The 134210-nt window shown below is 39.0% G+C and overlaps 1 pseudogene; it reads right to left on the bottom strand.

Annotated features, from left to right (window-relative positions):
- Positions 1-31822: 31822 nt before the first annotated feature.
- On the bottom strand, positions 31823-120165 carry LOC101822758 (annotated as a pseudogene).
- Positions 120166-134210: the final 14045 nt, after the last annotated feature.

Raw genomic sequence — 134210 nt, forward strand, 5'->3', positions numbered from 1 at the left:
AATAATAAATGTTGGCTCTTACTATGCTTTTATTTTTCATTGTCGTGTGTGAGTGAATATGCCAGTGGGGGATACTGGATCTCCTGGATCTGAAATTACAGGAAGTTATGAGCCACCCAACACGAGCGCTGAGAATCAAAGTCTAGTTCTCTGTGGGAATAGTACTTACTTTTAATTTCTGGGACATCTCTTCATCCCTTGAAGTTGATTCTTAAGACAATTTCAGAACAATATAGGGAAGAATATAATCTTTTGTTATTTAAAAGCCCTTTCAAACACTTCTGTGCTTATGCTAATGGAGTAATTTTTTCATGTCCCTTGATAATCAAGGATAGGAAGTGCTTTGCCAGAATAATCAACCATGTACTTGTGTACTTGCTACTTTCAGCCCTACTCACCAACCTCAAGGGGTAGAAGAGCTGAAGGTTAAAAGCTAATTGCCAATGACTAATGATTTAACCAATCATGCCTGTCTAATGAAATTTCTATAAAATTCCCCAAAAGACTTGCCTTGGGGAGCTTACACACTGAGGTTCCTTGAAGTCAGCATGCAAACTCAGAGGCACCGTGGAGGCTGTAACTCCTCATATGATCTCACCCCATGCATTGCTCCATCTATCCTTTATAATAAATTAAGAAGTAAGTATGTGATGCTTTCCTGGATTATATGAGCTATAGCAAATTAATCTAAGGTGAGAGTTCTGTAACTCTGATATATTACTGGTACAGACACACATAATTTCTTTGGTAAAAGTCACTGATTTATCATTTGGGTTCACAGGGCAGCTAACAGAAGGACGCAAGTTTGACATCTGTGTCTTCATTTTGTGTCTGGCTGTCTTTACTTTGGTTAAAGGCACTGAGATATTGTCCTTAACCTTTCTTTTTGAGTCACTGTAGAATCCCCAAATTTTATATGTCAACCAGCTCATAGTAAAGGTCAATTGTTCGTAAGGTGAGTCTATATGTTGGAGCAGAGATCTTCCTCTGACAGCCACTGTATCCCATTCAAACCTTAAGAACATCTTTGGACCACCTTACAGAACCAGAACAAAGATAATAATCCACCAGACTACATGTTGACTCAGGGATACTTACTTCATTATTTTTGCTCTTTGCCCCAATTCTTGCTCTATATAGCCCCTAAGGTCATGTCAGTACCTCCAAAACAGATGTGGGGTCACACTTCACCCCTTTATTTACTCATCTTTTCAATGCAGCCATATTGAATAAAACCACACTCTTCAATTGTTTCTCATCTAGATTGTGCGCAGAGTTGTATGTCCCAGTTCTCTTTTTGAGGATATTCTAGTTTGCTGAATACCTTAAATTGCAGCATCCAAAACTATGGGAAATGAATGAGCTGACTGACTCTATATTCATTAAATAAATACTTAATATATTCCTTTCCTTAGGCTGATGTCAGCAGCTACCTGCAGCATTCACTCTATATTTATCTTAAAATGTGCTGAGAGTGTTAATTAAAAACAATAAGAGGCATGAAATTGAAAGCTAAAGCTTTATCAGTCATTAAGGAAAGTCTTTAAAAGGCTAAAAACAGCATCAATTCAGCAAACACTTGAAGAGTCAGTAGGTAAAGCTACTTGCCACCACACCTAACAACATGAGTTCGATACCCAGGACTCACATGGTAGAAAAAGACAACTGATACCTGAAAGTTCACACACACACACACACACACACACACACACACACACACAAAGAAAAATAAAAACCTGTACTAATTTTTAAAAGGGAACTTCTTGCTAAATTAAAAAAACAACAGCTTTTGAAGCAAGCTGTTAGGAACAATGCCAGGAATGAGAAGTTTCTCCCTTCAACTGCCTTGGGGACCATAGTCAATCTGGGCCATGGAAAAATTATTCCCTGTGCCACCGTAAGAGATCAATTATTCCCTATGGAACACTTCTACCCTAAGAGACAGTGACCTCAAGCAGGAAGAGCTCAGCAGACTAAACTCTCCTCCCCTTGGGCAGCAGTTTCTGGTAGAAGAAGGTGCACTGGATCAAGGGTATTTAACAACCTCAAGGATTCCTTACTCACTCTAAGACTTCTGAAAGCTTTCTCTTCTGAAACTCCAGCTGTTGCCAGGAGAGCTCTTAGAAACGTTCTTGGTCTTGTAGCTAATCTGGCCTCTAGCTTTGTTTTTGCTTTAAGATTTATCTTTGTTCTGACTATTCAACGTCAGGCAATCTCCAGGCCCCCTCTGGGAGCGATGAGCATAAGTTGTGCCTGCACTGCCTGGGAAAGGAGGACTTGGAACTTCACAGTAAGGGCTTGAAACTGGGAAGAAACAGAATTTAGGTTCTATTTGGAACATTCATTAGATGGCAGTCTGTGCCTCCTACTGGCAGTACGGGATATACAGAAGTGACCGAGGTGAAACTGTTCTGTGAGATGGTCTCTGAGACTGCACTCTCTTTTGACATCCTCTTCACCTGGGAAAGTGTAGGAAGCACAGCTTAGATAAAGCCTTGGAGAAACCAGTTTTGTTAGGCACACAGGCCTGCTTTCCTCAAAGGAAGAAATGAATGAGGCCTGATCACCTGGAGCACTGGAATAAAGTGATCAAACAACCTGGGGATGTTTTGCTCTTCTAATCTAATCTATTGGGTATTCTGTAAGCTTCTTGTATCTTTCTAGACATGTCATTCTTTAGGTTAGGAAAAGTTTCTACCATAATTTTGTTTAATGTATTTTCTGGGGTTTTGTGCTGAAATTCTTCTTCTTCTCTCCCTATTATTCTTAGGTTTGGTCTTTTCATGGTGTCCCAGATTTCCTAGATGCTTTGTATTAGGAGTTTTTAGATTTATCATTTTCTTTGATGAATCTATCTTCAACGCCTGAGATTCTCTCTTCCATCTCTTGTATTCTATTGGTGATGGTTGCATCTGTAGTTCTTGCTTGCTTACCCAAATTGTCCATTTCCTGAATTCTCTCAGTTTGCATTTGCTTTATTACTTCTATTTCAATTTTCATGTAATAAATAGCTTGTTTCACATGTTTGATTTTCCTGGCTGTTTTTTTTTGTATTATTTAAGGGACTTGTTGATTTCCTTTAAGTTTTTGGTCTGTTCCTCAATTTCTTTAAAGGAGCTTTTCATTTCCTCTTTAAGGACAGCTATCGTCTTCATGAAGTTGTTTTTAAGGTTGTTTTCATGTTTGTTGGCTGCATTAGAATATTCAGGATTTGCTATCACAGGATAGCTGGGATCTGGTAGTATCATATTTCCCTGGTTGTTGTTGTTGCTTATATTTTTACACCGGTTTGGAATTATTAGTTCTAGGCTGATGTCTGTGTTTGTCTTTGTTGGATGGGTGTTTTGTTCCTTGGTTTCTGTTTCCTCTTTGATTTTCTAGTCTTTGTGGCCTGGATTTCTGGAAGCTCCCAAGATCTCTGGTCTAGTTGGGAGTCTGTGTCCCAGTTGGGAATTGGTCTTCTGGTGGTTAGCTTGGCCTATAGTGCAGCAGGAGCGATGGGTATGTGGTTCTGATGGGTGTGACCTACACCTGAGCAGCTAGAGTCTGATCAAGCTGGTGTGGCTTGAGCCTGTTCTGACTAATGTGGCTTGTGCCTGAATGGTAGATGTCCACTGAGGTTAGGAACAGGACGCAGCTGGAATGTCATAGGCAGGTGGGAGGGCCCCAGGGACAGAAGTGAACTTTTGCTGTTCTATTAGGAGACAGATTCCACCTGAATTTCCCCCAAATCTTGATAATTGTTAAGGACCTCATCTTGCACTTTCTCTCTCAGTGACCAGCACTCATCCTCGATGAAACTGGCCCCATATACTTTGCATCCTCCATCAATAGAATCCATCCAAATGCTTCCTCTCTAGGGGCCATCCCTGACCTCTGTTGATCATCCAGTATAGCTCATTCTTATTGTAAAAGTCACAGGAGCTTTGCCACTTTGCTAGGGAGTTTCTATGTAGCTACACCTAAAGCTTTGTTGTGATAATTGCCAGATGGTAACCCTTTGCCAAAAGTTTTACTGAGCTTAAATATGGAAGGAAATTAAACCACAGGATCAGACACTCTTGCAGTATTGATCCAGTCTGACCGATCAAGTCTTCGCACTTCATTTCCCTGCCAATGGTGATACCTGCAAAGACACCCAAGCATGGAAGTGCTTCAGACTACCAGGGCTTGCACATGGCCACCCAGGCCACTTCTCTTCCCGGCTTACTCTTCTTCCTCCAGGCAGTCTTCAAATTCTGGCACTTTACGTCTTTCCGGAGACTCCCACCCACATGCAAGTTCAGCTCACGTATGTCTGCTTTCCATGAAGCCACAGAATGTACCAGAGAGGTGGCTTGTGAACTCTTATTTTTAAAATAGACCCTGTGAAACCTATTTCGCCCAGGATACAGACATATGTACATATACAAAGGTGAAACAAGGACACGGAAAGACAGCTCGCCAGGTAAGAAGACATCATACTGCTTTTTCAGAGCACTTCAGCAGCCACCATGGCAGGTAGCTGACAACCACTTTACCTCCAGGTCCAGGAGATCCAATGCCTCCAGTCTCTGAGAGCACTCGCACTCAGGTGCATATGCCCACACATAGGCACACACCCATATATCTCATAGTGGTGGTGCATGCCTTTAATCCCAGAACTCAGGAGGCAGAGACAGGCAGATCTCTGCCTGGTCTACAGAGTCAGCTCCAGGACAGGTTCCAAAGCTACAGAGAGAAACCCATTCACAACAAAAACAAAAACAAAAACAGACAGAAAGGAAGGAAGGAAAGAAGGAAGGAAAAAATCAAGGAAGGAAGAGTCTTTAAAAGGAAAGAAGCAAATGCCAAGATCTCACAATGGGGTTAATACTCTCTATTTTCCTCTAGTAACTACCTGAAACTTGTCAATTCTCACTGGTTTTATATCATGGTTATCCACAGGGGCCTCATATCTTTTATGTGTGGAGCATGGATATAAACAAATCGCAGCCGCGGTATCTGTATTGGGCCCCAAGAACGGATGCATGCTATTCCAAACTCTGCAGTGCCCTATGTGGGAGGCAACACAGAGCACATGAAAACTTGAAAGGACATCTGGTCCATTTTCCTTCCACCTTAGTACAGCACTTGGTTCATTTTTCTCCTGCTTAATAACACTGTGGTAACACCATATGCACTATTTTACATTTCTTCCCTCTGCTCCCTCAAATATGTATTACAAGGAAAATGAATGGCACTAATGTCATTTTGCTAAATATGTCTATTACAGAGATGCTATGGCTCAGTGCTAATGGAGGTTTTCTGATGCTTTTGAGTTCTCAATGTTGCATGCTACAATAATTTATGGTAGGTCGGAGTGCTTTTCTGCAACAAAGGTCTGTCATGTTAAACACCTACCCACTCCCTGCCTATTTTGTTCCATAATCCACATTAATTTTCCTATGACGCAACCTCTACATTCAATCCACCATGAATCCTAACTCGAGAAAACTGTGTGTGTGTGTGTGTGTGTGTGTGTGTATGAGAGAGAGAGAGAGAGAGAGAGAGAGAGAGAGAGGCTGTCTTTGTGCACCCTACCCTATTCATGTCACCATCATTGGGCTAATATTACTATAACAGCTTTGTAATTACTTTCTCTGTGTTTGGCCTTGCCCTGCTATAATCCATCACTAATTTCCAGGTCAAGTTATTAATTTCAAATGCTTAACAAAGCAGTAAAATAACATGTGTGTGTGTGTTGTGCAGTTGTCATGAATGTGAAAACACAACTAGCTTTTCTTTGAAAGAAAGGGTTCCATTTGAAATATGCAGCTTCTCAGCTGCTGGTGTTTAATTGTAGCTGTGCCCAGACAAATCTATGAATGGTGAGCAATAAAAACAAGTGGCACATGAAGCCCACCCTCATCCTAGAGGTCATCGTCTTCTAGGATCCTGCTGATTCTGGCCTGCTTGCTTCTACAAACATCCCTCAGGTAGTGCTCTCCATGTCCTCATGGGGCCTTAGCCAGTCATTTTTCAAACACAGTGGCACTCTTACCTCCAGAGATCCTCTTCACAATTAGGTCCTTTTCATCCTTCAAGGAAGATGTACATTTCATCTTTAAAGTGGACTGAATCTTTGTGTAATTTCTGAGAACAAGTTATGGATGTAACAAGCACTGTTATGAGTGGTGGAGTTCAGTGGAGATGCTATCCAGTGAGAGCTGACACTCTAATGGAGAGAGATAGCAAGAAACTACCAGCCAGGAGGACATTTCAGACTGTAGTGGCAAGAGGGACAGGCAGCCTTTACAGAGGCTTCCTGTAAAGTGCCCTCTGAGCTGAGACCTGAAGGATATAAGGGAACCAATGTTACTGAAAAACAAGAGTGACTGAAATAAAAAAGGACCGGATGAGGACACAATTACTCAGCTCAGAGAGTGTTTTCTATGGCCATGTAATGCAAAAATCCTGTCATCCCTTGGAATTTTCAAGACTGATGCTATTTTTGCTGAAATTGTGAAACTACAGTTATTGAATTGTTATCTTCAATGTTGATTCTTCAGATGATTTTGCCAGGGTAAAGAATTGGAGAAGTTCACTTCATGCTTTTTTGGCTTGGTAGAAATGAGTACTGCTTTAAGGTCACTAGTGTAACTGCATGGATATTCTTAAGTAATAATATTTGAAGGGTGAATAGTAACAAATGAAAGCAGTTGGTCATTTCACCAAGACACACCCTTCATAATCTTTCTGAGTGATCAAGCTCTTTATCAGTGAAAATGAGGTCTGTAAAACATGAGTCTACCTGGGCTTTCTTGCTTGTAGCAAGGATATCTATCAACTTAGAACTTGTCTTGGTATACCATAACAGCCCTAGGTTAATAGGCACAGGCACACCCAGGGACTAGAATTCTCAGAATCATGAGGCTTCAAATGTTTCTGTACATCATTTAAGGTAACATGTTGCCTGAATATGTGCAATTATTTAAAGCTGTCCTTTTTACTTCCTTTGGAGACTCAGTGCTGCATGGACCCACACGTGTTTCCATCAGCAGTGTTTTAGGGATTCTTTTTCACGTATCCTTGCCATTATTTGCCACCCCTTGCCTTTATTATAACAATTGCCCTCAGGAGTTCATGACAGTATCAACAGTTGTTTTAAATTGCACTTCCCGATGACTCAATATGGGGAGCATCTCTCAAACAGACACTGGAGGATTTTCCGTTCTTCTCTGAAACAATGTTTTTCTGGATGATATAATTTTTAAATTGGTAATTCTTTATAAATTTTAGATATTAACTCCTACTGGACATGTGTTTTTAAAACATTTTTCTAGTTTTTAGACTGCTTTCCCTTTATGTTCATTCACAGAAGCTTATTTTTTTAATGAATTACCCATTCATTCATTTAGTTTGACCTATATACCCTCAGATTTTAACATAATATCAAAAGTGTCATTTATAAGGTCAGTGCCTAAGGTACTCTCACTTCTTCCTTTTCGGGGAGATTTGTCCTGCTGAAGACTTAAATATGAGGATTTTAGTCAAGTTGAGTTAGTTATATGTGTGCTGCAAGAGCAGGGTCCTGTTTCGTCCACCTTCTCGCAGACACCGAGCTGCTCACCACCAGTTATTAGAGAGACCGTTCTCTCCCCCTCTGTGCCATCTGGCACACTTTTCAATGTTTCTTTCCACAAAGGTGCATGGCATGAATCTACTGGAATGCTCAGCACAGTAAAGTCAATTACCTGTTATGCTTTCTCCTCCTCCTCCTCCTCACTGCTGATTGGACAGGAAAGATTTTCGTCAGCTTTATACTCATCTTGCTTCCCAATCTTAAGAACATCAGCAGTTGACTTGAAATGGGCCCTAACAGCTAGTCCTTGTGCTCATAAGCATCTATTGATGCTTTTAGTTATCCTCCAAAGATTGTGACATGCTCACTCGCCATGACCATGCTGTAGATAAGAAGACTATGGCTTAGGAACAAGTCTGGGTATCCAGGATCCTATGGCTGGTATCCTCAGCCAGGTCTAGAAATCACACTCCCAGCCAATCCACTCTGCTGTTTCCATTCCTCGACTTACTGCTCTGAGATCATTTCAAACATGTATCTCAGACTCACTGTGACACATACAGAACTAAAGAAGACAGTCACTCATTTCTCCACTCTTTCAGCTGCTCTGGGCCCCATTTCCCAGATTTCTTTGAACAGAAAATACTTGAAGTTTCTGTTCTACCTCAGAGTGCCTTTTCTTCTTTTCTTACTTTCTTCGTGGAGCTGGCAAAATGCTACCATTTTTATAATCCTTGACAAAGGAAACCCACTTGTGTGTGGAAAAAATTGCCACCCTGCCACAACTGCCACTTCCTTCCCATCACTCTTGTAATTTCAGGCTGTCACCACAGAAGTAGGCAAGTGGAATAATGTTTAAATGTGAAACTTTCGCACATTTTTGCACTCTTATAGTTCAAGAAAACTCCAAGGTCAATTTTTGTTTAGCCTTTAATAACTACTTGGAACAGAAAGAGAAATGATGAACAATGCATTTCCTTCCACACAGATAAACAAGTGTGTAGGTTCATGACTAATTTAACATTTTGTATTTGAATGCTGCTTTCAGCATAATGATGACAGAAATGACTGCAGATTTATGTGAGGGCTTACATGGAGGTGGCATTTTAAGGTGTGATGAGTAAAATGCCTTCAGTTCTTGGCCAAAGCAATTACAATGAAATATTGGCTAATAATTCTTTGCTAAAATACGTAAGAATGTATTTACAGAGACAAGAAAACAGGCCTTGTCCAGCTTAAGCCATCCGGCCCCACAAGCATATTCTTCCCACAAAAATGTGTTTATCACAGGCTTGCAGCTTTTTAAGAACTCTGTGACAAACAACTCCTAATTTTCCATTATTATATTGCACTTACAGACTTTAAAAAATCATACTCCTTTTGATTCCAACTTCAGAATCATTTCTCACAAATAAATGTAGAGCCATTCTCATGTCAACTTGATTTGTAATAGTTTCAACATCTTCGAAACACAGAAACCAATCAACTTCATATACTGAAAGTACTATAAGAATGATGACCTAAAAGTTGAGGGAGGCAGTGAACTCTCTATTTTTTAAAATCTACATATTCTTATGTCTGTGTCAGTTACTGATCTTTGCTATAAAATAGTAAAGCATTCACATTGGATTAAGAAATTTTCCAGTCAGTCTCTGAGGACAACTGATTATAGATCTGACCTTTTGAGATTCTGTGGATTTCCCACTTAATCAGTACTAGAATGAGCTTTACTAAGTGGGAGATACAGGATTCCTATGGGAAAAGTGAATCCATTTAGAAAATAATGAGTCTCCCTTTGCCCCTCTCTTTCCATTTTGAGCTCTATGGGTCATGCTAATTGTCTGAATACACCAAAGCAAAACATCATCATATGCTGCTTGCCCTGTACAGGAAAAGACTCAGCTAGGAAAGGGAGTTCCGAATGGGAGTGACACTTCACAATGGCATCACACATATTTTACTTGTCCTTATACTGAAGGAGAAGATGATTAGTTCCAGAAAGGTCCTCTCTTGTTTTTAAGATCCAGAATTTCATATTTTGAGATTCTCATATTTGTTCCATGGGCAACCAGTCAGAAATGGTTTTAATAATCATACACTTGAAAGTTCAGATATAATATCACAAATTCTCTTTTTTGGCTATGGTATGTAAGTGTGTTACATGATCCCAATTCCATCCCCAAGAGTGGTAATTTTCTTCCTCAAACTTCATGAAACTGAACACCATAATAAATGTAATTAGACTGTCAGTAAGAGACCAAATGGAGCCAGCAGTGAAACTCCTTCTAGAGAAGCAATCAGTGCACTGGGTCCCCAGGCCTGAACTGCTTCTAACAAGGTTTGGGTCTTAGGGAATGTCAGTCTAGGGTTCCATTGCTCCCCAAGAGGACTCTCCACCTACAATACACATCCTCATTACCACTGCTGCAGAAGGGAAGAAAAGCTACTGTATTACATACATAATGAAGGAAACTAAGCTGCTAATATTTTGTTCAGCAGTGGCTCAGTTGTTCACAAATGTCCTGAAGTATAAATGTACTTTTCAACAGTATTTAAGAATTACATCTTCTGTTTTCATCACCAGCTTTGGGAAGAAGATAATATCAATTTCTGACAAACAAAGGCAGCTTCCAAGAGCATGCTGAAATGTTCCAAATGGACTAAATAATGTTGACATAATATCCCTAAGATTTACATACGTATCCATGAATTTCCATGGTCAATTTCTGTAACCATAGTCATATTTGCAGACTGAATACAGTCTCCTTGGTGCTTTTCTACTCCATGTGTATCACAGAAAAGTTTAATGAAAGAAAGTGTGTGTTCTGTTTACAGATCATAATGTACTTTAGAAAAGTCCCAACAACAGCCTGGTTTAAAGAATAAAGTTCCTCATAACCAGTGGCAAATAAGTTTCTTCATATAAAATATACTTGGTATATTTGGTCCTTACAAAAGTTTTATTACAGTAATGAATGAACATCCAAGAATAAAGGACCACAGACTGTATTTTCTATTTATATATAATTTACATATCTATGGAAACAGAAACTAGTAAATCAAGGGACAGACAACCTTGGGAGTATTGGTTTGGGATGATTAAAAGATACAGAATTTCTATAATTTGGTGTAATCTAACTTCCATAGTTTTAGATAACTGCAACTAACTGAAGTTTAGAAACAGAAAACAGAGAAGTTGAGAAATAAGTAATTCGTTATGTTTATAATGCATACTGAATACCATGATGGAATTCCACACCTTCCTGATTCAATCAGTAAGACAGAAATCATCCTTTTTTTCCATGTTCAAGTTGTCTATGTCATAGATCTGTTAGTTACTTAGTAGCCTTCTTAGTTCTCTGCTCAACAGTCATGTTAGGAGGCTGCCTATGCTTAATTAATATGTATTTTACTAAGATTAGGTCCCCAAACTTAAGTGCAGTGATGTAGGGGAGATACCAGGAAATAAAACAGGGAAGGTCTGATTACCTGTGTGGCACTATAGAGCTACAGAAGAAATAGAAAACTCCAATGGAGTAGTAGGGAGAGTTTGAAGTATCCACAAGGAGTCTTGGAATGTCTCCGCTACAAATAAAAGGTATTGTTGGGTATGAAATTCTATTGAACTTATACACTTAAGTGAATGCATTGCCTATGTGAATTATAACTCAGTAAAACTGTTCCAAAATTAGAAGGTTATTTTTGTAGTAGTTTCTAGAAAATGAGATGTTTTAACTATTAGTCAAATTTTTCACACTGTGCTCCTTTCACTTTGATCAATACACTTTTTTGTTTGTTTTAAATACTTTTAGTATATATTTAAATTAGAAACAATCTTGCTTCCCATGTAAGTCCTAGCTCCCTCTCTAATCCCCCCACGCCCAACCCCCCGCGAAAGTCCCCCCAGCTCCCCACCCAATCTCCACTCCATTCCCCAGTGAGGTTAAGGCCCTCCATGAGGGGTTTCTAGAGTCTGTCATTTCGTTCTGGGGAGGGCCCAGGTATTCACCCAAGTGTCCAAATTGAGAGACCATCTCTCATTGTGGGATGGGCACCCAAGTCCATTTGTGTGCCAGGGATAAATACTAATCTACTACCCAAAACCCCATAGATTGCCTAGGACTCCTCACTGACACCCACATTCAGGGGGTCTGGAAAAGTCCCATGCTAGCCTCTCAGCCATCAGTCTGGGGTCCAAGATCTCCCCCTTATTCAGGTTAGGTGTTTCTATGGGTTTCATCAGCCCATTCTTGACCCCTTTGCTCTTCACTCCTCCCTCTCTGTCACTGGGTACCTGGAGTTCAGTTCAGTGTTTAGCTGTGGGTGTCTGCCTCTGCTTCTGCCTGTCACTGGATGGAGGTTCTAGGATGGTATGTAAGATAGTTATCAAAATCATTATCAGGGAGGGGCATTTAAAGTAGTCTCTCCACTACTGCTTAGTTTGCCAGTTGGTGTCATCCTTGTAGATCTCTGAAGATCTCACTAATGCCAGATCTCCTCTCAAACCTAGAATGATTCCCTCTATTATGGTATCTCTCATCCTGCTCTCCTCTATTCTTCCCCCAACTCAACCTTCCTGCTCCCCATGTCTTCCTCTCCCCTTCTCTTTTCCCCCTCTCTTTTTTGTGGCTCCCTTTTCCCACCCTCGCCCCCCACCCCTGTGTTCCCAATCTGCTCAGGAGATCTTGCCTCTTTCTACTTCTCTGGGCATAATGCATGTCTTTTGGGAAACTCCATGTATTCCAGACTCACTGGCCATGGGCTTGTAGGCTCACACTCCCCTGATCCATGTCTAAAATCCATATATGAGTAAGGACATACCATGTTTGTCTTTTTGTGACTGGGTTACCTCACTCAGGATGGTTTCTTCTAGTGCCATCCATTTGTCTGTAAATTTCAAGATTCCATTGTTTTTTTTCCACTGAGTAGTACTCCATTGTGTAAATGTACCACATTTTCTCTATCCACTCTTCAGTTGAGGAGCATCTAGGCTGCTTCAAGATTCTGGCTATTACAAATAGCGCTTCTATAAACATAGTGGAGCAGATGTCCTTTTTGTATGAATGTGTATCTTTTGGGTATATGCCTAAGAGTGGAATTGCTGGTCTTGTGGTAGACTGATTCCCATTTTCCTGAGGAATCTCCATACTGATTTCCATAGTGGCTGCATGAGTTGGCACTCCCACCAGCAGTGTAGGAGTGTTCCCCTTTCTCCACATCCTCTCACATAAACTGTCAGACTTTTAACATGATATATTCCTCTTTTAAGAGTTTAAATTTAACTGAATGGAATTATTAGGGCTTATTATAAGTCTTTCTTAATTTATTTTGGGGAAAGTATGCAATAAGCTTATTTTATTACAGACTTGGAGAAGATAGCACTGCCTGATACAGATATAACTCTACCTTCTCAAATACTATGACCAAAGACAGGTACTGAGGAGAAATTAGAAAATATAAAAATCATATTATGAAAAATTCTGAGTGGCATAATGGTATTTAGCTCAAGTTCATGGAGAACAGGACTTCTGGCTGGAAGATCTCTATCTATCAATCTGTCTGTCTATTATCTATTTATCTGTCTACCTATCATCTATCTATTCTATCTCTGTTTTCCCCTCCCATTCTTTCCTTCCATCTCCATCTATAAGTACATGGTAATTTCCAAGGGAGAAGGATAAAACAAGCTAAGAAAGAAGGCAAGGGCAGTTTTTAATCTGTATTAATATCACTATCAAGACTGAATACAAAGCAAAGCATGGTTAGAACAAACTTTTGTGATGTTCCATTTATCTCCAGCTTAGAAGGCAAAAAGAACACAGAGCAAGAAATACAATATGAAAGAAAATAAATAGTGTAATTTCTTAAAAGTTTGAGGAAAATGTTAAAATAGAAAACTAATAATTAGTTTCCAATTGAGCATTGACACAAGATATTTTATGTTTGACAGAACACTTGGCAAATGTTCAGAATTGTGGGTTGGAAGACAGAACTATAGAGAGCAATGACTTGGAAGTTACTAAGATATCCAGAGAGTGGTAAATGATGACGTATACCAGAATGTTCCTGGTGGTTGATGACTGCTGGGGAAGGAGTAACTTTTCTTTGATGAAGTCCACTGGCAGACTTCCCATGCTCTGGTGAATGGTCCTACACCATGAGCACATTGGCAGCAACTACTGGAATCATGCCATTAAAAAATAGAAGAAAAGAAACCAGGGGTGGTGGCATAGATACAATTGAAGAGGCTGGCAAAGTCAATGAGAACTCAAGGCAGTAAAAGGAAGATAGACATTCTCATGATATATTATAAAATTTTGTAAGAATTTCAAAAATTTAAAACATCCAATACCCACTTAGTGGAATTTTCCCTTGGTAAGAATCAATAGTTCTTTTTCTTTGGATGAGTTTTGGGTTGGATTCTACTATTCAGATATTAGATTCCAAGTCATATTTCTTAGAATAATGTTTTCCTTCCTTTTACCCTAAGGTGATATCTGTTGTTGATTGTAAGGTATGATCCTGAGAGGAAGTAAAAAAGTAGGTCCTGTTTCCTAGTGCAGTCTGCTAGTCTGTGTCTCTTTATTGGGAAATTGAGAGTGTTAATATTATGAATTATTATTAAATAATGTGCCTTGATACTGTCATTTTATTGTTTTGTGTTATTTTCTCAGACATCTTTTGATTAATTATTGTGGAATTGTTTATGAATTCCCAGGATCTTCATAAACTTATTTAAATTTCTCTTTGGGCAAAAATATTCCTTCCGTTATCCTTGAATACGTTTTGTCAAATAAATTTCCCTTCTCTATGATTACTACTGATATTTTTGCTGGTTATCACAGTATAGGCTTGAATCTGTGGACTTTAGAACTTGTATAAACATCATTGCAAGCCTTCCTAGGTTTCAAAGTTTGCATTAGAAAAATCAAAGGTTATTTTGGTGGTCTATCTTTGTATGACAGTTGTACCTTCTTTCTTTCAACTTTCAATATCTTTCTTTGTTCTGTACATGTATTACATTATCCTTTTGGACGAAATGACCCTATATCAACCCCAAAGACTCTATATCCTACTACAGAGATACTTGTTCATCCAAATTCATTACTACTTTATTCACAGTAACCAGGAAATGAAAACAATGGAAGTATCCATAAACTAGCAAATGGATCAAGAAGATGTGTAAATGTTACACAATGAAATGTTATTCAGCTGTTAATAAAAATGAAATTATTAAAGTTGAAGCTAAATTGATGAAGCAATGAAGAATTATTCTGATTTAGGTAAAAACAGATACATAAACACAAATTTTACATTTTTTAGATGTATGTGTCCAGACTGGAATAACCATAGAGATCAGTAAACTAGTAAGTGGCAGGGAACTCTAGGAGCAACAAAGATTGGCCTGGCATTAGTGGCAAAAATGTCATGGGAATAACCAACCACTTTCTGATTGTATTTGATGTACACTACACAAGATGGAACCAATGGCTGGCACTGCAAACAGGGTTAAAAAAAACCTGTGGCTAGTGAGGTCATGTTCCCTAGGGCATAACCTACTTCTGCGACTACTATTCTACTAGCTGGACATAGTATTAAACTGATGTTTTTAAGCCCTCATCAGAGAAACTTCTTGTTTCAGTAGATAGAGATTGCTATGAAGATATTCAACTTATCAACATGCACAGAGTAAAAGACTATGGAGTTACAATCCATAAATTTGGCATTTATATCATATTTTCTTTCCTAAGGCTCAAGGATCACCACAAAAAAGGACACAAAGAGATTGTAAAATTCAGAGGTGGTGGGTGCATACAAGGAAAGAGTATTTTCCAGACACAAGGGGAATGTTGCACATATGAAATTACTGCAGTTATGACAACATAAACAAGACCTGGGTAAGACGAAGCCAGTCAAAATCCCATCATGGAAGTGGGAGGTGGGCATAAAAATCCTACTCCAAACTGAGAAGTTATGGGAAATTAGTGACTTCTGGAGAGGAATAATACAGTTTTCTTTGAGGATGCAAGAAAATAGAAAATATCCTAAACTTATGCAAATACAAGCAGAACTTAGTGGGTTTAAAAATCAGAGAACCTGAAGTTGGAAGGGGAAAATGATGAGGAGCAATTTTAGCAAAGATAGTAGGGTGGATTTTATCAAAACACATATGTTTTTATGATCTCAATAATAAACAAGTGGAGTGTGAAGAAATAAAAACTCTTCATAGAATAAAAAAGTAAATGAAAGAGGAAATTATTATTTGTTGACTCCTTGAATGGAACTTTACTGAGTGAGGCAAGCAATAAGATGGTCTGTATCACTTCTCTGACTTATTCTTCCTCATGTATTTGTATGGTGAGTCTGTTATAATTAACGGAGTAAAACTAATATAATACTGTTGGCAAAAGTGAATATATTTTTCTAATGGTGACTTTTCTTTGTATGATCCCATGAGTATTAAGGAATATATAATAATCTGTTTAGCATTGTAGTTTCAAATAGAATAAATTCATTAACTTTCTTGAATTTAACATATGATGGCTGCCTCATCTTCTATTTACTCACCTTTCCTTTAATTCAAACAGTGGAAGTATTTTGTACTTTCAATATCTCACAATTCATTATAATATAATATTGGTCTAAAAACCAGAAGATTAAAAATTAGCTAGATAATAAAGATGTGTCTAGCTTCTAAAACATAAAATATCAAGATACCAAATTATATTTGATAACAAATGTAAATCAATGTCATTGAATTTTCTTTGTGCAAAGATTGGTGAGGAAATGGCAGTACAAAGCATACATTTTATATCTTCAACCCAATTTTAAAATAATATTTTAAAAAGATGGAGAGTGCCAGAGATATAATAAAATTCAGTGTGCAAAAACAAATCACAACTCACAAAACATGGGCAGTAATGAAAATAAAACATTCATGTTGGAGAATACAAGTCAAAATAGCCAAATGAAACTCCTATAAGAACAGGTGATGAGTCCCCTCTGGCCCTTGCACTGTTCTTCAGGTGAGTATGGGTTGTTCTCAGGGCTGCAACTCCCTATGCCTCCCTGCTTCCATCTTCCTGGGCCTGTTCCATGCCTATAGTGGACCCGCCCCATCAGAAGGGACCATCCTGAGTCTGGCCACACCTCAGTTTTGGTCTCCCTCCATCTCCCACACTCTGGTTGAGGTGAGTGTGGCCTCTGCTCTGGGCCCCAACTCCCAACATGCCCCTGCTTCAATCTTTCTGGGCCTGTCCCTCACTGAAAGTGTCTCAGACCCACCTGTACCCTCCATGAGACTAATCAGAGTATTGGACCTGCTTAAATCCACCAGAAGAGAACCTTAGACCCATGTACAGCAGAAAAGAAAGAGATTCCACAACCTCTAACTGAAAGAAGGATGGGAAGACAACAACATAAAAACACAGTCAACAACAGAAAAACCAATATGACTCCAACAGAGACTAGGGACATCCGAACACAGACGAAACAGAAAAGAATGACCTTCATAACAACCTCATGAAAATGATAGAGGCCTTCAAAGTAGATATGAGAAAATCCCTTAAAGAAATAAAAGAAAAAAACTAATGAAAAATGCAAGAAATCAACAAATCACTTAGAGACAGCCTAGAAAAAAAAAAACAATAACACAGATGAAGGAAACAATTAAAACAGTTCAAGATCTGAAAACCAAAATAGAAGCAATAAAGAAAATACAAGCTGAGGGACTGCTGGAAATAGAAAAGCTGAGTAAATGATCAGGAACTACAGATGGAAGACAGAATCTCAGGCACTGAAGATAAACTAGAGGAAATGGATTCATCAATCAAAGAAAAATCTTACATGAAACAAATTATTAACACAAAATATCCAGAAAATATGGGACACCGTGGAAAGACCAAACCTACGAATAATAGGTATGGAAAAAGGCAAAGAAGTCCAGCTCAAAGGTGCAGAAAATATATTCAACAAAAATCAGAGAAGAAAACATTCCCAACCTGAAGAAAGACATGCCTATAAAAGTACAGGAAAGACATCAGCTCTTCCAAGCCCCAAACCCCAGCGAGTCCAGCTTCAGGTGAGATTGGGTCTGCAGCTGGGATCCCCCACCCGACTCCCATCCCCTTGATCTTCGGGGCACTCCTGGAATCCAGAAGACCCGCCCACACAGGAAAGACATCAGCTCTTCCAAGCCCCAAACCCTAGCGAGTCCAGCTTCAGGAAAGACATCAGCTCTTCCAAGCCCCAAACCCCAGCGAGTCCAGCTTCAGCTTCAGGAAGGAAGGAGACCAGTGGAGACAGAAAGACCCCACCAGCATCCACTGGAAGAAGAGATGGGAAGAAGACAGAATAAGAGATCACTCAGCAATAGAAAGACCAACACGACCCCACCAGAATTTGGGAGATCCAACACCAGCAAGACCCGAAAAGCACTACATAGATGAAGGAGAGGAGACAGACCTTAAAAATTATTTCAAGAAGATGATGGAGACCCTCAAGGAAGAAACGAGGAAATCCCTTAAAGAAATTGAAAAAAAAAACAAACAAAAAAATCCATGAAATGGGGGAAAGTTCAAGAAATAAACAAATCTCGCAAAGAATCTAAAGAGCACGAAGAAAAAACAACCAAAAAAATGAAGAAAACAAACAGTTGAAGGATTGAAAGCTGAAATAGAAACAATAAAGAAAACACAGAACGAAGGGATGCTGGAAATAGAAAAGCTGGGTAAACAATCAGGAACTACAGATGCAAGTATCACCAATAGAATACAAGAGATAGAAGAAAGAATCTCAGGTGTTGAAGACTCATTAGAAGATATAGAGTCGTCAACCAAAGAAAAACTCAAAACCAACAAATCCTTAACATAAAATATCCAGGAAATATAGGACACCGTGAAGAAGCCAAACCTGAGAACAATAGGTATAGAAGAAGGCGAAGAAATACAACTCAAAGGTACAGAAAACATATTCAACAAAACCATAGAAGAAAACTTCCCTAACCTAAAGAAAGATATGCCTATGAAAATACAAGAATCTTACAAAACACCAAATAGGCTGGGCCAGAAAAAGAAGTCACCTTGCCATATAATAATCAAAACATCAAACCTAAAGAATAAAGAAAAAATATTAAGAGCAGCTAAAGAAAAAGGGCAAGTAACATACAAAGGCAGACCTATCCAAATTACACCTGACTTCTCAATGGAAACGATGAAAGCCAGAACATCCTGGACAGATGTCCTACAAATGCTAAGGGAACAAGGATGCCAGCCCAGACTACTATATCCAGAAAAGCTCTCAATTACCATAGATGGAGAAAATAAAATATTCCATGACAAAGCCAGATTTAAACAATACATATCCATGAATCCAGCTCTACAGAAAGTGCAATAAGGAAAACCTAGATCCAAGGAAGATATCTACATTCACAAAGACACAGGCAAAATATAATCCCACTCTACAAAGCACCAAAAGAAAAAGGGAGGAAAAACAAAGAACTAATAGAAGTTATGACCCAACTGGGTTTAACAGACATCTATAGAACATTCCACCCAAATACAAAGGGTTACACCTTCTTCTCGGCACCACATGGAACCTTCTCTAAAATTGACCACATAATAGGAAACATTGCAAATCTCCACAGATACAAAAGACAGAGAGAGAGCATGCTGATTAACAAAATCAGGAATGAAAACGGGAACATAACAATGGACTCTGAGGAAATCCAGAGAATCATCAGGGCATACTTTGAAAATCTGTACTCCACAAAATTTGAAAATATAAAGGAAATGGACAATTTCCTGGATAGAAATCACTTGTCAAATCTAAATCAAGAGCAGATAAACAATCTAAACAGACCTATAACCCCTAATGAAATAGAAGCAGTCATCAAAAGTCTCCCAAACAAAAAAAGCCCAGGCCCAGATGGCTTCAGTGCAGAACTCTACCAGAAATTCAAAGAAGATCTAATTCCAATTCTCCTCAAAGTATTCCACACAATAGAAGCAGGAGGCTCACTGCTAAACTCTTTTTACAAGGCTACAATTACCTTGATACCCAAGCCACACAAAGACACAACAAAGAAAGAGAACTATAGATCAATTTCCCTCATGAACATCAATGCAAAAATACTCAATAAAATACTTGTAACCGGATTCAAGAATACATCAGAAAAATCATCCACCATGATCAAGTAGGCTTCATCCCAGGAATGCAGGGATGGTTCAACATTAGAAAATCTATCAATGTAATCCTCCATATAAACAAACTTCAAAAGAAAAACCACATGATCATCTCACTAGATGCTGAAAAAGCCTTTGACAAAATCCAGCACCCCTTCATGATAAAGGTCCTAGAGAGATCAAGGATAACAGGAACATACCTGAATATAATAAAAGCAATATACAGTAAACCAACAGCTAACATCAAACTAAATGGAGAGAAACTCAAAGCAATTCCTCTAAAATCAGGAACAAGACAAGACTGTCCACTCTCTCCATATCTCTTCAATATTGTAATTGAAGTTCTAGCTACAGCAATAAGGCAACAAAAGGAGATAAAGGGGATACAAATAGGAAAAGAAGAAGTCAAACTTTCACTATTTGCAGTGATATGATTGTTTACATAAGTGACCCAAAAAACTCCGCAAGGGAACTCCTAGAGCTGATAAACACCTTCAGCAATGTGGCAGGATACAAGGTAAACTCAAAAAAATCAGGGGCCCTATTATATACAGATGATGAAGTGACTGAGAAAGAAATCAGAGAAACATCACCCTTTACAATAGCCAAAAACAGCATCAAATATCTGGGGATAATGTTAACGAAGGAAGTGAAAGACCGGTACATCAAGAACTTTGTGTCTTTAAAGAAAGAAATCAAAAAGGATAACTGAAAATGGAAAGATCTCCGATGCTCTTGGATTGGTAGGATCAACATAATAAAAATGGCAATCTTGCCAAAAGCAGTCTACAGATTCAATGCAATCCCTATCAAAATTCCAGCACAATTCTTCAAGGACCTGGAAAGAACATTATTCAACTTTATATGGAAAAACAAAAGGCCCAGGATAGCCAAAACAACCCTATACAATAAAGGAACTTCAGGAGGCATCACCATACCTGACTTCAAGCTCTATTATAGAGCTATAGTCCTGAAAACAGCTTGGTATTGGCACAAAAATAGGCAGGTAGACAAACGGAACCGAATTGAAAACCATAATTTTCACCCACACACCTATGACACTTGCTTTTTGACAAAGAAGCTAAAACTGTACAATGGATAAAAGAAAGCATCTTCAACAAATGGTGCTGGCATAACTGGGTACTGGTATGCAGAAGACTGCAGATAGATCTATGTTTATCGCCTTGTACAAAACTTAAGTCCAAATGGATCAAAGATCTCAACATAAATCCAGCCACACTGAAACTTTTAGAAGAGAAAGTTGGTACAGGAGACCACTTCCTAAACATAACACCAGTGGCACAAACACTGAGATCGACAATTAACAAATGGGACCTCCTGAAACTAAAAACCTTCTGTAAGGCAAAGGACACAGTCAACAAGACAAAAAGGCAGTCCACAGAATGGGAAAAGATATTCACTATCCCACTTCTGACAGAGGGCTAATCTCCAAAATTGACAAAGAACTCAAGAAACAAGTCTCCAAAACACCAAAGGATCCAATTAAAAGGTGGGGTACAGATCTAAATAGAGAATTCTCAACAGAGGAGGCTAAAATGGCCAAGAGACACTTAAGAAAGTGCTCAACATCTTTAGCCATCAGGGAAATGCAAATCAAAACAACTCTGAGATACCATCTTACTCCTGTCAGAATGGCTAAAATCAAAAACACCAAAGACAATTTATGCTGAAGAGGATGTGGAGATAGGGGAACTCTACTCCACTGCTGGTGGGAGTACCAACTCATACAGCCTCTTTGGAAATCAGTGTGGAGATTCCTCAGGAAAATGGGAATTAATCTACCGCAAAACCCAGTAATTGCACTCTTGGGCATATATCCAAATGAGGCAAATTCATACAACAAGGGCATCTGCTCCACTATGTTCATAGCAGCATTATTTCTAATAGCCAGAACCTGGAAGCAACCTAGATGCCCCTTAACTGAAGAGTGGGTGGAGAAAATGTGGTACAATTACACAATGGAGTATTACTCAGCAGAAAAAAACAATGGAATCTTGAAATTCGCAGGTAAATGGATGGCACTGAAGGAAGCCATCCTGAGTGAGGTAACCCAGTCGCAAAAAGACAAACATGGTATGTACTCACTCATATATGGTTTCTAGTCATGGATCAGAATAGTGCCAGTCTGCACTTCCACTGATAGAGAGTCTGGGAAACAGGAAAGAACCTAAAAGATATGCATATATGCATAGTACCCAAGAGAAGAGGATTGAGACAAGATCCTCTGAATGGATGGGGAATATGGTGAGGGGTGGGGGGAGTGGGAGCTGGGAAGAAGAGAGGGGGAGAAGAGAAAGAGAGAGTAGGTCATGGGGGTACAGGAAGTTGAGTGGGTGGGGGTAGAATAGGGGGAAGAGGGAATCATAGGTTAGAAGACAGATCAGGCACCAGAGTGACCTCTAGTGATCTAAAGGGATAACACCAATTGGCAAGCTAAGCAATAATGGAGAGACTACCTCGAATGCCCATTCCTGATAATGAACTTGATGTCGATAACCATCTGGGAGCCTTCATCCAGTGACTGATGGAAGCAGAGGCAAACACACAATTAAGCACTGAACAGAACCCAAGGAACCCAGTGGCAGAGAGAGAGGAGTGATAAGCGAATTGGCAAAGAATGGGCTAGCAAAACCAGCAGAGACAGCTGATCTGAACAGGGGAGAGCTCTTGGACCCCAGACTGACAGTGGGGAGGCTAACATGGGACTGATCTGGACCCCCCAAATGTGAGTGTCAGTGAGAAGGCCTGGGCAACCTATGGGGCCTTGAGCAGTGGATCAGTGTCTATCCCTGGAATACAAACAGTCATCGTGTGCCCATAGCACAAAGAGGGATGCTCTCTCAGCCTGGACTCTTAGGGGAATGCCTGGACCCTACCCGGAGTGAAATGACAGACTCTAGATATCCCCTATGTGGAAGGAATTGGCAATAGGGTGGGAGGCTGGGGGGAAGGGGAGTGCGGGAGGAGGGGAGGGAGACGGAACTGGGATTGACATGTAAAACAAGCTATTTAAAATTAAAATTAAAAATGATTAAAAAAGTACAGGAAGCCTATAGAACACTAAATGGAGTGGACCACAAAAAAGTGCGCGTGCCCCATAATAATCAAAATCCCAAATTCAATCACACGGAATAAATAAAGAATATCAAGAGCAGCAAAGGAAAAAGGCCAAGTAAAATATGAAGGCAAATCTATTTATACCTGACTTCTCCATGGAAACTCTGAAAGCCAGAAGGTCCTGGATTGATGTTCTACAAACACAAAGAGATCATAGACTTCAGCCCAGACTACTATACCCAGACTACTATACCCAGCAAAACTCTCAATCACTATGGATGGAGAAAACAAGATATGCCATGACAAAACCAGATTTACACAATACATATCCACAAATCCAACCCTACAGAAAGTTTTGGAAGGAAAATTCCAACCCAAGGAAATTAAGTTCACTCACAAAAATATAAGCAATAATCACACTTTACCAAAAGCCAGAAATAGGGGAAAACTCACACACAGCACCACTACCAAAAATGAATCCAAAACAAACAAGAATCAACAGTCAATGGTCACTAATATCCTTCAGTATCAATGGGCTTAATTCACATATAAAAAGACACAGGCTAACAGAAAGGATACAAAGACAAAATCCATCCTTCAACTACATACAAGAAATACATCTCACCTTCAAAGACAGATGTTACCTCAGACTTCAGGCTGGGAAAACATTTTTCAGTTAAATGGAACTATGAAGCAAGTGGGTGTAGTGATCTTAATATCTAACAAACTAGGCTTCAAACCAAAATTAATCAAAAGTGATGAAGAAGTTTGTTGCATATTCACTACAGGAAAAATCCATCAGTATGAAGACTCAATTCTAAACATCTATGCCCCAAATACAAAGAAATCCACATTTGTAAAAGAAACATTACTAAAACTAAATCACACATTAAACCCCACACACTTATACTGGGAGATATCAACACCCCACTCTCACCACTAGACAGGACCACCAGACAGAAACTTAACAAAGAAACAAAGGAACTAACAGAAATTATAACCCCATTAGGTTTAACAGGTATCTATAGAACATTCCATCCAAACATAGAAGAGTACGTCTTCTTCTCAGCACCACAAGGAACCTTCTCTAAAATTGACCACATACTTGGCAATAAAGCAAACCTCAACACATATAAAAAAATGGAATAATCGCTTGTATCTTAGACAACTATGGCTTAAAATTACAATTCAACAACAACACAAATTGCAGAAACCACACAAACTCATGGAAATTGAACAATGCTCAATTGCATCTTTCCTGGATAAAGGAAGAAATAAACAAAGAAATCAAAGACTTCTTAGGGTTTAATGATTATAAAGGCACAACATACCTAAACCTATGGTACACTCTGAAAGCATTTCTAAGAGAAAAGTTCACAGCACTAAGTGCCCACATGAAGAAAGTGGAAAGATCTCCGATGCTCTTGGATTGGTAGGATCAACATAATAAAAATGGCAATCTTGCCAAAAGCAGTATACAGTTTCAATGCAATCCCTATCAAAATTCCAGCACAATTCTTCACAGACCTGGAAAGAACATTAATCAACTTTATATGGAAAAACAAAAGGCCCAGGATAGCCACAACAACCCTATACAATAAAGGAACTTCAGGAGGCATCACCATACCTGACTTCAAGCTCTATTATAGAGCTATAGTCATGAAAACAGCTTGGTATTGGCACAAAAATAGGCAGGTAGACCAATGGAACCGAATTGAAAACCCTGATTTTACAGCTGACTAGACAAAGGTTAACTCTTGAAACCCAGGCATCAGCCTGGGAATCCAGCATGGGACTGATCAATACCCCCTGAATTTGGGTGTCAGTGAGGAGGCCTAGGGAATCTATTGAGCCTTTTGCAGCAGATCAGTACCCATCCCAAGTATACACACGGACTTTGGACTCCCATAGAAAAATGTGAGGTGCACTCTCACCCTGAACTCTTGGGGAAGGGTCTAGGCCCTGCCCTATATGAAATGACAGACTATGGACACCCCCATGGAGGGCCTCACCCTCCCTGGGGGAATGAGGGGATAACGGGGGGGGGGTTGAGGGGAGGGCACGGGAGGAGGGGAGGGAATGGGAGAGGGACCTGGAACTGACTTGTGAAGCATCCCGGTTTCTTATCTAAATTTAAACTGGAAAAAAAAATTTAAACAAACTGAAAAAAAAAGAAAACCCTGATTTTAACACACACACCTATGAACACTTGATTTTTGACAAAGAAGCTAAAACTATGTAATGGAAAAAAGAAAGCGTCTTCAACAAATGGTGCTGGCATAACTGGGTACTGGTATGCAGAAGACCACAGATAGATCCATGTTTATCGCTGTGTACAAAACTTAAGTCCAAATGGATCAAAGATCTCAACATAAATCCAGCCACACTGAAACTTTTAGAAGAGAAAGTGGGAGATATTCTTCAATGAGTTGGTACAGGAGACTACTTCCTGAACATAATACCAGTGGCACAGACACTGAGATCGACAATTAACAAATGGGACCTCATGAAACTAAAAAGCTTCTGTAAGGCAAAGGACACAGTCAACAAGACAAAAAGGCAGTCCACAGAATGGGAAAAGATATTCACTAACCCCACTTCTGACAGAGGGCTAATCTCCAAAATTGACAAAGAACTCAAGAAGCAAGTCTCCAAAACACCAAAGAATCCAATAGAGGAGGCTAAAATGGCCAAGAGACACTTAAGAAAGTGCTCAACATCCTTAGCCATCAGGGAAATGCAAATCAAAACAACTCTGAGATACCATCTTACTCCTGTCAGAATGGCTAAAATCAAAAACACCAAAGACAATTTATGCTGGAGAGGATGTGGAGATAGGGGAACTCTACTCCACTGCTGGTGGGAGTGCCAACTTGTACAGCCACTTTGGAAATCAGTATGGAGATTCCTCAGAAAAATGGGACTCAATCTGCCACAAGACCCAGCAATTCCACTCTTAGGCATATATCCAAAGGAGGCAAATTCGTACAACAAGGGCATCTGCTCCACTATGCTCATAGCAGGATTATTTTTAATAGCCAGAACCTGGAAGCAACCTAGATGCCCCTCAACTGAACAGTGGATAGAGAAAATGTGGTACATTTACACAATGGAGTATTACTCAGCAGAAAAAAAAATGGAATCTTGAAATTCGCAGGTAAATGGAAAGCACTGGAAGAAACCATCCTGAGTGAGGTAACCCAGTCACAAAAAGACAAACATGGTATGTACTCACTCATATATGGATTTTAGACATGGATCAGGAGAGTGCCAGTCTACATTTCCACTGACAGAGAGTCTGGGAAACAGGAAAGAACCTAAAAGATATGCATGGTACCCAAGAGAAGAGAAATGAGGCAAGGTCCTCTGAACAGATGGGGAACACAGCGAGGGGTGGGGGGAAGGGGGCCTGGGAAATAGAGAGGGGGAGAAGTGGAAGAGAGAGTAGGACATGGAGGAACAGGAAAGTCGACTGGGGGGGTAGGATAGGGGGAAGAGGGAATCATAGGTTAGAAGACAGATCAGGCACCATTGTGACCTCTAGTGATCTAAAGGGATAACACCAATTGGCAAGCTACGCAATAGTGTAGAGACCACCTCGAATGACCATTCCTGATAATGAACTTGATGTCTATAACCATCCTGGAGCCTTCATCCAGTGACTGAGGGAAGCAGAGGCAAACACCCACAGTTAAATACTGAACAGAACCCAAGGAACCCAGCGGCAGAGAGAGAGGAGCGATGAGCAAATTGGCAAAGAATGGGCTGGCAAAACTAGCAGAGACAGCTGATCCGAAGAGGAGAGAGCTCTTGGACCCCAGACCGACAGCTGGGAGGCCAGCATGGGACTGATCCAGACACCCTGAATGTGAGAGTCAGTGAGGAGGCCTGGGCTACCTATGGGGTCCTGAGCAGTGGATCAGTGTTTATCCCTCGAATACTGACAGACATTGTGTGTCCATAACACAAAGAGGGTTTCTCTCTCTGCCTGGACTCTTAGGGAAGTGCCTGGACCCTACCCTGAGTGAAATGACAGACTCTAGATATCCCCTATGTGGAAGGAATTGGCAATAGGGTGGGAGGATGGGGGGGGATGGGGGGTGCAGGAGGAGGGGGAGGGAGAGGGAACTGGGATTGACATGTAAAACAAATTAAAATTTAAAAAAGAGAATTAATAGCACAACTGAATGCTCTAGAACAAAAAGAACCAAACTCACCCAGGAAGAGTAGACACCAGGAAATAATCAAATTCAGAGCTGAAATCAATAAAATACAAAAAAAGACAACAATACAAAGATTTAATGAGTTGGTTCTTTGAGAAAATCAAGAAGATAGACAAACATTTATCCAAACTAACAAGAAGGCAGAGAGAGAGAGCATGCTAATTAACAATATCAGACACTGGGAAATCCAGAGAATTATCAGGTCATGCTTTCAAAACCTGTATTCCACAAAATTGAAAATTTTAAAGGTAATGGACAGTTTTCTGAATAGATATCACTTACCACAATTAAATCAAGAACATATAAACAAATTAAATAGACATATAACCCTTAAAGAAATAGAAGCAGCCATCAAAAGTCTCCCAACTAAAAAAAGTCCAGGGCCAAATGGTTTCAGTGCAGATTTATACCAGAAATTCAAAGAACAGCTAATACCAATACTCATCAATTGTTCCACATAATAGAAGCAGAAGGATCACTGCCAAACTATTTTTACAAGGCTACAATCACTTTAGTACTCAAACCAAAAAAGACACAACTAAGATAGGGAACTGCAGACCAATCTCTCTCATGAACATGGATACAAAAAAACTAAATAAAATACTGGCAAATCAGATCCAAGAACACATTAGAAAAATCATCCACTATGATCAAGTAGGTTTCATCCCAGAGATGCAGGAATTGTTCAACATATGAAAATCTATCAATGTAATCCACCATATAAACAATATGAAAAAGAAAACTACATGATAATCTCACTAGATGCTGAAAAACCCTTTGACAAAATCCAATACCCCTTCATGATAAAGGTCTTAAAGAGATTAGGGATAACAGGAATGTACGTAAACATAATAAAAGCTATATACAGAAAATCAACAGCCAACATCAAACTAAATGGAGAGAAACTCAAGCCAATTCCTCTAAAATCAAGAACAAGCAATATCTGTTCAGCATTGCACTTGAAGTTCTTTCTAGAGTAATAAAACAACAAAAGGAGATTAAGGGGATACAAATTGGAAAGGAAGAAGTCAAACTTTCGCTTTTTGAGGGTGATATGATAATCTACATAAGTGACCCCAAGAATACTACCAGGGAACTCCTACAGCTGATAAACACCTTCAGCAAAGGCAGGGTACAAGATTAACTCAAAAAAACCAGTAACCTTACGACATATAGACAATAAATGTGCTAAGAAAGAAATCAGAGTAACATTGCCCTTTTAAATAGTCAAAAAACATAAAATACCTTGGAGTAACTCTAACCGAACAGGTGAAATTTCTTTATGACAAGAACTTTGAGTCTAAAGATAGAAATTAAAGAAGATACCAGAAAATGGAATGATCTCCCATGCTCTTGGATAGGCAGGATCAACATAGTAAAAATGGCATTCTTAGAAAAAGGAATCTACAGATTTAATGCAATCCCTGTCAAAATTCCAGCATAATTCTTCAAAGACCTTGAAAGGACAATTCTCAATTTTATATGGAAAAACAAAAGACCCAGGATATCCAAAACAACCCTGTACAATAAAGGAAATGCAGAAGCCACCGCCATCCCTGATCTCAAGGTCTAGTATAGAGCAATAGTAATGAAAACAGCTTGGTATTGGCACAAAAATAGACAGGTAGACCAATGGAATCTAATCGAATTGAACATGCTGATATTAACCCACACACATATCAGCACCTGATCTTTGACAAAGAAGCTGAAACTATGCAATGGAAAAAAGACAGCATCTTCAACAATTGGTGCTGGCATAACTGAATGCTGCCATGTAGAAGACTGCAGATATATCCATGTCTATCACATGCATAAAACTTAAGTCCAAATGGATCAAAGCCCTCAACATAAATCCAGCCACACTGAACCTCTTAGAAGAAAACGTGATAAGTACCTTGAAGTAATTGGTACAGGAGACTACTTCCTGAACATAACACCAGTAGCAGAAAAACTGATACCAACAAGTAATAAATGGGACCTCCTGAAACTGAAAAGCTTATGTAAGGCAAAGGACACAGTCAACAAGATAAAATGGCAACCCACAGAATGGGGTTAGATAAATAACCCCATATCTGACAGTAGGCTGATCTCCAAAATTTACAAAGAACTCAAGAAGCTAGTCTTCAAAACACCAAATAATCCAATTAAAAATTAGGGTACAGACTAAATAAAGAATTCTCAATAGAGGAGTCTAAAGTGACTGATAGCACTTTAAAAAGTGCTCAGCATCATTAGCCATCAGGGAAATGCAAATCAAACAACTATGCAATACCATCTTACTCCTATGAAAATGGCTAAAATCAAAATGCCAATGACAATTTATGCTGGAGAGGATGTGGATAAAGGGGAACACTCCTCCACTGCTGGTGGGAGTACCAACTCTACAGCCACTTTGGAAATCAGTATGGCAGTTCCTCAGGAAAATGGGAATCAGTCTAAAACAGGACCCATCAATTCCCCTCTTAGGCATATATCCAAAGGAGGCAAATTCATACAACAAGGGCATCTGCTCCACTAAGTTCATAGCAGCACTATTTGTAATAGCCACTACCTGGAAGCAACCTAGATGCCCCTCAACTAAAGAGTGGATAGAGAAAACGTGATACATTTACACAATGGAGTACTACTCAGCAGAAAAAAACAATGGAATTTTGAAATTTGCAGGAAAATAGGTGGCACTAAAAGAAACCATCCTGAATGAGATAACCCAGTCACAAAAAGACAAACATGGTATGTACTCACTTATATATGGGTTTTAGACATGGAACAGGGGACTGCCAGCCTACAATCCCACCGTCAGAGAATCTGAGAAACAGGGAGGACCCTAAGAGAGATATGCATGGTACTTTGGAGAAGGGGAATGGGACAGGATCTACTGAGGGGATTGGGAACATGGAGGAGGGGAGAGGAAGCTGGGAGAAAAAAAAGGGGCAGAAGAAGAGGGGAGAGGAGGACATGGAAGAGCAGTAAGGTTGATCAGGGTAAGAATAGAGGAGAGCAGGATGAGAGATACCATAATAGAGGGAGCCACTATAGGTTTGAGAAGAGATCTGGCACTAAGGGGATTTTCAGATATCTACAAGAATGACACCAACTGGCATTCTAAGCAATAGTGGAGAGGCCACCTTAAATGCCCTTCCCTGATAATGAGATTAATGACTACCTTATGTGCCATCTTAGAGTCTTCATCCAGTGGCTGAAGGAAGCAGAGCTAAACACTGAACTCCTAGAACCCAGTTGCAGAGAAGGAGGAGTGATGAGCAAAGGAGTGAAGATGTGGCTACTGAAACCCACAGAAGCAACTGTCCTGAACAAGGGGGACCTCATAGATCTCAGACTGGTGACTGAGAGGCCAGCATGGGACTGATACAGAGCCCTTGAACATGGATGTCAGTGAGGAGGCCTCAGCAATCTTTGAGGCCTTGGATAGTAGATCAGTAGTTTCAGTAGTTAGCCCTAGCACACAAATGGACTTTGGGAGCCCATACCACATGGAAGGATGCTCTCTCAGTCTGTACACATGGGGAAGGGCCTAGTCCCTGCCTGGAATTGATATGACAGACTTTGAAGATTCCCCATGGAGGGCCTCACCTTCCAGGCAGAGTGGAGGAGGGATGGGGTAAGGGGTTGGGAGGGTTAGTGGGGGCCGTATAAGGATGGGACGGTGAGGGAGTTGTGTTGATATGTCAAGCAAGCTTGTTTCTAATTTAAATATAATTAAAAAATTAAAAAAAGATGACTAGTGTTAACATTTCAATTGAAATCATCTTTTAAGAATATTATGTATATAGTTATTGTCTTCTTTTAATGAGTCCCTGGGACTCTTATTTTGCACATAGTACCATTGATGGGTTTGCCTTTGACAACTCTGAAGATTACCCTGGAGGTAAGGTTAGAAGACAGACGAGGCATCAATGTGACCTCTAGTGATCTAAACGGATGACACCAATTGGCAAGCTAGGCAATAGTGGAGAGACCACCTCGAATGCCCACTCCTGATAATGAACTTGATGTCTATACCATCCTAGAACCTTCATCCAGTGACTGATGGAAGCAGAGTCAAACACCCAAAGTTAAACACTGAACTGAACCCAAGGAACCCAGTGACAGAGAGAGAGGAGTGATGAGCAAATTGGCAAGGAATGGGCTGGCAAAACCAGCAGAGATAGCTGATCTGACCGACAGCTGGGAGGCCAGCATGGGACTGATCCTGGCCCCCTGAGTGTGAGAGTCAGTGAGGAGGCCTGGGAAACCTATGGGGCCCTGGGCAGTGGATCAGTGTTTGTCTCTGGCATACAAACAGACATCGTGTGTCCATGACACAGGGAGGGATGCTCTCTCAGCCTGGACTCTTGGGGGAGTGCCTGGACCCTGCCCTGAGTGAAATGACAGACTATAGATAGCCCCTCTGTGGAAGGAAATGGCGATGGGGTGGGAGGCTGGGGGGGATGGTGGGGAGGCACGGGAGGAGGGGAGAGAGAGAGAACTGGGATTGACATATAAAACAAGCTATTTAAAATTAAAATAATAATGAAAAAGAGAGCTACAGACACTAGCCCTGAATGGGGTGAGAGAAACCCTGATTTGGACCAGTCACATCGTGTTTCTAGTAGGACTCTGGTTGGGCAGGGGTGTCTTCAAACTTCTAAGAAAAAATTGGAATGGAGGGAAGGTCAAGCATGGGCATTCTTCAGCCCCCTTAATGACATCTGGGACAAAATCTGAGCAGCCAGTGGAGCATGGGGACTCCAGGCATCTCCAACACATGCTTTACTTGGCCAGGGGCTTTTAAGGACCTAACAGCAAAACTTGACCTTGCTATCCAGATCTTCCTCAGTTCTAATAATCTGATTATAATTGACCAAATGTTAGGATCAGCAAGGTGCACCAGAGTCCCAATGCCAGGTCAGTGATGAAAGTATCCTGTTTCCCCAGAGAGATGGTACACCAACATGCCCCAAAATTTGGACTGGGTGAGCTGGTCTGCCTGCAGAAATTTGGTCACCATGCTGATCTGGTTCACTTTGATTAGGAGACAGTTGCAGGATTTCTCGACTACTGCCTTGGCTATCTGTTTAGGCTTGGTCACAGTTAAATTGTCCCCAACCACCTGGATGCCTGCACTAGCTGTGAACTTCAGCCAAGTTTCCCCGTCATTCTGATCAAAGGAATCTTCAATGGAGACTACTGGATGAAGGACTTATACAAGCGAACCAACTGGCCAGGAATCATGCACCTGCTTGATGACATTGGGAGACTTGAAGTACAGGTCATATTTGCCTGACCTAAAGAACTCAGAGGCAGCCACATTCATGCAGATGATGGCTTGTTCAAGATAGCCATCCTTCTGAAATGTGCTCTTCAACAGTTCTCTGGGATTTCATCACCCCCATTAGTGGCATCTTCCTGTATTTCTCTTTGGTGACCTTCTTCTCATTGTGATAAATCATCATTCCAATGTGCTTGGCTACCCAGGAACTGGATGCACTCACAAGGACGATCATGAACTCTTATCTCGCCATCCTGAGAACCTCCATTGATCTTGTTGGAAGTCAGAACTGGCAAGATGACTTGAGTATGGCAGCTAAGTCAGTGATGTGACAGTATGGGGACATGCCTTTTCCAAATTCACCAGCTTTACAGAGAACCAGGAACACCACCAGGATGACATTTGTACCAAATGTAGGCTTATTTTCAGAACCATCCATCTCAATTATCAGTTTGTTGACTTTCTGTTCCACAACATTCAATATCTTGCTAACCAGAGCAGGTGAGGTAGTTTTATTGATGTGTTCAACAGCCTTTGAGGCACCCTTCCTGTGTATCTCATTTTATCACTTTCCTAGAATTTCTAGAACCTCATAGATATCAGCAGAGTCACTCCTGGGCACAGCCACTTGGAACCAAACTTTTGAGGCACAGAGAGCAACCTCAATAGTGGAATTCCCATGAAAATCAAAGATTTCTCCAGCATGGATCTTAAGAATAGATGTGGTGAATTTCTGGCCACTGGATTACCTAAAGTCTATGCTACAAAAACATCTAAATGACATCAGTAATATTTTGGTAAAGCACATATTCTGATCTAATTTCAAATAATATCTCCTTATTAGCAAGGCCAACTAGCAAAGCCCTACTCAAAGAATACAATTACCCATGGGAACTCTTTGTAGTGGTACAGGACTATAGTTTTTAAAAGACTCAGAGTTCATAGTCATTCTCAGAAATATAGTAAATTAGGCTCCATGAGACACTATCTTAAAACAATATATAAGTAAACCACCAAAAACTCTGGTAGTATATTTATGTCTTCTCATGTGATACTGAATAAAAGAGTTATATAAAAAGACTTCCTTATGGTATTGATACCAAAAGGTCAGGGCGTTTTATCAAAACAAAAGAAAGGAAAGTAGAACAAACTGTATATATATACATATATATATACATATATATATATATATATATGTAGTAATGTCCAGAAACTCTAGTTGTACACTAGAGTCAGGCATGACCTCAGGGTTTGAATTATCAAACAAGCAATTAAAAGCACCTATAGTTACTTTGTGGAAGAATCTTTCTGTCTGAAAGGGGGACAGCAGTCATGAGTAGATGAGGAAATTCAGAAGAGAACTGAAAACTTTGGCACAGAAAGTACTAGAAATCATTGAAATAACTCATGTGTTAATAGCACCAAAAATAGTATTAGCAGGGAAAAAATTAGTGAATTTGAAACATGTTGACCCAAATTAATCATACTGAGCCAAGTTTAGTGGCATTGGCCAAGAAGCTGACCCAGGGGAATTTCAAGTTTTGGACCTACCCAAAATGGGAGTGAGTCCAAGATCAACCTGATCAACTTTGTAAAACTATCTTTAGAATATCGTTTTTATGTAAAAAGGGTTGAGGATACAGCAAGTAGTAGAGCGCTTGCTGAGTGACTTAGTTAGAATTTCTATTGCTATAATAAAAAAAAAACTTGATCAAAAGCAGCCTGAGGAGGAAAGAATTCATTTTGTGTGAATTTCCCTGTCACAGTGCATCATCAAAAGCAATAGGGGCAAGAACACAAAGCAGGAAGCTGGAGACAGGAGCTGATGCAGAGGCCCCGAAGGAGTACAGCTAACTGACTTGCTCCTCGAGACTTGCTCCACCTGCTCTCTTAGAGCACCCAGAACCTCCAGCTCAGAGAACACACCACCCACAATGAGCTGGCTCCTCCCCCATCAATCAGTAATTAAAAAATTACCTACAGTCTGATCTGACAGAGGCATTTTCTCAATTGAGGTCCCATTTACTCAAAAGACAATAGCTTGTGTCAAGTTCACATAAAAATGAGCCAGCACATTTAGCATGAGAATCCTAGGAAAGGTGAAGATAGGAGAGAGAAGGGGGAGGGGATTAAGCAATGGCCCTTACTTAAATGACTCAGTAGTACTTACTACTGTTTCTCAATGACTTCATAAAAACTTTGACTTTGTTTAGCTCTTTTTTCCTGTATACTAACTCCATAAAAGCATGTTCCCCAAACATAAAATTCTAGTTTTACACATCCTTCTGATTTTTTTCAATTTCTAAGAAATATTGTTTTTGTCATACAAACAAGCTCACAGCCCTTCATAAAGGAGACTTTCCTCTAATATATTCAAAATTCTTTATCTGATTTTATTTTAATACCATGTTCCTATTCTTCCACTCTTATGCCACAAAGGCTCGAGTCTTATGCAATATTCTATGTGCATTGATAGGAATAAGCATTTCCTCCTTGGACTCTACTTCCATGTTTTTTTCCAACTATACGAGACAAAATATGGTTTTAAACTGCTTGTGCCCTTTTCATGCTCTCAGTAGTCTCTGACATTATTCCAGGCATGCATAATCCTGTCAGAAAATAATTACTAATACTGAGTAGAAGTAATATAAAATGTTTAAATCTTGCTTCCAAAATTAATATGATAAAGCCTAATTGTCATTGTGATGATATATGAAAAGAACTTTCTGTTTGCTTGTTTGCTGTTTTACTTTGTTGTTATATCCCTACCTCAGTTTCCCCTTCCTCCTGTCCTCCCAATCCCTCCCTCCACCTCCTTTCTTCATCCCCCATCCACTCCTCCTCTTCCACTCCGTTTCTCTTCAAAAAATGAAAGGCCTCCCACGGATGTCAGCCAACCATGGTATATCAAGTTCAGTGAAACTAAATACCTCTTCTTCTATTAAGGCTGGACTAGGTAATCCAGCAGAATGAAAGCGTCCCAAAAGCGGGCAACGAAGGTAGAGACATCTCCTGCTTCCAGTGTTATGTGTCTCATAAAAAGACCATACATACATAAAGAAAGCCCAGGTCAGTCCCAGGCAGGCTTCCTGGTTGTTGGTTCAGTCTCTGTGAGCCTCAGTGATCCCATGTTAGTTGGCTCTTTGGGTTTCCTTTGGTGCTTCTGACCCCACTGGTTCCTACAGTCTTTCTTCCCCATTTTCTATAGAATTCTCTGCCTAATGTTTGACTTTGGGTCTCTGCATCTGTTTCCATCATTTGATGGATGAAGCCTCTCTGATGACAGTCAGGCTAGACACCAATCTATGAGTATGACAGGACATCACTAGGAATCGATTAGGAATAATTTCATTGGTCTCTGGGCTGTCATATCTCTGGATCCTGACCCTCAATGCAAACTTCCACTCGTGGTATGGGACTCAAGCTGAGGCCTTCAGTGCTTGGTCATTCCTACATTTTGTATACCACCTCTTCCCCAGCACATCTTGTATGTTAAAGATGTTGTGACTGGGTTGGTGTCCTAATCGCTCCACTGGAAGGCTTGCCCTATAACAGGGATGGTGGGTTAAAGCTCCACATCCCTCTTTGCAAGGAGAATTAGCTAGGATCACCCTCATAGATTCCTGGGAGTTTCCATTGCACTAGGTGTCAATCTCATCCCAGATATGAACCCAGATTCTGGTCGTCTCTCCCAGTACTCTCTTTCTCTATCTTTCCCCAACCTGATCCTGCCTTTTCCCCTCCCTACCCATATAGTAAAGAATAAACAAAACAGGAAGTTTACATATATAGAATTACCAGTGGGCCGCATGAAACTTGCAGTATACATTTATCTGTGGATTGAAGTTATTTAAACTAAAAGAGAATTTTTGTTCAAAGGGGTGAGTTATACTCTTGGTGCCCTGACCTTTGAGGTGGGCCACTTATGGTCCCAGAATTTTCCTTTCAGGGAATCTGTTTCCCTTACTGTATGACTATTACAAATTACACATAAATGATTCTTCCTTTTAGACATTCTGTTGTAATTTTTCCCCAAACTTTAAAAAACAACTTAGTGTTTTAAGAGTTAGAAGTCCAAAGTTAATCATGATGGTTCATACCTATGATCCTAGTACTCAGAATAAAGAGCCGGAGGGTCACTTCAAGTATGAGGATAGCCTGAGCTAGATAATGAGACCCTGTCTCTGCCAGGTCCTTATACAACCTCAACAATGAAGGTGATTGGAGCAGCAAGGGAATGAAGTTAGAGACAAACAGATGGACACGTAGACCAAAAGCTGGGGTCGAAAGAACTCAAGCTGGGCATGTTTATTATACAGAGTTGAACAACGAGGCAGGGTTATTTCATGCAATTAAACAAAAAAGTGGTGTTGTAACATAAAAACAAACTGGGAGGCAGGGTTTAGGTTATTCCCTGACATAACTTATCTCAGTAGGACCAGTATCTGTAGGTGATCAGTCATCAGGCCCTAAAGACACTTGGAGGGAAAACTATGGTGGACATTTTCTGTACCTACTGTACAGAAATACTTGCAATGGTTCCCCCAAGGAAAGATTTGGCATTTCTCTCTAAGCTTCACTCCAGGGAAAAGGCTTTGCGAGGCCTCCAGGAGTCCAAGTCTCTGGGGTCCTTGACATGGCTATGCACATGTCAACAGCACACATTCACTGATGACTTCACTCTTTCTTTCCTCATTCCCTACATATCTCAGAGAAAATAACAACAGCAAAAAATGGAAACCTATTGGATCTTTATGTTATCATAAAATGTCAAAGAAAGTCCAGCAGAACATGTCTAGGTATGAACTTCTATTTTGTTTGCCTGAAAACTGGAGGAAACAAACCAATTTTCTCAATGAAGTCTTACATTGAGGAAGAAATTATCAGTCTGAAATATTACTGTGGCTAGAGTTTCATTTGTAAATTAAATCTTTGTCTTTAGATTTCTATGAATTGTACCATGTTCTTGGCTAGCCCAACACATCAATATTTGTCTTCTATCCTCAGTCAGAAAAATAGGGAACAATGAAGATTAAGAAATGTACTTAATGTCTATTCTGCTATCCACTGATTCTACATATTTTAACGTCTTTATGTATATATTTTAGAGAAGTCTGTAGAAAGGTTTTCCCAAGGATTTGTGCCTTTATAGGAACAGCTTGAAGGCCTAGTAAGTGTCGACTAAAAGCATGTGTATGAAAAGTCACACTGAGCTGAGTTGATCCTGCTATGGACAACCTTCACTGAGCCTTGTTTTACTTTCAAAAATTTCTTATTTATTTAATTAAAAAGTTTTCTTCAAGGGTTGTTAGGATCATTTTTATTTATATGACTACATTATAAATTAATTCTTGGTTTGGGTATTTTTCATTGAAAGTTATATTGCTATTGACACAAAAGACATATTCAAAACAGGTCATGGACTCTAATTAACCTTCTACTACATTCAGCTCCTTTAAGTTACATGAACTTGACTCTGTCCTCTAAACATAACAATATAATTTTGGTATCTCATTAATAAACATGACAGCATTTATTAATACTGTCATGTAACTAAAGTAAAACTTCATCAATTCGAATCTCAGACAAACAGAAGTAATCAAGCTGGAAACAGGAACAAATTATCTGACATCATATTTTAGTGGCAGGGAGCTGAGTAGCTAAACAACTTGCTGTTTCTGCCGAATTATCTTGATTACTTGTCAGTGTGGAAGAAGTTGGTAGAGTAGTGAGAGGAAGGTTAATTTACATGCACTCTTATCACTTCTGCCTCTTCTCATTGATAAGTAACCAAGATTATTAATTTAACTGTTGGAAATCGATCTTAAATACATGATTCACAAAATCATGTGCTTTAAATTACAAGTAAAATTGTTTGAGGCTCTTATTAAACATTATTTATTGAGTTTTCATTATTATTGTTAATTTCCAGCACCCTCTGTAAATGTTATTAAAGAGTATCTCTATTAGTCTTATATCAGAAGTCCAGTATTAAATTCCTATTTATTTACTCCTCACTCAAGAAATGTCCCTTTTTCCTCTTCCTCCTGTCTTACTTTCCCTGTTTATGAAAGCATTTAGTAGTTATAAGGAAACATCTGGACATGCATGACATTTTCTCTTGTGTATAACTCTCTTTGCTATAAAACAGCACACGACTGTATCTTCTATCCTGATGGGGAATTTAGGCAGTAGTCATTGAAAGAAACACTGCTGTTTATTTGTATGATATGTATGATATTCAGGATGCAAACAATCATATTCAAATTTTACACTTGTTTAAAGAAAGTGTTTTTATCTCTGTGTTACAGAGTAATAGAAGACAGGGCAAAAGTCGCATGGTTAATGTTACGTGTCAGAGTTTTCCTGTGGTTCATTTGGGATGAAGTTGGTGCATCTTTTTTATGACTTAAAAATTAATTTGTTTTGCTCTATGTATTAATGTTATTATGGAATAATATACTTCTTTTCCCTCCCTCCTGATCACTCTTTCTTCCTCACCCTTCTTCTTTTAAACTTATCTTTTATTTTCTATGATCACATGCCACAACAATCTGTGTCTTTACTAGCTTTGGCAGCAATTGGCTAACTCCAGGATAGCTAATGCCTAAAAACAGTAAACAGTTGATCCCTAAACACAAAATGCATATGCAAATCAATCCAGACCTCAAAAGAAGATTTTTGTGGGGCTTTTTCTTTTTTATTTTAAATTTTTTATTCATTCTACATACCAAACACAGTTCCCCCTCCTTCCTCTCCTCCTCGCCCCATCCTTCATCCACTCCCTAGAAAGGGTAAGGCCTCTCATGGGGAGTCAAGGAAGACCGGCATGGCAAGTCAAGTTGAGGCAGGACCAAGCCCCTCCACTCTGCATCAAGAAGGCCAGCTCATGTACCACAGATAGATTCTAGCCTCTCTTTTTCCTAAGGCCAGGAACTTCCTTATTTGCCATCCCAGGAATAGCCTTTATGACCCGGAACACATTAAAAATAGTTGAATTGGCCTAGATTCTTAGCTTCTCACCTGACTTTCCTGTTCTTACCTGGGAGGTTTTCATTCTTACTCTGCTGCCCTGTGGTTGCTATTCTAATCTGGTAGCCGTATTATACCTCAATAACAGAAAAACCTATTGAAATTCTCTATGCAATCTGCCCCCTCTCTCTGTCTACTTCCTCTTTTCCTTCTTTCCTCCTCTCTTTTTCTGTCTCTCTCTTCCTTTTTCATGTAAAATACGAAGGAAATAATGGCTATTTAAAAGAAATGTTATGAAATTAGCAAAGTATTAATTCTCATTGCCAGACTATATGAAATAAACTTTAGTAAAAGCTACATTATGAATTTGTGTAATGTATATGTTCTTCCATATTTCCATATTTAATAATGCTGTGTGTCAAGAAATTCATCTAAAATTTGCCTTGAGCTTTCTAAACTTTCAATGAGTGGGTCAGCAGTAGTTTTAAGAACAGCAGAAAATTATTCACCAAACCATTTGAACAGTGGCATATGTGTTTCCTTCTCACTAATTACAGATGAACAGCACATTTTAATGGGAAGTTGGTTTGGCTGATAAGAGTTAAAATGGTTTATACATTTATGAAATGGTCAACATAGCTTCACTCAAATTTAGAAACTACAATAAATGAAATTTTGCTGAATTTAAGAACCAAAAGACATTTAAACATTGATAATCTCTTCCTTACATTTGTAATAAATGCACAATTACATTTTTCTTAATAATTATAGAGAATAATTATTTGCATTGAATTCCATCTTTTATGTATACATTAGCTGTTTGTCCTATGTGCTTTTCATTTCAATTAACTTTCTTTTCTGTCTATGTTTAACCATGTTCTCTTTCATAGTTTACTTTAAGCCTATATCTTCATTACTTGTTCAATCATTTTTTGAAATCTCTAATCTCCTACTTTATTTTTCCTTTCCCGTGAAGAGACTATTCTCAAAGCAGAATGGTTTGTTCTGGACTCCTTTAAAAAATTGCAGGACACTTCTAATCCACCAGTAACAATAGGATGCCTCTGGGGTACAAGAATAACCGAGAAGAATACTGTTCTTTAAAAATGAAAACAAAATTTTAATATATCTTAACTCAACAATTAAATCAAGCAAAATGGGAACACTGTCATAATAAAAACAAATAGAAAATGGAATTTGACAATGGTGGAAAGTCTCTACTCAGAAGAGAGGAATTTCCAAGAAAAATCTGTGGAATCTATTGTTGTATCAGAACCCTTAAATGCCAAGGGGAATGGGGAGCAAGACTCCTCCAATTAAGCTTTGCACAATGATCACAGGTTCACAACTATAGTAATGATATAGAAGCAAAGTTCAGAGAGGCTAAAGTCCCAATGGGTGATGGGAGTATAAATGAAGAGAAGACAGATGAAGATGTGTGCTTTCATTTATAATTCTCAACAAGCATTCTGGAAGAATCTGTGCTATCCCATGAGTGTGGTGTTCTCCCAGATGGTGTTCATCCATGTATTTATCTACTTTCTCTCATCCTTATCTCTTTGGTCCACTATTTCTACTACAACCCTTTGTCTAAACCCTAACTGTTGATTCTCAGTTGCACTTCCAGTAAACAAACTGCATTTAAGACACTGGAGTTGTTTGTTCTGGCTAAGCACCCTTGTTAATGTTGAAAGGAAAAGTTTACTCATGGATGATTCTTAAAATCTCAATCATTTAAAAAGTCTGTTTTACACAGAAAATCAACTAACCTGGGATCATGAGGGGCTCACCAACACAAAACCAACAACCAGGGAGCCAGCATGGGGCTAGCCTATGTTCTCTGCTATAGTTGGGCAGCTTGGTCTTCTTGTGAGATTCCCAACAGTGGAACTCTATTCTTTATAATAGATTGCCTGGACCAACCTTAATAGAAAAGAAGTGCTTAGTCTTACTGCAATGTGATATGCCATGTTTTTTTGATATGGATGGGAGGCCTGCCCTTTTCTGGGGTGGGGACAGAACAGTGATTGGAGAAGGGAATGGAAGGAGAGGAGGGAGAGGCAATGATCCAGATGTAAAATAAATAAATAAAGTTTATTATAAGAAAAGTGAAATGAATATTTTTAGGAGTAAAAGATATGGTAACTTTCTTTACACCTCAAAGGAGTGATAACTGACACTGTTTATTTAAAAGGACAGGCTACTAAGAGAAAAACAATAAATTTATTTGGTCAAATTTTTTTAATTTTATTTAACTTTTTAAACATGTTACTCCCAGCTCCCTCTTCCTCCCCTCCTCCCTGGCCCCTCAAGAACTAAAATTCCAAAAGAAAAAGACTAACACATTCTCTTTTATATAAGAAAGACACACTTAATTTTTTTATTCTTCTCTCATAGACTATATCCAAACTACAATTTATCTTCCTCCCCCTCCAGTTTCTCCCCCAGAATTTCTCCACTCTCCCAGATTCACACCCCTCAACCTACCCTTAAGACAAGAGCAGGCCTCCCAGAGACATCAAACAAACACAGCATAACAAGCTACAGTAAGACCAGGTCCATACCATACCATTACACCAAAGCTGAATGCAGTAACCCAGGAGGTGGAGGAAAGGAGTCCCACAAGCAGGCAAAAGAGTCAGAGATAGCCCCTGCTCCCACTGTTAGGAATTCCACAGGAACACCAAACTACTCAGCTAAACATATATGCAGAGGCGATAGGTCAGACCCTTGAAGATTCCTTGATCTCTGCAAACCCCTATGAGTTCTGTGGGCTGTGTTCTTGTAGTGTCCCTGCCCCTCTGGTTCCTCAGATCCTTCCTCTCCATCCTGTGGGACTCTGCATCTTCTCCCATCAGTTGATGGATGAAGTTTCTCTGGTCTCTCTGGTGACTGTTCTGCTAGTCTTCAGTGCCAGAACACTCTGCAAGCAGGGAAAACTATAAATTTGTTCCTCTACAGAATCCTGACTAATACCATATAGAAGTTACACATTATTCATACATACACCCAGGAAATATGGCAATAATAGTTTTTGACATATTGTGTAGAGAATAAAATAAAGATCAATTCAATTAACAGTCCTTGTTCATGTCGGGGGAAACTTCACATTTGAAAAACTCCATTTTCTCCATATTTAAATCCAATAAAATAGTAGAACAGAAGACAGAGTGGAGCCTCTCACACAGACCTTCAGAATTCAGACAGACAGGTGTCAAAGAACATCACTGTAACCATGGGGCTTGTGTGGGTAATAAAGAAGCATAAAATAGAAGTCCTCATAAAGATTCTAGGTCATGGCTTTATACATATTGTGATAAGGGATGAATGAGAATGTATTCAACAAAATCATGAAAAACCCTAACATTTGTACACTACACAAAAAGCATTTTGATTTTCAAAATCTTATGACCAGAGAAGAATCACTACACCTTATATAGTTAACATGTCAAAATATAAAACAGAAAACAATATTGAATATTTTCAGGGGAAAACAACTTAGCTGCAAAGGTAGAGACATCTGAATCACATTAGAGTTCTTATCAGCAACTTTTAAAGCCATGAAAGCATAGAATAGTATCTTTGAAGCCCTGAGAATAAATAACTGTCAATGAAGATTACAAGCTATCTTTAAAACAAATGCAAACTCAGGCATGATGAGTCTCCAGCACTAAAGAAGATATCTAAATTCTATGAAGAGAGAATGATAAGGAATTCTTCAGTTGCAAGAACACAGGAAAGAATGCATACCATGAGAGGAATGGGCAACAAATGTGGAAGGAGTCCATTTTGCCCAAGACAGCTAACTAGCATTGATCCTAATAGTAAAGAAAGCTAAGAAAACACAACTATCATCAAAAACAAAAAACAAAGGAATTAGTAAACACATCACAGTATCACAATAAAAACTGTAAGTGTAAATGATATTAACTCACCAATTTAAATACATGTATACAGATAGATTATCTCACTGGATTTAAATATATATGTGGAGAGAGAGAGAGACAGAGACAGAGATTATCTGACTAGATTTAAAAACTAGACTTAATGGTCTGTTGTCTCCAAGGAACTCACTTGACTAATAAAGACACACTGAGATTTAGAATCAAAGCATAGGAAACAATCTATTGAGTGAAGTAAATGGGATAATGAATGAGCACAGCTTTTCTGATACCCAATAAAGTAGCCTTTGAGCCAAAAGCAGTAAGAAGACATAAAGCACACTACACAATATACTAATAAGAGAGACGATTTATTAAGAAGACACAATGATTTTATATATATATATGTGTGTATATATATATATATATAAGTGAGGCAAACATCAGAGCTTCAAATTTCATAAAGCAATCTCTAGAGCCTAAGTAAAAAATACAGGCATATCGGTGAACAGTTTTAGACTCTAACCTCCCCCTGTGCTCTGAGAAGGGCCAGAGACAGGAAGATCAGTGAGGCTTCCTGGTCAGACAGCCTAACTGAAAACCATTCAATGAGAGACCCCTCTCAAGAAAATGAAGAAGAAAAAATATATAGAGAACACCAAACATCTTTCTAAGACTTCCACATATATGGGGCTCCACACATATGTAAATAATACCCATATGCAGACCCCCATAATATAGAATAAGGGGTGAAAGAGAAAGATTACTAAACAGCCCAGTTAGAGAGTTATTAGAAAATTTGTATTTTGCAAAACTGGAAAATTGAGAACTTTGTAAAGGTCTAGTTTCACATGACCTACCAAATCAAATTAAGAAGACATAAACAACTAAATTAGATTCATGATAATAAATGTGATTAGAGCTATTGTAGAAATCCTCCCAACAATGAAAAGCTCAAGTCCAAATGGATTTACTATGGAATTCTACTTAGCCACTTAAAGAAGAGCTACAATATTCCTCAAACTGTTGTAAAATAAAAAGCATGTGAATTATCAAATTCAGCTTGATACCAAAATCGATAAGGGCACAACAAAGAAAAAACTATACATCAATTTTCCTAAGTAACATAGATGTACATTTTCTCAATAAAATTCTTATGAAATAAATTTAAAAAGGTCACACAACATGACCAAGTTTCAGTTGTTCCAGGAACACAGGATTCCTTTCACAAGCACAAATCAAATATAACTGATGAAATAAGTAGACTTAAGTATAGAAACCATACTATCAGTGCAGAAAGGGCCTTTAACAGAGTTCAGCATCTCTTCACAACTAAAGCCCCAAATAGCTAGGAGTAGAAGAGAAATGCCTTAATATAATAAAGACTATATATTACAAACATATAGTCATCATCATGCTAAACTGGGAAAAACACTAAAGTATTTCTTCTGAAATCTGGTAAGACAAAAGTGTCAGCTCTCTCCCTTCTTCAACATAGTGCTTAAAGTCTTAGCTGAATCGATATGAACTGAAAAAGAAATAAAAGCATATATGAAAAGAACTCAAATAATCCCCATTTTCAGATGACACAATCACATAAACAATTAAAATATCTTTAAAAATCTGCCAGAAAACACAGCAATGAAGCAGCATATAAAAATCACACCAAAAATCAGTAGTATTTCTATATATAAATAAAGCACACTTTAATAAACTGGAGAACAGGAGCCTACCATAATATCATCCAAAAATAAATCGACCTAGAAAAATTATAGTCAAAGTAATAAAATAACTCTATAGAAAAAAATTTAAGTACTGAAAAACGTAAAAAGCACGATAGATGATGTAAAAGTTTCACAAGCTCATTCATTGGCAGAATCAGTATTGGATATTGAAAAACATGACTGCATTTCCAAAACCAATCTACAAATTCAATGTAATTTTAATCAAAATTCTAATATTTTTATAGAATATGAAAGCAAATAAATATAAAGTCCATGTGGGAGTGTAAAAGTCCAGAATAGCTAAGCAAGTCTTAGTAAAAGAACAATACTGGAGGTATCAAAATAAAAAATCTTCAATTATATCACAAAGATAGAGTGACAAAAACTTCATAATACTGGTGGCATTATTTTCTCATCCCCATATTCCCCATTATGCTTACTCTGAGTCTTCTGATATCTCAACCCTTCTTCTATTTCTTCCCAGAGTCTTCTGTGCCTGGAAAACCTGCCTAACTGTTGGACATTCAGCTTTTATTAAACCAATGAGAGTGTCACATCCTGATGGTGTACAAAAAGATTATTCCACAACAAGCCTCTATGGAAGTCAGTATTCAAGGTCTTCAAAAACATTAGATAGATAGATTGATTGATAGATAAATAGATAGATAGATATAGATGATGATATGATGCAGGTTTTATTATCATGGGTATGATTCTAAGTCTAAGTAACACAGAGTTACTTGCTAACAAAATAAGTGAAAGAACTATATTGCAAGAACTTTGAGTCTTTAAAGAAAGAAATTAAAGAAGACATCAGAAAATGGAAAGATCTCCCATGCTCTCAGATAGGTAGGATCAATATAATAAAAATGGCAATCCTGCCAAAAGCAATCTACAGATTCAATGCAATCCCCATTAAAATCCCAGCACAATTCTTCACAGACCTTGAAAGAACAATAATCAATTTTGTATGGAAAAACAAAAGACCCAGGATAGCCAAAACAACCCTGTTCAACAAGGCAATGTCCAGAAGCATCACCGTCCCTGATTTCAAGCTCTATTATACAGCTATAGTCCTGAAAACAGCTTGGTATTGGCACAAAAATAGACAGGTAGACCAATGGAATTGAATTGAAAACCCACACATGTATGAACATCTGATCTTTGACAAAGAAGCTAAAAATATACAATGGAAAATAGAAAGCATCTTCAACAAATGGTGCTGGCATAACTGGAGGCTGGCATGTAGAAGAATGCGGATCGATCCATGTTTATCACCATGCACAAAACTTAAGTCCAAATGGATCAGAGACCTCAACATAAATCCAGCCACACTGAACCTCTTAGAAGAGAAAGTAGGTGGTACCCTTGAACAAATTGATAGAGGAGACAGCTTCCTGAACATGACACAGGTAGCACAGTCACTGAGATCAACAATTAGTAAAAATGACCTCCTGACACTGAGAAGCTTCTGGAAGGCAAAGGGCACAGACAACAAGACAAAAAGGCAGCCCACAGAATGGGAAAAGATATTTACTAACCCTACATCTGACACAGGGGTGATATCCAAAATTTACAAAGAACTTAAGAAGCAAGTCAATCCCAAACACCAAAGGATCCAATTAAAAAGTGGGCTACAGAACTAAATAGAGAATTCTCAATAGAGGAGTCAAAAATGGCTGAGAGATACTTAAGAAAGTGCTCAACAACCCTAGCCATCTCAGAAATGCAAATCAAAACAATTCTGAGATACCATCTTACTCCTGTCAGAATGGCTAAAATCAAAAACACGAATGACAATCTATGCAGGAGAGGATGTGGAGAGAGGGGAACACTCCTCCACTGCTGGTTGCAGTGCTAACTCATACAGGCACTTTGGAAATCAGTATGAAGATTCCTCAGGAAAATGGTGATGAGTTTACCACAGACCCAGCATATGCCCAAAGATACACATTCATACAACAAGGGCATCTGCTCCACTATGTTCATAGCAGCATTATTTGTAATAGCCAGAACCTGGAAACAACCCAGATGACCCTCAACTGAAGAGTGGATAGAGAAAATGTCGTACATTTACACAATGGAGTACTAATTGGTGGGAAAAATGGAATCTTTAAATTCCCAGGTAAATGGATAGCACTAGAAGAAACCATCCTGAGTGAGGTAACGCAGTCACAAAAAGGCAAACACGGTATGTGCTCACTCATATATGGATTTTAGACATGGATCAGGGGAATGTCAGCCTACAATACCACTGCCAGAGAGTCTGGTAAACAGGAAGGACACTAAGAGAGATATGCATGGTACCACAGAGAAGGAAAATGAGGCAAGATTTCTTGAGCAGATGGGTAGCTTGGGGTGGGAGGGGAGAGGGATCTGGGGGTAAAGGAGAGGGGTAGAAGAGGAGAGGAGAGAAGGACATGGGGAAGCAGTAAGGTTGAGTCAGGGGAAGAATGGAGGAGAGCAGGATGAAAGATAACATAATAGATGTTTTCATTATAGGTTAGAGGAGAGATGTGGCACTAGTGAGATTTCCAAAGATCTACAAGGATGACACAAACTGGAAAACTAAGCAATAGTGGACAGACTACCTTAAATACCCCTCCTTGATAAACCTACCACAAGACCCAGCAACTCCACTCTTACAACAAGGATGTCTGTTCCAATATGTTCATAGCAGCAGCATTTGTAATAGCCAGAACTTGTAAGCAACCTAGATGCCCCTCAACCAAAGAGTGGATAGAGAAAATTTATTCGGCAGAAAAAAACAATGGAATCCTGAAATTTGCAGGCAAATGGATGGCACTAGAAGAAGCCATCCTGAGTGAGGTAGCCCAGTCACAAAAAGAGAAACATGGCATGTACTCTCTCATATATTGATTTTAGATATAGATATGGGGAGTGCCAGCCTACAATCCCATGGCCAGAGAATCTGGGAAACAGAAACTTCATTCAGCAACTGATGGAAAATGGAGGCAAACTCCCATGGCTAAGCACTGAGCTGAACTCAAGAAAGCCAGTAACAGAGAGGGAGGACTGATGACCAAAGGGGTTAAGACTGGGCTGGTTTAACCCCCAGAAACAGCTGACGTGACAAGGGTTAGCTCTTGAATCCCAGACTGATGCCTGGGAATCCAGCATGGGACTGATCAAGACCCCCCTGAATGTAGGTGTCAGTGAGGAGGCCTAGGTAATCTATTGAGCCTTGGGCAGTAGATAAGTATTTATGCCGGGTATACAAATGGACTTTGAATGCCCGTCCCACATTGAGGGATGCTCTCTCAGCCTGGACTCTTGGGGGAGGGTCTAGGCCCTGCCCTGAATGAAATGACAGACTCTGGGAATCCCCTGTGGATTTCCTCACTCTCCCTGGGCAATGGAATGAGAGAGAGAGAGAGAGAGAGAGAGAGAGAGAGAGAGAGAGAGAGAGAGAGAGAGAGAGAGAGAAATCATGTAACTAGACGTGGAATCATAAGAAGGAAGGAAGCAGCCTTAAGGGAAGTGAGATTAAAATAAAGGAATGCATGGAACAGGAAAATAGAGTGAACTAATGGGTAAAACAAGGAGGCAGGTGGTGCAGAGGGGAAGCTGTGGATTGTGTTGGGTAAAGAAAAGCTGAGGACTAAATGTAATGATTCATATGTGTTTCATGAAGAAACCAAATACTTTTAATACTATCTATAAAAAGTGATGTGTTTTTAAATGAAGATAATCAATGCCCTTAATATATATCTAATCCTACCTAGTATTTACAAACACATTTGGCTCAAGAATATGCATAGTGACCAAATTATCAAGGCCCGACTTAAGATGGTTCAACTTTAGTGTAAATACAAAAAATAAATAAATAAAATAAGCCAGTACATAAAATCTGTGAACCGAATCTGGAATTGTATTGTTCCTCAGGTAATGGTACAGCTCTCTCTGGACTGCCCATGGTACCAGCCAGAGCAGCCTCCTGCCTCCCTGACCACTCCTATGACTAGTAGCAGGGAAGTGTACTCTGCTCTCTAGGTTACATGTGGAAAGTACAATTTTTTCCCATCATAAGGTCTTTTCCCAACACTTCATAGTGAAATGGCAATCGCACTCTTTACTGGGGGTTTAATTTTTAATTTTAGTAATTTTTTAGAAAAATACTAACATTTGCTATGTTCAGTAAAACTGTCGATGGAAATATCTAAAATGTTGCTTGTGTTTGTAGTATTCACAGTTTAGCACTGAATGAGTATTGTCAAAAAAATCTACCTCAGAATAATAGCGTGAGGACTTAACTTCCATCAAAAAAGATGAAACCATCCTTTCACTTGTGTTCCCAAGAGATTAACAGGGTGGCTGCTGTGAGAATTATTCTGATGACTCATCTTCCACTTGATAGCTCTGCATTCCTGGTGCCTGTGATTGGGTTTGTAGCATTGTGTATGTGGAGAAGAAAATATACTCACCTAGCTACAAAAATTTTGTAAGTTGCATTTCTGCACCTCACAGCAGAGATCATTTATAAACTTTCGTTCAGCAGCTCTATTGACCGACAGCTTTCTAAAAGCTGTGTTGACATACAAAGGGGAAAGTGCTGGAACCAAAATTGAGTAAAATACAAGAGTAGGTGAACAAGTCTGACTATAACAGGCTATGAATTCTTTGAGAATGTTATCATGTGAACAATGCTTACATTAAGGTAAAGTCTTATATTTTAGGTAAACAATAAAAACATTTATTGGTTAAAAAACTATAGGGATGAGAAACAAAGGTACTATTCTATTTGAAAGCTGGCTCTATATTCCCATAAAATTACATACTATTTCATATGTCTGACTTTTTTAATATTCATCATGGGCAGACAAGAAAAGGGCAGCATGGTAAACATTCTTTAGAAGGCTGCACTGAGCAGAATGTTCCAAAATATGCTATGATGAAGTATGTCAAGGTTGGAAAATTCAATTTAAATAATAAATTAAAAACATACTAAAGTTTAAGGGAGCTTTAAATGTTTATTTCTTTCCAAGCCACTTAATGCAGTCAATGTTGTTATTCAATCATATTTAAGTTAAACTGCAAATTACTTACTGAGTATATGCTTGATTTACATGCATTCTGCATCTGTCAATTCCCTGATAAAATTAATTGCTAAAATGTTTTATTGATGACCATGCGGGTAGATGAATCAGCCTAACCACTTTAATAGCTTAACCTCTGATTAAAACTCCTATAATCAATCCTTGACAGAGATATATTCCTTAATTAAATATTTTAAATAATGAGATGACGGGACCAAGTAATTGATAAAGCTTTAGTTTTATGGGTTAGTATTTTTCCAATATAATAAAAGTTTATAAGAACACATTTAAATAAGCTATGAAGACAGTTTTACCCAAGTTCTGTGAAATGTTCGGAAAACTGCAATGTAAAGCTAAGTATATGTTAGCAACTGACTTCTCACTTGCAAGTAGAGATAATGGAATGTTAAAATATAACAGCTCTGCATCTGCCCTGATAACTGCATACTTCAAATCCCTGCACTCCAAAGCACATTGTTCATAGTGCACACATTCATCAAAAGACTCCATAACCCAGGAATTTTAGCACAAATTTACCACATAAAGTTTAAATATGCATTTGCTCCCTTATGCTGTGTTAACTTTCAGTATGATGTTTCAATCAATTCCTATCTGTTTGTTTGTTTTTTTTTATGGGAGATTACGATTTGAAGCATGAATAAAAGCTAACTCCCTGTTTCTGAAAAAAATCAGAGAAAAAGAAAACTATCCTATTGGAAAGCAAGGACAGTCCTTTTTAACAAGGTTGAGGTACGGACAGGTGGTTAGCATAATAGCCCATAAAACTGTGGATACAAAACAGTTCAAAATCAATTTCAGAAACAAAGAAAGCAACTAGATGTGAATGTCTGACAATCTAAGACAAGCACAAAGCCAGCATGTTAAAACAAGGCAGCCCTCCTGTGTGGGCTCATTACCAGAATCCCATACTAGAACCCTTCTCCAAACTCAAGTCTGCCTGTGTGTGGGCAGCAGAGGCTTATCAAGATGTGCTGCTGCTTAGGAAAGTTTCTGCGCATGCAAAAAGAAGAGAGCCAGCTGACTTGACTGCAATAGGCTATATGTGAAGGAAAAGGACAGAAGCAGAGGCCAGAGAAAACCATATCCAAATAAAATACCCCAAAAAAAGAAAGTCGCTGCCACCAATGGTTGTGTGTATGTTAAAGACCTATTAAGAGGTATCCTCTGTAGTCCAAAGGTAACTGGGGACAATTAATGCGACAGGATTCACACTGCTTCTTCTGGCCTTCTGCAATTGCTAATACCTCTTTACATCCCTATGGATTAGCTCTTGAAATCCATCGTCTGTGCTTGAATTCAGCTCTGAGGCAAGCAGTTAGAATCCAGGGAAACTAAATGTACAGTACTATCTCTTTTGCTTCTATTCTGTGGTGTGCCAGTTACGTTTTTAGTCTTCCACTTCTTCCTTTGAGCTCCACATCTGCTGCAGTCTGGGTAGATCTGTGTGTGAGATTATCTGTGAGCTTCAAACAAGCGAAAGGTCTTCTGTATCAGGTTGAGGTTCTCAGTGGCTGCTTATGGAGTCAGGACATATGTTTGTGGGCAGCTGGGTGTTGTGTCCAAATTGCTTCAAGCTGATTTATTCCACCATATGGGGAAACAATTTTCAGCCAAAACATTTAATTAACAGTGAATCCAAGTAGCCCTGTGTTTGCTTGTACCACATGTTAAGTGCTGAACATTGTGATAAGCACACAAATGCACTTGCGTAGTAGATCAGGTTCCTGCCCCTTGCCATCTGGTAATGACAGCACCCAATCCTTGTTTTTACCATGTTCTTTCACTCCAATTTCTGCACTCCAGATAGAGACAATAGTTAGAGGGAAAATCCATATATTTGAAAGCAAATAACAGAATTTTGTGGTCAATATTTGTCTATGACTAGCCTGAGATAACTCACCAGAAAGGTAAGAAATGTGAAAAATATAAGTTCCTTTAATTAAATTCAGGTGTTTTCTGAGTATTTTATTAATGTCTTTTCAGATTTCCTTCATTATTTCTGAAATTCCACTGGTTTATAAAACCATAGAAGAAGAGAGGCCATTGAACTGAAACCAATGATACAATTGTCTACTTCCTGACACTGTTCTGATTATCAGACAACCAAAATCATGGTTAGTGCAGAATACAGCGGTGGTGGAATATCAAAAGAACAAGGTTGTTTCATTGAAGAAATCACTGAAGTAATAACAAAAAGGATAAAGCCTATCTCTACAAATCACACTTAGTATCCCCCCATAAAAGGTGACTACCCACCACCAAAGACAGTAATGAACCCTACAATCATTACACAAATAAAAGTAACTACAAAGGACAGATACTGCTAACATTAATAAAGAAAAAATTACCACAGTTAAGTGAAATGGCTCAGCAGATAAGGTGCTTCCTACCAAGTCTCACAGCCTGAGTTCCATGCCCAGAACATACATGGAGTAAGGGGAGAACAAGCTCCTTCAAGTTGCCTTCTGACCTTTACAGAGATGCCATAGTACCCTGTAGTCTTCCCGCCTGCCGCCCGGAACCTGCCAATCTGTCTGAACCCCCAAATAACACACACGACACTATATTAATTATTAAGCTGTTGGCCATTTGCTTGGTTTCTTACTGGCTAGCTCTGACTTAAATGTTTAACCCATAATTGTTAATGTAAGTATTTCTCTTACCGGAGAAAAGGGTACGAACCTCTTACTCCTCTGGCAGCTTACATCGTGTCTGTCTGTGCCTCCCTTTCCCAGAATCCTCCTCAAATCCTAGTCACACCTATCTTGCTTTCCTATTGTCCAACAGTGTTTTATTCAACAACCATTAAGAGAGACAGATTTACAGAATGACATCTCCCATCAGTACCCCACATACACACACTGGGAATATAAATAAATGGGAAACATTTTCAGAAGAAAAAAGAATGGCTCTTTAAATTACCACCTTCTTTAGGATGTAAGGGAAAGGGTGCAGAGAGATGGTTAAGACATTAAGAGCATGCACTAAATTACAGAAAACCTGTTTGCTTCCCAGCACTCATATTGGATGGTTTATAACCACCTGTGACTCTGGCTCCAGAAGGACCCAATTCCTCTTGTCTCTGGAGTCCATGGGCACTGGATTTATGTGAACATACCCCACACAGATGCACACACGTAAGTAAAAATAAAATAAAACATTTTAAAAAGAAAGAATCTAAGACCTCAAGCACTGTCTGCTGGCTGCTCACCCATCAGCACCATCTGATGTGCTTTGTGTTTTGTTGGCCCATTTCCTTCCCTACAACAATCTTTGAAACAGTAATTTTAGACATTAAACAAAGAAAACAAAATTGTCTGATGTCAACATTCTTTCTGTCTCCATTTGGTTGCAAATTGAACTAAATTTGTACCAGTCCAGGAGAAGACAACCAATGCACTTTTTGAAACAAGACATCAGGAGGTACTGTGTCACTTACATCTGTTTAATATTTAAAAGCAGTAGGACTTGGGTTTCTTATGTCATCATAATCTAATTAAAGCATATTAAGAACAATGCACTGCTTTTGATTATAGAATGTCACATAGCCAGCTTTCTGTCCTGGCTTTATCATTCTCACTAAATAGTGCTCCATTCCTGTTTGCTAGGCATACTCAGACAATGATTACAAGTTTCCCAAATTTTGTACTTGTGAATAATCTTTATAAATAGTTTCATTTTGAAAAAAATCACTGTGTTTAAACAAACATTAATTACATGAAAATACTTGTGGATTGTGCAAGAGTCATGTTTTAAAATCAGTGCTCAGAAACTGCTTCCATCCTTCATCCTTCATCCAGTTCACTGAGTGGGACTGGTACTCCTTCCAGTGGGAGCTGCCATCCTAATCCTAATGGCTCTTCACAGCAGGAACTCAGTTGGATAATGCAAACCAGGATGGAAAAGAATGTAATTGCTCAAAAAGCTTCCCAAATCGGAATGATTCCAACCTGCCATGAAAAAGACCCATGATTTATCTTCAAAGGCAAGAAGTTTGTTAACAGAACAAGTTCTAACCAGATGTTAATTGAGCATAAAATTACAAAACTTGGCCAGCAAACTGGCAGGCTGTAAATCCACTGAATAGGGTGACCTCTGTGTCCTACATTGTACAGAACATGATTTCAAAGGCCTATAAATACAGAGCAAATACAGTTGGGAAATAACTTGGATTTCAAAAATTACTTCTGTAAAGAAAGATGCCATGTTTAGTCACATTTCCTTTCTGGCGCTTTATTAGTAGTAATTGTTACAGTATTCTACCACTACACAAAATACTACTCATATGTGTAACAACATCCAGTACTTGCTTCAACACCTCAACTGGGGCATGATTTTACCTATCTTTATGGGTGAAATGCAGCGATATTTTGTCAAAACAGCATGCTGTGTAGTAACAGAGTGCTTACATGGACCATATTCCTTACTGAAAACTTTAAAGAAATGAGCGTTAGCCTAGTTTATCAATAAATTCATATATACTCAATTTAAATTTGGCTGACATCCATGTCTATTAATACAGTCATATGCATTTTATATTTATTAGATTTCCTGGATGTAAGCAGATGACTTTAAAGACATAGAAAGCCTTTGCCATGTTTATATCAACATGCATAAAGACACAACACTGTCTTAAACTGTCCTAAGTAAATTATATTTCAAACTTAATCCTTAACTCTTGCCACAGAGGTTGAACAAATGGCATGCCATCTTGTGGTGATACTAGTGTTTGTGTTTTAATATGCCACAGCCATAGAAGCTGGGCATGGTGGTACATAATTTTAATCTCAGGACTCAGGAAACAGAGGCAGATGGATCTCTATGAATTCAAGGTCACTCAGGGCTACATGAGAGTGAATCTGTCTGAAAGATAAACAGAGCTCACACCTTTAATCCCAATAATAGAGAGGTATATAAGAAAGAACCCAGGGTCTCATGCAGCATTCAGTACTCAGTCTCAAGGCCACATTAAGGTCAGGATCGTCCTAGCCCTGGCAGAGGTAAGAGCTCTCTGGTAGCTTGGCTGCTTTGCTTCTCTGATCTTCAGCTTGAACCCAAATATCTGTCTCTGGGTTTTTATGATTCATGCTACACCATCTACTTTGGTTTGGTCATCATTTATTCTCTCCATTTCTTCAGGTTAAGCCACCTGTGTGGACAGAATCACTCAGCAGTCACCAATGATCTTTACATCAAGCAGACAGGTAGTCTTTGTCTCTCTTGTTCTTCATCCATTCTTTAAATTCTTGTTGATACCTTCTCTTTTGTTTGTTTTGGTGGCTTCTCTGTATCATATCTCTACAGTGACTCCAACTTCTACCACCGGCTCTTGCATATTTGGCTGTCACAAAGTGCTTGATAATATTTCATAATCAGCCTAGACCTCAGAGAGCAGAACTTGAGCTGCCCTGAACACTGACCAGTGACTTATCAGATTTTCTGATTTTTGAAAATGTGTAAATGTGTGTCTTCCCAATCATTTATAATTAAAAACTTTTATTCCTTTTCTAATTGCCAACAACCACAAAATTCTTCAAATTTGTTCACTTCTTAAGGCAAATTTAGTTATGTTTCTTTCAGATTGATTCAGATTAAGTTTTCCAAACCCACTCCCAAGCCTTCTCCCACTCTGAAACTCTTAATAACTTCTTATATGTTTCTCTATTTGCTGTCACTTCTACAGCTCAGAATATGGAGTCAGCTTGCTAACCTCTCTAAACAAATTTTCTTCACTATATCCCTACAATCAAGATAGTTTTATTGAAAGAAGAAATTTTTTTAGGTTCTGTGCCTATTGCATTTGAGGCTGTAAATATCGCTTCCTCTATTTGAAGTGCCTTATTCTCAAGAAACTAGATTGAAACCTATAGGGAAAAACCAGAAGCAAAATGTTTATTATTTCATGTGATCTTTCCTGATTTTGATTCTTCATCTCCCCAAAAGTCATTTAATATTTTAGTTGACAGTATTGTTATGATACGGATTTGCTTCAGTACTTCAGTACTATACATCTACCTATTGCTTTATTTTTATACAGCTCTACTTATCATCTAGCTATATAATTAAATAGTGCTCTGTATCAGTCATTAAGCTATTAACATGAGAAAACTTCATACTTTTTATAAATTTTACTTAAATTAGAAACAATCTTATTTTACATATCAATCCCAGTTCCCTCTCCCTCCCATCCTCCTATGCTCCCCATCAACACCCCCATACCATCTCCCAACTACTCCCCAAGGAGGATTAGGCCTTCTATGGGGAATCATCAAAGTCTGTCACATCATTTGGGGCAGGGCCTAGGCCCTCTCCTGTGTATCTAGGCTGAGAGAGTATCCCTTCATATGAAATGAACTCCCAAAGTCCATTAGTGCATTAGGAATAAATATTGTTTCCACTGCCAGAGGCTCCATAGACTTCCCAGGCCCCCCAACTGCAACCCACATTCAGGGGGCCTGGTTCAGTCCTGTGCTGGTTCCCCAGCTGTCAGACTGGGATCCGTGAGCTCCGACTTACTCAGGTCATCTGTTTCTGTGGGTTTCACCAGAATAATCTTGACCCCTTTGTTCATCACTCCTCCCTCTCTACAACTGGATTCCAGTGCTTAGCTATGGATCTCTGCTTCTGCTTCCATCAGCTACTGGGAGAAAACTATGTACTTTTTAATAAGGGAGATTTACATTTGTTTATATTTTGATACAATTAGCAATTTTAATAAATACATTCCCAACTTACTGTGTAAATAACTGAGAGATGATAAGGATATTATGTAATGATAGTAAATATGTTTGTAAGGAACTTTGAAGAAGAAAAAATTAAATCAAGAAACAACAACAAAAAAATGCCTTACAGGATATTGAGCTAAAGCACTGAGTGTGTGTGTGTGTGTGTGTGTGTGTGTGTGTGTGTGTGTGACGGGTGATTGTAATAAACTCCATGAAAGCCTGGATAAAGGGAAATCAGGTGTTTATTGGGGAATCACAAATAATAAGGTAGAGAACCACCAAGCTACCAAGCACTGGAAGCTGCAATTCCATCCATGACCACCATCCAAGAGAGAGGGTTTGCCTCCCAGCCCAGAAGGGGCCAGTACCTCAAAGACTATTGGCTGAATGAGTTTCCACAATAATTCCCCTTTTTGTCTAAATAAGAAGGTTCTAAACCTAATACAAAACTATGTACAATAAGAACAAATATCAAGTATTGTCCAGGAGAAAGAAAAGGTTAAAAAAATACACAAAATTACAACTATAACCAATAAGAACACCATCAAGCAAGAAACATATACTAAATGTATAGACTATAGGTAATCGGCAAATAATAGAGGTTATTCCAACAGCTGTCCTATCTTGAGGAATCAAGTCACATGCCTCAATGTCTTAGCTAGGACAAGAGGAGAGTAGCTGAGACCATCTAGTCTTCCACCCTATCAAAGACTTGTGAAGGAAAATAATATTACCTGAGCAATCAGGAAGGGCAGGCAGGTGACTTCCAAAAGGTGACAGAAACAGCTGGCTACCTGGATGTCACCCAAAGTCTCACAGAAACGTTAGTGCAACCAGCTCTGGTAAAGGCCTAGAACATCTGACAGACCATTTTCATGAGCTCTGTGCTATTGGGCCCATGAACATCTGAGCCAGTGTTTTCCTCTGTTCCTTCTATTTCATGCCCTATTGTTTGAACAATGCATGATCTAGATAGCAGGACGTATTAGAAAGTAAGATCCTCTGGTATTTTCTTTTACATTTTCTGTGATCAGAAACTAAGTTAATGGCATGGTATATGTGTATTGTGGAACACCATGTTCCAGTGTAATCTGAGGTGGGACAATGACTGCATAGAAGGGTTGTAAGAAGTTACTAATACTATGATTTGTCCATAGCTCAAAATAATGGAGCTCAGTACACAATGTTTGCTAATTTAAATAAATTATCAATAAATTATTTGTTCATTAGTGTATTCATTCTTTCACTCATTTACTTGTTTGTATTGGTTATTGAGACAGGGCCTCTTGTAATCCAAAACTTGCTATATAACCAGGGCTAGCTTAAATACTTGATCTTGCTTCCACCTTCCAAGTTCTGAGAATGTGAGTGTTTGCCAGCATATCTGGCTTCACAAATTAGATATTTTTAAATCTAGTATACACCAGTCATGAGTGATGTGCAGGCACAAGAACATGAATTTGCTCTCATGAAATACAAGTATGTCATAGATTGCAATAGGCAAGCACACAGAGCTGCAGAGCCACACGTGACAGTATGCACAGTGGCAGGGCCCCTCTGATCTGAAATGTGAAAGACATGCCTGCACAAATAACTAATTGGAGAACATCTCTGTGAAAGAATATTTGAGTTGAAATAAATCTATAAATGAGCTATTCCATACAGAGGGAAGAATGTTAGAGTTAGAGAAAATATCATTTGCAGAAGTGGGAAAGCTTACTCAAGGCATCTAGACAACTATAACTGCCCTACAAGATGATGAGCCAGAGCTAGAGGAGATGGAGTTAAGTGGAGTAGATAGGGGACCCATTAGTATCTATAGCAATGAAATTGCATTAAGGAAACAATCAGGATATCCACTAAATGCCAACATGTAGTTTATAATTATGCACAGAATGATATGAAACATTAACTATGTGACCTGCAAACTCTGGCTGGAAAATATTTAATACAAATAGTGCCTTTATTTTTTGGGCAATGGTTCACACTCTCCACGAAAGAACATACACATTCCTCACCAACTCCAAAACTTCATAATTGGGTGAGTATACTAGCCTTAGTCAGTCACTCTTTTTACTCCAAATTAATTAATTTTACTCCAAATTAATTAATTCTACTGAAAATTAATTAATTCATTGATTCCAAAAGAAAGAGAAAAAATGAGATGCTCCTGTAACACTGAGAAGCTATGTTCCCTTTGTTTTTACATGCATTCTGCTTCTCCTTTGGAGTTGGGCTTTCTCAGAAAGATAAGGGATGCATTCCACCTCTGAAACCACAGGGATGTCACTGAAGCAGAGGCCAATTGAGCAACCCAGAATTCTGCCATGTCCTCAGTCCTCCCAAGGAGCATGATGAATACCAGCATAATGTCTTTCTTTCCCCTTTGGTAATACCAGTATTTGCCTGTGAGGAAGCAACAAGCCTGGTTCTCTGACCTCCAGTTCCCTCCTTCCAAGGGAATATTTTTCATTGTGAATTAAGGGCAGACATTAAATGCAGTAAGCATGCCAGAAAATTTATACTCAAACCCTCAAAAAGCTCTTCATGCCATATGTTTCAGAAGGAGCAAATATCTGAATGCTCACAAAAGAGCAAAAATCACATGGAGTCTTCAAGTGAAGTTTTATATAGCAACCAGCTTTTAAGATTCTACTTTCAACCCCTTCCTCATGCAATTACGTGTGGAAAAATGGCATCTCTTCTAGGGTAGAGTCTCCTAATCATGCAGTTTTAATAGTTGTACTTAGGGGGTTTTATTCACCACATGTGTTATTTTCTTCATTCCACATGGTGTTCATATGCACACTTATACGAACACACACACACTAACACAGACACACACACACACACACACACACACAAATCCTCTTATAATTCTAAATTTGTGTGCAAGTCTGTTGTCTACATAGATCCATTACATACAATGGTAGAATTTCAGAAAATGTAGTTGAATAAGTATTTTTGCTTTTTTCACTGAAATTGTTTTTGGGTTTCCTATAGCAAGTATGGAAAAAAGTCATGATAGTGAAACCCCAAGATGGAGATTCTTATGTGAAAGCCTGAGCACCTGCTCTTTGGACATTAAAAAGAAAGAAATGATCATTTCATCTGAGATTCTCAGGGTCACTGGGACAGGGTAGCTCAACTTTTTCACTGAAAAAACAATTTCAGCCTCACAAGATTGGAAAGAGAAAGAGTGTCCCCTTGAGCAGTCCCAGGTTTACAAGCCTGCAGGCAAGGGTCAGCCAGAGGCTGCCTTATTATGTGTAACTGTTTTTCTGGGCCCCCACTAGATGTCTTCTCTGAACACGGACCAAGGGATCTTCACAGACAGATTTGTTTTACTCTGCAAATGTCCTGCCCTGAAGTTGTCATCTTTCTCCAGGAGCTTGCTTCCTTAACCCAATTGGATAGTTCAAAAGTATGATTCAGAATCAGGGTCCTCAGTGGAAGTCTGATTCAGTTCCCAGCCGTGCCCTTGCACAGCCTGTGACCGGGTATGTGCAGAGGGTGTCGGGATTGATGACACAGAGACCAGTCGGTGGTGAAAGAAGACTTCTAGAAGGCTTCAAGAAAAAGCTTCAAGAAGGATTGGGTCATATCATAGGAGTCCCTTTATTCAGAGTATAGAGGAGGGTTTCTCTCCCTGTCCTGTCTTTTCTTAATTCCTGTCTTTTTTAGTGCTTTCTTAAGGGCTGCAACCTCAGCAAATAACCATTCCTCCTCAGACTCTGATGAGTCAGAGTCCGAGCTACTTCCATTTTCTAGGTCTGACAGAAAAGGATATAACCAATTCTGACCGGAATCCTTCTTTTTGGGTCACACCCTGAGATCTCTACCCATTTTTTTTGGTTGTTGCTGCTAAGAGACTCCTCCTCATCCTCACTAACAATGGAACCTCTAGCTTTGGGCAGGGTCTCTTCAGATGATTCATCCTCACTCCCTGCCTCTGAACACAAGGAGGCTTGAGTCTCGGTCTCTTGTAACTCTGAAAAAGCCACTTTTGTGGCCTGGACTACCTGGCGGTGGCAAACCTTATCCATCAAAAGTGCACCCCTCACTAATCTCCATAAGGAGAATGTGGATGGGGGCAAGGACTCAGATCCCTCTTTATGTAAAAGCTGATGAAGATCACAGTGAACCTCCTCCCAATCTGGGATATTTAAGCCTCCCCCAGTAATGAACCATGGACTCCCTTGTTCAATTGATTTTAGAAAGCCTTCTAGAATTTTAGCCTTGACTGTAGTCCCCTATCCTTCAAGTAACCTGTTTACTTGATACTGTAATTCAAGCTTCCCGGGACTATTCCCCATCGTTTCTTTTCTTATTTTCCCCAATCCATCCCTGGCCAGCAAAATGGACAACCCAGTCCACTTACCTCACTTTCACATCTTGGTGGAACCTCCAATTGCCACACCCACTGCGAAGCCTGTGTCAGAGAATGTGCGGAGAGTGTCGGGATTGATGACACAGAGACCAGTTGGTGGTGCAAAGAAAGCTTTAAGAAGGCTTCCAGATGGCTCCTCAAGAAGGCTTCCCTTTATTCTTACCCTGGCTGGTTATTATATGCCCTGACACCAGAGGCAGTGGTGGGTGGGTCAGGAAGAGGCTGTTAGTAATTGGAAAAGGTCAAGGTCAGGGTGTTCCCGTGGGCAAGCCCTTATCAGGAATTTATTGCTCCGGGCACCATATTGTTCTTAGTAAACATGTTTTTAGTAAACATTGTCTTACAGCTGCCTGCTCCCAGGCTGATGGGGAAGTGGGCCTCTGGCCAAGGTCTGTTGTTCCCATAGTTCCCCACCCAAAATGTTATCTTAATCTACCCATGAGTAGTGCCATTCTCTCCACATCTCACCTTTCAGGCCAATTCAGTATAGAAATTATAGCCAGTTAGTTCCCATATTAGAGTTCCTAGTAAGGATCTAGTATCTTACATGTCTCTTATGGTCTTCACAGTGCTTCCTTGCACAACTGGTTTTTGGCTTTAGTTTTGGGTTTGGGTTTTTGTTTGTTTGTTTTGTGACAAAAGGTTTCTGTATATATTAGTCCTGGTTGTCCTGGAACTCATTGGATGGACTCAAACTTAAGGAAATCTGCCTGCCTCTGCCTCCTGAGTACTGGGATCCACTGTGTGTCCCATCACATTTTAATCATAACCCTGGGGCTTTTTTTTCTACTATTTCTAGTTTCATATTTTTTTCCTTTGACATTCTGGTTAGGAAATTCTATGTTATGAGAACTAAGGCAGAGACCCAGTATTCCCCTCTAGTAAAAGTGCTCAACCCACACAAATAATTCTTTCTGGACATTTCACTCAACACTGTTCACTTCTGCCACCCCTTCTGAATACAGTTTTAGTGATCTCCAGCTGTACTTTCACGCTGGCTCTTGCATCTGCTCCACTGTCTTGCAAATGGCTTTAACGCCATTTGTGTCAGCCCTTAGATCCCCTGAAGTAACAAATAACAAAGCAGCATTGTTTTATTTCAGTTCTATCAAATTAATTTTCAAGAGTTTATGAGACTGAAAACAGAATGTTCTCGATTTTAGGCTCCAACAAGGAAGGCAGAACAATAGCTACTGGTGCCTGCTGTAAAACATCAGCCTAAGCATAACAACAATTCACAAGCCTCTCAAATACATGCCCCAAATGCAGTGATAATTCCCACAACCTAGGCATTAAATAATTAAATAGTTAAAACTCCTAGGCATAAGAACCTCCACAGAGTGTTGCGGTCTAATTTTACCTCTTTATTTATACTCTACAATTCTCACTCTTCATGTTTTTTCCCAAACACCTGTAGTTATTTTCCATTGCCTCTGACAAATGAAATCAGTGACTTTAGGATATCAGCTAGGTCCCCTTTCATTCTCATTAATTATTGAAAAGGAACAAAGAAGAAAATCATACTGCTTCAAGTTCCTAGCAAATGCATTAATTTTACTTATAACAATTACTTTCACAACAGCATTGTGTCATAAATGTTTTTCAAGTTACCCATATAAAATATTCAGTAAAATAATTTTGTTTAAATTTGTTGGAGTTGTGCTATTGATGACAAAAAATAAATGTCACAAAGAAGAGTACTGCATAAGATCATGTTCTGTAAGCATCAGGGTTATACTCTGCCTATAATTCATATTCTATTTGCATCTGTGTTATCTTCTGCCTGTATCTCCTGTTTTATAAACATCAGTGTTACTCTCTGACTGTGGCTCATGCTCTCTAAGCATCATTGTTGCACTCTGACTATAGCCTGTTTTATAAGCAGTTGTGTTACACTCTGCTTATAGGTCCTGTCATTCAACCATCTATATTACACCCTGTTTGTAGCTTCTGATACCCAAGAATCAGTGTTACTCTATTGCTGTAATTCAAGTTCTATACGCATCAGTGTACACACTGCCTATACCTCGTGCTCTAAAACAGTGGTTCCCAACCTGTGTGGTTGCAACTCCTATGTGGTCAAATGACTGTTTCATGGGCATCGCCTAAGACTATCCTAAAACATAAATATTTATATTACAATTCATAACAGTAGAAAAGTTACTGTTATGAAGTAGTAACAAAAATAACTTTTATGTCTGGGAGTCAGCACAGCAAGGTAATAATATTAAAGAGTCACAGCATTAGGAAGGTTGAGAACCACTACTCTAAAAGCAACTGTGTAACACTCTGCTTTTTAATCATGGTCTATAATCATCTGTGTTATATTCTGCCTACAGCTTGGGTTTTATAAGCATTTGTGTTATACTGTTCATATAGCTAGTAGTCCATAAGTCTCTGTGTTAAAATCTGTTAAGGAGCTTGTGGTATACAAGCATCTATGTCACTTTGGTCTATAGTCCAAAATCTGTAAACATCAGTGTTAATATCTGCCTGTTGCTCATTACATATAAGCTTCAGTATTATGTTCTGCCTATATCTCCTGTACCATAGGAATCAGTGCATCCCTCACCTATAACTTATTAACTATAAACAATGGGAACTCTTCCTATAATTAACATTCTGTAAAGATTAGTGCTACACTCTGATTATAGTTCCTGTACTATAAACATCAGTGCTCCATTCCACCTATAGCTTGTGAACTTTAAACATCAGAAGGACACTCTTCCTTTAAGTGACATTCTATAAATGTTAGTGCTACAATCTGACTATAGCTCCTGGTCTACAAGCATGTGTGTCAAACTCTGCCTTATAACTCATGTTCTATAAACATCATTGTTACACCCTGCCTATAGTTCATGTTATATAACCGTATGTGTTACATTCTGAATATAGATCTTGTTCTAGAACATCACTACTACACACTGCCTATAGCTAGTGTTGTATAAGCTGTGTTACACTCTGCATATAGCTCATGGTCTATAAGCATCTGTGTTACACTGTGCCTATAGTCCATGATCTTTAATTATCTAAGTACGCTCTCTCTCCTTACAGCTCCTGAGCAATGAACACTGTGTTACACCTTGTCTATAATTCATGGCTAATGAGTATTTATGTTATACTCTGTCAATAATTAAGGTTTTATAAGCATCTGGGCTATGCATTTCCTATAACTACAAAGATAGTCACATGTCTTTTGAGTGAGGAGTGTTTCATTGCCATGCTTGTTCGGTCCTTCTTCCAAAATGTAAGAGAATGCATATGCTCAAGATTTAATATATTTCTTCAGTTATTTTTTCTTTTTATGTATCTAATCTTTACCTCTTCCTAGTTAACTATTTCAGATTTGTGCTTCTTTATGTATTACTCTATTTATATTGGATTTACCACTCTTTCTCCCTCCAATATCTGTCCTTTTTCTCCTACTCTCTCTCTCTAAAATTCATTACCTCTGATATAATTATATAGATGCAAATTTCTGTCACTCCAGGTTCCTCAGCTGTTTAGTCCCAAATAAACACACAAAGGCTTATGTTAATTATAAATTGTTTGACCAATGGCTCAGGCTTCTTATTGCCTAGCTCTCTCTTAATTATTAACCCATTTTTATTAATCTGTTTATCTCCACTAAGCCTTGGCTCACTGGTGATGTATAGATCTCTCGCTTCCTCAGCAGCTACATTGTGTCTCTCTGACTCTGGCTACTACCTTTTTCTATCCTTGTTTGGATTTCCCACCTGGCTAAATCCTGCCTGTCCATTGGCTGAAACAGCTTTCTTCATCAATCAATAAGAGAAACATATATTCACAGCATACAGAAGGATATCCACCATCATCTCCTCTTTTCTGTCTAAATAAAAAAGAAGATTTTAACTTTAAAATAGTAAAATTACATATAACAAAACAGTTATCAAGCAAGAACTATAGTTAATATTTAGTCCATTAAAAACTGGAAAAATTTAAAGAAAATATGCCATCATCTATCCTAACTTTGCGAATCTAAAGTTTTATATATAATTTATCTTTATCATAACTAAGGAATACTATAACCATAACTATATCTGTCTTGATCTCTATCAAAGATCCCATAATAATAATATATAAACCCTAGAATTGACAGAGACATCTTACTGCCTGGACAGTCACCCAAAATTCCTCTGTAACATTGGAGCATCCATCTTCAGTCTATAGGCCCAGAATGTCTGATAAACTTTTTGATGAAACAGAACCTTAAAGGATTATCATGACCCTTGGAAAGTTCAGCAGTCACTTTTCTTTGTAATATGCTTGTTCAGTTTGGATAGTGTGTTGTCAAGCAGTCCAGGCAAGAGCAGTTTCTTGTCTAGATAGATATTACTGCCATGTGAAGGCAAACTCCATAAGGATATTCTTCAATACCCATCTTTTTCTCTGATGTCACTGGTGTTGCCAGGATCAGTTGTATAACACTATCATGAAAAACCCAAATAAAGCCATTTTAAATGTCATATTCTTTAGGTCTTTGAAGAATACCTATCCATTTGAAATATACATCTCTGTATATCCCAAAAGCCTAACTAACATAACTGTAAGTTTTGACTATTACAGGTAACTATCTATAATCTGTATTTAATTATACATTACATTTTGAATGAGCTGTCAAAACACAACACATAAGCAAGAGTATAAATATACATATAAGAAAATTGACCTTAAATTTGTTGTATCAATAAGTCAAAATTCATACCACTGCAAACTATTCATTTCTATATCATATTTACTTTTCTTCTTTTGGAAGAGATTGACTGTGATAATTAACCATTTATAACCAACTCTGTTTAAATGAAAATAAACATTTATAAAAACTATTTGGGAATTTGGGCATAATTCTTTCAAAACAGCTTCATGATGTTTGGGGGAACTGTCAATCCCAAGGTGATCCTGAGAAAACCCTGAACCATGACCAAATCCTGGCTGTAGTGGTCTGTGAGGCTACGTGGTCTTAGTTGTTTTGAATGATGGATCACCTGGACTACTGCTTCAGGGGGACTTGCTTGATAAAATCATATTAATCTAATAGGAATGCACAGCTTTTCATCTTCTGTAGAAACAAAAGCAGAACATCTCTTCCAATGTAACATGTCCTTGAACTTAAATTTTGAAATCAAGGAATTTTAAAAATATATAGGTTGGATTAATCCAGCATCATTTATAATCAAATGTCTTTTAGCAGCTGTTGCTCCTTGCTCAGCAGTCAAACAATTTAAAGACAACTCAATAGCATACAGTATCCATATTCTCTGTGTATTTTCTATCTTTATGTGGCTTTTTTTACTCTATTTATTTTATTTTTATTCTTAATTTTTTGGTTTATTGAGAAAGGGTTTCTCTGTGTATCATTGACTGTCCTAGAACTCACTCTGTAGATCAGGCTAGCCTTGAAATCACAACGACCCCAAGCCTCTGCCTCCAGAGTGCTGGAATTAAAGACATGTTTCACCACACCAAGCTGCTCTTTTCTTTTTTAAGAGCTTAATCTATACTTTTTCTTTTCTCTCCCAAGTCTACATTTATTTATAAATACACTGTAAACTATTTAAAGGTTGGTTTGTTTGTTTGTTTGCTTGTTTATTTGTTTCTGAATCAGTCTTTACTGTATATATCTATCTTTTTCTGACCACATGAGTGTTGCTGGTATTTCCTGTCCCACCAGGTCCCACTGCTGCTTCAATCCCAAATAAATACACAGTCACTATATTAATTATTTAACTGTTAGCTTTTTATTGCCTAGATCTGTCTTAAATATTAACCCATAACTACTAATCTATGTATTTCTACATGGTCTTGGCTTCCCAGAAAATGCCTGAACCTGTTACTCCTTTGTGATCTACATGGCCACTGTCTGTAGTACTCTCTCTGCCTACCTTTTCCAGAATTCTCTTTGACTCCTAGTCCTGCCTATCTTTCTGCCTCATTAACAGTGTTTTTATTCATCAGCCAATAAAAAAGAAACATATATACAGAAGGATATCCACCATTACATGAGTCTTTAATCTGCTAGGATTAAAGTGGTAGCTGGCTCTACCCCATTTTTTTACTTCATGGGAGTCTAGCTTCATGACAGTGGTACTAGCAGGAGCCATGTTTATTGCCACAACTCTATGGAGTTCTCACTCCATACCACCACCAAGAAGTATTCTGCCAGCTGCTCATAAACAGCATTTAGGTGATTGGTAGCAGGGCCTCTTAACTGCTGCTAACTCTGACTCAGGAAGCCTCTCTTAAAGGAACCATGCTTCTGATTAATTCTAGCAAACAGAGCCCACCTGAGAAAATTCTGGTACCAAGAAGCTGTTCTTGACTCTGTTCTTTCATGTTCAGAATCCCTTTTTTAAGCTTTTGTCAGGTTTTACATGGAAATTCTTGTCAAAAGTTTGGGCCCCATATATAGATAGACGTTTCTATCCTGCCTGGTTCCTCAGCTCTTTAGTCCCAAATAAACACACAGAGTCATATATTAATTATAAACTGCTTTGCCAATGCTTCAGGCTTCTTTTTTTTTTTTTTTTTTTTTTTTTTAATCATTTTTTATTTTAATTTTAAATAGCTTGTTTCGCATGTCAATCCCAGTTCCCTCTCCCTCCCCTCCTCCCGCACTCCCCTTCCACCCTCCCTCCCACCCTATTGCCAAATCCCTCCACATAGGGGATGTCTAGAGTCTATCATTTCACTCTTGGTAGGGTCAAGGCACTCCCCTAAGAGTCCAGGCTGAGAGAGCATCTCTCTTTGTGCCATAGGCACATGAAGACAGATTGTATACCAGGGATAGACACTGATCCACAGCTCAGAGCCCCATAGGTTGCCCAGGCCTTCTCACTGACACTCACATTTGGGGGGACCAGATCAGTCCCATTCTGGCCTCCCCACTGTCGGTCTGGGGTCCAAGAGCACTCCCCTGTTCAGATCAGCCGTCTCTGCTGGTTTTGCCAGCCCATTCCTTGCCAATTTGCTCATCACTCCTCTCTCTCTGTCACTGGGTTCCTTGGGTTCAGTTCAGTGCTTAGTTGTGTGTTTGCCTCTGCTTCCATCAGTCCCAGGATGAAGGCTCCCGGATAGTTATAGACATCAAGTTCATTATCAGGAATGGGCATTCGAGGTGGTCCTTCCACTATTGCTTAGCTTGCCAATTGATGTTATACCTTTAGATCACTCGAGGTCACTCTGGTGCCTGATCTGTCTTCGATCCTATGATTCCCTCTTCCCCCTATTTTACCCCCACCCCCTCAACTTCCTGTTCCCCCATGACCCACTCCCTTCCTCTTTACCCCCTCTACTCTTCCCAGGTCCCACTACCCCCCCTCGCCCTGTTCCCCATCCATTCAGAGGATCTTGTCTCCATCCTCTTCTCTTGGGTACTATGCATATATGCATATCTTTTAGGTTCTTTCCTGTTTCCCAGACTCTCTATCTGTGGAAGTGCAGACTGGCACTATCCTGATCCATATTTAAAATCCATATATGAGTGAGTACATACCATGTTTGTCTTTTTGCGACTGGGTTACCTCACTCAGGATGGTTTCTTCCAGTGCTATCCATTTCCCTGCGAATTTCAAGATTCCATTGTTTTTTTCTGCTGAGTAATACTCCATTGTGTAAATGTACCACATTTTCTCTATCCACTCTTCAGTTGAGGGGCATCTAGGTTGCTTCCAGGTTCTGGCTATTACAAACAATGCTGCTATGAACATAGTGGAGCAGATGCCCTTGTTGTATGAACCTGCCTCATTTGGATAAATGCCTAAGAGTGGAATTGCTGGGTCTAGTGGTAGATTAATTCCCATTTTCCTGAGGAATCTCCATACTGATTTCCAAAGAGGCTGTATGAGTCGGCATTCCCACCAGCAATGGAGGAGTGATCCTCTCTCTCCACATCCTCTCCAGCATAAATTGTCTTCGGTGTTTTTGATTCTAGCCATTCTGACAGGAGTAAGATGGTATCTCAGAGTTGTTTTGATTTGCATTTCCCTGATGGCTAAGGATGTTGAGCACTTTCTTAAGTGTCTCTTGGCCATTTTAGCCTCCTCTACTGAGAATTCTCTATTTAGCTCTGTACCCCACCTTTCAAGTGGATCCTTTGGTGTTTTGGAGACTTGTTTCTTGAGTTCTTTGTAAATTTTGGAGATTAGCCCTCTGTCAGATGTAGGGTTAGTGAATATCTTTTCCCATTCTGTGGCCTGCCTTTTTGTCTTTTTGATTGTGTCCTTTGCCTTACAAAAGCTTTTTAGTTTCAGAAGGTCCCATTTGTTAATTGTTGATCTCAGTGCCTGTGCCACTGGTGTTATGTTTAGGAAGTGGTCTCCTGTACCAACTCGTTGAAGAGTATCTCCCACTTTCTCTTCTAAAAGTTTCAGTGTGGCTGGATGTATGTTGAGATCTTTGATCCATTTGGACTTAAGTTTTGTACAAGGCGATAAACATGGATCTATCTGCAGTCTTCTGCATACCATTACCCAGTTATGCCAGCACCATTTGTTGAAGATGCTTTCTTTTTTCCACTGTACAGTTTTAGCTTCTTTGTCAAAAATCAGGTGTTCATAGGTGTGTGGGTTAAAATTAGGGCTTTCGATTCGGTTCCATTGGTCTACCTGCCTATTTTTGTGCCAATACCAAGCTGTTTTCAGGACTATAGCTCTATAATAGAGCTTGAAATCAGGTATGGTGATGCCTCCTGAAGTTCCTTTATTGTATAGGGATGTTTTGGCTATCCTGGGCCTTTTGTTTTTCCATATAAAGTTGATTAATGATCTTTCCAGGTCCTTGAAGAATTGTGATGGAATTTTGATAGGGATTGCATTGAATCTATAGACTGCTTTTGGCAAGATTGCCATTTTTATTATGTTGATCCTACCAATCCAAGAGCATGGGAGATCTTTCCATTTTCTGGTATCTTCTTTGATTTCTTTCTTCAAAGACACAAAGTTTTTGATATACAGGTCTTTCACTTCCTTGGTTAACATTATCCCCAGATATTTGATGCTGTTTTTGGCTATTGTAAAAGGTGATGTTTCTCTGATTTCTTTCTCAGTCACTTCATCATCTGTATATAATAGGGCCACTGATTTTTTTGAGTTTACCTTGTATCCTGCCACTTTGCTGAAGCTGTTTATCAGCTCTAGGAGTAACCTTGCGGAGTTTTTTGGGTCACATATGTAAACTATCATATCATCTGCAAATAATGAAAGCTTGACTTCTTCTTTTCCTATTTGTATCCCCTTTATCTCCTTTTGTTGTCTTATTGCTGTAGCTAGAACTTCAAGTACAATATTGAAGAGATATGGAGAGAGTGGACAGCCTTGTCTTGTTCCTGATTTTAGAGGAATTGCTTTGAGTTTCTCTCCATTTAGTTTGATGTTAGCTGTTGGTTTACTGTATATTGCTTTTATTATGTTCAGGTACGTTCCTGTTATCCCTGATCTCTCTAGGACCTTTATCATGAAGGGGTGCTGGATTTTGTCAAAGGCTTTTTCAGCATCTAGTGAGATGATCATGTGGTTTTTCTTTCGCAGATTGTTAATATGGTGGATTACATTGATAGATTTTCTAATGTTGAACCATCCCTGCATTCCTGGAATGAAGCCTACTTGATCATGGTGGATGATTTTTCTGATGTGTTCTTGAATCCGGTTTGCAAGTATTTTATTGAGTATTTTTGCATCAATGTTCATGAGGGAAATTGGTCTATAGTTCTCTTTCTTAGTTGTGTCTTTGTGTGGCTTGGGTATCAAGGTAATTGTAGCCTCGTAGAAAGAGTTTGGCAGTGAGCCTCCTGCTTCTATAGTGTGGAATACTTTGACGAGTATTGGAATGAGCTCTTCTTTGAATTTCTGGTAGAATTCTGCACTGAAGCCATCTGGGCCTGGGCTTTTTTTGTTTGGGAGACTTTTGATGACTGCTTCTATTTCATTAGGGGTTATAGGTCTGTTTAGATTATTTATCTGTTCTTGATTTAGTTTTGGCAAGTGATATCTATCCAGGAAATTGTCCATTTCCTTTAAATTTTCAAATTTTGTGGAGTACAGATTTTCAAAGTATGCCCTGATGATTCTCTTGATTTCCTCAGAGTCCGTTGTTATGTCCCCTTTCTCATCCCTGATTTTGTTAATTAGCATGTTCTCTCTCTGTCTTTTGGTTAGTTTGGACAGAGGTTTGTCTATTTTGTTGATTTTCTCAAAGAACCAACTCTTTGTTTCATTGATTCTTCTCAATGTTTTCCTGGTTTCTACTTGATTGATTTCAGCCCTCAATTTGATTATTTCCTGGCGTCTGCTCCTCCTGGGGGAGTTTGCTTCTTTTTGTTCTAGAACATTCAGCTGTGCTATTAATTCTCTAGTATGACTGTTCTCCAGTTTTTTCATGTGGGCACTTAGTGCTATAAACTTTCCTCTCAGCACTGCTTTCAAAGTGTCCCATAAGTTTGTGTATGTTGTGTCTTCATTCTCATTGAAATCGAGGAAGTCTTTAATTTCTTTTTTATTTGTTCCTTTACCCAGGGATGGTGCAATTGTGCATTGTTCAATCTCCATGAGTTTGTAGGGTTTCTGCGATTTGTGTTATTGTTGAATTCTAATGTTAATGCATGGTGGTCTGATAAGATGCAGGGGGTTATTCCAATTTTTTTGTATCTGTGGAGATTTGCTATGTTTCCTATTATGTGGTCAATTTTAGAGAAGGTTCCATGTGGTGCCGAGAAGAAGGTATATCCCTTTGTATTTGGGTGGAATGTTCTATAGATGTCTGTTAAACCCAGTTGGGTCATAACTTCTATTAATTCTTTTGTTACTTTGTTAAGTTTCTGTCTGGAGGTCCTATCTAGCAGTGAGAGCGGAGTGTTGAAGTCTCCTACTATTAGTGTGTGAGATTTTATGTGCATTTTGAGCTTTAGTAATGTTTCTTTCACAAATGTAGGTGCCTTTGTATTTGGGGCGTAGATATTTAAAATCGAGACTTCGTCTTGATGTATTTTTCCTTTGATGAATATGAAGTGCCCTTCTTCATCTCTTTTGATTGATTTTAATTTGAAGTCTAATTTGTTAGATATTAGGATTGCTACGCCCGCTTGTTTCTTGGGGCCGTTTGATTGGAAGATCTTTTCCCAGCCCTTTACTCTGAGATAACGTCTGTCTTTGGTGTTGAGATGTGTTTCTTGTATGCAGCAGAAGGAAGGGTTCTGTCTTCGTATCCATTCTGCTAGTCTGTGTCTTTTTATAGGTGAGTTGAGGCCATTGACATTGAGGGATGTTAATGACCATTGATTGGTGATCCTTGTTTGCGCTTGATTTATTGTTAGTGAAGTTATTTTGTGTAGTTTCTCCTCCCTTTTTCTTTTAGTGTTTTGTAAAGTATGATTCTATATTGCCTGTGTCTTTGTGAATGTAGTTATCTTCCTTGGCTCTAGGTTTTCCTTCTAGCATTTTCTGTAGAGCTGGATTCATGGATACGTATTGTTTAAATCTGGCTTTGTCATGGAATATTTTGTTTTCTCCATCTATGGTAATTGAGAGCTTTGCTGGATATAGTAGTCTGGGCTGGCATCCTTGTTCCCTTAGCGTTTGTAGGACATCTGACCAGGATCTTCTGGCTTTCATCGTTTCCATTGAGAAGTCAGGTGTAATTCGGATAGGTCTGCCTTTGTATGTTACTTGGCCTTTTTCTTTAGCTGCTCTTAATATTTTCTCTTTGCTCTGTAGGTTTGATGTTTTGATTATTATATGGCGAGGTGACTTCTTCTTCTGGTCAAGCCTATTTGGTGTTCTGTAAGATTCTTGTACTTTCATAGGCATATCTTTCTTTAGGTTAGGGAAGTTTTCTTCTATGATTTTGTTGAATATGTTTTCTGTACCTTTAAGTTGAAGTTCTTCACCTTCTTCTATACCTATTATTCTCAGGTTTGGCTTCTTCACGGTGTCCCATATTTCCTGGATATTTTGTGTTAAGGATTTGTTGGTTTTGAGATTTTCTTTGGTTGACGATGCTATGTCCTCTAATGAGTCTTCAACACCTGAGATTCTCTCTTCTATCTCTTGTATTCTATTGGTGATGCTTGCATCTGTGATTCCAGACCGTTTACCGAGCTTTTCTATTTCCAGCATCCCTTCATTCTGTGTTTTCTTTATCGTTTCTATTTCAGCTTTCAATCCTTCAACTGTTTGAGCTGTTTCCTTAATTTTCTTGGTTGTTTTTTCTTGGTGCTCTTTAGATTCTTTGAGAGATTTGTTTATTTCTTGAATTTTTCCCCCATTTCATGGATTTTTTTGTTTGTTTTTTCTTCTATTTCTTTAAGGGATTTCCTCGTTTCTTCCTTGAGGCTCTCCATCATCTTCATGAAATAATTTTTAAGGTCTGTCTCCTCTTCTTCATCTATGTAGTGCTTTTCAGGTCTTGCTGGTGTTGGATCCCTGGATTCTGGTGGGGTCATGTTGGTGTTTCTATTGCTGAGTGATCTCTTATTCTGTCTTCTTCCCATCTCTTCTTCCAGTGGGTGCTGGTGGGGGCTTTCTGTCTCCACTGGTCTCCTTCTTTACTGCAGCTGAAGCTGAAGCTGGCCTCACTGGGGTTGGGGTCTTGGAGGGGCTGATCTCTTTCCTGTGTGGGTGGCTCTTCTGAAGCTGGGCTCGCTGGGTTGGGGTCTTGGAGGAGCTGATCTCTTTCCTGTGTGGGCGGCTCTTCTGGAAGCCGGGAGCGGCCCCGAAGATGGAGGGGGATGGGTGATGGGCGGGTGGTCCCAGCCAGAGACCCAATCTCACCTGAAGCTGGGCTCGCTGGGTTGGGGTCTTGGAGGAGCTGATCTCTTTCCTGTGTGGGCGGCTCTTCTGGAAGCCGGGAGCGGCCCCGAAGATGGAGGGGGATGGGTGATGGGCGGGTGGTCCCAGCCGGGGACCCAATCTCACCTGAAGCTGGGCTCGCTGGGTTGGGGTCTTGGAGGAGCTGATCTCTTTCCTGTGTGGGCGGCTCTTCTGGAAGCCGGGAGCGGCCCCGAAGATGGAGGGGGATGGGTGGTGGGCGGGTGGTCCCAGCCAGAGACCCAATCTCACCTGAAGCTGGACTCGCTGGGTTGGGGTCTTGGAGGAGCTGATCTCTTTCCTGTGTGGGCGGCTCTTCTGGAAGCCGGGAGCGGCCCCTGCTTCAGGCTTCTTATTGGCTAGCTCGCTCTCGCTCTTGATTATTAACCCATCTTTATTAATCTGTGTATCTCCACATGGTATTAGTTTACCAGTAACGTCTGGACCTCTTGCTTCCTTGGCAGCTACATGGAATCTCTCTGACTCATCCTACTACCTTTCTCTATCTGTGTTTGGATTTTCTGCTTGACTAAATCCTGCCTGTCCATTGGCTAAAACAGCTTTATTTATCAACCAATAAGAGAAGCATATATTCATAACATACAGAAGGACATAAGCACATGTATATATATATAAATTTAACCTACAGAGTCTAGTATCACTCATATGTACAAGATTAAGGCTGACAGCTTGGAATTATATAAGCTATTAGGGGACCTATCTCTGGAAAAGTCTGATTTTCTCTCTCAGTAAACATGTGTAGAGTCTTCAACAAAAAGATATAACATTCAAGTTGGAAGAAGTTTCTGGTGCCTGACACTGGAGTTTTTGTTAGCAAAGCCATGGCTTGTGTGAAGAGTTTTCTAGCTCTGTGTGTGTGTGTGTGTGTGTGTGTGTGTGTGTGTGTGTGTGCGTGCATGCATGCACACACATATGCAACTGTACATTTATGTATGTGTGTTAACATAAACATGAATAGATAATATGTATATTTTAGTAAGTTTGTAATGTTTCTCTATGACCTCCTTAAAGAGCCTTAGTGTTAATATATATATATATGTATGTATGTATGTATGTATGTATATATGTGTGTGTGTGTATATATATATATATCTTTCCCTTCCATTCTTCCTCTGTCCCTCCCTAAATTATACTGCTACTCCATTTTTGACACTTCCACTATCTCTAGGTATAACGGCAGAAGCTGCCCTCCAATTCTTATGTCAAATGACTATGGAAAGATAACACATACCACCATATTAGCAATTATGTTGATTGACATGATCTAACAACAGATAGTATCAAATCAGAATCCATAAACCAATAAACTGTTTTGCTACTTGGTTGTCAGTAGACTGCTAAGCATGCAAAGCCAAACTGAAGCAAAACTTCCATCTTAAACAAGTTCTTTACATCATAAGAGAGGGAAGAAACAAGCAGATATGCCAATGCCCTTCTTGGAAAATGAGTTCATCCTGTATAGTACACATTAGAAATAATTTCATTTATGAAAAGTGTTCAAGGAATGAATAAAGGGCTAGAAATACTGTCAAAAGACACAATTAACAGAATCACACAAAGCCCATTTCACTGGCCTAATTCCTCAGGTGAGCTGTCAATAGAATTATCCACATTGGAGGAAATTTTGGAGCTTGGGGGAAGGTTCAGAATTCCAAGGTAACTAAGGTTCACTCTGAAAAATCGAACGGCTTGATTTTTAATAATTCCTCATCAAATAATCTTTGAGACAGCAATGTGGTCACCTTCTCTGCAACAACAAAGAACCATTAATTTGTGTCACCAGCACGGAAAATGATATCCTGAGTCTGGTAACTCTAAACTTTGCTGCAGCCTCTTCAAAGAGAACAAACAAAGTACATTTCCCCCATAAGGTGAAATTTTTGTTGTCCAGTGAGATAAACTTAGTAATAAGAAGATAGTATGCAATGTTCTTAAGCAGAAAACAAAACAGATCCTATCTGTGACAACAAAAAAAACATACTACTTGTTAGCCACTTCTCAAATTTGTCTATACACAAGTTTTTATCTGGGATTTTGAATTTAGATCAGCATGAAAAAATAAAAGACAATTAGATATTTAAGCAAACAAAGCAGGTGGGGGCAGGGACTTCTCAGTCTTCACTTGAGTTTTAAATAAGATGGATTCTACCTAAGTTCTGGGCATTTCATTCTGCATGGAAGGTATCAGAGGTCTAAGAATCGAGGAACATTCAATTCCATATCTGACAAACCAGTTAGAACCAGTGAACATGGACATGTGCTAAACAGTAAAGCTTTTTGCACATCATATTTTTCCCAAGGAAAATGTCCACCAAAAGAGTAATCGCAGCAAGTCACAGGAGTACAAGTAAGTGTTCCAAATCAGTCTCCATTCTCCCAAACTTAGGACTTTTATTTAACAATGACACTCATTCATATTTAATATTTTACCCTATAGCTTTTCATGGTGAAGCCCTCATTTCAGTCACAAAATAATGAACATGCATATAAATAAATGCATATAAACGTGTCACATGGTTCAATACATGGCATTTATAAAAGTCATACACCAACCACTCACTCCTCTTTGCCTTGTTGTCTCTCTGCCTTACTGTCTTCCTGCCTCTCTGCTTGCCACACACACACACACACACACACACACACAAGTCTTTTGCAAAAAAAATTAGTAATGTTGGAGTCAATATCCAAGATTCCTACACATACAATATGTGTGGTCATGTATGCATGTCAACTATTCTGCTAGTTTAAAAGCCACCTTTAACATTTTAGTGGCTCTGAGTCCATGCAAACTGAAACTGTCCTTATTAAACTAGTAAAGGAGACCAATATTTTTTAGATTAGATGGTAAGATTTAGATTGGTCTTTTCCCCCTGGTATTTTAAATAAGCAATAGAAGAACCTAATGGGGAGAAAGAGTTCTCATTCTTCCTATTATATGTATAATGGGGTGAAATATGCTTGTGGCCAATTTCAACAGAGCTCAATTGGCATTTACATAAGAGAGGTTGGCATGAGGCTTGTCTGCTGACAGTGAAGTGAGATCTCAGGCAAACTGCTTAAAGTCACTGAGGCCCTGTGAAAATCTGATCCCAGAGTAAATACATTGTGCTTGTAGTAGAGAAAGAAGACACTACTACACTACACGTTTATCCCAGCTATGTCACTAGTACCCATAAGGCTTAGAGCATGAGAACTAGCTAGAAGGAAGGAGATGCTGAAGTTTTTCCTCTCTTTGGATAGCCTAAACTTTCCCCCTTTTTAAAGTATTCACAAATATATGTTGAGAGTGGGAAAAACAATAATGGCTAAACACTTATTGCCTGAATTTTCCAGGCTAACATTTCTTTATAACACACAACAAATACAAGCTCCTGCACCAAACAAGGGAACAATAATGTGGAGCCCTTAAAAGCTAATATTTTCACCATTCAAAGTGCCACTGACATGGGGCCCAACAAAAGAAACTAACATTATAGTCATAGTTACAAGCGGAATAGTTCATTAGGAAATTACAAGACTTGCAGTGAGGAAAAAGAAGTCAGGCATTGCCTGAAAATATTTCTGATTTCCAGAGTTCACATTAAGACTAAATCTTCAAAAGAATTGTTTTGTGTCACCACTGTCCCATAATCATGTACCCACTGTGTGATATTGGCATTCTCTTTCCTTCACCAATACACAATGATTACTTGGTTCTTTGACAACTTGCCTACAATTCCCAAACACAGAAGTGACTGGAAACCCTAAGTCATTAAACTCATGGAGGACTCATGAGCTAATTAAACCATAATTTTCTTGTTGGACCAGGAGATGCAATGAGAAGCCATCTGGTTGGTGGGCCTTGGCCAGTCTCTCAAGAGTTCAAAGACCTAGAATAATAAGCTTACTTTGGGAAAAAAATCACTTTGAATATTCATGTATTTCTTCACTTTTAATGTATTTTTGCTGATTTTATTTTTGATTAATTTAAGCAGGGACACTTAGGAAAACTACGAAGTTCCTCAAGAGAGGCACCATATATATCTGAAGGAGAAAATGCTAATGATACAGGAGACCAGACTAATGGAGTGGGCACGGGGACTTATAGCATAGAAAAGCACAGGGCCAAACCTTTTGTAACAAGGTAAAAAGAGAAGAGTCAACATCAATCTCAGAGATGTAGAATTGGTGCACAACTCAAAATTTTGGCCAATCAGGAAGGAAACAACATGAAATCCTGGGCCCTACTTACATATAGAGCACAGAGGAAGGATTGTTATTTAGACTGGAATCACACAAAAGACTTCATGGAAAATGATATGATATGTTCATCCAAAGAGGGTATTCACAATGTAGGATGGGTGACTGGTGTGATCTTGATAGGAAGAAGACAGTAAGAGCACAGGCACATCAGCAAGAATGGCAGTGGCAGTGGCAATTCCAGGCATAATGGAGGTGCTATAACTGTATCCAAACACTAGGTTGAATGAAATTATTGCACCATCTTACTCTTAAGCAAAACAAAAATCAGATGGGAGGAAAACTATCTCTTGAACCATGATTTTCATGATTATGTAAGCATGGAAATCTCTCTGTAGGCAAAGGAATTTTCACCTTCCTGAGTATTCATTTGCCAAAGCTAGTTAGATCTGTAGAAAGGAGGTACTGGTAATAGCAGTGTGAGCATAGAGACAGAGAAATTACTTCATAGGAGAAGAGAAGCTATGGGAGTGGTGTGTTTACAGAACACCCGCTGGCCACACATCAGATATCAAGAGGGTGATTTTCTCGGGAAGACTTGTGGTTCTTCAGCCTATATTGGTCAAAGTTCTGGAGAAAAGAACTGGGAAGACAGATATATTAAAGTTGGATTTACTAGACTGACTGACTGGTATGGTCTGTGAATCCAACAGTGGCTATCTTCACAATGGAGAGGCTGAGAACCAGATAGATTCTCAGTCCATGAAGTAGATGCCTGAACACCTCAATCTAGGACTAGAGGATTCCGAGAGAGCCACTGGCATTCAATGAATTCTGATATCAGGGAATGATGGAGACAGTGTAGATGAGTTTATCATCAAGATATGAAGGCAAGCAGACAAAAGCAAATGTTTTTCTCTCAGAGCTCAGGCTAAGGTACCTCAATGATCTTAATCAGCAAAATCTCTTATATGCACACACAAAAGATAATCTAAACTAGATGAGTATGCCAAGAGGCTTGCCTCATGGGTGACTCTGGGTCCTGTCCAGTTGACAATAAATATTAACCATCGCAGACTCCAAACTTAGTTCCTCAGTATCTAGAATATAACATTATCATAGAAGCAATGGAATCACCACACATGCAAAACAAAACTAAGTAACCAGTGACATACACAAAGCTCCCACCTAATCATGTTCAACTGTCTTCAGAAAACCATAAGAAAGCACAAGCTAGTGAGCAGCTTTCATAAGGAGGAATCAAGAGGAAATAATCATTCTGGTGCTGGAATTACATTTTCCCAAGTGATAATTTTTTAAGCTGGAAGATACAGCTTTGGCCATGAGTCTTGATTTGTCATATTTACAAAAAAACTGATATTAATCTTCACTGGTAAACACAGACCTTCAACTTTTGTGGGGATTCTGCAGGTGTCAGAGAGGAAAGTGAATCCTAGAAGAGATGAGAATGAAGACCCAATGCGCATTGATTTTTGTCAACGTGGATCAGACTTCAGAGAGTCTAATGCCAGGTGGGTGACTGTCAGCATATTTAAAACACAGTACAATCTGGGAAAGGGTTTCCAGACAACTGTCAGTCAAATAAGATTAATTCCAGGTGCACAATAGGCCTTAATGTATGACTATATAGACTCTTTTACAAAGTACATGTGACTTTATGAGTGGGTTCTGTATCTAAACAGCCTAGAATCTGGTGTGGCCTTTTACCAATAGCATAGAGATCACAAATCATTAAGTAAATGTGATATTTCCCTTAAGGATGAGGATATTCAGGAGAGGGCAGAGTCAGGGATGATCATTATGGGGAATTTGGGTGAAGTCTGCCTCTATAGCAAAAGGTGGATGAGGTCTGCTTCCACAGAAAACAAAAAAGTCATTAGGTCATTAACAAAATCCACCCCCAGCCTTCTTGGCAGGAAAACAGCTATTTTAGATCCTCCATTGAGAAAAGGCCACTGTGTGTATAACACTCTGGTTTCCTTGCCCCAAACACATATTCTTCCAGGAAGGTACAATTTTCCAAGTCTGCCATCGATGATCCAAGCCTTTGGACATAGACATTATAATAACATTTTTTGCATTTCATTTCTATATCTATAAGTTGTTGGGCCATCATTCAAAACATATTCTGGCTTTTCTGGAGTCAGCCAAATCTTTATAATAATGAACTATTTCCTAATCAAATAAAAATGCATGACCTCTGATCATTATAAGTTTTAAATTATATATTTAAAATGAGAAAAGTAGATAATTGCATTGTAGAAAGCTTCCTTCCCTGACCTGCATTTTCTACCTTTTATTATTTTTTAATTATAATTTTTAATTATCTTACAAAGTAAAACTTTTCCTTATGACCTTTACATGCATCCTTACAGTTAGCTGCTTTCTCCTCTTTTCCCCTCCCTACCTTCCTGCCCCATGTTGACCTCTTATACTTTATCACACCCAGTATTTCCCTAGTCACTTCAATATTTCATGTGTTGTATCCCTTAGCTCATTTAAAGTGTACTGGTGCACACATTTCTCAGGGCTCCTTTCTAATTTCTTAACTGCTCTATTCACATATACTCACTCCCAAGTAAATGTATTCCATAATTAGAAACAAGGATCCATATATGAGAAAGACTTAAAAGTAGTTGTCTTTCTGAGCTTTGACCATCTTAATTTGTATGATTAATTTTTGTCATTTTTTAAATTTTTACATTTCAATTAGAAACAAGGTTGCTTTACATGTCAATCCCAGCTCCCTCTTCCTCCCCTCCTCCCATGCCCTCCCAACAACCCCTCCAGTCCCCCTCCCCCAGTCCCCACTACTTTCCCTAGGGAGGGTGAGGCCCTCCATGGGGGGTGTCCATAGTCTGTCATTACATCCAGGTAGTACAATGATATTTTTTATTTTATGTATGCTTTTATTTAAATTAGACACATGCATGATTCAAATGTCTATCCCAGCTCCCCCTTTCTCCCTCCACCAGTCCCACCCCCACCCCAGCCCAATCCCTACGTCATTCCCCAGGGAGGATGAGACCCTCCTTGGGGGGGATCTCTAGAGTCTTTCATTTCATCCAGGATAGGACCTAGGCCCTTCCCCATGTGTCCAGGCTGAGAGAGCATCCCTCCATGTGGAATGGGCTCCAAAAGTTCATTTGTATGCCATGGTAGTACTCCATTGTGTAAATGTACTACATTTTCTCTTCAGTGGTGGGGCATCTAGCTTGCTTCCAGGATCTAGCTATTACAAATAATGCTGCTATGAACATAGTGGAACAGAAATCCTTGTTGTATGAATGAGCATCTTTTGGGTATATGCCTAAGAGTGGAATTGCTGGGTCTTGTGGTAGACTGATCCCCATTTTCCTGAGGAATCTCCATACTGATTTTCAAGTGGCTGTACAAGTTTGCACTCCCACCAGCAATGGACGAGTGTTCCTCATTCTCCACATCCTCTCCAGCATAAGTTGTCACTGGTGTTTTTGACTTTAGACATTCTGACAGGAGTAAGATGATATCTCAGGGTTGTTTTGATTTGCATTTCCCAGATGGCTAAGGATGTTGATCACTTTCTCAAGTGTCTCTCAGCCATTTTAGTCTCCTCTATTGTGAATTCTCTATGTAGTTCTGTAGCCCACTTTTTAATTGGATCCTTTGGAAATTTTGGAGATCAGCCCTCTGTCAGATGTGGGGTTAGTGAATATCTTTTCCCAATCTGTGAGGTGCCTTTTTGTCTTGCTGACTATGTCCTTTGCCTTACAGAAGCTTCTCAGTTTCAGGAGGTCCCATTTATTAATTGTCGATCTCACTGTTTGTGCTACTGGTGTTATGTTCAGGAAGCTGTCTCCTGTACCAATTCGCTCAAGGGTACCTCAAACATTCTCTTCTAACAGGTTCAGTGTGGCTGGACTTATGTTGAGGTCTTTGATCCATTTGGACTTAAGTTTTGTGCGTGGTGATAGATATGGGTCTATCTGCAGTCTTCTACATGCCAATATCCAGTTATGCCAACACAATATGAAGATGCTATCTTTTTTCCACTGTATAATTTTACCTTCTTTGTCAAAAATCAGTTGTTCATAGGTTTATGAACCTATTAATCTCAGAGTGTTCAATTCAGTTTCACTGGTCTTCCTGTCAATTTTTGTGCCAATACCAAGCTGTTTTCAGGACTACAGCTCTATAATAGAGCTTGAAGTCAGGAATGGTGATGCCTCCAGATGTTGCTTTGTTGTGTAAGGTTGTTTTGTCTATCCTGGGTCTTTTGGTTTGACATATAAAGCTGAGAAATGTTCTTTCAAGGTCTGTGAAGAATTGTGCTGGGATTTTGATGGGGATTGCATTGAATCCATAGATTTTTTTGGCAGAATTGCCATTTTTACTACATTGATCCTACCTATCCAAGAGCATGGGAGATCTTTCCATTTTCTGGTGTCTTCTTTAATTTCTTTCTTTAAAGACTCAAAGTTCTTTCCATACAGGTCTTTCACTTGTTTGGTTAGCATTGCACCAAGATATTTTATCTTGTGTGTGGCAATTGTAAAGGGTGATGTTTCCCTGATTTCTTTCTCAGCCCTTTTATCATCTGTATATAGTAGGGCTACTGATTTTCTTGAGTTGATCTTGTTTCCTGCCACTTTGCTGAAGGTGTTCATCAGCTGTAAGGGTTCTCTGGTAGAGTTCTTTGGGTCACTTATGTAAACTATCATATCATCTACAAATAGTGAAAGCTTTACCTCTTCCTTTCCAATTTTGTCTTATTGCTCTAGCTAGAACTTCCAGTACAATATTGAAGAGGTATGGGGAGAGGGGACAGGCTTGTGTTGTTCCTGATTTTAGCAGAATCACCTTGAGTTTCTGTCCATTTAGTTTGATAATGGCTGTTGGTTTGCTCTATATAGCTTTTATCATGTTTAGGTATGTTCCTGTTATCCCAGATCTCTCCAAGACCTTTACCATGAATTGGTGTTGGATTTTGTCAAAGGCTTTTTCAGCATCTAGTGAGATGATCATGTGATTTTTGTTCCTCAGCTTGTTTATATGGTGGATTACATTGATGGATTTTCATATGCTGAACCAACCATGCATTCCCTGGAATGAAGCCTACTTGATCATGGTGGATGAGTTTTCTGATGTGTTCTTGGATCCCATTTGCCACTTTTTTCTTTTTTATATAATTTTATTGATTTTGGGGGGGTTCAAAGACAGGGTTTCTCTATATTGTTTTGGAGGCTATCTTGGAACTCACTCTGTAGACCAGGTTGGCCTCGAACTCACAGAGATCTGCCTGATTCTGCCTCCCTCCCGAGTGCTGGGATTAAAGGCGTGTGCCACCAGCCCCCGGCATAATTTTATTGATTTTTATTATGTTTTTTTAGAAAAAAGATTGCTTCAATAACAGCTCCCTCTCCCTCCTCTCCTCCCTCACCCGCCACCAGCCCACCCAGCCTCCCACCCTATCACCACTCCCTTCCCCATAGAGGATATCCAGAGTCAGTCATTTCATTCAGGGCAGGGTCTAGGCCCTCTCCCCAGAGTCCAGGCTGAGAGAGCATCCCTCTTTGTGGTATGGACACACAAAGTCCATTTGTATGCTAGGCATAAATACTGCCCAGGGCGCAATAGATTGTCCAGGCCTCTTCACTGATACTCATAATCAGGAAGTCTGGATCATTCCCATGCTGGGGTCCCAGCTTTCTGTCTGGGGTCCAAGAGGTCCCCCTTGTTCAACTCAGCTGTTTCCGTTGATTCATCAGCCCATTCGTTACCCCTTTGCTCATCACTTCTCCCTCTCTGTCACTGGGTTCCAGGAGCTCAGTTCAGTGTTTAGCTGTAGGTGTTTGCCTCTGCTTGGCATATAAGGTAGTCATCAAACTCATTATCAGGGATGGGCATTTAAGGTAGTCTCTCCACTATTGCTTAGTGTGCCAGATGGTGTCATCCTTATAGATCGCTAGAGATCACACTGGTGCCAGATCTCCTCAAACCAATAATGACTCCCTCTGTTATGGTATTTCTTACCCTGTTCTCCCCTAGTCTTCCCCCAACTTAACCTTCATACTATCCTATGACCTCCTCTCTCCTCCTTTTCTCCCCTTCTCTTTTTCCCAGCTCCTACTCCTACTCCCAATTTGCTCAGATCTTTCCTCATTCCCCATCTCTGGGGTACCATGCATATCTCTCTTAGGTTCTTTGCTGTTTCCCAGACTCTGGCAGTGAGATTGTGGGCTGGCACTCCCCAGATCTATGTCTAAAATCCATATATGAGTGAGTACATACCAGTTTGTCTTTTTGTGACAGGGTTACCTTACTCAGGATGGTTTCTTCTAGTGTTGTCCATTTGCCTGCAAATTTCAAGATTCCATTGTTTTTTTCCCACTGAATATACACTGGAATATACACTCCATTGTGTATATGTATCACATTTTCTCTATCTCTTTAGTTGAGGGGCATCTAGGTTGCTTCCAGGTTCTGTCTATTACAAATAATCCTGCTATGAACATAGTGGAACGGACATCCTTGTTGTATGAATGTGCATCTTTTGGGTATATTCCTAAGAGTGGAATTGCTGGATCATGTGGTAGACTGATTCCCATTTTCCAGAGGAATCTCCGTGCTGATTTCCAAAGTGGCTGTACAACTTGGCACTCCCACCAGCAGTGGAGGAGTGTTTCTCTCTCTCCACATCCTCTCCAGCATAAATTGTCTTCGGTGCTTTTGATTTTACCATTCTGACAGGAGTAAGATGGTATCTCAGATTTATTTTGATTTGCATTTCCTTAATGAGAATTTTCTATTTAGTTCTGTACCCCACTTTTTAATTGGATTCTTTGGTGTTTTGGAGACTTGCTTCTTGAGTTCTTTGTAAATTTTGGAGATCAGCCTTCTGTCACATATGGGGTTAGTGAATACCTTTACCCATTCTGTGGGCTGCCTTTTGTCTTGTTGACTGTGTACTTTGCCTTACAAAAGCTTATCAGTTTCAGGAGACCCCACTGGTTAATTGTCAATCTCAGTGTCTGTGCTACTGGTGTAATGTTCAGGAAGTGGTCTCCTGTACCAATTCATTCAAGAGTACCTCCCACTTTCTCTTCTAAGAGGTTAAGTGTGGCTGGATTTATGTTGAGGTCTTTGATCCATTTGGACTTAAGTTTTGTGCATGGCAATAAACATGTATCTATCTGCAGTCTTCTACATGTCAGCCTCCAGTTGTGCCAGCACCATTTGTTGAAGACGCTTTCTTTTTTCCATTGTATAACTTTAGCTTCTTTGTCAAAAATCGAGTGTTCACAGGTGTGTGGATTAAAATCAGGGTTTTCAATTTGATTCCATTGGTCTACCTGTCTACTTTTGTGCCAATACCAAGCTGTTTTCAGGACTACAGATCTCTCTCTCTCTCTCTCTCTCTCTCTCTCTCTCTCTCTAATATATATATATATATATATATATATATATATATGTGTGTGTGTGTGTGTGTGTGTATGTGTGTGTATCTTGAATATATATATATATATCTTGAAGTCAGGGATGGTGATGCCTCCAGAAGTTCCTTTATTGTACAGGGTTGTTTTGGCTATACTGGATCTTTTGTTTTTCCATATAAAGTTGATTATTGTTCTTTCAAGTTGTGTGAAGAATTGTGCCAGTATTTTGATGGGGATTGCATTGAATCTGTAGATTGCTTTTGGAAGGATTGCCATTTTTACTATGTTGATCCTACCAATCAAAGAGCATGGGAGATCTTTCCATATTCTGGTATCTTCTTTTATTTCTTTCTTTAAAGACTCAAAGTTCTTGCTATACAGGTCTTTTACTTGTTTGGTTAGCGTTATCTCCAGATATTTAATGTTGCTTCTGGCTATTGTAAAGGGTGATGTTTCTCTGATTTCTTTCTCAGTCCACTTATCATCTGTATGTAATAGGGCTACTGATTTTTTTAGTTAACCTTGTATCCTGCCACTTTGCTAAAGGCGTTTATCAGCTGTAGGAGTTCCCTTGTAGAGTTTTTTAGGTCACTTTATGTAAACTATCATATCATCTGCAAATAGTGAAAGTTTGACTTCTTCCTTTCCAATTTGTATCCCCTTGTGCTCCTTTTGCTCTAGCTAGAATTTCAAGTACAATATTGAAAAGATATGGCAAGAGTGGACAGCCTTGTCTTGTTCCTGATTTTAGAGGAATTACATTGAGTTTCTCTCCATTTAGTTTGATGTTAGCTGTTGGTGTACTGTATAATGCTTTTATTATGTTCAGGTATGTTCCTGTTATCCCTGATCTCTCTAGGACTTTTACCATGAATGGGTGTTGGATTTCATCAAAGACTTTTTCAGCATGTAGTGAGATGATCATGTGTTTTTTTTCCTTTGCAGTTTGTTTATATGGTGGATTACATTGATAGAATTTCTATTGTTGAAACAACCCTGCATCCCTGAGATGAAGCCTACTTGATCATGGTGGATGAGTTTTCTGATGTGTTCTTGGATTCAATTTGCTAGGATTTTATTGAGTATTTTGCATCAATGTTCATGAGGGAAATTGGTCTATAGTTCTCTTTCTTAGTTGTGTCTTTGTGTGGCTTGAGTACCAAGGTAATTGTAGCCTTATCAAAAGATATTGGCAGTGAACCTCCTGCTTTTATTGTGTGAAACACTTTGAGAAGTATTGAAATTAGCTCCTCTTTGAATTTGTGGTAGAATTCTGCACTGAAGCCATTTGGGCCTGGACCTTTTTAAGTTGGGAAACTTTTTTATATTTAAATATAAATATTTTTATTTTTAAATTTAAATTAGAAACAAGCTTGCTTCAAATGTCAATTCCAGGTCACTCTCCCTTTCCTTCCCCTCCTCCCATGCCCTCCCACCAACCCTGCCAATATCCCCTCATTTCCCCAGGGAGGGTGAGGCCTCCATGGAGTTTCCATAGTCTTTCATTTCATTCAGGATGGGGCCTGGACCCTCCCCCAAGATTTCAGGGTGAGAGTGGATCTCTCATTGTTGGATGGGAGTCCAAAGTCCTTTTGTATACCCGGGATAAATACTGATCTACTACCCCAGGCTCAATAGATTACCTAGGGCTCCTCACTGACATCCACATTCAGGGGGTCTTGATTAGTCTCATGCTGGATTCCCAGGCATCAGTCTGGGATTCAAGAGCTAACCCTTGTCAAGTCAGCTGTTTCTGAGGGTTAAACCAGCCCAGTCTACCGATTTGCCATTATTTTATAGAGTATTTATGCATCAGTGTTTATGAGGGAAATTGGTTGAAGTCCTCTTTCTTTTTTATCACTTTTTTTAAATAGCTTGTTTTACATGTCAATCCCAGTTCCCTCTCCTACCCCTCCTCCCGCACTCACCTTCCCCCCCCAGCCTCCCACCCTATTGCCAATTTCTTCCACATAGGGGATATCTAGAGTCTGTCATTTCACTCCAGGTAGGGTCCAGGCATTCCCCCTAAGAGTCCAGGCTGAGAGAGCATCCCTCTTTGTGCTATGGGCACACGATGACTGTTTGTATTCCAGGGATAGACACTGATCCACTGCTCAAGGCCCCATAGGTTGCCCAGGCCTTCTCACTGACACTCACATTTGGGGGGGGGTCCAGATCAATCCCATGTTAGCCTCCCCACTGTCAGTCTGGGGTCCAAGAGCTCTCCCCTGTTCAGATCAGCTGTCTCTGCTGGTTTTGCCAACCCATTCTTTGCCAATTTGCTCATCACTCCTCTCTCTCTGCCACTGGGTTCCTTGGGTTCAGTTCAGTGCTTAATTGTGTGTTTGCCTCTGCTTCCATCAGTCACTGGATGAAGGCTCCCTTTCTTAGTTGTGTTTTTGTGTGGCTTGGCTATCAAAGTTATTGAGGCCTCATAAAGAGAGTTTGGCAATGACCCTTCTGCTTCTACTGCATGGAATACTTTAAGGAAAATTGGTATAAGCTGACCTTTGAATTTCTGGAAGAATTCTGCACTGAGGCCATCTGGCCCTGGGCTTTTTTTTTGTTGGGAAACTTTTGATGACTGCTTCTATTTCCTTAGGTGTTATAGGTCTATTTAAATTGCTTATCTGTTCTTGATTTAATTTTGGCAGGTGATATCTATCCAGGAAGTCATCCATTTCCTGTAAATTTTCAAATTTTGTGGAGTACAGGTTTTCAAAATATGACCTTATTATTCTCTGTATTTCCTCAGTATCCGTTGTTATATTCACCTTTTCATTTCTGATTTTGTTAATTTGCATGCTCACATTCTGCCATTTGGTGAGTTTGGATATAGGTTTGTCTATCTTGTTGACTTTTTCAGAGACCCAACTCTTTGTTACATTGATTTTTTGTACTGTTTTCCTAGTTTCTGCTTTATTGATTTCAGCCATCAATTTGATTATTTCCTGGCATCTACTCCTCCTGGGTGAGTTTGCTTCTTTTTGCTCTAGAGCTTTCAGCTGTGATGTTAGTTCTCTAGTGTAACTATCCTCCAGCTTCCTCATGTGGGCACTTAGTGCTATGAACTTTCCTCTTCGTACTGCTTTCAAAATGTCGCATAAGTTTGCATATGTTGTGTCTTCATTCTCATTGAATTCTAGGTAGTATTTATTTATTTTTTATTTCTTCTTTGACCCAGGCATGGTGCAATAGCACATTATTCAATTTCCATGAGTTTGTAGGGTTCCTGCAGTTTGTGTTGTTGTTGAACTTTAAAGCATGGTGGTCTGATAAGATACAGGGTGTTATCCCAATATTTTCGTACCTGTTTAGGTTTGCTATGTTACCAAGTATGTGGTCAATTTTTGAGAAGGTTCAATTTGGCACTGAGAAGAAGGTATATTCTCTTGTGTTTGAATGGAATGGTCTATAGATCATTCAAACCCAATTGAGTCATAACTTCTATTAGTAGCTTTGTTTCATTGTCAAGTTTCTGTCTTTTAGTCCTGTATAGTGGTTAGAGTGGGGTGTTGAATTCTCCCACTATTAGTGTGTGAGGTTTTATGTGTGGTTTGAGTTTTAGTAATGTTTCTTCTATGAATGTGGATGCCTTTGTATTTAGGACATAAGTGTTCAGAATGGAGACTTCATCTTTGTGGATTTTTCCTGTGATGAATATGAAATGACCTCCTTCATCTCTTTTGATTCATTTCAGTTTAAAGTCTAGTTTGTTAGCTATTATGATTGCTACCCCTGCTTGCTTCTTGGGTCCATTTGATGGGAAAATCTTTTCCCAACCCTTAACTCTGAGATAATGTCTGTCCTTGAGTCTGAGTTGTGTTTCTTTTTTTTTCTTTTTTTTCTTTTTTTGTTTTTCAAGACAGGGTTTCTCTGTAGCTTTGGAGGCTGTCCTGGAACTCACTTTGTAGACCAGGCTGGCCTTGAACTCACAGAGATCCGCCTGCCTCTTGTAAGCAGCAGAAGGATGGGTTCTTTCTTCTGATCCATTCTGTCAGCCTGTGCCTTTTTATGGGCGAATTCAGACCATTAATATTAATGACCTTTGATTGCTGGTTCTTGTTTGTCTTTGAATGGTTGTTCTTGATGGAATTGTAAGTGGATTTCCACCCCTTTTATCTTTTGGGTATTGGTAGAGTGGGATTATCTATTTCATATGTTTTTCTGGTTGTAGTTAAGTTCTTTGGACTGGAGTTTTCCTTCCAGAATTTTCTGTAGGACTGGATTAGTGGATATGTATTGTTTAAATTTGGTTTTGTCATGGAATATCTTGTTTTCTCAATCTATAGTAATTGAAAGCTTTGCTGGGTATAGTAGTCTGGGCTGGCATCCGTGGTCTCTTAGTGTTGATAGAATATCCATCCAGGACCTTCTGGCTTTCAGAATTTCCATGGAGAAGTCAGGTATAATTCTTACAGGTTTGCCTTTATATGTTATTTGACCTTTTTCCTTAGCTGCTCTAAGTATTCTTTCTTTATTTTGTATGCTTGGGGTCTTGATTATTATATTGTGAGGGGACTTTTTGTAGTCTACTCTATTTGTTGTTCTATAACCTTCTTGTACCTTCACTGGCATGTCTTTCTTTAAGTTGGGAAAGTTTTCTTCTATGATTTTGTTGAATATGTTTTCTGTCCCTTTGAGTTGGGTTTCTTCACCTTCTTCTATACCTATTACTCTTAGGTTTGGCCTTTTCATGGTGTCCCATATTTCCTGGATATTTTGTGTTAGAGATTTGTTGGACTTTAGATTGTCTTTGATTGATGAATCTATTTCTTCTAGTGTGTCTTGAATACCTGAGATACTCTCTTCCATCTCTTGTATTCTGTTGGTTATGCTTGTGTCTGTAGTACCTGTCCGTTTCCCTAGTTTTTCAATTTCCAGCATTCCTTCAGACTGTGTTTTTTTTTTAATTGTCTCCATGTCAGCTTTCAATCCTTGCATTGTTTGAATTGTTTCTTGTAATTTTTGCTTCATGTTTTCCTCCCTTTCTTCCATTTTCTGGAATTTTTGGTTTATTTTTCTTCCATTTCTTTAAGGGATTTTCTCACATCCTCTTTGAGGGTCTCTATCATTTTCATGAAGGTGTTTTTAAGGTTATTCCCTTCTGCTTCATCCACATTGGGGTGTTCAGATCTTACTGGTGTAGAATCTCTAGACTCTGGTGGTGTCATATTTGTTTTTCTGTTGCTGGGTGTATTCTTATATTGCTTCTTCCCCATCACTTCTTCCAGTGTGTTTAGAAAGAGTGTCTTCCTCCCCTAGTGGTTAGGTGACCAGGGTTCCCTTTCGGTGGGTGCAAGCAAATCCAATACTCTCTGACCTCTGCTCTGAGTGTGGGCAGAAGTGGCCCAGCTCTCTCTGCAAGCTCCTGGTCGTTTGGTCGTTCTTCCAGGGGGAGTAGACCTGGTTGCTGTCCCAAGGCAGGGTATCCAAGAGAGGGCAAGCAGAGTGAGGAAATCGGGTCTAAGATGGGGACCTGGTGCTTACCTTCCTCTGCCCTGAGTGTGGGCAGAAGTGTAGTACGATGATTTTTGTTCCATCCATTTTCCTATAATTTCATAATTTTACTTTTTTATAGCTGAATAAAATTCCATTGTATATATGTGTGGCTGGCTTTGCATTCTAATCTCCAGGAAAGCTTTATTAGATTGTAAATAATATATCACCACAAGTAAGAAGAAGCCTCTGCATCAGTTCCTGTCTGCAAGTTCTTGCCCTGTTTGAGTTTCTATGCTGACTCCCTTCAGTAATGAACAGTGATATGGAAGTGTAAGCCAAATAAACCCTTTTCTCCCCAACTTGCTTTTTGATAATGGAGTTTTGTCACAGCCATAAAAACCCAAACTAAAACACAAATCTAGAATTCTCCTGGCAATGTATCTGGACCTGAGCTTTAGTGGGAAGAGTTTTAATTACTTCTTTAGTCTCCCATCTTTTTGTAATGGGTCTGTTTAGATAATTTACATATGTCTTTAATATTGAGTGGCCATATGCATTGAGAAGTTTGTTCATTTTTTTTCTAGATTTCCCAATTTGTTGGGAAATTCTTAACTTTCTGACTAGGGATTTTCTGGACTCTATTGGCATCTGTTGTCATAACTCTTTTTCTGGTCTAATTTTGTTAATTATTTTATTCTCTTAATTAATTTAATTAGGTGTAAAGGGAAACTTTTTCCTTGAGAGAAGCCTTTCCGACAGCCTGGTTCTAGTGCCGCATCAGTCCCAAATAAACACACAGGAGGCTATATTAATTATGAAGCTGTTGGCCTTGCTTGTTTCTTACTGGCTAGCTCTGACTTAAGTAATTACCCCATAATTGTTAATCTAAGTATTTCTCTTACCGGAGAATAGTTCTGGGCTTCCTACCCCATAGTGTTACATCTTGACTCTCTGTGTTTCTCCTTCCCAGAGTCCTCCTGGGATTCCTATTGGCCCAACAGTGCTTTATTGACATAATCACCGGACTTCCACATCAACTAGGTGTTGATTGACCTTGTGAATCTTTTCAAGGAACTAATTCTGGTATTTCTATATTGTTCTGTTAGTCTCTATTTCACTTGTTTTTGCTTCAACGTTTATTATTTCTTGTCTTCTTTGTGTTAGAATTTGGCTTGTCTTGCTGTCTTGCTATGTCATGCTTCTGTCTGGTTATTTTGAAATTTTATTACATTAAAATTTTTTTGTATTTGTACATACATATGAGTCATAGTACATTTATGAAAGTCAAAGGACAATTTCTAGGAGTTGGTTTTCTCCTGCCATTCTGTGGGCCCTGGGGATTGAACTCTTGTCAGTGTGTTTAACTGGAATCACCTTTATCCACTGAGCACTTTGTCAGGCCTGTTAATTTTTTTAATTGTGAGCACTTATAACTATCACCTTTCTATTAAGATTTCTTTGACTCTTATTTTCATTTGGTTCTAGGAATTTTTAATAGTTTTTCTTCAGTGAATTTCATTTAAAAATGTGCTGTTCAGCATCAAAGCATTTGTACATTTTCTGCCATGATTATGACTATAGAGTTCTATTTTTATTCCACTACGAACTGTTAAAATACAAGGTTAAATTTTTTGTATTTATTAAAGCTTGCTCTGAGGCCTATAGTATAGTCATTTTTTTTCTTTTTTTGGTTTTTCTAGACAGGGTTTCTCTGTGGCTTTGGAGCCTGTCCTGGAACCAGCTCTTGTAAATCAGGCTAGTCCCCAAGTCATGGAGATCTTCCTGCTGCCTCTGCCTCCTGAGTGCTTGGATTAAAGGAGTACACCACGATCGCCCTGCTAGTATGATTAGTTTTTTAAAAATACAGAAAATACATGTTCTCTCTCTACCAGTGTACTAGGTATCTCATATGCTCTGTGATGCAATTTTGCTATGAGGTCTGTGTACTGATATTTTGAGAGCACAGTGTTGAAGTTTCCTGCTGTTACTGTATGCAAAGTCAGTGTGTACTTTATGATGTTTGGTGTTTGTACTATGAAACCAAGGATCCAAAATTCTGTGAAAAATATTTACTGTAGTTAAGTCTTCTGTACGAATTTTCCATTTATTTTTCAGTATGCAGTGGTCCTCTATCTGCTCTGACCAATTTTAGCATAAAGTCTACGTTATCAGATACAAAATTTGCTGTACTGCCTTCTTTGTCCCTTCCATTTGCCTAAAAGGTCGATTTGCAAATTTTGACTCTCAGTTCATGGCTATCTTCCCTAGTTATGTGAGATTCTTAGAGTCAGAAGATAGTTGGATCACTTTTTTAAACTAGTATATTCATCACTTTTTTAAAAAAATAATGAGTTAAAACCTTTTACATGCAATATTGAAAATGTTTGCTCTTATTTAAAATTCTTTTAAGCTTTTAAAAAAAGCTTTTATTGATTTTTGTAGTATATGCATTACAGGAAACAAAACCTAATAAGTCAAGAATAGTCTCCTAGTCACAAGCAGTTCAGCTTGATGTGTCCTTATAGATGCTGCAAGTGTACATATATTTAGGTAGTTGAAATTATACAGTATGTACCAAGTTTTCCCCCACGTTGTAAATATTCACCAACTAAAAACCCCACCATGCTACATGAGTAATTTGAAAACCACGAATACACCACACCATCTCATTCTGTCAGACAAAACTGTAATCCTGTCTTTCTTGGCAACAAAAATTTCATAGAAGACAAAAATGTCAGCAGACTTCTAGATAGAAGGACTGGAGAAGTTACAATTAAAATTCTGCATTCCCTCAATGCTCAGCTTACAAGGAAACACAAAGCAACAAACCAACTAAGTACAGCATTCCTAAGTTTATCATCAGATCTATATACTTAAATATGAAGGTGTTTTCCTGCTCAATAAATGTATCCCTGTGGAGAACTAACAATTCACCCATGGCATGGGTCCTCAGGGTGCCAATATCAACACAGCACAGTGCTGCAGATCTCACCCTGTGAACCTTTCTGTGCTCCTCCAGTCAACCTAGCAACATGAATTAACTCACACTGTCCAGACATGCCTTAACAATTCTGTGTTCAAGACGCACCTCTTCTGTCAACCTATGAAGCTATACTTTTAACCATATGCTCTCCTTAGGATATTCATGAAGTTCAGATGTTGTGGGATGAACTTTGTACACAATAAACAAAAGTATCTACCCATATGCACGTATGGATCCCTGGGTACAGCTGTAACTATCTTCCAGATGTGGTGGTCCTAGCAAAGACCTCTTCCTTCATCTGTCCTCTTCTCTGCACAGCTCCAGTCCAGGATGATTCTACTGCCAGTATTACAAAGGCCACCCCAGAAGACAGCCTTTCCTTTGGGCACCGGGGCTTATCCTCTAATACTTGTCAACATTCCACACTAACTGAAATGCACACTGGAACAATGGCTAGGCTGGTGGAACCAACCACCAGGCACAGTGCCTTACCCTGCACTATTCTTTCCCTATCCACCTCCACCTGGTAACAGTATCTGCTCAGAGATAAAGCCTAACAATTCCAACCCTATATCCATTCCTATGAAACAATAATCCTTAAAAGGTGTTAACCCTCTATATTTACCATGTGCATTTTTTACATTTATTAATTAGTTCATGTGGGCCCATGCCTGTCACTGTACTTGTATGAAGATTACAAGACAATTTGTGAATCAATTTTCTCCTTTTATCATGTGGATCATAGAGAGCAAACTCAGGTCACCAGCTGAGTGGCAAGTGCTTTTACCTGCTGAGCCATCCACCCCCATTATGCACATTTTCTTACTGTGTTAAGACAAAGTCTATGTAACCCTGGCCGGCCTGGAACTCACAAGATCTACCTGCCTAGGATTAAACATATGCATTGCCACACCAAGTCTATTACACACTTAAAAACTAAAGACTAGATGTTTCTAATAACACATCTTTTTCCCCAGCATATGTACAGTGTGATTTCCTGCTCTGGTGGATTGATTTACCTTAGCTCTTTTCTTCCTTTCCTTATAGGAAAGGTAGTGTGGGATGTTTTCAGATTTGATACAATGGACATGACTGAATTCCTTTCCAGTTCTCTGCTCAGTTGTTCTGTTCAAGAAAAGTACTCAGTCATGTGCCTTCATGTGTGAAACTTTCTTCTTCTTCTTTGGTAGTGTTCCTTCTAAGAATTTTTCTGTAATATTGGATCTGTTATAAATTACTTATTTTGTTTTTATTAGAATGTTCTTATATCTCCATATATTTTGATGGGTAATTTTGCTAGCTATAGCAATATTGACTTACAATTATTTACTTTAAGGTTGAAATATGCTACTCCTTGCTTTCTTGGTTTCTAGGTTTGCTGATGAAAAATCCAATGCTATTTGATTGTTCTGCCATTGTATTAAGTTGGTGCTTTTCCTTTAAGGTTTTTAGAATTGTCTCTTTCTTTTAGATTTTTAACATTATTATATGTTATAGCATGCTTGCTTTCCAGTTATTTCTACTTAGGATTCTAAATTCTGCAACTGACCTGGAAGCCTATCCACTAAGAACTAGCTGTCAGTACTGAAAGGTACTATACAAGCTACCAAAAGAGAAAAGTTATCAACAATTTCACCAATCTGCAAACTAAAATAATAACTGTCATGGCAAGATATGCCCAACAATGTAGTAGTGCTAAATAATATATTGAAGTAACCAAGAACTGCCGGATTGGAGTAAAGGCCTCATCAGTAGAAGGGAACTCATGACTGCTACTTTAAACCTAGCCAAGACCCATGAATGGAGATTTCATAGACCCTAGAGGAGAACCTACTACTTCAATTATCCTCATTTGATTTATTATATAACTAACTTCTAACTACTCATCCTTGCACCAAATATGCTTATTCTAGCAGCAGACGGAGGCTATTACCTAGAACAACAAGTGGCCAAATTGCAAATATTAACTGATTCTGGGTATTTATCTGGGGATAAACAGATATCTATGGCATAGCCCAAACACCCAAACCTCACTGAACATGAAGGAAGTGGAAAGAATGTAAGGTCAAAGGACTGTTATGGATTTTGATGATTCCTCATGGAAGGCCTCACCCTCCCTAGGGAGTGGATGGGAGATGTGATGGGGGAGAGTTGGTAAGGGGTATGGGAGGTTAGGAGGGAGAGGGAACTGGGATTGATATATAAAATAAGATAGTTTCTAATTTAACTAAAGAATGAAAACATGTCAGATAGGCTTTCCTCTCAAGTATAATTTGCTTTAAAGTAAACATAAAAATAATCAGTCAAATGGATATATTGGCTGATTAATAGTTCAACCTTGATTTTTTTTATTATTTTGTTTTACATGAGACAATAGCTACAGAGATATTTCAAATAGGATTGGTAAGCTGTGAACAAGAAAAGTTCTGAGAATTTAATTAACAAGACCACAACTTTGCTCAGAGTCTAAACAGTCTTAACTCCCTTGGAAATTAAGACAATACAGATGTCTTCAACCTGAAGTTTTATCTCATCAGCCTATAATCTTGTCCAATAGATGTCAGGAATCTTCCTCTGATCTCATTTATTAAAAGAACAAAAGAAGCTCCATAGAAACATTTTAAACACTGTAACATCAGTGATAACCAAATCTATACATATTGCCAAACCATTTTAAATCATTGTTGAACCATTTTTGTGACTCTCTTGAAAGACAGGATCTGTGTCTTGCATGAATATTGTTCTTTTCCTAATACTCTCCCCTCTACATAATATTTGTGCTTAGATATTTTAGGACATGTCTTGACAAATTCTGTTTCCTACCAATTTGTCCTGGAATTTTTTTCTGCCATGAAGTTGAGAATCCTGGCTTGATCACAGCATAGGTATTACAGATAAATTCAGGATTCCAAAGAAAGAGACAACCACATGAATCATCCTCTCTGGACAAGGCAAACAAGCACAGAGAGACTGGAGTGGGTTTGGTATTTATTTTAACTTAGGTGGTGGCTGTGTCTTTTTCCCATTGCATGGAACCTGACCTCACAATCTTATTCAGTTGGCTAGTCTGAAAATAACTGGTGCATAGGAAGTGAAGGAGGACTGGGGAAGAGTCATTGTTCCAGCTCATCAAATTCCTGGAAGACAGCAAGGGACCTTTGTGTAAACAAAGACATTACTGGATGGGGAGGATTAAAACATTTTCCTAAAGTCTTACATGGTGGGTAAGATAAAAGGACTTTAATTCTTTGTCCTAAACATTAGTTTTATAGTATTTTGTAGAAAAGATTCTTACTTGATACTTCTTTTTTTTTTCATTTGTTGAGACAGGATTTCTCTGTAGCTTTGCAGCCTGTCCTGGCACTCACTCTGTAGACTAAGCTGACTTCAAACTCACAGAGATCTGCCTGTGTCTGCCTCCCAACAGAAGGGATTAAGGGTGTGTGCCACCACTGGCCAGTGATATTTCTTATGTAGGTATTATTACAGAAAACCCATCAAAGATGACCACTCAGACATACTCTAGAACCAACTGAAAGTCCTTATTCCAGCAGACTGGCACTACATTCAAGTATTGGGGACCTAAGTGTAGTACCAAACTTTTTCATCAAGGAAACTTTAAAGGCAAAAAACGTGTCCTTTTTTCTTGCTGCGCACCTTCAGGGGGAGATTTGCACAAGCAAGAAGTTTGACAGAAGCTATCATAAGCAGTTAGCTGAAGGGAGAGGTTTGCACAAGCAGGGAGTTTAACAAAATCCAAGATAAATTAGTTAGGGCATCTTGGCCTCAGGTTCCTAGACTAGAGTTGGGTAATTTTCCATTTAGATTTTCAACCAAGAATATCTCACTTGTAACAATGTCACCTAAGGACATTTTCCTTGAATTTTTCAGTGTTCTCTTATGGTGATTTTTCTATGCATGTTTTATTGGAATTATGATCAAAAGGTTAGGGAGATGGATGAAGAAACAGATACACTGATTCATAGCAGGTAGGTATGGATTTAAATATAACTTCATCAACACTGTCTTTTTGAACTTCACTCATAGACTTGATTATTTGGGTGGGCCTACATAGTCTAACCCCTTTCAGTCTTGTTGGTCAGTGTAAAGCTTTGAGTAAAATGATTTCAGAATACAAAAACTGACTGAGAAAATGTATAGTGCAATAGCATTGGAGCATATGGGTTTCATCAGAATATCTAAAAACATATGTTTTGTGGAACTTCTGGTGACCTTGTGGAACCAGTTTGGAGGAACACTATCCAGGCTTACCATAAAATGGCCACCAGAGAAGAGTTGTTCTTAGTCGTATATTGCCTTAGTCTAAAAGAGAAAAGCACACAGAGATCAGACATCAGCTTGCTGCTGCTATTTATTTAACAAAGTTTTGGAGAAGCAAAACTTTCAACTGTCTGATTTACTGACCAGGGGAGTTCAAGGGAACTCCCTTGTGTGAACAATTTATTTTCTGTCTCAAAGCATTTGAAATCATCTCAACAGGAGAATACGTGTCCCTGACCCTGACCAATTCTTCTGGTTTATGTTTTCATTTGCTAAGTAGGTCACTGTGTCTTGTCTTTTCTGGTCCACAGCCTCAGTAACATGTAGAATTCCCTTTCCTTGCCCTCTGCTTTCTCTTTCTCCCACCCCACCCTCCAGGCCTGCAAAAACACTCAAGTACCTTTAGTTGTCCTGCTGTCTCCCTGAAGAACTAGTTCTACTTTTTCAACTAAATGAGTAAATGAAGTAAAAAATAAATAAAAGGAGGAGGACATGACTATTCCTAAAGTATAGAGAAGATTTTTATTGTAGGCATAAGGAAGAAAGCAGGCAGAAGTAACAGTGCAGACTGAACATGAATGACCATAAACTGGACCATGAGAGAAGAGAGAGGGAGGTAGAGGAAGAGATGGTCCTCCACCCACGAGAGGCAGCTTCAGCCCAAGAGACTGTCATAGCCAAAATGGCTGGTTTTGTAGACAGAGGTTTCTTTCCTACCTGGTCCCAAAGCTGTTTAGACACAAATAAACACACAGAGGACACAGAGACTTATATTAATTATAAACTGTTAGAGAAATATGTCAAACATCTTGTTGGCTAGGTCTCTCTTAATTATTAACCCATTACTAATAATCTATGTATCTCCACATTGTGTTTACTTACCAGAGAATACCCAGGTGTTCTAACTTCCCAGGAGCTACATGACATCTCTCTTGCAACTCCCTCTCTGTGTTCCTCTTCCCAGAATTCTCCTAGTCTGGTAGCCCTGCCTATACTTCCTGCCTGCCCATTGGTTGAAACAGTTTATTTGTCAACCAATAAGAGAAACATATTCACAGCATATAGGTCAGCCCCTATCATCTCCTCTTTTCTGTCTAAAAAACAGGAAGGTTTTAACTTTAACACAGTAAAATTAAACATAACAAAACAGTTATGAAGCAAGAACTATAGTTAACAATATTTTGTTCATTAACATTTGACAAAATTTAAAGAAAATATTCTATCATCTAGCCTATATTTGTGAGTCTGAAGTTTTACATGTAACTTATCTTTTATCATAACTAAGGAAAACCATAACCATAATTATTCGTCTTCAACTCTATCAAAGACCCCACAAGGATAATACATAAACTCTAAAATTGACAGAGAAATCTTGCTGCTTGGATAGTCACCCAAAGATTCTCTGTAACATTGAGGAATCCATCTTCAATCCATAGGCAATAGTGTCTGGCAGACTTCTTAATGAAGCAGGATACTTGAAGGAACATCCTGTCCCTTGTCAAGTTCAGTAGTCACTTTTCTTTATAACCTGCTTATCCAGTTTGGACAGTGTGCTGTTAAGCAGCCCAAGCAAGAGAAATTTCTTGTTCAAATGGGACCATAACTTGTCTGAGGCTGTTTAATAGATTCCTATGGGGAAAGAGTCTCTCTCCCTTGTTCATTAATTCTCTCCTTAGCTGCAGTGTTTCTAGTCTGTTTTCCTGAAACTCAGGCCCCTGTTTCTACAACCACTTCCCTTAAGGGAGGCAAGAAAGATAGAGGGACCCAGAGTGTGAAGAGGTTGCTATGATAGCTGGGTTAAGATCCAGAGTGTGAAAAGGTTGCTATGGTAGTTGTGTTAGGACCCAGAGTGGTAAAAGTTTGCTATAACAGTTATGTTAGGACCCAGATTGTGAAGAAGTTGCTATGGCAGTTGTGTTGGGACCCAGAGAGTGAAGGGTTTGCTATGACAGTTGTGTTAGGACCCAGAGTGTGAAGAGGTTGCTATGGTAGTTGTGTTGGGACTCAGGCAGTGACACTTCCTGTGGAGCCTGAATTTGCTGTGGAAACTTCAGGGTGTATTTTACAATGCTTATGTTTCCACATCACTGCACAAGCCTAAATGTCTTTTGGTCCTTTATTCACACCTAGTAGGATCTCCTCCAGAGGGTTGCTATAACGTTAAAAAATGCTGTCAGTATTCCTCCCAATAGTGCTCTAACCCGAGTACCTGAAGTTGGCTGAGGTTCACAGAATGGGAAAAGATATTCACTAACCCCACATCTGACAGAGGGCTAATCTCCAAAATTTACAAAGAACTCAAGAAGCAAGTCTCCAAAACAGCAAAGGATCCAATTAAAAAGTAAGCTACAGAACTAAATAGAGAATTCTCAAAAGAAGAGTCTAAAATGGCTGAGAGGCACTTGAGAAAGTGTTCAACATCCCTAGCCATCCAGGAAATGCAAATCAAAACAACTCTGAGATACCATCTTACTCCTGTCAGAATAGCTAAAGCCAAAAACACCAATGACAGTTTATGCTGGACAGGTTGTGGGGAAAGGGGAACAATCCTGCACTGCTGGTGGGAGTGTCAACTCCTGCAGCCACTTTGAAAATCAGTATGGAGATTCCTCAGAAAAATGGGAATAAGCCCACCACAAGACCCAGCAATTCCACTCTTAGGCACATATCCAAAAGATACACATTCATACAACAAGGACACCTGTTCCATTATGTTCACAGCAGCATTATTTGTAATAGCCAGAACTTGGAAGAAACCTAGATGCCCATCAACTGAAGAGTGGATAGAGAAAATGTGGTACATTTACACAATGGGGTACTATTCAGCAGAAAAAACAATCAAATCCTGAAATTTGCAGGAAAATGGATGGCACTAGAAGAAATAATAGTGAGTAAGGTAACCCAGTCACAAAAAGACAAGCATGGTATGTACTCTCTCATATATGGATTTTAGACATAGATCTGGGGAGTGCCAGCCTACAATCCCCTGGCCAGAGAGTCTGGGGAACAGAACCTTCATCCAGTGACTGATGGAAGCAGAGGCAGATTCCCACAGCTAAACACTGAGCTGAACTCAAGGAACCCAGTGACAGAGCGGGAAGACTGATGAGAAAAGGAGTTAAGACTGGGCTGGTTTAACCTCCAAAAACAGCTGACCTGAAAAGGGTTAGCTCTTGAATCCCAGACTGATCAAGACCCCCTGAATGTGGGTGTCAGTGATGAGGCCTAGGCAATCTATTGGGCCTTGGGTAGTAGATCAGTATTTATCCCTGACATACAAATGGACTTTGGGTGCCCATCTAACAATGAGAGATTCAATCTCAGCCTGGACTCTTGAGGGAGGTTCTAGGTCCTGCCCTGGATGAAATGACAGACTATGGGCATCCCTTTTGAGGGCCTCACCCTCCCTGAGGAAGTAAGGGGGTGTTGGGAGTTGGTGGAAGGGCATGGGAGGAGGGGAGGGTAAAGGAGAGGGACCTGGCATTGACATGTGAAGCAACCTTGTTCCTAATTTATATTTAAAAATAAAAATTAAAAAAAAGAATGTTGGAAGCACATGTGGACAATGTGGATCCAAAACTGGACAGCATTCTGGTTATTTTACCATCAAGAGAATGCCGCTTGTGACTATAAGGAAGAGGGAAGATATCATACTAGAATAGGTATTTCTGCCACATAAACAGAATAAAAACTGAAGACATATACAAAAAAGGTCTCTGGTTTGATATTAAAAGGTAAGTTAAAGCTTTGTCAACTTATGGGAAGGATCCAGCAGAGATTATTGTACCTTTAACAAATCAGGAAATTTTTCTCATTGTGGAAGGATAATGAATATTGGCAAAGGGCTTGCAGTGACTTTTGGGGAACAATTAGTAACAATTATCTCAAAACAGAGAGAATCAAATTCATAAAGAAAACAATTTGGGACTTCCGCCTGCACTCAGGGCAGATGGCAAAGGTGAGCTCTGGGTAACCATCTTAGACCCGAAATTCTCCTGCTTGGCCCCTCTCTGATCCCCTGACCTGGGGACTGGAGACAGATCCACTCACCCTGGAGAGACAACAAAGTGACCAGGAGCCTGCAGAGAGAACTGGTTCACTTCTGCTGGCACTCATGACAGAGGACAGAGAGCAGAGAGCAGAGAGCAGAGGACAGAGAGTATTGGATAAGCTTGCACCCACCGAAAGGGAACCCTGGTTGCCTACACACTAGGAGAGAAGAGGCTCTTTCTACACCTACTGTAAGATGTGATGGGAAAGAGGCAATATAAGAACACACTCAGCAACCAAAAAACAAATATGACACCACCAGAGTCTAGGAACTCTAAACCAGCAACACGGGATCACCCCAGTGCAGATGAAGCAGAAGAGAATGACCTTAAAAACACATTCGTGAAAAAGATAGAGGCCCTCAAAGAGGATATGAGAAAATCCCTTAAAGAAATGGAAGAAAAAACAAACCAAAAAAATCCAACCAATACAAGAAAGGGAGTAAAACACAAAGCAAAAATTACAAGAAACAATTCAAACAGTGCAAGGGTTGAAAACTAAAATATAGACAATCTAAAAAAACCACAGTCTGAAGGAATGCTGGAAAGAGAAAAACTGGGGAAATGGTCAGGTACTACAGATGCAAGCATAACCAACAGAATACAAGAGATGGAAGAGAGAATCTCAGGTGTTGAAGACACACAAGGAGAAATAGATTTGTCTATTCACTCATATATGGATTTTAGACATGGATCAGGATAGTGCCAGTCTGCACTTCCACTGACAGAGAGTCCGGGAAACAGGAAAGAACCTAAAAGATATGCATGGTACCCAAGAGAAGAGAAATGAAGCAAGATCCTCTGAACAGATGGGGAAAACGTCAACAGGTGGGGGGTGGTGGAAGCTGGGAAATAGAGAGGGGGAGAAGAGGAAGAGAGAGTAGGTCATGGGGGAACAGGAAGGTTGAGTGGGGGGGGTAGGATAGGGGAAGAGGGAATCATAGGTTAGAAGACAGATCAGACACCATTGTGACCTCTAGTGATCTAAAGGGATGACAACAATTGGCAAGCTAAGCAATAGTGGAGAGACCACCTCGAATGCCCATTCCTGACAATGAACTTGACATCTATAACCATCCGGGAGCCTTCATCCAGTGACTGATGGAAGCAGAGGTAAACACCCACAGTTAAATACTGAACAGAACGCAAGGAACCCAGCAACAGAGAGCGAGGAGCGATGAGCAAATTGGCAAAGAATGGGCTGGCAAAACCAGCAGAGACAGCTGATCTGAACAGGGGAGAGCTCTTGGACCCCAGACCAACAGCTGGGAGGCCAGCATGGAACTGATCCAGACCCCCTGAATGTGAGAGTCAGTGAGGAGGCCTGGGCAACCTATGGGGCCCTGAACAGTGGATCAGTGTTTATCCCTCAAATACAAACAGACATCATGTGTCCATAACACAAAGAGGGATGCTCTCTCAGCCTGGACTCTTAGGGGATTGCCTGGACCCTACCCTGAGTGAAATGACAGACTCTAGATATCCCCTATGTGGAAGGAATTGGCAATAGGGTGGGAGGCTGGGGGGGGGAAGGGGAGTGCGGGAGGAGGGGAGGGAGACGGAACTGGGATTGACATGTAAAACAAGCTATTTAAAATTAAAACAATAAATAAATAAAATGCTCAAAAAAAAAAACAGAAACACACCTCAGCTTCAAAGACAGATATTACCTCAGAGTTAAGGGTTGTGAAAAGATTTTCCAATCAAATGGACCCAAGAAGCAGGCAGGGGTAGCAATCCTAATATCTAACAAACTAGACTATAAACTGAAATGAATCAAAAGAGATGAAGGAGGTCATTTCATATTCATCACAGGAGAAATCCACCAAGATGAAGTCTTGATTCTGAACATCTATGCCCCAAACACAAAGGCATCCACATTCATAAAAGAGACATTACTAAAACTCAAACCATACATAAAACCTCGCACACTAATAGTGGGAGACTTCAACACCCCACTGTCACCACTAGACAGGACTACAAGGTAGAAACTTGACAATGAAACAAAGGAACTAATAGAGGTTATGACCCAATTGGGTTTGACAGACATCTATGGAACATTTCATCCAAACACAATGAATATACCTTCTTCTCAGTGCCATGTGGAACCTTCTCAAAAATCGACCACATACTTGGCAAAATAGCAAAGCTCAACAGGTACAAAAAAAATGGGATAACTCCACGTATCTTATCAGACCACCATGCTTTAATGTTAGAGAAGTTAGAGTTCAACAACAACACAAATTGCAGAAACCCTAAAACTCATGGAAATTGAATAATGCACAATTGCACCACTCCTGGATCACAGAAGAAATAAAAAAAAGAAATTAAAGACTTCCTAGATTTCAATGAGAATGAAGACACAACATACACAAATTTATGGGACACTTTGAAAGTAGTGTTGAGAGGAAAGTTCATAGCACTAAGTACCCACATGAAGAAACTGGAAAATAGTCACACTAGAGAATTAACAACTGAAAGCTCTAGAACAAAAAGAAGCAAACTCCCCCAGGAGGAGTAGACACCAGGAAATAATCAAACTGAGGGCTGAAATCAATAAAGCAGAAACTAGGAAAACAATACAAAGAATCAATGTAACAAAGAGTTGGTTCTTTGAGAAAACCAACAAGGTAAACAAACCTTTATCCAAACTCACCAAATGGCAGAATGTGAACATGCAAATTAACAAAATCAGAAATGAAAAGGTGAACAATGGATACTGAGGAAATACAGAGAATAATAAGGTCATATTTTGAAAACCTGTACTCCACAAAATTTGAATATTTAAAGAAAATGAACAACTTTCTGGATAGATATCACCTGCCAAAATTAAATCAAGAACAGATAAGCAATTTAAATAGACCTATAGCCCCTATGGAAATAGAATCAGTCATCAAAAGTCTCCCAACTAAAAAAAAAAAAAAAACCAGGGCCAGATGGCCTCAGTGCCAGATATTCAAAAGTCAGCTTATAGCAATTCTCCTCAAAGTATTCTATGCAATAGAAACAGAAGGGTCTTTGCCAAACTCTTTATACGAGGCCTCAATAACCTTGATTCCCAAGCTACAAAAAGACACAACTAAGAAAGAGAACTTCAGACCAGTATCCCTTATGAACATTGATGCAAAAATACTCAATAAAATACTGACAAATCAGATCCAAGAACACATCAGAAAACTCATCGAACATGATCAAATAGGTTTCATCCCAGTGATGTAGGGATGGTTCAACATAAAAAAGCCATCAATGTAATCTGTCATATAAACAAGTTGAGAAACAAAAATTACATGATCATCTCACTAGATGCTGAAAAATCCTTAGACAAAATCCAAACCCCTTCATGAATAAGAACTTGGAGAGAAACATAATAAAAAGTACATACAGCAAACCAACAGCCAACATCAAACTAAATGGAGAGAAACTCAAAGCAATTCCTCTAAAATCAGGAGCAAGGCAAGGCTGCCCACTCTCTCCATACCTTTTCAATATTGTACTTGAAGTTCTAGCAGGAACAATAAGACAACAAATGGAGATCAAGGAAATACAAATTGGAAAGAAGAGGTCAAACTTTCAGCATATGCAGATGATATGATAGTTTATATAAGTTACCCAAAAAACTCTACCAGGGAACTCCTACAGCTGATAAATACCTTCAGCAAAGTGGCAGGATATAAGATCAATTCAAGTAAATCAGTAGCCCTCTATATACAGATGATAAAAGGGCTGAGCAAGAAATCAGAGAAACATCACCCTTTACAATTGCCACAAACAACATAAAATATCTTGGGGTAATGCTAACCAAACAAGTGAAAGACCTATGTCACAAAAACTTTGAGTCTTTAAAGAAAGAAATTAGAGGTCTCCCATGCTCTTGAATAGATTTTGATGACTGTCTTATATATCATCCTAGAACCTCCATCCAGTGACTGATGGAAACAGAGGCAGACACCCACAGCTAAACACTGAACTGAACTCCTGGTACCCAGTGTCAGAGAGGGAGGAGTGATGAGCAAAAAGGTCAAGACTGGACTGGTGAAACCCACAGAAACACCTGACCTGAATAAGGGGGAGATCTTGGACCCCAGACTGATGGCTGAGAGGCCAGCATGGGACTGATTGAGACCCCCTGAATGTGGGTGTCAATGAGGAGACTTAGGCAATCTATGGGGTTTTGGGGTAGTAGATCACACAAATTGACTTTGTGGACCCATCCCACAATGAGGGATGCTTTCTCAATCTGGACATTTTGGGGAGGGCCTGGGCCTCCCAGGAACAAAATGACAGACTCTAGAGATCACCCTTGGAGGGCCTTACTCTCCCTAGGGAATGGAGTGTGGATTGGGTGAGGGACTGGGAGGGCTGTTGAGGGGAAGGAGATGGAGCTGGGACTAAAATAGGAAGCAATCTTGTTCCTAATTTAAATACATAATAAAAAAGTGTAATAAAAAGAAAACAATTTGGATTCTTCTATGTATTGTAAGAAAAATGACTATCTCTGGAGTTCTTACATTCTACACTGATACAAACAAGTCAGGTAAGGCAGGTTATAACTCAGGAAATATAATTAAAGTAGTTCAAAGCCCTTACAACTCTGTACAAAAGTCAGAGAGTTATATGCCATTCTCATGGTACTTAAAGACTTTACAGAGCCTCTCAATATAGTTACAGATTCTCAGTATGCAGAGAGAGTCATTTTACACATTGAGACTGCAGAATTTGTTCCTGATGATACAGAATTAACTTCATTGTTTCTACAATTACAGGAAACTATCAGAAATAAAACTCATCCTATACATATAACACACATCAGATCCCATATGGGTCTGCCAGGTCCTCTAGCACAAGACATTGATGAGATTGATTGTTTATTCATAGGAAGTGTGTTGGAAGCTTCAGAATTTCATAAGAAACACCATGTTAACAGCAAAGGCTTAAAGAAAGATTTTTCTATCACTTGGCAACAAGTCAAGGAAATAGTAAGAAACTGCCCCACCTGTTCATTTCTATAATCAAGTTCCATTACCAGCAGGCAGTAATCCCAAAGGTATGTGCTGAAATGAAATTTGGCAAATGGATGTATTTCACTTTCCAGAATTTGGAAGTTTGAAATATGTACACCATACCATAGACACGTTCTCAGATTTCCAACAGGCTATTGCCCTCAGTTCTGAAAAGGCTGATTCTGTTATCACACACCTCTTAGAGGTGATGGCTGTTATGGGTATACCTGCACAAATAAAAACTGACAATGCTCCAGCATATATGTCTCCAGCTAATTGGAACAGTTTTTCAAATATTGTAACATAAAACATGTAACTTTTATACCTCACAATCTTACAGAAAAAGCAGTGGTTGAGAGATCTAACCAAACCTTAAAAGAAATACTTCATAAACAGCCTGGGAGAACTAAGACCTCCAAACACAGTTTACATAATGCTTTACTAATGTTGAACTTTCTTAAAATTAATGAAAAAGGATAAACAGCTGCAGAAAGACACTGGACTACAGAAAAACTTCTGAACTAAACCAACCAGTGTATTTCAAGGATGTTATGACCTCATTGTGGAAACCAGAATATGTGTTACATTGGGGAAGGGATTTTGCCTTTGTTTCCACAGGAGAAGAAAAACTTTGAATTCCATCAAAATTAATCAAGATTTGATACAAACAGGAGAAACCTCCAGAGGAGGAAAGATGACAGCTCATCCACAGAGTCATATTATACAACATGTAAGGTGACCTCACAAGGGATGGGAAGTGTTTTGTTTTTGTCTTCACAGGGATACCCATCTCGAAACAGTGAAAAAATACTGGATGTATGGATACCTGAAGAAGAGAGGAAAGCTACCCAGAGGACCATCAAACAAACCAGAATCCACTGTGTGGTATCAATGTCTAACTCTCTCCATCTTGTTCTGATAATATCCATTTCTCCTTGCTTGTTAACACTCTTTTAGTCCCAACTCATTTAACTGAAGCTGACTTTGGAGTTGGATTGGCTCTCCTCCTCTAAATCTAAGCATGTTTTTAAAATAAAATTCAGAATTTCTATATTATATCAAAGAGCCATTGGTATAAGACAGAAGAAAACAAAACTAGGGACTGTCATCTGTTTTTACTCAGTTCCTTATCTGAAAGTCTAATTTCCCTCATGTTTACTATCTTCCTTATTGCTGCCTTTCCCAGTATGCATACATATAAAAGTTGAAAATTTCTCTGTTAACATTAATGTTTGAGTTTTCCAGAGAACAAGGGATTTCCTGACAGCAATCTTCAAACACATCAGAAAGAAAATGGGGTCCCACTTCATCAACTCCATCTAACAAGTACCATCCTGAAACCAGTTTGGAACTACATCACTCGTCACAGCTCCAGAGCAATGAACTGATAAGGTGCACCTTCTACAATCTGGCCAAAGCTTCAGACAAGAGCTTCAATCAATATTAGAACTTCAGTCAAGAACTTCAATCAAGCGTCTCCTGCCAAACAGAGACTATTTAATCTACTTAAGACTCTTGTTGCACTAACAATTTTCTTCCTACAGGTTCCCATGAGATTTCCATCGTCCCATTTCAGCGGGAAGTAATTTTGAGACTAGTACATACCCTTTCCTTACTGTTGATATTGCAGGATTGTTTACACCTGTGAGTGCTAGTTTTCAATTATTTAGGGTTGGGATTGGAAGAAGGTGTTCAGACTTGGGCATCCCTTTCAGATAAGTTTAGGAATTAGAGGGGATAGATATGCTTAGTTTAGGATATAAGTTAATTATAACTTGCTTATCAACTTCCATGTATATATGTTGTATATGTTTGAGCTTTGTATCAAGTTTAAATCATTTATTTAGACTAAAAAGGGAATTGTAGGGTAAAGATCACATACCCAAAATACTGTCCACAAGGTACATGAGACAAGTGTGGAATAAAAGGAGAAAGAAAGTAAGTCTTTTCTGTTGGATCCTGGCCGCTACGGGGGCAATAGAGAGATTCTCGGTAAGTGATTTCTATATTTAATAAAGTATCTTAGGCCTCCTTTTCAAGTAGCATTTATTTCCATCATCAGTGAAGGAGATAATTGACTTCTGCAAGTTAGTCTCTGACCTCTACACTTGTACCATAGTGTGTATGTACACAGATACATACAAAGTAAATAATTTAAAACAATTCTTTTATAAGGAATGGCAATGATAAGGCACCATCTTTCTTAGCTAGGGTTTCTATTGTTGTGACAAAACACCATGACCATAAAGCACATTGGAGAGGGAAGGGTTTATTTGGCTTACACTTCCACAGCATGGTTCATCATCAAAAAATGGACAGGAACAGAGACAGGACAGGATCTTTGAGGCAGGGCTGATGCAGAGTCCATGGAGGGGAGCTGCTTACTGGCTTACTTCTCATGGCTTGTTCATTCTGCTTTCATACAGAACCCAGGACCACTAGGCCAGCTCAGGAATGGCACCACTCAAAATGGGCTGGGCCCTCTCCCATCAGTAACTACTAATTAAGAAATTGCCTTTTTAATCTGATCATCTGGAGGCATTTTCTCAGTTAAGGTTCCCTCCATGCAGATAACTGTATGCAACCAGCACACCATCTGAGTTCAATAGCTGTCCACTGACTAGTAGATCCAGGAACACAGTGTCGTGGCATCTATATTTCCTTCCAGAAGATAAACAATGCTTGGTGGTAAGCTTCGGCGAGAAACCTGCTAAGCTCAGATTTTGCAGAAAGGCCTACTGAATTTTGAATATTCACAGCAAGAAAAAAAACTAAAAAACAAAACTGTGTTTCACTCTGACTGCAGGGGCATCAATTCTACATCAACAAAAGCGAAGAGTTCTCTTTTAAAGTAATAGCCAGTGAGGCACACATGCCTGAGGCAGTGTAATCTCATGTAAAAAGGATAAAGGAGAACGAGGCTTTCTGCCACTGCACACACATGTGGTGAACGTAATCTACCTGGTAAGACTTTTTTTATTTTTCTACTGTAGCTGATGACTTATGGTGATTAGAGGTCAATGCACTCTCCTGTCTCCATAAGTAAAAAGACTGCAGCAGGTTGAACACTGCTCATACTGGGTTTAAGATGTAAGTAACACATGATCCAGAAATTGCTACTACAAGCAGTCAGTGAAATGTTACAGATTCAAAGGTGGTCATTCCCATTGTCTCTTTCTGATGAAAAACTCTTCTGTGAATACAGCATCAGTCCACTTTTTATTAAATCATCAGAAGCAGTCTTAACTCAGAGTCCATTTAAAAGGCTTGCCACAAAGGTTTGTGCTGCCTAGCCAGAGAGCTACTATGAGAAAATTTGGGTGGTGGGTTTTTCCCCTAAGCCATCAGCCATCCCTGTCAAGTGTACAAGCCATGATTCATCTGAAACCAGTCAAGAGCAATAGACTAAAATTTTGGTAGAGGGGAAACAAGGCTAGATGCAGTTTTAAGTATTGTTTGTGGCTCACTGTACAAAGCAGAGCATCTTCCACCCCTCTCCCAGACACAAACAACCTGGTTTCCTCCTTTCTGTGTAAATATACCCAACTCCTTTCCACACAGAAAACCTGTCTTGCGACAGACAAGATATTCAGACTCTCATAGTGATTTTGATCCAAATTCTGAATATTTTTTCAATTTATATTGAGAAACTTGGAATGTATAGTGTTATGTGGACAATAAAATGGCAAGGTATTTGCAGAGAGTGTGTTAAAACACACAAAATTCATGCACTATGAAAATCACTTGTAGGCCATTGCCGAGAGGAAATGTCAATTGAAAATTTGTGTGAGCAGATACCAGTTTGCTACTGTATGAATTTGTGGTTCTACCAGGAACTGCAAGCTTTCAGGGTTAATTCCAAAGGTGACTACCAACAGTCTCAAGGCAGTCATTTCTCATCACCTTCAGTGGGAATAATTTATAGTTTAATTTTACACGCAGGCATACTAAATTAGTATTACTCATCAGAATCCTCTTATTAATAAAACAAACCAAATTAGGCACTGGAGAATCATTTTTGGAAATTCAATGACAATTTTACATTTTTAATAAAGGCTCAGAAATAGTATTGCAGAGCATATCGTACAGAGAACTGTGGTCAAATTTGACATCCATTAATAATTAAAGTGCAGAACCTGACAGAGGTGAAAATTGATATTGATTTCTTTCTTCTAATATTTGTAGGAGTTCTAAAAGGTAAATAAAATGAGATAACAAGACATATCGAATTTTGCTTATTTCTTTGATCATCCTTCCCCATGTGAGAGCACAGATCCCTCGTTTGTCTATGCATCTTGAATAATTCAATCCTCATAGACTTTCTAGTCCAATGCATTATAAAACAAACTCAGGATGAGTTTCAATCATATTATACTGCAAGCTGAATATTTCATGAAGGATTATTTAAAACAAAATGCATCGTGGTCCCAACAGTCTTTGAAACCAAATAATCCCAAGAGTTCAGTGAGGAAGTGTCAACACTGTGAATTCTTCAGTTCACAAAACTAAAGGAGTCCTGTTTGATGTACATTAACCATATCAATATTAACAGCATTCTGCTGGAGTTCAGCATTGACTGGAGAGCTGTGCTAGTTTTCATCTTGTATTTTAACTAGTTGTGAGAGCAGAGAGAGAATTGTTCTTGCATTGAACTTGACCTGCCTCTGGGAATGCTTTCTGCTCCATCCATTTTGAAAGCTTTATTCGGTTGAATTTCATTGCCTCCCTCCTTCTTAGCACTTGCTCCCAAGGGAAAATGAAAAATGGTTAGACACTGACACAGCAGAGACTTTGCTGGGAGAAGAGTCTTTCACTGTCCCATCTTCCAAGTGACACTGCTGACCTTCTGACATTGAAGTCACTCTGTATAGAAAGACACCAACATTGATTGGCAAACTACAAACTGTTTTAAAGCATAATTTTAATTTTGAGCATTATCTTCATGTTAGAGTGTGACTTATTTAGCAGCTAGCAAATAATGAATGACGAAGCACAATGATTTCAATGTGCTGTGTACATAGAATGAAGAATGAAGCAATGATCAGTCATTCTCTGGAGTCATAGAGAATACTGTTACTTCAATAAATGTCAATAACCAAGCATATCTATACAGGTATTTTACAATTAGGTGGTTTTCTCTGCCAGTTGACCCTGACTGTTAGGTCACTGAAAAGTTAATATTAATGTGAAGACTCTCCTTTTTCTGTTGAAATGGCTATAACTTTGCAAGTAAAAACAGAAGAAAAAATTATTCCTGTTAGGAAGGCATGAAGAGAAAGGAAGAAAGGGCAGGAGGGCAAATGAGCTACTAAATGGGTGCTGTGGGACAAATCTCCTTTTCAGTCTTTAATGAACACAATACTTCTCAGGCTTGAATAGAGAATTCATCTCAAATGTGAGGTGAGAAGATTTTAAATTCAATGAACTTCTATATAAAGACATTTCTGGACTCAGGAGAAAGCAATAATTGTTAATTCTGCATACCAAGTCCTTAGCTCATTGAAAAACACTGTGCTCAAAAAGACATCTACTGGCCCTTCCTAGCAATTTCCTAACCAAACAATGTGGAATCAATTAGATGATATTTCTTCTTTATTGCCATGCATAGTAGGAACACAAAATTAAGAACTGAGATAAACAAAGTTAACACTAATACAAAGGATCTTCATTTGCTTTCTATTGCTATAAGAGAATACTTGAGACTAGATAATATTTTGATTAAATTTATTTATTTATTTTACATCCTGATCCCCTCCCTCTTACCCTCTCAGTCCCTTCCTCACTTCCCTATCCCCTGTCTTCTGAGGAAAGGGAAAAAAATCAATTATCTTCAAACTGAGAAGGGGCAAGTGGAAGAACAGGGGAGGATAGGGAATGGTGGGGGAAAAGATGAAGAATACTATAAAGTTCCATCTGACTTGAAAGAACCCAGTTTGGCTTCTGTTCTTCCCCAGAAGCAGGGCATGAGAAATGTAGGTAAATACTCCTGAATCAGTTTGAGTGTGTGTACCAAAACCAGATTAAAGAATAGTCCTAAGAAAACATACTTGTTCCTGTCAGTACTCCCAGGTGTACACAGTGGTGGAATGATCTGCATTGTTTCATTCAACTTCTATTTAAATTCTAGTCAGAACGTAAGAACTGACCAATCAGATAATGGACATTTCCATGTTTCAGAATGGGAACCTCAGCCTCATCTGCAGTGTGCTTGTCTTGAACTCTGACAATCAGTTTTCTTCCTATACAACTGTCAAAGAGGATGGGGGAAATGAGAGTGGTGTGGATGTCCTTGTCTTCTGTCTATATCTCCTGCTATGATCCTGGATGTACCACTGTCTTCCTAAATGCAACCTAAGCACCCTGGCCAAGAGACAGGCCACAGACAGGTTGCTTAGTGCTAACTGCCCAGCACTGACTATTTGTATCACTGAGCACAGAATAGACGGAAGTACTGAGCTGATCTGTAAAGAGAATGCAAAGATAATTTCAGTAGGCAGAACTAATGAGAGTGGATTAAATGATGTAGAAGTGCTGCATTAGGTATTTTATCTTAGTCAGAGAAAAGTGTGAAAATTCAAAATGTAATATTCCATTACTCTCTTCTGTTTTAAATCTCAGATTGCAGATTAAAACTTAGAAATGTCTCAAAATCTTACATCAGTTCTTACTACTTATTTCCTTTTGTATATGCACATGTGTGTGAGTGTGGCCATGCATGTATCACTACACATGTGTGGAAGTCAGGACAGTTCTCCAGAGTCTATTCTTTCCTGCCTTCCCTGAGAATCCAAACAGTTACCTCTGCCCACTGAGCCATCTCACAGTCCTTAGTTCAGTTTTTAATATACACTGGCTATGGATTTATGTAAAGGGTAAAGAACTAAGGATTTGAGTAAAGATGATCATTTGGAGACCTCCAGGACACACAATTGTGAGTCCTTATATGGAACGTCCAACACCCTCAGAAAATATATGAATTCGGATCTTGTCTTTGGGGGCTTGCTCGCAGCTTTTCCCTGGGTTCTCTGTCCTCTCTTACTTTTACTTTGAGCTATTCCTTTCAATGATGTCTCTATCCATGCTTTAGAGAAAGCCTCTCCTCCCCTTCCAGGATTGTCTGTTTTTAATGCTTATCCACCTCAAGCCCTAGTCATGGCTTTGATGGCTCCAAGACAAATTCTAGTAACAGACCTCATTCATGAAGGGTAATTCTGATCCAGGTCCTTTATTTAACAAGCTCACCTGCTTCCCCTTGTCCTACACAGCAAAGAGGTCAATAAACTAAGTCTATGTAAAAAGAAAGAGTTAATATAAACAGAAGACTAGCAAAAGTTTTAGATGATATTTCAGGTCTAAAAATAAATAAAACAAAAGAAAATCTAGCTGTTCTGAAGTCACTCTTCTCATCTATTTTTTTGAAAGGCTTCTTCACTGCATAAAAAACCCACAAAAATTTATATGAAAAGCAAATGTTATTATGGATTGTTCTAGGATAAAATCTAGAGAGAAAGATAATCTATACACTCTGTCTTACACAATGAAGAAACCCATCTAATTCTGTATAAGCTTTTCCTCCATCCTGTATTCAAACCTTTCTGATGCTTCAAATGTGCACAGACAAAAACTCTGGACATTCTCTAACTGGGCATCCCTTGTAACAAAGACAATTTCTAAGCACTGATTAAGATACAATTTAAATCTTTAACACATTGGTTAATTTAAATTTGTTGATAATAAAAATTGTACCCAAGACTACTTCCATGTTTTATATATTTATATCTGTTTGGTTTTTAAAATACCATAACCATGTTTTCCATGATTCAAATATGCTTCCTGGGGTTTTCATTTGAAATAGAATTATTGTATGAAGAAAGGGTGTTTTAATAAGTACCATGAAGAAATTAATATAGCAATTATCAGGTAAGAAAAAAGATACACAAGTTTTAGATATAAACTGCATTTTTATACTTGGAGTTAAAGAAAAGAGAATGCCTATAAATGAAAGAAGTTTCTTTGGAGATTCTGTCATCAGATAAATTATTGTTCCAAAATGGAAGTAGTCAGATGAGGACAAAACTAGGTAGCATTGTAAAAGAATTTGAAACTCAAAGAAATATAATGACTAAGTTGAGTACAATAAAGGTAATTAAATTTCTTATTCAATACACTGATTTAAAACTGATGCCTGCTTCTCTTTACAACAATTTTCTTAAATATTGGTCTGTTCTTAGTAACATCTGTAGTAAGACAGAAAAACATTTTTACTGCTTATCTTTTTTATTAAATGAGCCATTTAAAACTTGTCAAAAAAGGATTTACATGAGGGCTCTTTGTATGTTTCTCATTAGTTAGGGTCTTCTTGTGCCGGACAACTGCTGCCCTAGTAGAAGGAAAATTTCTGTTAAAACTAATTACTTCATATTACTCAGCTGCTGAAGAAATGACTGATGGGAGTTGCCATTCTCTAAATCTGTCTCTTATTGGTTGTTGAATAAAGCACTGTTGGCCAAAAGGGAAGCAAGATAGGAGGGACTAGTTTCAAGGAGGATTCTGGGAAAGAGAAGCACAGGGAGACATCATGGAGCCGCCATAGAAGTAAGAGGTCTGGACTGTTTCTCTGGTAAGAGAAATACTTAGATGGGATAAATACTTAAGTCAGAGCTAGCCAGTAAGAAACAAGCAAATGGCCAACAGCTTCATAATTAATATAGCCTCCTGTGTGTTTATTTGGGACTGATACAGCGCTGGAACCAGGCTGGTGGGAAGGCTTTACCCAACAAATGATGTCATGAAATTTGCAGGCAAGTGGCTAGAACAAGAAAAAAAATCATCCTGAGTAAGGTAACCTAGATCCAGAAAGACAAACATAGTATATACTCACTTATAAGTGTATATCAGAGATTAAGCGAACGATAATCAGGATAAATCCACAGACCCAGAGAGGCTAAGTAACAAGGGGCCTCCCAGCTTCCATATACCATCACCACAAACTTATTTTAATAGACAAATATTCATATCTATTGGTAAAATTTGATCTTGTATAAACAGTCTGATGACTATAACTGCTGATGAAATTAATGGCTTTTGTAGTCAACATTGAAGATTTCCTTTTTATTTTAAATTTATTTATTTTACTTCCTCACCCCATTTTCCTCTCCCTCCTCTTCTCAAAGTCCTTCCTCCCAACTGCCCTCTCCCTCTCTTCAATCTACTTCTTTGCCATTTCTATTCAAAAAGAACAGGCCTCCCATGGATATCAACAAAATGTGGCATATCAAGTTGCAGTAATAATAAGCACCTCCCCTTGTACTAAGGCTGGGCAAGCCAACCCACTATGAGGAATGGGGTACCAAAAGCCTGCAAAAGAGTTAGAGATAGCCCTTGCTCCCACTGTTAGGAATGTCCCATAAGGAGATCAAGCTATACAACCGACCCATATATGTAGAGGGCATAGGTCAGTAGCATGCAGGCCCCATGGTTGTTGATTCAGATTCTGTGAGCTCCTATGAGCCCAGGATAGTTGATTGTGAGGGTTTTCTTGTGAAGTCTTGGACACTCCCCTGGCTCCTACAATTAGTCATGCCCATCTTTAGTGGGATTCCCTGAGATCTGTCTAATGTTTGGCTGTGGGTCTCTGCCTCTGTTTCCAACAGTTTCTGGGTAAAGCCTCTCTGATGACAATTGGGCTAGGTGCCAATCTATGAGTATAGCAGAATATAATTAGGCCTCATTATATTCACATTGTTCCTCCAGTCATGTTTGGTTCTATCCTAAGTCTCTGGGTCATTCAGCCTCTGGGTGCTGGTGCTGTAGACAGTGTCAGGGGTGCCCATTCTCATAGAAAGTGTCTCAAACTGGACCAGTCATTGGTTGGTTGTTCCCACAATCTCTGCAACACCCTTACCCCAGGACATCCCATAGGCAGGGCAGACTGTAGGTCATAGGTTATGTGACTGGAATGGTGCTCCAGTGCCTCTATGGGAACTCTTGCCTGGTCACAGAAGATAGCCAATTCAAGCTACATATCCATTGTTGCTAGGAGCCTTAGTTGAGGTCACCATTGTAGATTCCTGGGAATTTCCCTTGTACCAGGTTTCTACCTGATCCTGAAATGACGCCCCCCCCCACTGCTCCAGTCTTCTATTCTAGTACTCTCCTCCTCTGTCTTAGTTTGGGTTTCTATTGCTGGGAAGACACACCATGACCAAGACAACTCTAATAATAGGAAAATATTTAATGGGTGGGCTTACAATTTCAGAAGTCTAATCTATTATTATTAGCCATTGTTTGACATAAGGGTATGCAGGCAGACATGGTGTTAGACAGGGAGCTGAGAGTCCTACATCTGGCCCCATAGACAACAGGAAGTGAATCATGTATCACATTGAGCAAAGCTTGAGCACAGGAAACATCAGAGCCCACCCTCCACAATGAATCACTCCTCCAACAAAGCCACACCTCTCAATAGTGCTACTCCCTAGGATCTTGTAGGAGCCATTTACATTCAAACTACCAAATTCTCTATCCCTCAAAACCCTCATGTTCCACACCCATCCCCAGGCCACCCATGAAATTTTTCCTAGTTCCCCTTTCCAGAGACATCCAAGCATTCCACTTTGAGTCCTCCTTGTCACCTAGTCTCTCTTGGTGTGTGAATTGTAGCATGGTTATGAGTGAGTACATATCTCGTTTGTATCTCTGGGTCTGGGCTACCTCACTTGGGATGCTTTCTTCTGGTTCCATCCATTTGCCTATAAATTTCAAGTTGTCACTGTTTTTAACAGCTAAGTAATATTCCGTTGTGCAAATATACCACATTTTCTTTATCCATTCTTTGGTTGAAGTACATCTAGGTTGTTTTCAGGTTCTGGCTATTGTTAATAAAGTAGAAATGAATATAGTTGAGCAAGTGTGCTTGTGGTATAGTTGAGCATCCTTTGACTGTATGCTCAACAGTGATACAGCTGGGTCTTAAGGTACATTGATTCCCAGTTTTCTAAGAAACTGACATATTGATTTCCTAAGTGGCCATACAAGTATGCACTCCTATCAACAAAGGAGTGCTAACCTTGCTCCACATCCTCTCCAGCATAAGCTGTCACTTGTGTTTTTGCTCTTAGCCATTCTGTCAAATATCAGATAGCATCTCAGAGTTATTTTTATTTGCATTTCCCTGATGTCTAAGGATGTTAAACATTTATTTAAGTGTTTGTCAGCCATATGAGATTCTCCTGTTGAGAATTATGTTTAGATTTGTACACCATTTTATAACTGGACTATGTAGTTTACTGATGCCTAGTTTCTTGTGTGCTTTATATATTTTAGATATTAGACCTCTGTCAGATGTGGAGTTGGTGAAGATCTTTTCCTGTGGTGATATATTGTTTATGATTTAGTAAAGATTTCCTGAAGTATCAGAATGCAAAGCCAGCCACACTAGTTAGCTATAGAAGCTAAGAGGTGGGGTATACACCTTTAATCCCAGAATCCAGAGGTAGATGGATTTCTGTTAGTTCAAGGCCACACTGAGCTACACAAAATTGATCCAGTCTACAAGAGAAACAGTTCACACAAAGGAGATCTCAGCACTTAGGATCCCATACCTTTAATCCCAGGATTTGAGAGGTATAAAAGAAAAAATCAAAGGGCTGAACCCCAATATAAGTCTCTGGATCTTTATTAATTGTGTTACATTTTCCCATCCTGTATGCTGCCATTTTGTCATTTTGACAGTGTCTCTTGTCTAACAGAAGCTCTTCAGTTTCGTGGGGTCCCATGTATTAATTGTTGATCTCAGTGCCTGTGCTATTGCTGTTCTGTTGAAGTTTTCTCCTGTGTCAATGAGTTCAAGACTACTATTACCCACTTTCTTTTCTATTAGGTTTGATATGACTGGTTTTATGTTGAGGTCTTTGATCCACTTGAACTTAAGTATTATTTTCTCTCTGGTCTTCTGCCCAGAAATGCCTGAGGTTGAATTCTGCTTCAGATGGGGGCTGGAATACGAATGGCCTAGGTGGCTTATGGTCCAACAGCATGGTGGTACCCAAGTTTGGGGCTGGAGTACTAGCAATGTGCATAGCTTCAGATATGGCCAGGGGTCTTTTGGGGTTCAGGATGCTGGCCTGGTTTAAGATGAGGTAGAAGACTTCTGATAGTTTTCAGGGAGTTGGACTGGTCTCTTGTATTCAGGATGCTAACCTGGCCTCTGGGTTTAAAGATGCTGGCCTGGACTCTGATTTTTGGTGAGCTAGCCTGACCTCTGATGGAGTAGAAGGCTTCTACCAGATATGTGGGCCAAGATAAGGTAACAAGGAGAGAATGGGTACTTGGGGTTATGCTGGGCAGGGGCAAGCAGGAAAGGGGCTTGGCAGGGTGGCTTCCATGGTTTTCAAGGAACTGAACTGGCCTCTGATGGGGTAGAAGGCTTCTGCCAGAACTATGGGATAAGATATGGTGATGAGGCCGGGCGATGGTGGTGCACGCCTTTAATCCCAGCACTCGGGAGGCAGAGTCAGGTGGATCTCTGTGAGTTTGAGACCAGCCTGATCTACAAGAGCTAGTTCCAGGACAGGCTCGAAAACAATACAGAGAAACCCTGTCTCGAAAAAAAAAAAGATATGGTGATGAGGAGAGGAGGGGGAATTGAAGTTCTGCTTCGTGAGTACAGGCACCCAGATTGAAGTCAGTCTTACCTGGGGTTCAGGACGCTGGTTTGGCCTCTGGTAGAGAAGGAGGTTTCCACCATCGTTTTAGGCCAAGATATGATGACAAGGAGAGGAGGGGTGATTGGGGTTGTGTTGGCAGACATGGGTGAGCTGGGGAGGGGCAGACTTACCTGTGGTTCAGGATGCTGGTTTGGCCTCTGGTAGAGAAGGAGGTTTCCACCATCGTTTTAGGCCAAGATATGATGACAAGGAGAGGAGGGGTGATTGGGGTTGTGTTGGCAGACATGGGTGAGCTGGGGAGGGGCAGACTTACCTGTGGTTCAGGATGCTGGCCTGGCCTCTGGTAGTACAAGGGCAACTTTTTGCTTCCTTAGATGATGCTTCCATTAGGAAAACCTCAGTTACTTCATGTAGTAAGTACTGAGCAGCCCATAAAAAAACTGTGTGAGCTATCTCTTTTATGGGTAAATGAACTGTCAGATGAGATTTTTGTATACAATAACTAAAATGTCAGGACAGGATATAGCATCATTCCATCTAAATTTCTGAGAGACAAAAGGTCACTACAAGGCTACCATTAGCCTGAAGAGCAAGTATTCTGTCAGGTATTTCTAGCCACCTACTCTGCTGGAAAACTTCAGATGAATTCAGAGACACACTGTTATCATAATAAACTTAATGTATCCACATGGACTTTAGCAAAGGCAGATGAAAACTTCAACTACATCAGAAAATGAACACAGGAGTGACCAAACTCAAAACCATGCTAAATATATTGATCTTGGTTTTAATATCTTCAAGGTTTTATATATTTAGATTTCCTAATGATTATCTAAGATATTTACAGGCTTTCTTGAATATAACTAAGTTAAAAATAATGCTAATCTTTGTTTTAATAAGCCAGCAATGAAATTTTGCTTGCAGAGCAAAACTTTCTGTACACGTGCCACGATTTTTCTGAAGGAGTTTGCAAATAAATGCTATTTGTTTGGAACACAATAAATAAATAAACCAACAATGAGAAAGATATCAGTCTTTCCTATAATGTTTCTGTTATAACTGTCTGTCTACCAGAACTCTTACATTACTTAAACCAATCTTATTAAATCAATTGAGTTTATAATACTACTTCTATAAAGAAATTCTCTCATTATTTTGTATAATTTTAATTTAAAAGTTCTAGTTTTTCAATTTACAAAAGCTTTCCTACAAAGGAAAAAACTCCAGTGAATTGTATTGCTGTTTATATTAGCTTTAAAATAATTAAATATATCACACAAAAAATTCTAAAAGATTCTATTTGATACTCAGTATCTTAGTCAGTGTTCTACTGCTGTGAAGAGACACCATGACCACAACAACTCTTATAAAAGAAAGAATTTCATGTTTCTTGGGGGAGTATTTAAGGTGTCCTAGAGTGTAGTTATCTGGAATTCCAAAGAAATAATTTAACAGCAGTCAGATTTTGCCAACATATACTAAATAGACAATGTTACAAAATGAATCTCATTTGATTCAACTTCCCTATATAATTAAAAGTTAGTAGATTTTGGCATGCCCACAAAACCTATAAATCCTGCTTTCTAATGGTTCTGACCTCTATTTTCTATGTGATGTATATACGTCTGTTTATACATATATATAATAAGTTTAAATGAAAAATTCCCATCTTAGGTCACAAGGCTCTCCACAAGTTTGATAGACTAGCAAAAATCCCCACACCAGGCACAAGAAGCCCTCCTTTCATTTCTTGGTCAAGCTAGTCCAAAAGACATCCAAATTATGATAGGGTATTGCTTTTGCCATTGCTTGGCCTGCAGAGGTAGGTGGTAAATCCTATGGTAAAAAACACCATGCACTTTGGACAGAGCTTAGAGGACCCAAGCATAGATCTGACATGAAAGCCTCCTCAAGGACTAGCCTCCATGGTACCAGAAGGTACTGTGCAATCTTCCAAAGGAAGGAAGCAACCAATATTCCTACCTAGCTGTGAGTCCCATGAGTAACAAAAATGACCAGCATAGCACATTAACCCTAATGGTGCAATAGTGGCATAGTATCTCGACAGTAACAGCTGTCTAATTAGACTTAAGACTTGCTCAGCAAGCGAGAAACTATGCCTGATACTGGAAATCTAGTTAGCTACTCAGGGATAGTGAAATCATAAATATTATAGGAGACACTACAATGACTGCTTTTCTAAATAAATATTATTCCTAACTGCATTCTAAATACTGTTCCTTATACCCACAGGTGAGTGTAGATTTACCCACCCACCCCCATCAAGGAAACTTCTATTTGCAACACACAAAGACCATTGCAGAAAACCACAGCCTATCAAAATTCAGAGTTGTGAACCCCAGTCCCAACTGATAGATCTACAACACCACCCCTGCACTGCAAGTTCAGGAATCATTGTGGAAGACTGAGTGGAAAGATTGTAAGAGCAAAAGGACACAGAATAATATTGTGAGATCTAGTCTCCTCAAAATAAGAAAAACTACACTCATAAATTCTCATTAGCATGGCTACCTAAACATGACCTGAACAATGACAACACCAACAGATATGCTAATGTGAAGGGATAAAGAGCAGAAGTCCTCAAACCTATACAAAAAAAACTACAGGTAACTAAGGAACACTGAGAAAGGAACAAAAATCTTTTTCAGGGAAGAACACACCAATTGTTATTCAATACCCAGACTGTGTTCTCTGTTGTTTTAATTCAGGTAGCACACTCCTGTGTATGTTACATGTGAATGTCATGTCACACACGCACACACACACACACACACACACACACACACACAGAGGGGGGGGTTGGGAGGGAGGGAAGGAAGGAGGGAAAAAACAGATCATAACAATTAGTATATTTTAAAGGATTTTGAGCATTTCTACCTTAATTTGGAGAGTCAGAATGCTGCTGATGGTGAGCCAAATTAACTTGGAATTTCTCAGCCCCTTAGAGAGCCACTTACTGCTTACTTCTGTGTGTGTAACGTAATATCCTTGTGACTATTAGGATAATCTTTTGGGGATATACAAACAGACCCCTAGCTTTCACCAACACATACTATGAAAGTCATCTGATAGTATCTAAGGCCTGTAGCGAGATTCCCCCACTTTACTATAACCTGATATTTCCACCACTGTATTTGAAAAGTGTCTTATTTTATGATTTTCTTTGTTCTATTACCAAAACTTCTACAAGAAACTATTACAATGAAATACAATAGCTAGGATAACTTGAATCTTTGATTATTGGCCATATTTACTGATATTTGGCTCTGAAACAAACTATACTATCTATGAGGTAAGAACTGAAACTTTTGCAAAATCAAAAGAAGGAGATGACCTTAGAGATAATATTGGAGCGTAGATAACAGATGTATGAATAGTCTTAAATATCAACAATGCCCAAGATAAAGAGAAAAGTAAAAGCACCACAGCACAAAATTTGGTGTGAATTTGAATATGCCAGTCTGAAAAGGCAACAAGTAAAAAAATTATAAAGAAATAGGGAATAATAGAGTAATAGAAGTCAGTGAAATGAAAATTAAACCAAATATCATTTTCCATATGAAGTCATCCTCATTCCAACAAGTGAAGGTACAGCTAATCCAGCAGAGGTGGGAATGTCACAGCAACACTTCAATAAAGTCTCTACAGACCTTCGAATTCTCAGTGATTTATAATGCAGAATGACAGAAGCTTTTTAATTTAATGATTTTGTACTTAGGGATTTTGTCTCAAGCTGTGAAGAAATAACTGGCATTGGAATTTATCTTACCCCAAAAACACTTCAAACATTGGGTTTATTTGTACAACCAGTTCAGCCACCATGGTAAAATATACTCCTAGAATGAAGAGCTGTCAAAGATGTGTTTCACCTTCATCATAGACTATGTCCAGGAGAACTTTTCTGAGCCATAGGACAGAGAAACAAAGTTCAAAAGAATAGAAGCATTGGAGGAGATAGAAATCAAAGTCACAGGCTGTCAAGGCAATAGGCAAGCTCCTGGGAGTAGGAGTATCTGAGATGCAGGAAAATTCTGCACTGGTGCCCAAAAGTTTTTCATGTACACCGAGGAACATCAAGAATTCTAGAAAAAAATAAAACCATAGAGTTTTATGAAATTACACAGTGGTGTAAAGATATTGAAACTGGGTCCAATGCAGAGCAGAGATGTGACAGAGCATGCCAGAATGTCCAGAGACTAGCAGTAGGAGTCATGTCTCTATCATGCAGAAGATGGCTGCTCCTAACAAGAAGGGCAGAACAAAATTAAATTAATAGTAACAGAGCTATAATGTTTCTAGGATTGTGTAATTCCTCAGAATATCCATTGCCTACCAGAACACAATGTAATACTTCTTTAATGAGAAACATTAGGTAATTATAGTCTCAAAGATGTATCAGCCAAAATACCTGGTTTGAAAGAAAGTGACTAAATCAGGTAATACTGATAAAAGCCAATAGGAAATAGTTTTAAATGATCTCAAGAGCAGTGCTACCTGAAAAAGTATCAATATAATTTAATGTTAGCATAAAGTAGAAAACAGAAGCATGAAGGAAAAGATAACTTTATTAGATATTTGAAATTTATTAAAACAAATAGATATTGCAGAATTTTAAATAAATTACTTTAAAATGTTTATTTAAAAACTAAAACTAATGTTAAGAGGTAATTGGATATTATATATATTTAAAAGTTTACTTACCATTGTACAAGAATGGTGTGCACTGAAAGTATCCCCATTAAAACACACAGAGAAAAAATGACTGGGAAAAACAGGAACAGATACAAATGTCTATGTGTTTGGTCAAAGAATATAACATTCTTATAATCAGAAATCCACAAGCCTATGAAGGAGATAATGTGGCAAAACTATAATTGGGTGAACAACAATAGCAAAAAAAAATTTCCTATTTCAGACAGATTCAAGAAGCTCTTTGGTGGCAAGCAAGGTATGCTCCATGATGCTCTCATCCACATGTACTATAGTCAGAATGAAAATATATATATAATGAACCAGAAAACAAAATGCATAGTATAATAATAATGATGATTATCCCTGTCCTCACAATTAAAAGCCAGGCACTACAAGAAAACATGATGATATATTTGAATCCTGGATGAAAAGGTAGTAGCAATCTTATATAAAATAAGAGTTGGTCTTGATCTTTTGGTTATTATAGAATTAAACATTAACCTATCTAATATTCTAAAAAAATCAGGAAAATGAATGATGGCTAAATAAGCTAGAAAAGTAGAAAATAAATAATAAAGCCAGTGAACTAAACTCAGAATAATAGTGACATTAAATATAAACAAGTGAATATTATTACAGTTGTTAAAAGATAGAAATTATATGCTTTCAGGAAGAAAGACATCTACTCTATAGAAAAATACAGTAAATGAAAATAATGGAAATAGATATGATGTCCAAGCTTTAACTGTAACAATCATGAGTGTTTATACTGATTCCAGACAAGGCATCCTTCAGAAGAAATATGGTCATGGATGAGGAAAATGCTCATAATAACACAAAAATAAGATGAAGAGTAAATTTAGTAGATACTGTTAGCTGATAATAGCTATTCATATTACATAAAGATAATCTATAAAATTGAAATGATAGACTACCATGTAATTATATACATACATTATATATATATATATATATATATATATAGTCAACAAGGACAAAGAAGGCTTGAGAAGAACTCTAAAACACTTTGTGGTTATTAGGAATTACAGATTATATTATATGACAATAGCTACACAATATCTGAATAACTATATGTAAATTTGAACGTTGAATATTTCCCAATAACTATGTAATTAAGTAAGAAGAGAAATTTGACATCTTTTTGAACTAGATATTAGTGAGAACAATATATCAAAACTTAGGATGAAGCTATAATAGCACTTAGAGTGATGTTCACTTCTTTAAGTCTGCTTTATTAGAAAACAATAAGTGTTAACACTTATTGCAATTTTCATAGTAAGAATCTGTAAAAGCAAAAATTAGAATACATAAGTATAAAGGAAACAATAAGAAGAGAGGTCCATAAAAGGAAACATGGCCAATGACACTCCAAGCTGGTCCTTTACTAAAGTCAGTAAAACATGACTTCCAAAGTCAGAAATGGTATTTTAAGGAAGCATAATGATGGTTATCTCTGACATTCAAACAACCAATAAAATAATTTTATGGACAATATTATCAATGCATTCAATAAATTAGGTATAGTATAAATTTTTTCAAAATAAATATGAAAATTCACATCAAAAGTAACATAATATTGACATCCTCACTCACATAAAAAGGAGTTTGTTTTTACTTTTTAGGGTGTGTGTGTGTGTGTGCATGTGTGTGTGTGTGTGCATGTGTATGTGTGTGTGTGTGTGTGTGTGTGTGTGTGTGTGCATGCCTGGTTTTATGCCTATGCATGATATGAGAGGACGTGACTTATCATGACTCACATGTGGAAGTTGAATGTGATCAGTTTCTGCCATCAGTTCTCTTCTTCCTCTCCATGCATTCTGAGAAGGGAACTCAGGTCTCCAGGCCTGTGTGGCAAGTGAATTTTTCCACAGAGCCATCTCCCCTGCCCAAAAGGATATACTTAATTTAAAGTATGTCATCGAAGATGAATTCACCAGTGAAAAAAAATCATACATTTGAGACATTATATCTCATGTTAATTTATGTGAACTACTTTAGAAAAAAGTTATAAAACTGTTATAATCTTATTTTGATGACACTAGCGCATGACTTTAACATTAATCTCAGAGTGAGATAAATATGCTAAAAAATGAAACTACATATCATTAATCCTCAGGAAATTGAGTCCAAAACCCTTTCCTCAATATCAATTTGACTGATGAATACAGGAAGTAAATGGTGTGTATAACTAAGGAATGTGCTAAGCACACATCACGAATTTGATAGCACCAAAAACTGTTATATCAGATGAAAAGCATCTTCCAAACCTATGTTTTGATTCTAAAAGATTTTCATTCTCTTCCATTAAAAACAAGTGAAATACTGTACTGGCCATGACTATGCTAACTGAATATTACTAAAACAAAAATCCCCAGCATTTTCATCATACCTATCTACAGATTCACTGAAATGCCATTTTCACTTGATGGTAGTCAAAAGGCCAAAGAAATGTACTCTCTTCTTTACAAAACTTTGCAAGAAATAGCACAAAGTCATATATCCAATGGAATATCATTTACAAATGAAAAGAATATAAAATTGATATATGTAAAAGTTAGAAAACACATGAGCTAAATTGTCCATACATTACAGACTGAATTTCTAGGAGGTGCAAAGTCAAAGTGACCAGAATAGATTCAAAGCTTGATTCAGGGAAGGTAGTGAAGAAGGAGCAATACCCTCCTTCCTGGAAGAAAACATCCTAAAGAGAATCAGAAAAGTAAATTAGTTGTAGCTATGCCAGTAATGTTTATGGTGGAGATGGTTACATGAGTATTCATGAATTTCACAATGCAATTCCTGTATCTAACATACATGGGGTTCATAGTATGCCAAAAATAACTTAATAAAGTTGGAAAAAAACTAAAATTCCCTGCATCATTTACATACGATTAGAGATGATTTTTAACTGACACTAACATTATGAGTTCTGAGAGGTTTCGATCTACTCTTTGTGATGACTAAACTATAGTAAGTGTTGCCCAAACAAACTAAGATTGCAGAACCCACATGTCACCCCCTCACTCTTCATGCACCCTTCAGTTCTGATCTTTGAACAACTCTACACCCTAAGCAACAAAGAAAGAAATACATCTTGGATATATTGACAAGGAAGCAATGGCAGCAGCCTTGACGGCTGGGATCCATGGTTAGAAGGCAGACTAGAACACCTGACCTGTGCTACATACTGTTAAAGCTTTTTAATTCATTTCCCATCAGAAAGAACCCTTTTATGTTCTTCCATAGGTTTGTAGGTAATAATTAATTGAGCAAACAGCAGTCATTAGCTTACCTGTTCCAACTAAAGGGAAGAGAAGAGGGTTGGTTTCCAATGATGAGAATCTTAAGACAGCAGAAACCACTCAGCCACTAGTGACTCAGCCAGAGACCAGATAAACTCAGTAGAAAACACGAATCTCACCCCAGAAGGGGAAAAGTCCTAAAATTCTGCCAACTGAGCAAAATGAACCTAGGAAAGGTATAATATTACAGTATAAAATGGGAACCAGTCTACCTCAAGATCCAGTAATTCCACTCTTAGGCACATACCCAAAGGATGCGTATTCATACAACAAGGACATCTGTTCAACTATGTTCATGGCAGCATTATTTATAATAGTCAGAACCTGGAAGCAACCTAGATGCCCCTCAACTGAATAGTGGATAGAGAAAATGTGGAACATTTACACAATGGGGTACTAGTCAGTGGGAAAAAAAAACAATGGAATCTTGAAGGCAAATGGTTGGAACTAGAAGAAACCATCCTGAGTGAGGTAACCCAGTCACAAAAAGAGAAACTTGGTATGTACTGACTCATATATAGATTCTAGACATAGTAAAAAGGATTACCAGCCTACAATCCACACCACCAGAGAAGCTAGGAAACAAGGAAGACCTTAAGAGAGACATGCACAGTCCCCCTGTGAAGCGGTAAGGGACAAGAGCTCCTGAAAAAATTGGGAGCATGTGGATGGGGGTATGGAGGTAGGAGAAAGGGAAGGGGAGAAGAGGAGGAGAGAAGAACATGAGGGATCAGGAAGATTGAGTGGGAAGAGGAATAGAGAACAATAAAAGAGAAACATCAATAGAGGGAGCCACTATAGGTGTAAAGAGAAATATGGCTCTAGGAAATTGTACAAAGATCCACAAGGATGACCCCAACTAGGACTCTAAGCAATAGTGGAGAGGCTACCTTAAATGCCCGTCCTCTATAAGGAGAATGATGACCACCTCAAATGCCATCCTACAGCCTTCATCCAGTAACTAAGGGAAGCAAAAGCAGAGATCCACTGCCAAGCATTGAGTTAAACTCCTGGAATCCAGTTTCAGAGAGGGAGGAGTGATGAACAAAGGGGTCAAGACCATGCTGGGAAACCCACAGAAACAGCAGACCTGAGCAAGTGGGAACTCATGGATGAACCCCAGTCTGCTGGGAAACCAACATAGGACCAAACCAGGTCCCCTGAACGTGGATGTCAGCTAGGAGCACTAGACAGTCTTTGGGGCCTCTGGCAGTGGAACCAGGATGTATCCTAGTGCACAAAAGGACTATAGAAGCCCATTCCCCCATAAAGGGATACTCCCCTAGCCTAGATACACAGGGGAGGGCCTAGGCCCTGCCCCAAATGACTTGACAGATTTTTATGATCCCTCATGGAAGGCCTCACCCTCCCTGGGGAGTGGATAGGGGATGGCATGGGGGTCTCAGTGGGAGCCATGGGAGAATGGGAGAGAGAAGTTACTGGGATTGATGTGTAAAATAAGATTGTAGTTTAAATAAAATTTGTAAAAAAAAAAAAGAGAGAGAGAGAGAATGAGCAATGAGAAACATTGGCCTTTAAGCCAGATGTTTCTCCATTTGGGTCATCAAAGTACGGATCGTCAATGATGTGAGCACAACTATAGCTTCTATGAAATTACCATGTGTTACTTGCACATGGTAATCCACCACACACTAAGGACACAAACAAGGATACCTCTGATTCAACAGTATTCTGACATCTCAGAGAGTTGGAAGTTGGTATGCTTCTAGATGTTTTGAAGAATAGATCAGATCATAACTGGAAGGACTATTGCAGTTTTAATTCTGTAGACAGAAACACAGAGGGGCCACATGGTAGAGCATAGGGACGCTCTGTCCTTAAGTCACACAGAAACCTGACTGAGCCTATGCCACCACCCAGGACACCTGGATAGCATTTTCAACATTGCTCATAAACCCCACAAAACTGGAAATAATGCCAACTAGTAGTACTAAAAGCCAAGGATGAAGTACTGTCCAGGCCAGGAAGAAATTGGGTACTACCTATAACCAACATCCAAGTGCATTATTATTTTTAATTGGCCTTTCTATTGGCTTCTAATTTTGCCTTGGTTCACTGTTTACAAAGACAGCCATGAAAACTTATAAATATGCTTCTTCACACATTCTTTCAAATTAAAAACCAAGTGAGATGTTGATATTATCAACATAATAGATCCAAAAAATGGGTTATAGGTATGAAATGCCAGAATCTTATGGATAATAAAAATGCTAAGGATACATTTTAAATACTATATGTTAGAAAAAAGTAACTTTTAATGTATGTTACTATATTTCATTTATATTATGTTTTGCAGAGGAAGAAAAATAAGTATGAATAAATAGCTTTGTGTTTTCAAGATAAGCTTCGAACTTACATACTTTAGAAAACTGAGCATATTGCTTTAACCTCCAGTTTACTAGTCATCTGAGGCTCCTTTGAGGATGATAGCAGACTGGATTTGGTGGGTAGACAGACACCTCAGGGAGAATGATGCAGTCTGTTTACCAGACTTAGGGACTTACTGAGTGCTTAGACACCAAGAGGGCATCCTTTGGAGTGGTTAGCGATCATGCACATGTATTTTGCACAGTGTCCCTAGGCTATAGTGTCATTTACTCTGGGTTTCATTTTGGCAAACTGTGAAGTCCTTGCCAAGAAGTGTCTTTGCTGGTTTCTGCCAAATGAGTATTTACCTTTCTCCTTATATTTATGCAATTTTACCATTTCTCTGTCACATTCAATTGCAAACCTGGCCAGTATTTGTTTTTCCCCATAATTTGTGTGCACACTTCTGAGCAGGCTTAGATCTCAGCACACTACTAGAAATCCTTGTTCAAGCCCACTCATCCTTGAATGGAAAAATAGTGGAGGATGTGCTTGGAGATGGGTGAATATGTCACACTCCAAAAAGTCTGATTCTGGGTTTAGTGGCTCACAGCTGTAAATCCATCACTCAAAAAGCAGAGTCAAGATGATTCTAAGTTTGAGACAAGCCCAAATAATTATATTCTTTATGTGAAAAGGTATTCTGTTGGCCCCAAATTTAGTCTTCCTATAATTTCCAAATATATTACAAGATCTTCTGGATATGACTGAATATGTGTTGGTATATATGTCATGTACATTACCATATAATCTGTCCCCCTCTCTGTGGGATGTGCCACCTGGAAAGGATTGGCCTTTTAAGTTTGCACACGGTTTCACTTTCATACACTAAGGGAAGTTGGGTCCCAGTGTTTCTTTTTGCACTACCTTTGTAGAAAGATCTCCTGTTGCTTTCTCTCTGTTTGAAGGGTTTTCAGATGACTTTCCAGGCTAGTTCTATCAGTTAATACATGGGTTAGTCCAAATGAGGAAGACTCTGGAAGTCTTGTGATGTTCCTCACACTCCCCATCAGACTACCACAAATGTCTCTCTGCTGAATTGTCAGCAAAATAGAAAGGTGGAATGAGTTGCTGGTTATTTCTAGTCTTCTTTTTTAAAATTTCTGCTCTGTATTAAAAACTCATAGTCACATAGAAGAAACAGAAATTTGAGGAAAGAAATAATAACCAGTCTGTCATGTTTACAACACACAGAGACAGAGAATCTACAATTGTGTGGTGGATCAATCCTGAACACACAGCCTTGCTTTATAAGAGAGCAACTGGGAGGGTTAGAGAGGAAAATTACCCTGCCTGGAGCAAATGGGGAGTACATGTTGCAATCCAAGCTGCTTAGCTCCTATGCAGTGAGGCTTGGGGGCAAGGCAGAAATGGACAGCCATACATATGCTTCTATAGCTTAGCCACAGGGCTTGGGTTCTTGTCTCCTCCTGCGTTTTTATTTCATTCTTATATCTTTATAAAGATGTGTTATGATTTGATTTTAGAACTCAATGTCCAAAAAAAATGCTTTCTTTCCTTATTTTTTGATAGTAGGTGGAATTTGATTACAGCAATACAGAGTACTGAAGAGCAGAGTTTACAGAATGCTGCAAAATACCAAAATAATTACAATATCAATTTCTAAGTAGTCTCTGTGCACTTTGGTAGTAAGAAATAGTATGTTCAAAATGTATGTGTTGTGTATAGTTATGACCCACTGGCTCAAAGCATCGACTCTACAGGAGTTAGCCAGGGTCATTTGCACTGTGTATCACTTACTAGTGATTTGACCTCAGGAGAGTCTCTTAACCTCCTTGTGTCTCATTTGTCCACTGGAGGAACCAGGATAATGACTACACAGCTTGCAGGCTATAATGTGGTAATAGTCAATGTTTGGGACATGCTCAATATTATGTGCTCACCCAAGCCTATATAATTACTCCTATTGCTCTCATTGTCATCACTCTGCTAGTGAAAAAGCTTTCCAGCAGCAGCAACTGCATTTTCTTTGTGTTATATATTCTCTACATTCCACTTAAAATTTATGACAAACCCAACAAGGCTGTTTTACAGGAATTTTTATCTCTTTGTGCTAGTTTATTGCAGTGAACATAAAAGGAGTTCTGGGTGGGCAGTGTCAATAGGGTTACAATTCTTGCCCATGTGTCCACATTAGTAAGTGGGTGTGAATGACTCCACAGGGTCACCACTGGAGCCCATATGTCCAAGCTTTGCATAACTGTCATATACACAGGTAGGTCTTCTACATCCCAAAATAGTGCAAAGACAACATTTCATAGAACTGAGCTCTGCTACCTCTGCCTGCTATCTGAGGTAGCCTCCCCTACATCATAGAGTATTCAGAATCCCATGTTTGTCACTGTGTGTTTTAACAGGGACTATGGTGTTCTAGTCTCCACAGTGTCTACCCTAAAATGCCTGCTTGACAACTTCAGGCATAGCCCTGAGCTCTTTCACCTTTTCTGTTCTTTCAAATAGAATGTGAGACACAAAGGTTAATTATTTATAACCAATAACAAAGAATCGGTAATAAGCACCAGTCAAGGTGACTCCTGTGACAACTTTATGCTAACTGTGTGACGAGCAAAGAAAGCTGTGCCATGTAGACAGACCTCTATCCTGTCTTTTCCACAAGAAGTACATGAAGCAAAACCTTCTAAGAGAGCATTATGGCGTAATATTTAAGCTTCATGCCAAGGAATAGCAGGAGATAATTTGTGAGATATTTTTTTAGGAATAATATTCCAAATAAAAAAGAAGGTACAAGTACTAAGAATTCCAGGCAAAATGAAGCTTAATTACAGAATGAAGAAAGGGAATTTAAAAGCTTACATTCTGAATAATGCATGAGGTTATATCAACTGGTTCCCAACTCTATGCATATGTATTTCCTTATAGTGAGTTAGATATATTCATTATTCAAAAAATTATTGAATTGTGGTAACATCAGAAATGCTGGTTGTTTTGATAAGATCACAACCCTGCCAAAGATCACACCTATCGTTTTTCCTCTTGTGGAATTGGGGCCTGAGTGCAGCGCTGTCTACAGGCCACTTCAGCGCTCTCACACCATCATTTTCAGAAGTTTTACCTGTGGCAAACCCTGGCAGACCTTTCAAAGGCATCTCTACTACCCTCCCTAAAATATGGGCAAGTAAAAACATTGCAGCCTGTCTGCCGTGAGAGCTTCATGTATCACAGGCAGAAATTGGCTAGAGCTCACTCAGAGGACTGTTTTGCCAGAAGTTCAACATAGGAGGCCTTGAATTCCTGTCTGTTCACCTGCAGTTGTCGTTACAGCTCTCATTTTAGGAGTTCTTCACACACACACACACACACACACACACACACACACACACACACACACACACATCTGGATGTTAACCAGAGCTGGTCTTATTGCTAACACAGACATCTCTGAATGCATGAGTTACTCTGTATACCATATCTGCTCTGGTGTAGGTGGGTAAAGCTTCCTCCAGCCACAGATGTTTTAAAATTCCTTATCCCTGATTATTTCTCCACTTTCCCCCATTGCTTATGCAAAATAATTCAGTGCACTATTCCAAAAGTAGATGTGAGTCATTCAACGCTATGTTCTTTCAGGGATAGAGAGAAGGTCAAAAATTCAGGGGAAGGAGCCTATAACTAACAGACTTAGAGAAACAGACTGCCTATTTTAGCACACCAAAATATGCATCTGAATCACGAACAGACACAATTTGGGAAGACTATCCAGGCAAGAAAGAAAGAAGTCTATTGTAGCTATCTTGTTTCTGAAGACTCCTTTAAATCCCAGAGATTCCAGCATTTGTCAGTTTATATTGGAAGGCTTTATGTT

Source organism: Mesocricetus auratus, unplaced genomic scaffold (genome assembly GCF_017639785.1).
Source record: "Mesocricetus auratus isolate SY011 unplaced genomic scaffold, BCM_Maur_2.0 Super-Scaffold_100014, whole genome shotgun sequence".
In the NCBI taxonomy this organism is placed as follows: Eukaryota; Metazoa; Chordata; class Mammalia; order Rodentia; family Cricetidae; genus Mesocricetus; species Mesocricetus auratus.